Here is a 122,845-nt window from a genome sequence, read left to right as displayed (position 1 = left end):
AACTCATTCTGACTGACCCTGACCTGTGAAGAAAGTCCGGTGTCAGAGATAGGATTTTGCCTTACATTATTCTGATACTTGACTATGATATCTGACAATGTCCTAAAATGAACCCTGTACATTTGGATCTGCTAGTTTTTAATGGTCCAACTGTAAATCAACACTACAAACCAATATTTCTAAGAAAACTTTTTTATTGACAATAAAATACAGCATAAACAATGTTCCTTAATTGTAGTGGACATACCAAACATTTGTAAGCCATACAGAACCACTGCGTTTGTCATTACATTTTTTGTATAGTGTATACAGTTATATATATATATATATATATATATATATAGGACAGTATACTGTCCTCTGTAGTGTATATACAGTATACTGTCCTCTGTAGTGTATATACAGTATACTGTCCTCTGTAGTGTATATACAGTATACTGTCCTCTTCAGTGTTAATTACTTTACACAGTTTAGTGCCATCTGCGAAAATTTATATTTTACTATGCAAGCCTTCTACAAGATCATTAATAAATATATTGAAGAGAATAGGGCCCAATACTGACCCCTGAGGTACCCCACTAGTGACAGTGAACCCTCCAATACTGACCCCTGAGGTACCCCACTAGTGACAGTGACCCCTCCAGTACTGACCCCTGAGGTACTCCACTAGTGACAGTGACCCAATCTGAGTGTGTACCGTTAATACCCACCCTCTGTTTTCTATTACTCAGCCAGTTACTTACCCACATACAGACGTTTTCTCCCAGTCCGAGCATTGCCATTTTATATACTAACCTTTTATGTGGTACAGTGTCAAATGCTTTGGAGAAACCTTCGGTTTCTACCTCTCTTGCTACATTAATCCAGATGTTAACTACATCTTCACATGCATGATCCTTAATCCACCCACTGTGGGTGTGCTTGAACCTTTACCAAACCTCTAAATCGAGGTTTCCATGTTTCATACCTGCTTTTTCCAACACTGTCAACTTTAACGCATCTTTGCCACCTGTTTTTCCTACCAGTTGTTTACCTGTCTCATACTCTTCGGGAAGGTTGTTCTGATTACCCATTGTCTATTCCTGAATCTGTGCTTACTAGGGAGAACCTAGATGTCTATTTTCCCTGGGCTTCAGGCCCCTTCCCCGGGCTTCAGGCCCCTTCCCCGGGCTTCAGGCCCCTTCCCTGGGCTTCAGTCCCCTTCCCCTAGCTTCCTGCCAGATTCTACACACACAATAAACAATGACAGATACATAGACAGTTACTCCCAGAACAATCCCAAGCAATTCCCAGCTAAAATCCTGGCTGGTTATCTGCTAGCCCTTTATCAGGGTCACAGATTCTTAACCATAAAGGACGACTGTAACGTTACCTTATACTCTGCCGGACCCTCGAACAAGACAAATGCCAGACAGGGAGGTACAGACTACTTGTAAGAAAAGCTCTTACCTCAGTGCTGATTTTTGTCTCTTTGTCCCTGTGTGGCACGTCCAGACGTCGGGGGTCTCAGCAGGAAGGACTCAGTCGTGCCCCACGTGTTGGGCGCCAGTTAGGGCAAAAAACCCAATGTCGGAAGAGCGGTGGACACTGAATTAGAAGTTATGGAAGCTGTGTTTCAAGAGTTTCTAAACTTTATTAAAGAAAGCAGAGGTTAATAAAGTGATTTTCTGGATCATTTCCAACTGAAGACGTAATCAAACATTTACGTCATTAACTCATTAAAAACACAATCTGAAATAAGCATCTTTTTGGCTAAATGCCTAGAACGTCTCCTTAATCTCAACTGTGGGTGCTAGCCACATACTAGTGCTCCTGACGCTTGTTAAGATTCCTTTCTAACAAGCGTTGGTGGAGGCAAGGAGTGACCTTGAAGTTACAGTAACTTTCCACAAGAAGCTCACAGTTCATTAATGTAAAATGGCAGTATGAAATACAAACGTGGAGTCTTAACCCTCACCCTGGGCCTTATGTCAGGGAGATTTGTCACCTTGTAGTCATTTTAGTCTTTTATTAGAACTTTTACAGCTCATTACAGAGATGCAGGCTTAGGGCGCAGTGTAGAGCTGTGTGTGAACAGGGATATACCCCTAGTGCTGTCTCTGGCGGCAGCGGGTGATTTATGTGTTGCCGCAGCTGGCGTTACGCTGTGACACTGCAGGTGCAGCAGAGTGCATGTCCGTGGAGGCCCCGTCAGGTCAAGTTCACACATTGCGTATTTGTGGCTGAATCCATACTGAAGCTCCATGAATAAGCCGCATAAAAAATCAGTTTAGACTGCAGCAGCGACACCAGCGCGGCTGCCCCCGCAGGATAGGATTAGATAGGGGAGGGTCACCCCTGGGCCCCTGCTGATCACGAGAACGGGGCCCTTGTTCCCCCATTCACTCTATGACACCGCTGGTGAGCGCGCCTTCACATACTGCAGATTTTGATAAACAATTTTCCGTGACTTAAAATCCGTTCCGTTCGTCAGAATGCGGCTCGCAGAAGTCCATTTTTTTGCCGCCCCGTAATGGAGAGTATTTTCAGTTGCGAAAATTTCTGCAGCAAAATCTGCAGTGCGTGAAAGAGACCCTAAAAAGGCAAACATCGCTGTGATACAGTCCGTACGTCACCCCCTTAAATACCTTCATAGAAGGAAACCACGGAGTGAGGCGATACGCGTGCCCTCCCCCCGGTTATTGTGGGGATATTTCCTCCCTCATCGTACTCCATCACACGTTCTGGGGTGTCGGTCACCCTTCGCGGCGTATGCCCTGCTTTGATTACATCATGGCAGTTTGAATTTTATTGTGGTTTTTGGTTTTGTGTTCATTTTGTTTACGCCTAATACATTTGTTTATGGATTTGTCCTTTATCCCCTGCCAGCCTGGTCCTTTCACTTTTACTAGCAAAGATCTTTATATAAACTCCGAATCACTGTATCCCTCAGAGGTATAGGAAAGAAGTCGCCATATAGACCGTCAGGGACCGCGGTCGTCCGGAGGAAGTTACCAGGCCGGCTTTGGCTTCTGGGTAGTAATTGGAAGAAAAAAAATCTAATTCCAGCACTGGAAAAATCCAGCTTTATTTCGGGACATGTTAGAAACAACACGGCACGCATCCACATGTACATAACATATCCGCTTATGCGTTTTAAGCGCCTTTTGCTTCTCTGTGGGCCCTTACAGGAGGCAAAGGGTCTCAAAACACGTATGTGGATATTTTAGGTGCCTGTGGATGCGCACCATGATGTTTTTAAGGGCATGTTCACATCTGCGTTGGAGGTTCTATTCATTAAAAATAGCAGAGAGAAAAGTCCTGCATGCAGGATCATTACGATCATTCATCCACCATTCACTTTGCGGCCTATCGGTTTACACCGGGAGGCGGCACCGTTACATTGTACAATAATTTGTTACCGAAAATTGTTCCATCATCGCCTAATGTAAGAGGGCCCTTAGGCTATAGTCACAGACATCTGAAAAAATCTATTCCATAGATTGGAGGGCAGTTTCTGCCTTACATCAGTATCTAGAAGCCAAGATCTTCGGAGCGTCAGCCCCATTCGCGCACATACTGAAATCCCCAACTGTGATCCATTTCAGAATAGACTGTAAGTGTGCACGGTAGGTCTGCTTATTCCCAGAGACATTTGGCACCTTCTGAGGGGTCTGAGTTGAGTAGTTCCAGCACCTCCTTGTGGTCATGTCTTAAAGGAAATCTGTCACCAGTTTTATTGTGTCCTAAGGGCAACATGAACCAGTGACAGACCCCCTTAGCAAAATGCCGGGTCACGTTCTTTAACTGACTCAGCTACAATCTCGTGCTAAACAGCCCCAGTGCGTTCTAAGGAGTCCTGATATTCATGAGCCCCGGGCTGTCCCCGCCCACCTGCTGTCAATCAGAGGCAGGGGGCGGGGAGAGCTGTGAGCTCATGAATATGAGGACTCATTGGCGTGCGCTAGTGGTGACAGATTCCCTTTAAAGCTGAGGTACAATCCTTACTAGAGCCTGCTCTTCCTGCTCCCACGGTGGTATCTTTACACCTCCCCGCCTGACGCTGCCCATCGTACATGGAGATCTCAGGCTGCTATGCAGTTGTTCAACCGTAGAAACTGCAATCCTCTCAGGTAATCAGGTGGGACCAACTGCCGAGCATAGGGCTTGTGCCTCTGAAGTGCAGAAGTATCAGGGATATATTTATGTTGAATGGGTCTGGATCCGTTGCAGCTGCCACACGGATGGGGCCCGTGCATTGGGGACCATAAATTGGCTGTGTGCATGAAGCCTAAGGCCTCTTTCACACGACCGTATGGCTTTTTCAGTGTTTTGCGGTCCGTTTTTTACGGATCCATTGTTCCAATTTTTGTTTCCGTTTTTCCGTATGGCATATACAGTATTTACATAGAAAAAATTGGGCTGGGCATAAAATTTTCAATAGATGGTTCTGCAAAAACGGAACTGATACAGAGGACATACGGAGGCATTTCTGTATGTGTTCCGTTTTTTTGCAGACTCATTGACTTAAAACGGCCCATAAACGGAAAAAAAAACACGGTCGTGTTAAAGAGGCCTAACCCTGAGAATCCTGGAATCTACTGAATTACAAAATATTTATTACCCTGATGCTGCAGTTTACAGAAACCCCTCATATGTGTTTGTAAACTGCTATATGGGCACATGGCAGGGCCCAGAAGTGAAGGAGCGCCACATGGATTTTGGATGGCAGATTTCAATGGGATAATTTTAAATTGCCATGTTGCATTTTAACCCCCCCCCCCCCCCCCCCGATGCACCCCTAAAGCATTTTTGAAAACATAAATCATGTTTTTGTGTCTTCATTTTCGGAACGCTACATTTCTTTTACTTTTCTGACGATCGTCTTGGGCAGGGGCTCGGTTTTTGCAGGAAGAGCTGACGTTTTTATTGGTATTTTGGTACATATGATTTTTTGATCATTCAATATTACACTTTTTTGGGGCAAGGTGGCCATTTTGGCACAGTTTTATTTTTTTCTAACAGCGTTTATCTGAAGGGGTAAATCATGTGACATTTTTACAGATTTACAGATGCGGTGATACCCAATATGTGTTTTTTCTTTTTTGTCTAGTTTTACACAGTAAAAACCTTTTTGAAAAGAAAAAATCCTGTTTTCGAGTTGCCTTTTTCTGAAAGCCATTTATCTTAATAGCGATTGTCTTATGTGGGGGATGGGGTTCGTTTTTTGCAGGATGTGGTGATTTCATTGGTACCATTTTTGGCTGCATATGACTTTTTGATCGATTGCTATTACGCTTTTCATGAGGCAAGGTGCCAAAATAAAAAAAAAGACTATTTTGGCACAGTTTTTACGTCATTGACCTGCCAGGGCAGAGCATGTGACTTTTTAATAAGGCTGGTTGTTACGGACGCAGCAATACTTATTATGTGTGTTTTTTATTGTGCATAATTTTATGAGGTGAACAGGCTTTTTTTTTTACTTAAAACTTTATTTTTTTATTATTTCAAAACCCTTTTTTGACTTTTTATTTTTGTCCCACTGTGGGACTTCTTCTTTTCAGGGTTTGATCTCTGTTTCAATGCAGTACAGTACATGGTGTATTGTACTTCTGTAGCTGGCAGGCGCCAATGTCTGTGTAAGGGATCGGGGCTGCCATAGCAACCATCAGCCCCCTGTCACGGCAGAGCTGGGTGGGGCGATGGAGTCAGAGGGAGACCTGCTCCCTCTGTAAACCCTGCACGTAACATGGCTGACCATGGCATGTGAAGGGTTAATCCAGTTTCAACTATGACGGCTGTCAGTAACAGCTGGGCCCGGGCTGCTGATCGGGTGGGCGCAACTCCTGCACTCGCCCGATCCTGTACATGCACTTGGGGTTGCAGCAAGAGACCGCATTCCCCCGCGTATATGTATGTGAAAATGCGCAAATAGGTTAACGACCGATCCTGCGGATCATTCTCAGTATCAGGTCTCCTGCACAAAAACGTTTTTTTTTCCTATTTCCGTTCCGTTTTTTGCGTTCCGTATACGGAACCATTCATTTCAAAGGATCCGCAAAAAAAGGAAGGTACTCCGTCTGCCTTCCGTTTCCATATTTCCGTTCAAAGATAGAACATGTCCTATTATTGTCCACATAACAGACAAGGCTAGTACTGTTCTATTAAGGCCAGATGTTCCGTTCCCCAAAAAAAAAACGGAATGCACGCGGATGTCATCCATATTTTTTGCGGACTGCAAAATACTGAAAAAGCCACGCGGTCGTGTGAAGGAGGCCTCAGGAGCCTAGAAAACCCTTTTAAAAATAGATTGAAAAGAAACATGGACAAGCGCTGTGGCCTCTTAATAGTATTCCAAGCATAGCGCCATATATTGTGTAATGGCTGGACCTGGTATGGCAGCTCAGTCACATTTGCTGTGTGGTCTCTTCCTTACAATAGCCAGTCAGTAGATCTCTGTATATTATACATATTAACCCAGCGATGTCTGATCCTGTGTCAGTTTGTAACTGAAATACTGCCACCATGTGGTTGGATGATCACGACTGCTTATGATCAGGCAGAGCTCTGCTGGATCGGTGAGAGAGGTCTGCCTCCACACCATTCTGATCACTAGATGCTGAAGGATCTTGATGATGTCATGAGTGGGAGGGGCCAGAACCAGGAAGTGAATACTGTGATTTAAGTGAAGAGAAACATAATAGTGTGAGAGATGTATATGTAGCAGTGCTGTGTGTGCTGTATTAGTCATGGGGTGCATGCAGCAGTGCCGTGTATGTAAGTTCTGACCTTGACCCCTCCACTTCACTAAATATATATTTTTTTCTTTCTAATTTTCCGTTGTCTAAACCAAGGGTGCGTCTTATAGTCTGGAAAATGTAGATTACACTTACCAGTATTGTGTTTTCCATGAGATAATGGCAGCACCCATAGAGAGACCTCCTCTTTCTAGACAGGAAACAGAATTGCTTAAAACAGGGAACGCCCTCTCTATCGTCAGTCCTTTTCCAAGATTAAGGAACCCTCCTATTAATTTATCGATAATTATCCAGCTTTCCTCCTCTATTTTTTTTTTTTTTAAATTCAAACTTCAGGATGGGAATAACGCGGGTGCGGTCATAGACTCTAGGAAAACAGATTACCAGTAAGTGTCATCTAAATTTTCGCCTGATGACAGCACCCATGGAGAGCAGACAAGAAGAAGATAAAATGAGGGCAGGGGAACCGCCTGAAGAACTTTCCTTCCAAAGGCAAGACCTTCACGACAAGGCAGGTAGAGTCTGTAACCTATGAAGAGTATGCGGAGAACTCCATGCAGACACATAACAAATCTGTAGAAGCAAAACTCCTCTCTACCAACCTAGCTGAATGGGTCCCAAATCCTGAAGGGGGGAGACCCCACAATCCTAATGACCCTTCTAGGTCAACATAAGTAAAGCATCATCATAGAAATCTCCTGGATAGGCTAAAAGGGGTCCGAGGTAAGGGCGGACAAGGCTAAGGTCCCAGGGTGGTACAAGCCTAGTTACTACTCTAATAAACTTCTTTATCCATGGATGTTCTGCAAAATTCATTTAGAACTGTCAATGCTGAGGCCTGGACCTTAACCCTTTCTACCCCGGGCCAGTTTTCACCTTCCTGCCCAGGCCATTTTTTGCAAGTCCGACATGTGTCACTTTATGTGGTAATAACTGTAAAACGCTTTTGCTTATCCAGGCCGTTCTGAGATTGTTTTCTCGTCACATATTGTACTTCATTGCAGTGGTAAATTGAGTTAAAAAGAAACATTTTTAATTTATAAAAAAAATAAAATACCAAATTTACCCCAAAATTTGAAAAATTAGCCAATTTCAATTTCTCTACTTCTATAATACATAGTAATACCTCCAAAAATATTTATTACTTTACATTTCCCATATGTCTACTTCATGTTTGGATCATTTTGTGAATGACATTTTATTTTTTGGGGACGTTACAAGGCTTAGAAGTTTAGTAGCAAATCTTGAAATTTTTCAGAAAACTTCCAAAACCCACTTTTTAAGTAACAGTTCAGGTCTGAAGGCACTTTGTGAGGCTTACATAATATAAACCACCCAAAAATGACCCCATTTTAGAAACTACACCCCTAAAGGTATTCAAAACTGATTTTACAAACTTTCTTAACCCGTTAAGTGTTCCACAAGAATTCATGGAAAATGAAGATGAAATTTCAGAGCTTCACTTTTTTGGCAGATTTTCCATTTTATTCACATTTTTTTCTGCTAACAAAGCAAGGGTTAACCGCCAAACAAAACTCAATATTTATTGCCCTGATTCTGTAGTTTACAGAAACACCCCATATGTGGTCGTAAACTGCGGTACGGGCACACGGCAGGGCACAGAAGAAAAGGAACGCCATATGGTTTTTGGAAGGCAGATTTCACTGGGATAATTTTAAGCTGCCATGTCACATTTGAAGACCCCCTGATGCACCCCTAGAGTAGAAACTCCAAAAAAAGACCCCGTTTTGGAAACTAAGGGATAAGGTGGCAGTTTTGTTGGTACTAGTTTAGTGTACATATGATTTTTTTGGTTGCTCTATAATTACACTTTTTGGGAGGCGAGGTAACAAAAAATAGCTGTTTTGGCACAGTTTTTATTTTTTATTTACAATGTTCATCTGACAGGTTAGATCATGTGGTATTTTTATAGAGAAGGTTGTTACGGACGCGACAATACCAAATATGTATACTTCTTTTGGTTGTTTGTTTCAGTTTTACATACTGAAATAAAGCATTTTTGAAATAAATTATGTTTTAGTGTCTGCATATTCTGAGAGTCATAGTTTTTTTATTTTATGGGCGATTGTCTTAGGTAGGGTCTCAGTTTTTGCGGTATGAGATGACGGTTTGATTGGTACTATTTTAGGGTGCATATGAATTTTGGATCGCTTGGTATTACACTTTTTGTTCTTACGGACGCGGATACCTAATATGTATACTTTTTTTGATTTAAGTTTTACACAATAACAGCATTTTTTAAACTAGAAAAAATCATGTTTTAGTGTCTCCATATTCTGAGAGCCATAGTTTTAATTTATTTTTATTTTTTTACGGTGTTCACCTGAGGGGTTAGGTCATGTGATATTTTTATAGAGCCGGTCGATACGGACACGGCGATACCTAATATGTCAACTGTGACGAATACCGTACACCTCGTGCCCCGACTGACGCCAACTACGTCGAGCTCACGGGATACGGTATGGTCACTGGTTACCAAGGTGCGACTGTTACGCCCTCCTGGAGGAGCGGGTAAGGTCAGTCTTGGTACAGTGTTCACAGACTCCTCCTGTCCACACGGGCACAGAGATGCAACAAGCTGAGAGAGCCTTTTCACTGCCTCAGTGAAACAGCGCGTTCGCATCCCGGAAAGACTGCCACCAGTTTCTTGTTTGATATAAGCCTGGTCCGCTAACGAGATTATATAGGGTAAGAAACCAACCCGCGGTAACGTATTACTAGGCCGAAACACGGACGTGGGGATTCGTGATCGAGATACCAGTCAGCACAAGATTAAATTATATATTTAATCTCCTTAACGGCTCACTAGAAATTACACTATACACACAAGGAATATATACAGTGGTCTGAGATTACAAATACAGGTGGTATGGTACAAACAGGGTTAAGCAGAACAAAAGTCAGTTTACCAGATGGATGAGTCCTTTGGGTTGTGATGAGTTCTTAGCTGTATTCACATGGAGGGCAGTGATGTCAGCAGGTTGCAGGTCCCTCTAAACACATGGCACGATGTGACCCTCCTTCAGAGAAAAGAAACGCCCGCTTGCTGGCACAAGCCTTTTAAACTGTAGCCGACCCCTCCTCTTCCTGCCTCTGGGACGGCCCCCCCCCCCCCCCCCCGCTGATCCTGGCAGCTCAATGACCCACAAAAACCTTTAGGGTTCATAGCTCCAGACCAGAAGGTCACAGGGAGATGTCCAAGCATGGTACCGTTATTTAGTTTCTGTGGGGAGATATGTATATCTATCTTCCCTGGCACCCGATCTCCAACCTATGACAATGGGCATGTTCGTCTTTGCCCAGTATTGCATAAATATATTTGAATTATGTCTGGGATGGACGGGCTTTTTTTTTTTTTTTTTACTTGAAACTACAATTTTTTTTTTTTTGTAAAACAATTTTATTTTTTTTTACTTTATTTTTTGTCCCACTCTGGGACTTCAACTTTTGGGGGTCTGATCCCCTTTACAATACTTCTGTATTGTAAAGCATTGGCTGTAAGTGTATTACACAGTGTAAAGCAGGGGGCTGGATCTTACAGGCTGTGACGGAAGGCATCGAGCTGCCTTCGCGGCCATTGGGTCCCATTCACAGCAGCACGGGGACCCGATGGCTCCTCTGATCCCCGCAGGACATCGCACGTGCCGTGGGTCAGCGCTGCCAATTTCACATCAAGGGTTAATGCGCCGGCATCAGTGTTTTCACCGATGCCAGCACAAAGGCTATGTAGCCAAAACGTTGCTGTATCTGGACCGTGTACTGTTTCATGCACCGTGTGTGAATAAAGCCTTATTGGATTGGAGATGCTGCCATCACATTTTTTGTACTGTTCATCGCTGTAACCCCCAAGGGTCAGGGGATTTGGACTGGCTGATGCATTCCTGAGTTTCCAAGTTGAAAGGTACCTTTGTGCTGCTCTGTATACATTATATCTATTCTCAGGCTAGGTCATCAGTATCTGATCGGTGGGGGCCCGACAGCCTGGACCCAATGATCAGATGTTTGAGAAGGCACCAGAGCTCCTGTGAGTCTTGCAGCCTTCTGACAGTTAACCAAGCACAGTGCCGAACATATCGTCCTCAGCCCCACCCACTTCTATGGGGCCGAGCTGCTCATAGGTCATGTGACCTATAAACGTGTCATCACTGGCCTAGGGAAAGCTGAGAGAAGGCTGCGATGCTACTGCGAGCATTATTCCTTCCCATGTGCATAACCTTACATTTACCAGTGTTAAACCTCTGTAGTATATACACAGTATACTGTCCTCTGTAGTATATACACAGTATACTGTCCTCTGTAGTATATACACAGTATACTGTCCTCTGTAGTATATATACAGTATACTGTCCTCTGTAGTATATATACAGTATACTGTCCTCTGTAGTATATACAGTATACTGTCCTCTGTAGTATATACACAGTATACTGTCCTCTGTAGTGTATCTATTTAGTGTCATCTGCAACAATTAATATTTTACTGTGCATGCCTTCTACAAGATCATTAATAAATAAATTTAAAGAGGCCAAATACTGACCTCTGGTACCCCACTAGTGACCCCTTTAATACTGACCTCTGTGGTACCCCACTAGTGACCCCTCCAATACCGACCTCTGTGGTACCCCCACTAGTGACCCCTCCAATACCGACCCCTGAGGTACCCCACTAGTGACCCCTCCAATACTGACCCCTGAGGTACTCTACTAGTGACAGTGACCCAATCTGAGTGTGTACCGTTAATAACCACCCTCTGCTTTCTATCCCTCAGCCAGTTACTTACCCACATACAGACGTTTTCTCCCAGTCCGAGCATTCTCATTTTATATACTAACCTTTTATGTGGTACAGTGTCAAATGCTTTGGAGAAGTCCAGATACACGACATCCATTGATTCGCCGCAGTTAAGTCTAGAACTTACCTCCTCATAGAAACTGATTAAATTAGTTTTACATGACCGATCCCTCATGAAGCCATGCTGATATGGTGTTATTTGCTTATTTTCATTGAGGTACTCCAAGATAGCATCTCTTAGAAAACCTTCAAACAGTTTACCCACGACAGATATTAAACTTACCGGCCTATGGTTTCTGGGCTCTGTTTTTGGACCCATTTTGAATATTACCACCACATTTTCTAAGCAACAATCCTGTGGAACACTCCCTGTCAATATAGAGTTCTTAAATAACAGAAATAAGGGTCTGTCTATGACTTTATTCTCTAAGGATACAGGGGTGTAAGCCATCTGGTCCCGGCGATTTATCCATTTTAATCTTTTTAAGATGCTGCTGTACTTCTTCCTGGGTCAGACAGGGCACTTTTAATGGGAATTTACTTTTACATTCTGCATTTCATCTGAGTTTATTTTCCTCAGTGGGGGAAAAAAAATATATTTAATAGCTTTGCTTTCTCCCCATTGCTGTCTACAACTCCCCCCTCATCACTCTGTAAAGGGCTGACATCTTTAGGCTACTTTCACAGTAGCGTTCGATCGGATCCGTTCTGAACGGATCCGATCATAATAATGCAGACGGAGGCTCCGTTCAGAACGGATCCGTCTGCATTATATTAGCATATAAAAGCTAAGTGTGAAAATAGCCTCGTACGGATCCATCCAGACTTTCAATGTAAAGTCAATGGGGGACGGATCCGCTTGAAGATTGAGCCATATTGTGGCATCTTCAAACGGATCCGTCCCTATTGACTTACATTGTAAGTCTGAACGGATCCGCACGCCTCCGCACGGCCAGGCGGACACCCGAACGCTGCAAGCAGCGTTCAGCTGTCCGCCTGTCCGTGCGGAGGCGAGCGGAGCGGAGGCTGAACGCCGCCAGACTGAGGCTACTTTCACACTTGCGCTTGATCGGATCCGTTCTGAACGGATCCGATCATATTAATGCAGGCGGAGGCTCCGTTCAGTACGGATCCGTCTGCATTAATAACTTAGAAAAATTTCTAAGTGCGCAAGATGCCTGAGCGGATCCGTTCAGACTTTCAATGTAAAGTCAATGGGGAACGGATCCGCTTGAAGATTGAGCCATATGGTGTCATCTTCAAGCGGATCCGTTCCCATTGACTTACATTGTAAGTCTGGACGGATCCGCACGCCTCCGCACGGCCAGGTGGACACCCGAACGCTGCAAGCAGCGTTCAGCTGTCCGCCTGGCCGTGCGGAGGCTGAACGCCGCCAGACTGATGCAGTCTGAGCGGATCCGCATCCATTCAGACTGCATCAGGGCTGGACGGAAGCGTTCTGCTCCGCTCGTGAGCCCTTTCAAACGGAGCTCACGAGCGGACCGACGAACGCTAGTGTGAAAGTAGCCTTAGATTTATACTTTTCACCATTTATATAATTAATGAACATTTTAGGGTTAGTCTTACTCTCTTTGACAATGACTCACTCTGTTTCTAGTTTGGCTGCTTTTATTTATCTTTCACATATTCTATGTGTTTCCTTATAGTTTTTCAATGCTTTCCTTTCTTCCCTCATGTTGATTTAAATGCTTTCTTTTTGTCCTTTATTGCTTCCTTTAAATTTTTATTTATCCACAATTTTTTTTTCCCATGTTCCTCACCCTTTTATTCCCATAAAAGGTATATACCTCTCACAATTAGAGCTTAGGATGCTTTTAAAAATATCCCATTTTCTGTAATAGCGGTTGCTACCTGCCAATGTTTTCCTGGGCCCAGCATGCTTTCAGCTTGTTCCCTGTAGCACTTCCTTAGGGCCAGCGTGTATCACTTCCTGTGATTTAAGGGTTTCGCACATGTGACCATGCTGACCAATCCTAGCCCCCCCCTGTACATATATTAGTGGTCCAGACCCCTTTCCCAGATGCCTGAGTGTTAAGGTCCTTGTGTTCTGCAAAGGTTGCTGTTATCTCTGCTTGTGTTCCTGTTTACCTGACCCGTGCTTGTGTTTCTGGATTCCGCTACCTGTTTGATCCCTGTCTGCTTGCCTTCACTTTTTCTGTTGCCGAACCGGATTGCCTGACCTGTATCTGTGCCACCTGCCCTGACCTATTGCTTGTTTGTCTTCGCCTCTGCCTCATCCTTTGGTCCTGCCATGTTGCTCCTGGTTATGACTTGGCCTGCTGACTACATTTGCACCTCTGGTACCCCCCTGGACCAGCTGCCGCATGTGCTAATCCTCCTCAAGAGGTAGTGACCTGGTGTTCCCCTTGGTAAAGTCTATACCCACCATCAGGTGTACAGTGAAGAATGAGGGGTTCACTTACACAACTCCCTCAGGAGGTTGGTATCATGGCACAGTGGGTTCACACTCGCTGGTTCATGACAAATTCCTGATGGAAAAAGAGGACTGTGACACGAGATCTTTAGACTCTAGCATGATCCAAGGGGTAGCTATAGACATCCTGAAAAGCCTCAAAAAATAAAAAAAAAAAAAAAAAAAAAAAAAAAAAACTCTCCTGGGCCAATGACTAACACTGTGGCCTTCTCTTCTCGGATTTTCTTGAGTACTCGATAAAAGCTTAAGGGGGGGATAAAGACGACATTAGCTCCAAGTCTGGGCAAAAGCATCTATTCCTGCTGGTAGCTCTCCATGGGAAAGAAAGAAAGAGGTCTCTATTCTCCTGTTGGCTCCAGGATCAAAAAAGATCAAATCAATCTCTGGTATACCTTAAAGAGAAGCTCTCCGATAAAAGTCCACTTTCCCCGACACAGTCGGCGGCAACTTACAGTATAGTATATCTGGTCTCACCTGTTATCCCCTTTTTCTTTAGGGCAGTAGGCCTGTGTTTCCACACAGTATTTGAGGTAATTTCTAACATATTTCTGACATTATTCCTAAATCAGTGCTTTATATAAAAAAAAATGATTTGGTGTAATAAAATGTATATTTTTAGGTATTTTTGATAGGTGTTTTTCTTGTTCAGGAAACATATCTGTAGGTTATCCAATAGAAGTCCACTCTCCCTGACACAGTCTGAGGCAACTTAGAAAATCTGCCTGTACATTGTCCATTTCTCTGAGATGGACTGCTGAGAGCCATTAAAGATTTCTCCGCTATCCTGAATATCTAATGGAAGACAAAAGCCCTAGAGCTCCAGTACGTCTGTCTGTTGATGTGGGATACCATGTCGGAGTATACCTTCACATTCCTGCCCTTGAGAACTGCGAGACCCTAAACCAATGCTAACAGAACCACTCAGCTCCTTGTAAGTGTGAGACTGTGTCCCTGTCCCAGCAGAAGGCAGCATTCTGTATGGGCTCCCCATCCTGTTGGGCTGGCATCTATAGTAGTGGGAAAGTAATATTTTTTTTTTTTCTCCAAGGTATCCCCCTCTAAATTCTCTAAACCCATCCACCACCTCAGAGAATTTAGGGCTTGAGACGACAAAGTCTAAGGAATGTTGGCATCTGTCCCTAGAATCTGAAGCTGTAATTCTCAGGTGATACGGAGGCCATTCCACGGCCGGAATAAAGACTGTCATTAGATCCAACACTGAGCCTCTCGGAGTCACTGACCGCTGAATCAAAAGCTGTTGAATTCTTCACTGGATTAATAAAGCTTTCTGATGGGTAGATAACACTTCTGGGAGACCGAATCCCAAATTACTCCTAAAAACTGATCTCTCTGACTTGAGAACAGATTGGATTTTTCTAAATTTATTTCACATCCCTGTTTTTTCCAGCACTTCTCTTACCCAGAGAATCTGCATATAGAGAGGAAAGGGTCCAGGTAAGGGACAATGACCCGTCACCTCCGCCATCATCTACATGAGGACAGACCAAACGGAAGGGCCCAGAACTGAAGGTGGAGAATTGTTTCCTGCAGTTGAATTGGGACATAATAATATGCATCACCTAAGTCCACAGTCACCATAAAACAATTTGAAAACAGATATATTACCTCAGAGGATGGACTCCATCCGAAGTTTCTTCTACACCAGACTTTAAACATTTCAAGTTTATTATAATCCAGAATGTAACATTTGGTTTTCTGGCAAACTGGGTTGACTGGAGCCCCCTGGTAACCTCCTGCTCTGGGACTCTGACCAGCACCTTCTTTGCTAGCAGGGAAAAACTTCTGTTACTGTGGCATTTTATGGGACCTGAGCAGCAACATGTGATCACAAATCTGTCTCACTCCTATATCATCACTTTTATGCAGGGACTGTTGGAAATTTTCTACCACTGTACAAAACCATGCTAGCCGTCTTCCCACAGGGGGCTTGGCATTATTAATGGGTCAGATTTTGAGAGGCCTCAGTCCTAGATGATCCCCACCATTCCTAGCCTTCTCCTTTTCTCTATAAATGCTCCCTGGGTGTCCCTCCTTTGTATGGGCCTAACTGCCCTCGAGCTTATGTGACCTGACCATTGAAGTAGCTGCAATAGCCGGTAGTAAACATTGCTGCCGAGGCCTCAGTTATTTTTTTTCTTAGGTAGATCTTAGCCTTTGTCCATCGGATCCTTCAGGGACCACGAGTCCTCAAAAGGAAACACCACTTCCTTAGACAGGTTTGCATCAATTTTAGGTGCTCTCTCAAACAGCTGATACTTCAAACAGAAATTTTCCCTCAACTAAAGGTAGGAATAAAAAAAACTTCCTATCAGGCTTTTTCCAGAACATTCTTATGTACAGCAAAGACTTCTCTCTTGGCCCCAAGTTCTCAAAATATCACAATTAGGGATGAGCAAGTCAACTCCGGATGAAACATCCTAAGTAGATTCGCATAAAACTTTGTTCCAATACTGTACAGAGCAGGCGCTCCATACAGTATTAGAATGTATTGGCTCAGTGCTTTGTGAAGTCTCGCAAGACGTAATAATAATAATGTGAAAAAACACTTCCCGAACCAGAGTTCAGGAAAGATTAAAATTACTCTTACTAGTAATTGGATTTTCCTTTAGCCTCCACAACAGCACTATGTGGAGGGATATCCCACCTTCTTCAGGGACAGGAAATAGTTTGAGACAAGCCAATAAAAGGCCCCCTCCCTCTTACCTTGCCAGTTAGTAACCTAGTACTCAGAGATAGATGCAAAACGATCCAAATGTAATAAGGTATATAACATCAACAATATACACAGTATCGCTCAATATACAAGGTCAGAAATTTCTCGTGCCGTTGTGGAGGCTAAAGGAAAATCCAATTACCGGTAAGAGTAATTTTCATCTTTTCCCCACGCCTCCACAACGGCACTACATGGAAGAATAACATATGAGAGATGTGATCAGGGTGGGACAACTGCCGACAGGACTTTGCGTCCAAAGGATAAGTCTCTATTTGTAGAGACGTCCAATTTGTAATGTTTAAAAAAAAAGGTGCCAGGATTGGACCATGCCTGACATATTTCTTCTATCGAGGCCAAGGCCCCTTCAGCCCAGGATGTGGCCAATGCCCTGGTAGAGTGGGCTTTCAATAAAGGTGGAGGAGCAACCCCTTTTGTCTCGTAGGCTAGAACAATGCAGGCCTTGATCCATCTAGAGATGGAAGTCTTGCTAGCTGCCTGGCCCCGATGCAGACCCAGATATTGTACAAGTAGCTGGTTGGATTTTCTTAGATCCTTCGTGGCATATACTGTAGGACGCATCTCCTAACGTCCAGGTTATGAAACAGTTTTTCCTTCTCTGGAGGTCACCTGGGAACAAAAGGAGGGAAGAGTAACTTCCTGTTGACATTGGAATTTAGTTACAACCTTAGGAAGAAATTCAGGAGCATGTTTTAATATGATTCCTCCAGAATCATAAGATAAGGAGGTAGGATGGAAAAGGCCTGGATCTCCCTTACTCTTCTTGCTGTAGTGATGGCTAAAAAAAACACTGTCTTTAGAGTCAATGTTCTCAAGGAGATTTATATTATAGGTTCAAAGGGCGGATACATTAGTCTGGATAGTACTAGATTTAAATCCCAGGGCGGGACTAAAGACCTTAATTTTGGGCAGATTCTAATTGCCCCCTTAACCACTTCAGCCCCGCTAGGTGAAACCCCCTTCATGACCAGAGCACTTTTTACACTTCGGCACTACACTCCTTTCACCGTTTATCGCTCGGTCATGCAACTTACCACCCAAATGAATTTTACCTCCTTTTCTTCTCACTAATGGAGCTTTCATTTGGTGGTATTTTATTGCTGCTGACATTTTTACTTTTTTTGTTATTAATCAAAATTTAACGATTTTTTTGCAAAAAAAATATGACATTTTTCACTTTCAGCTGTAAAATTTTGCAAAAAAAAACGACATCCATATATAAATTTTTCGCCAAATTTATTGTTCTACATGTCTTTGATAAAAAAAAAATGTTTGGGCGAAAAAAAAATGGTTTGGGTAAAAGTTATAGCATTTACAAACTATGGTACAAAAATGTGAATTTCCGCTTTTTGAAGCAGCTCTGACTTTCTGAGCACCTGTCATGATTCCTGAGGTTCTACAATGCCCAAACAGTAGAAACACCCCACAAATGACCCCATTTCGGAAAGTAGACACCCTAAGGTATTCGCTGATGGGCATTGTGAGTTCATAGAACTTTTTATTTTTTGTCACAAGTTAGCGGAAAATGATGATGATTTTATTTATTTATTTTTGTCTTACAAAGTCTCATATTCCACTAACTTGCGACAAAAAATAAATTCTAGGAACTCGCCATGCCCCTCACAGAATACCTCGGGGTGTCTTCTTTCCAAAATGGGGTCACTTGTGGCGTAGTTATACTGCCCTGGCAATTTAGGGGCCCAAATGTGTGAGAAGAACTTTGCAATCAAAATGTGTAAAAAATGACCGGTGAAATCCGAAAAGGTGCACTTTGGAATATGTGCCCCTTTGCCCACCTTGGCAGCAAAAAAGTGTCACACATCTGGTATCGCCGTACTCAGGAGAAGTTGGGCAATGTGTTTTGGGGGGTCATTTTACATATACCCATGCTGGGTGAGATAAATATCTTGGCAAAAGACAACATTTCCCATTTTTTTATACAAAGTTGGCATTTGACCAAGATATTTTTCTCACCCAGCATGGGTATATGTAAAATGACACCCCAAAACACATTCCCCAACTTCTCCTGAGTACGGCGATACCACATGTGTGACACTTTTTTGCAGCCTAGATGCGCAAAGGGGCCCAAATTCCTTTTAGGAGGGCATTTTTAGACATTTGGATCCCAGACTTCTTCTCACACTTTCGGGCCCCTAAAAAGCCAGGGCAGTATAAATACCCCACATGTGACCCCACTTTGGAAACAAGACACCCCAATGTATTCAATGAGGGGCCTGGCGAGTTCCTAGAAATTTTTTATTTTTTGCATAAGTTAGCGGAAATTGATTTATTTTGGTTTTTATTCTCACAAAGTCTCACTTTCCGCTAACTTAGGACAAAAATTTCAATCTTTCATGGACTCAATATGCCCCTCAGCGAATACCTTGGGGTGTCTTCTTTCCGAAATGGGGTCACATGTGGGGTATTTATACTGCCCTGGCTTTTTAGGGGCCCTAAAGCGTGAGAAGAAGTCTGGAATATAAATGTCTAAAAATGTTTACGCATTTGGATTCCGTGAGGGGTACGGCGAGTGCATGTGAGATTTTATTTTTTGACACAAGTTAGTAGAATATGAGACTTAGTAAGAAAAAACAAAAACAAAAAATTTCCGCTAACTTGTGCCAAAAAAAATGTCTGAATGGAGCCTTACAGGGGGGTGATCAATGACAGGGGGGTGATCAGGGAGTGTATATGGGTGATCACCCGCCTGTCATTGATCACCCCCCTGTAAGGCTCCATTTAGACGTCTGTATGCGTTTTGCAGATCCGATCCATGTATCCGTAAAAATCATACGGACGTCTGAACGGAGCCTGACAGGGGGGTGATCAGGGAGTTTATATGGGGTGATCATGGGTGATTTATAAGTGACCGGGGGGTTATGAAAACAGCGTCTAATATACCTGTTAGGGGTTAAAAAATTCGGATCTCCAGCCTGCCAGCGAGTGATCGCCGCTGGCAGGCTGGAGATCCACTCGCTTACCTTCCGTTCCTGTGTGCGCGCGTTCACAGGAAATCTCGCGTCTCGCGAGATGACGCATATACGCGTGACTGTGCGCAGGGCCGCCACCTCCGGACCGCACATCTGCGGTCCGGAGGTGGTTAAGGAGCCTTTTGATAACATTTATGTCTGTTAGTTTGCCGTTTAAAAACGCACTTAGAGCTGCTACCTGGACTTTTAAGGTACTTACAGATAGTCCCTTTTCTTCAAAGGGTAGGGCAGATTTTTTTGAAATCCTTGCCGCGGGGGCATCCACTCTAGGAGTCTTATCCCAGGTGGCCGAGTCTTCTTCCACAAACTGATATTTTCTCTTAAATATCTTAGAGGAGGATTGTCTCTTTTCAGGCTCTTTCCACTCAGTTTGGATTAAAGACTTGATATTAGCATGGACAGGAAAAACACGTTTTCTTCTTGTCCCCCAGAGCTGCGAACATCTGATCCTGTACAGATAGCGGCTCTTTTGCTTCTAGATTAATGGTGGCTCTGATAGTTTTTAACAAGGATTCCGTCTCTTTCACAGAACACAGAGGTTGACCATAGGCGTCTTCCGAAATATCAGTCTGAACCGGATGAAATTTCTCCTTCATCTAGGTCAGAATGTTGTTCCATAATAGGGGTGCTAGAAGTGGAAGGTCTGGAAGATAGCTTTGCTTCTACAGCTGCCCCCACTTTTCTTCCTTAAACATGCTTATCAGACTTTCCACCAGGGAAGGGGGTTTCCTCTGAGACCACTTTGTCACATTTCTGACAAAGGTTTTTTTATATGAGATGGCACATCATCTTTTAATGGACTGTTCCCGTTTTAGGAGGTTTCTCTCCCCTAGGAGACATAAAACGTCAGGAATAGTTTCATTTAAGAAATATTTCCTTTTTTTTTTTTTTGGAACCGCCATCAAAAGGAAACGGGTGCAAGCTTAACATAACTTACTAGTGCGTAAAACCCCCCCCCCCCCCCTCATACATAGAACAGGGAGGAGGCTTACCGGGCTAGAAGGCCTGGAGGTGTCTGTGGGCTTTCTGGGGGAGTCACCTTCAGCTTGTATCATCTTGGTAGTCCTGGTTAGAGGAGCGATTGGTAGCTGCACAAGGACACCGGCAGCCCGCTACTTCCTCCTCCTTAGTGCTGCGGAGCTCCGTCCCCTTCCTATGCGCCGCACGGCCCCTTCTGATGATGCAATAACCCGCGTCACAGAGGCGCGTGCGCAGCAGCTATAGGATTATGGGAGCGTTCCCAGGTTCCACAGGAATGCGGGGATACAGCCCAGGGTGACCAGCCCAAGCTGGGATTATACCTAAGGGAAGGAGGGATCACACTGCCGTGTCACGCGATCCTTTCCCCTGTGACACCGCCAGGATAACAAACCTGAAGGCTGCGCGAATACTAGCTGGTGCACGAGTTCCCGACCTTCTGAGGGACAGGAAAACAACTGGCAAGGGAGGGGGCCCTTTATTGGCTGGTCTCAAAAACGATTTCCTGTCCCTGAAGGCGGTGGGATAACCCTCCATGTAGTGCCGTTGGAGAAAATGTTTTTTTTTTTACAGTACAAATTCATTTATGGAGTTATTACCCGAAGTCTCAAGTCTTCGGCTCATCGGAACCAATACTGTACAGAGCTTCTGCTCCGTACAGTATTGGAACGAAGTATTATGTGAATCGACTTCGCATTTTATCCGAAGTCGATTTGCTCATCCCTAATCACAATCTGTATGGACTGTGGCAATTTCTCATCATCCAGCCCCATATTTGTTCTCACAGCTTTAAACCAGAACATTAGTATTCTCCGCAGGGAAAAACGGCTTCCCCGGTGGCTCATATCCAGAAGGATCCACAGCCAAATACAATTCTCCCTCCTCCTCCAAAACCTGACAACACCTCACAGTAACTGGAGAGGGAACATGACCGAACTAAAGAGGTAACTAGGACGACTTCTAAGCAGCCAACCGAGACTCAAAAACTAGCAACTTAAAGGGGTTCTGCAGTTCTTTTTAACTGATGATCTATCCTCTAGACAGATCATCAGCATCTGATCGCAGGGGTCCGACAACCGGGACACCCGCAGAATCCCGGGAATCTTGGTTGTTGGACCCCCACCGATCAGATGCTGATGATCTATCCAGAGGAAGAACTACAGGACCCCTTTCATACTTCCTATCAGGGATAGGGTTTCCTCCTTCATTAACTTAATACAATTCTGATATAAAGATTAAGAGGACAGCTTTTTCTTGCACACTACACAGACCCTCTCCTTAGCTCTAGAGCAGGGATGGCCAACCTGCCACCCCTTCAGCTGTTGCAAAACTACAACTCCCAGCATGCTTAGAGACCTGAACATAAACCATAATCTCTATCAATCATCCATGCAGAAAAAATAAATAAAAAAATGCTGGGCACCTTACCCTTGTACTGGAGTGTACCGCTGAACTGATTGCATCATGGTAGTACAAGCTCATGGAACCAGCCACGTAACAAGCACACAGCGTTCAACGCAAGGAACTGGCTGGGCTTTTCTCCCGGCATGCACTTGTAGGCTTCTCCCACATATGGCCTTCATCAGTGACCGCTTCCTTTGCTCTGCTCATGGACCGGAAGTGACGTTATACTCTGGTGAGAATACACAGAGGTCCATGCCACGGATGGGCATTCAGGCACAGCCCACAGACATGCAAGGAACCCTTCCTTTAAACAATTCTGGTTTGCATTGTCTAGAGGAGGAAACGGGTCTCTTCAAGGGTGCTGTCATAAGGCAAAGGGGAAAATGTATACCTGGTACATATGTGGCCAATAGCAAGGGGCTTGACGCCTAATTGTTTATACTGTAGAGGACATTGTGGCCCAGGGGTTGAGGGAGAAGGAGGCCACACCACCCACAGTCAGCGCCACACTGAAGCGTTCTGTGATAGTAGGTCAGGCTACACACAGGGACCTCCACGCTGGTTTGTCCTGGGTATTCTGTGTATTCGTAGCTGATGCTTTTGGATTACAATTATTCCCAATTCCACGCAGCAATTTTCATTGATATTTCTATAGCTTTCTCACGCGGTTGGAGAAGAAGATTTAAATTTAAAAAAATTATAGGTTTTATTAACACAAAGTTCAGGCTTCACAAAAACATACACGTTTCATTGTCAGGACATATGGCTAGAGTAAAACAAGTAAAACATAGACTTCACTGGCCGCAGCTCATATGGACCCAGTATCTGGACACACAGGATCCATACAGATGAGCAAATAACTTACATTATACTTCAACCTGCATTACTCCCCAGGCTGCCGGGGCTACGTTTTCTACCCAGGGCAGGGCGGTCTGTTCAGTCTCCCTAAACTGATTCATCTTATATACAACAGTGGTTACATGGTGTAAGTATATGGAGATCCTATAGACACATCTGTATGATGCCTGTGTGGGGGTGGGGGGTAGGCGGCTCACTGCACAGATTCAACCAAATACATAAAAAAATGATAATAAAAATAATCCAAAAATAAGACAACGCTCCTGCCATCGCCGACCTCACACTGAGGAGGGTAAAGAGTCACAATGAGAGGTGGAACACAAGGAGGCCCCCCACTAGCCTCATGTACCAGGGGGTTGGTGGAGACTATAGGAATGTACACGAGGCAGTCGAATAAGAGGTTTCATAGAATCCATGAGGTGAAGGCTTCTCAGTGAGAAGTGAAGGGTCCTGAGGCGTCTTCATCTTTTTACTATTCTCAGGATGTTGGCCTGTGGAGAGGGAGAACTGTCAGTATTGGATCTTCACCCTCACACAACAGAAGTAAAACTCCTATCATTGCTTGTATCTCATTAGAGCTGTAACCATACACAAAACATGGAGTCTTACCTGTAAAAATATGTCGACTAATTTGGCAGATATCCCTTCTATAGAGGCCAGGTCCTCCAACTGAAAAATAAATAATTTCTTAAAAAAAAAAAAAAGAAAAAAAGGAGTTGTCCCTTCTTGCTGTTACGAAGACAAGATGAGACTAATAGGAAACCACCAGGTGGCGGATTAACAGCAGAGCAGGCCGTCTCTGCACCGTTTCGGTAGTTCCCACTGCAATGCATGAGAGCTATGTAAACAGCGAAGCAAGCCATAGTGCGAGTCAGGGTAAGCGTATAGCTTTACTGTGACACGCTGTTTGTGGCTCCCTTGTTATTGTCGGGTGGTAATAATTCAATTAAGAATTATTAATTATGGTCATAAAAATTATTAATTATAAAAAAAATTAATTTATAAAATTTGTCATAAATTCTTAAAATCATGACCTGGTGAATCGTAGACAACCTAATTGATACAATTCACATCTGAGGCCGACTATTTCCTCAGATAAATAAGTTCTTTTTGACGAGAGATGACGTTAATGATAAAACATGTAGTTCTGCATTATACAACAATACACAGGTTTATAAAAATATGCAGATTTATTGGTTACAAGATTATAAACATATATAAGTAGATAAACACAATGATACATGCAAATGAATATATATAGCGTTAATATAAAGCATTACAAGCTTAACAATACATGTGAGTGGAAATAACTTGTCACATTATAACAAAGCTATTATTAGGTTAGGATATCAAATAGGAACATAATTTATATACATTACTACTGTTCAGAGAAAGCCTCATGATATCAGGACGGGCCTGTCTAATCCTAGACATCAATATGGAATGCTAAATACATTCCACCCCCCTCTAACCAACTACACGTCACATGACTTCAGGCATGGGCAAATCCATTCAAGGATATAACTTAGAAGAGAACTGTATCCTTCCGCCCCATCCTGGACTATTTTCACACATATGACTTTGGTAAGACTATTAAGACAAATGACAGATATAGGATCTTTGCTAGACCATATCTTAAATGGAAAGGACTCGAAATAAGTCTTTCCTGTGGGAAACCATCACTTAGCTTGGCGAAGAATGTTCTATCAATATATATATATATATATATATATATATATATATATATCTAAGCAATTATTTACTACTTTGCTAGATTATGAGTCTTGATTCTTCTGCAGGTAGAATGAAGCCTCACAATATCCTAAAACTACATCTCAATATGGAGATGATTAATTAATTTAATTATGTATTTATTCGCCAATCTAGATGGTATAATTTCACCCACACTATCAAATTAGTCTTAATAAAATGAAATATCATTTTCTGTATCTCTTACCAAGTCCTAGTAGAAATCTCACTTCTGCTCCTAGGAAAGCTGGGTGGTCCATCATAGCACATCTCACCATGGCTTCCATCTTGATAGACCCCTCTAGACAGCTTTACTTCTCTTTCCTCTCTTGTGTGTGTGTTCCTATTCTCTGTCCTTTTCTCCCCCCCCGTGTATGGTTTATGAACACAAACTTATCAATTAGACACACCTTCCTAGTTGGAAGTTCCCAATCATAATCGGATGGGTGTGACTATTGATAAGAAATGACATCATAACCTTACCCAGAATGCACTTTTGCTACTGTTGTAATGTCACCTACTCATACCTAGGTGGCACTGCTGTGTAAGCTATTTGCATCATAGTATAAAGGGTTAACTTCTGTAAGTCTGAATAAAGGTATAATATACAATTGACCTTAAAAGCTTTAATTCAAGGCTATAGGGATTAGATTTGACACTTGTAGCAATTAGAGACAGACCTCTAGGCGTCTCTTCTGACTGTTTCTCACACTGTTTATTTGTTCATCGTAAATAACTTCACTGGCTTTGTTTACTCAGGGATATCAGTATCTACTCTCATACCAAAGAGGTGAATAATTGTTACAAAACACATCTGCACAGACACTCTTTTAGAGACAAAGATTCTCCTAATGAGAAATATATATAATATACTGGATACATGTTGTCTTCATCACATATAACAGTATAATATATATTATATGTTCTACTGATTATCTTATTCTAAGGACTAAGGCTCATTAAATACATACATACATATTATATATTTTGTTTCATTAATAAATGCCTAATTGTATAGGTAATCATCACCAGCTGCATAGAGCTTATCTTTACCTCCCGTCATAAATTTATCAGTAGATAAGGAGGCCTCTTCTCAGACTGGTACATTCATGAGAAGAATAACACTAAAAAGTAGAAACCTTCGTGTGACCTTACTTTGGCCTTCTCAAGACATACAAAATTGTAACTATAGTGGAGCATGGCTCTTAAAGGTAATGAACATCCATCTTGACTAAAAATGAATTGGATATCAATGTATTTACCTATGAAAAGGCACGACAAATCCCCCCATTTCAGCATATTCAATTTCGTTATCAGAAGGTTGAATAGGCTGAAATGCAATAAAGGGCTTTTCATATGTCTTCTTCTAAAGATTGGGGAACGCAAGTTTTACCTTGGAATAAATGTATCACAATTTTGTGTGTACTTTTACGACAGAAATCTAATGCATAAACTTTATGATTAGTTAAACTACAAGTAGGTTACATTTCTTGACAAGATTAAAGTAAAAAATTAAAGAGTAAAGGTCCAGCACCCTTCGTCGGCTGCCTCGCAAAAAGGCCACTTGAATGAACAGTCTATATTGATGTCAAAGTTAATGTCCCTGCCTCTGGGGTCTGTCCAATCGGAAGACACATACCTACCCCGTATTCCTCAGTCATAGGGGTACCATCCATCCATACATCCACTGTAGGGGTGTCCACCCCATTACACACTAAATCCCACCTCCAGGGATTAGTGTCTAACATCACCATCTGGGTATCCTGTTCCCAGTGGGCATAGGTGACGAAATAGTATCCCGTCACCTCAGGAACGCAGTTGTCTCTCATGATCGTAATCATGAAAGACCATATGGATGGAGACCCCTTTAACTGCGCATACCTTGGGTCCTTGGCATCGGTTCGTACCTTTAAAACTGTGGCTCGATACAAACCCTCCAGTTTTACCGGACCACTCTGATCATTCCAGATGGCCTGATCAGAGTCACTGCAATTTAACTTTAACATCATTATGCTGGTTCGCAAGTAATCTGTGGATACATGTCCCTGTACATAACTGGATTCCCTGGTGATAATCATCTGGGAATCCCTCAACATACAATAAGCCTTCAGGGTGCCTTTTACCGGAATGGGCCTATCGAAATATGTCCTAACCCTCAACCCGTTTCTGCTATCCTTCCCTAGGAAGGTAGCTTTCAGGATATACCAACCGCTGTACTCTGCCCCAGTGACATCTTCAGGACTCAGCAAACCCTCCTTTGTACACAACACTGAGGTAGTGTTGGCTCTCACTTGCTGGTAAGGGTGCAGGTGTGGATTCCTAGACACCCATCTTAAGGATTTGATAGGTACAGGGTCCAAGTCCTGAAAATGCCTGTATTCCTTGAGACAGAGAGCGTGCAAGTCATGTTGTATGGCAGACACATTCTCCACCGGGGTATAATGCTGAATTACACCGTTGGCAAAACCCTCTCTCTGGAAACCATACAGATACCATTGACCTGGTGTAAAGGTAACGTGCTCGTATGGTTCCAGGATTTTGCCACCCAAACATTCCACCATTAAAAGGCCGCGTCCATCAAGTGATATGCTGGCCATACCAATATTAGTCCCCAGGTCCTCCCCTGAAGAGGCTGAGCCTGCCACCAACATGCTTACCACCAGTGTCACAAGCTGGATACGTATCCCATTCAGAGGATGCCTAGCTCTTCCCTGGTAGTGAGGTCCCATGGAGTGTCTCCCTCTTGTGTTCTGCAATGAGATGGAATGTGTATAAGTGTATCGGATTCACCTTCGATCCACCAAGCCATTTTCTCCCCCCCCCCCCCCCCCCCCTCACCCAACTCGGAACGGTCTTCGTTATTGAGTTGGGGAGGCTCGGGTGGCTTTGGCCTGGTCGATGTGAATCCAAAAAACTTCCTGGCGTCTACGGGATTTCTTCTTGCTCGTGATAGGCCTTTGTACCTTCAGCATGGTGTCCCCCATCACTTCAAGGACCTTGTACGGTCCTTCCCAGTTTGCGTCCCATGGGCCGACCCGACGAAAGACTTTCACCATTACCATTTCTCCTACAGAGGGCATAGGTGTTTCCCCCTGTAGATACGGTTTGTGTAACCGTATAGCTGCATGAGGCAGTAACTCCTTCAGGTTCTGCTGAACCTGTTGAAGAAACAAGTCCCTGGCGATGGCGTTCTTCGTGGGCTCCGACACTTGGGGTTAGTTTGGTAGACATAGGGGCATCTTACGTCCGGTCATGAGTTCAAATGGGGAGATACCGGTAGTAGAGGCCTCTGTGGCTCGGATACCCATTAGCACAGCTGGAAGGGAGGTTACCCAAGAGGAACCTTTCTCCAGCAGTGCCTTGGAAAGCCGGGTTTTGATGGTCCGGTTCATCCGCTCTACGATGCCCGCTGACTGAGGGTGATAAGGGACATGAAACCTTTGCTTTATGTCTAGGAGACCACAAAGCGCTTTCATGACCTTACCCGTGAAATGGGTCCCTCTGTCGGATTCTATCAATCTGGGTAACCCCCATCGTGACAGAACTTGTTCCCAGAGAACACGGGCAGTGGTGGAGGCCGAATCATTGACCGTAGGGATGGCTTCTACCCACTTCGAGAAGACATCCACTACCACCAGGGCGTAACGACAGTTACGACTCCCAGTTGGCAAAGGTCCGATGAAATCAATTTGGATAGCGGACCATGGACCATCGGCAGGAGGAACCCGCTGTAACACTGGCTTCAAGGCAGATGCCCTTGGGTTAACCTGAGCACACACCAGGCACTGTTGCGTAACCTCCTCTACTGTGTTGGACATTCCGGGCCAGTACAATTTGTCTCTCAGGAGAGGCAAGAGCTTATTCCGGCCAAGATGTCCAAACATTTGGTGGTTCAACCGTGTCAGCTCTGCTTGCAGATGCTGAGGAACCACCGGGAGAGGAAGCGACTGTGTACCGGTGTCGTGACACAGGATCCCCTGTTGTAAGGACCAGGGATGCTGTGGTACTTGGATGTGTGTCATTAGAAGAGGATCCTTAGCTTGTTCCTCCTCGAATGACACCGGGCTGTCACTCAGATGGGTATGTGCTGCAATCCGGAATGCGGGCAGTGGCTCAGTGCCTGGTTCCCTAAAGGCCCCAGATACTGCTGCTAGTTTTGCCAGTTCGTCTGCCTGGTTGTTACCTATTGTCAAAGGTTCATCCCCTTTTTGATGCGCCGGGATTTTTATGATGGCTGCTTCCGCCACGTGTGCCATACCCCACTCCCACAGCTCCTTCAGGACTGACACATGAGCCAGAGGTTTGTTTTGGCTGTCCACAAATCCTCTTCTCTTCCAAACGTCCAGGTGCAATGTGAGGGAGCGAACTACATATGAGCTGTCGCTATATATAGTTAGTTTCCCTGGAGGGTGAAGAAGCAGAGCCTCTTTAACAGCCTCCAACTCTGCCCGCTGTGCTGACATGTGACCTGGTAACCGGACAAGACTCTGGGTACCAGTGGTCTCATCCAGCACAGCAAAACCTGTGACATATTCCCCATCCAGATAGAACCGAGAGCCATCAACAAAGATGACTCTGTCATCTGGATGCTTGTCAGTCCTGAACATCTGTGGAGAGTCGTCCATTACCGGTTGGCCACAGTCATGTTCAGTTCCAGTCAGGTTAAGCAACTGGGACAGAACATACTTGGCCTTGTGGTCCACCTGCAGATTCCGGCCGCTGAGATCCATGATCCATCTCCCGAATCTCTGTTGGGAGACTCCAGGGAGAGTATCACGGAGTAAAAGGGTCAACGGTGAATGTGGAGTCTGCAAAGTGAGGGGCCGGAAGCCAACAATATGCTCAGTGGTCTTAACAGCATAGTGTATGGCTGCCAATTGCTTGGCGCATTCATCGAACCCTCGTTCGACGGGCGAAAGCAGCCTGGAGAAGTATCCCAGCGGTCTGGTCTCGTAGCCTACTTTCTGTACCAGGACCGCTGCGATAGACTCGATCCCTGCATGCGCTTGTATGGCCAGTTCCCCATCTGAATGTGGAGTGGCCAACACAGGCGCCGAGGAGAGGTCCCTTTTCAGGGTTGAAAAGGCCTCTTCCTGCGCATCGGACCATCCTTTGATTGAGGGTTCCTCTCCCCGAAGGAGTTCGTAGAGAGGCTTCGCTTTGGCCGCGAAATCCTCTATGAACTCCCTCATGAAGTTGGCGACCCCCAGGAATTTTCTCAAATCCTGAAGGGTGCCAGGCCTGGGTAACTTTACCATGGCTTCCACACGGGTCGTCATGATACCTTTGGTTCCACAGGAAATTTGGACCCCAAGGAAAGTTACCTCTGCTTTAGCCAGATTTGCCTTATGGGGACTCAGTTTGAGTCCTGACTTTGCCAGGAGTCCTAGCAGCTCTTTCAACAGAACCAAGTGTTCCTCCATGGTCTCTGTATGCAAAAGCAAGTCGTCCACGTATTGTAAAAGGCATTCCGGTCGTGAGAATACACTCAGCACAGCCGCTAATGCCTGATGGAAATACGTGGGGCTGCTATGGAACCCCTGGGGCAGTACCGCAAACATGTACTGTTTGTCCCCCACCGTGAAGGCAAATTTGTACCGACACGACTCCGTGAGTTCGATGGAGAAGAACCCGTTGGCAACATCGATGGTCGAGAATACGCGGCTTTCGCCACTTATTCTGGCCATGATGTCGGGAGTTTGGGCCACCACCGGGGCTGACATTGGGGTGTATTTGTTAAGGACACGGAGGTCTATGGTCAGCCTCCATGCATTCGTGTCCTTTTTCTTAACTGGCCAGAGGGCATTGTTGCACTTTGAGTTGCCCTCAATGACCACACCCCTAGTCTTCAATTCAAGGATTGTGTCCATAATTGAATGGGTGGCCTCTGGTGGAAATAGATATTGGCGTTGAGGTGGAGGGTCAGGACCCTCTATGTCTACCAAAACGCCAATCAGTCTGCCACAGTCATTCTTACTTTGGGCCCACAGATCAGGGTGCTTGTACACAATAGGCTCAAGGTCTGGATTGTGTGAGACCTCAGGCCACTTGTGTTCCAGCACATCAGTAGAGTTATCTACTGCTGGCAAAGGTGGTCCCAGATACTGCCGTTGAATGACAAACACCTTGGCTCGTCTGGGACCTCTCCACACAATGCAATTTGCCAGATCCAGGATCCACCCATTTTGTGTCATTACATCGGTTCCGATAAGGTTATCAGAACCGGAGTAATACCACATGGGTATCCTGAGGGTAGTGCACCTGGTAATCTGAATGATTACCTCATCAATTCTGTGGGCCTTCACCCCCCCTTGTTGGTGATCAAATCCGATCACCACACACTGAGGGCTGTTGGGGAGTAGATCATGCTTGATATTGGTAATGGAGATTTCCGCCCCAGTATCAAGCATGATTTCCGTTTCTTTATCTTTTATCGTGGCTTTTATATGGGGTCTCCCTGAAGGCTCCAGTATGATTGGACATACTGGTGCCAACTCTTTAGGGACCCCTAATCTTCATTCGATATCCACCAGACTCCCAGTAGGTACTTGTGTGGTACATACTGCCACTCTTGCGCTCTGTTCCTGATCCTTAGGTGTGGAATCTCTTGATTCAACGCCCCCTGGGACATTCATGACCGCCAAGCATTTTGGTGCTTGCCCTGATGAATGTCCCAGATTCATATCACCCTGTCCCCCCACAGGCCTGGCAAAATTGGGTTTCATCCTGAAACCGTTATTATTGCCATTTTTATCCAAATTTGTCCGGTTAATGTGTAACCACTGTGGACAATTTCTTTTTATATGCCCCTCTTGTAAGCACAGGAAACAACGAAAGTTTCCTGCCCTTTCCAACGGTGGGGCCGTGGGGCGGTGGGGCGAACGGTGGATGTATACCTCGTGTGTTGTACCCGGTCGTCTTGTGACCTACCGTATACAGGCACACGCTCCCTCACTTTCACAGACCTCTTACTGAGCAGTATGTCTTGTCTACACTGCTCAATAATCATGGCTGCGTCCGTGAGGGATGGCTCCCTAGCTGCACTCAGCCGGATTGCAGTATCAAGATATGGGAATTTTTCCACAAACATGCGCACCATGCCTTGTGGAATCCCAATACCCTGATCTTTGGTAACCCTCCTGTACATTGCTTCAAACCGACTACACAATGACAAGGGTTCATCATGTATAGTAGGCTTGAATTTTGACAGGACCTCTGGAGTGACATCCCAGTGACCCGTGGCCAGTCTCGTGAGTATGGAGAGACGTTCTTCCTTATCATGAAACTGGCCATTCGTGGGTTGCATCCTCCCCGTTACCTCATACCTTTGATTAAGGTGTGTTGGTAACCATAATCTGAACAGCTCCATGCGATATTCCGGAGCCACTGAATATTTGTTACAGTGACCTTCGAAAATATCGCATGAAGCGAACGGATCTACATGGGGATCATATTTCGGGATCTCCTTGCAGATCCGTAACAGGAAGTTTATCCTTTCCATACTTGAATGGTTAGGATACATTTCTTCTTGTTTTTCCGGACGTGTTGGCGGATTGGAAGCGGAATATCCTCCACTCTCCTCTCCCCAACCGTTGTCCTGTTCCTGGTAACGGTTGCTACTCCTATTCTCCCCGGGTGTCGGGGTGAATCGTAGTGACCGCTCCACATGTCCCCTAGTGTCTACCACTGCGGATGTATTATCCGTCGAAGACCTTGGCGCTGTCGCCGCTGTCTCCTCCTGTGCCGTTCCCGAAACACAAACTTGTTTCGTGGGCACCATACCGTTGGTACTAGGCCTGGACAAATTGGAGATTGCCCGCTGCAAGTCTGCAATGGTTTGCGTCTTTGCAGCCAGGTCCTCCCTCATCTGAACAATCAGGGCATCCGTAGATACTGTATTGTTCCTATACTGATTAATCTCAGTGTACAGCCGGAGTAGCTCTCTGTCCATGTCAGAGTAGAGACTGTCCTTATCCGAGAGTCTCGACTCTAAACACACAGATTTCTCTTCCCCTCTCGACTGTACACTGGGCTTCCTCTTGTAATTGAACCTCTAGTGTGTGAATTCTTTTACAGTTATCAACACAACAATTGCAGTGGAAGTTTGCCTTGTCCGCAACCTCCCCTGCCTTTCTTGTGCTGGTAAGTGTCTGTGTTCCACCTTCCAAATGGTATCCTCATAGGAAAGAACCAATTTGGCTAGCATTTGGAGGCGTTTGGTGTTCTTATTGAAGACACTCCTACTAATACAAACCCGGTCATGAGCGTAAGCCTGGTCCAGTAAAGCGGACCACAGCAGCTCAGCGGATTTGTATGTAGTAGGAACAATGGGATTAAAAGTGCTATTTTTGGAGTGTGGAGAAGTTCATACTCACATTTTTCTGAGTCTCCATCTTCTTGTTGGTGCTGTACTTTCCCGTCCCTTGCAGCTGCTTGAAAGAAGTCCTTTTCTTCCGGAACGCTTCTTCCCGACCAGCCGGACTTCTATGTACCTCCAACGAAGATGGATCTCTTTCCGTGACGTATCCTTCACACCCCAGCGACGGTGACGTGTAAAGCAAATACAAAAATATTAGTACACAGATTATAGATTCTCTGCAAAAGATTGTTTTATTTCTGGTACTGTAAGGGAAGTATCGCTTCTCCTGTCCAATTATCGGGTCCTAGACGCTCAGACACTCTGCTGACCGCGTCTCTCCTGCCCGATAATTCACAGTACCAGCAACCCTCAGCCTTAAGACCAAAAAACAAACGCAAAATCCACGCAGTGGGCCTGGCTCGCCAATGTAAAGGGGGAATATTAATCACCAATATTATGCGAATATCGGTAATTAGTATTCCTAAATAGGAGGAGCCGTCTAGTGATGACTCCGCCTATTTATGCCTTTATATAATAACAATTACACAATATCTTCGCTATGCCTTACACTAATCACTATACTAGCTGCATGCGCCTTACTTACTACCGCTAACAAGTACACACTACACAAAGGGTACAAGTAACAGTATTTATTACAATACACTACGCACACAATACTGTCAACACAACACTAAATATACAGTACTCAACTACACTACACGTTCCCAAATTCCACCCATAAACTAACTAGACAGTTCACACATCCAAGTAACATTAACAACCCACCCACCTGACTAATATTCTATCCCTAGGGGGAACGACTAGGGTTAACGGTGGTTTTGCTGGGGATAAGCAGACCACAAACCCTAAGGGGGGGCTCAGGGGTATGATATAGGGTTCACAATAGGGATATCAGGGCAGGGAGTGGATAGGGTTAACCAGGAGGCACAAATAGGGTATCAGGGCAGGGACTATATCAGGGAGTAGATAGGGTTAATCAGGAGTGGCAGGGACTAGGGTAAATCAGGGGGTTAGCAATATGGGGTCAGGGAATTAAAGGGTTAGACGTTGGTGGGATAGTGGTAAGGGGAGTAATGCAGGGAATCAGGGGTTAATCGTTGGTGGTATAGTGGTAAGGGGAGTAATCAGGGGTTAATCGTTGGTGGCATAGGGAGGGAAAAATGGGTTAATGATACTTAATGTTCTGCTCGTTGTCCAGGGGGGCTCGTCAGTCCAGGGGTGATGTCCTGCCCGGTGGTGTCTTGGACTCCAGAGCGGAGCGCCGCCTGCCTATTTAAACTTGGCGGCGCCCCGCTCGCAGTCCACCTTTTGCCGCCGTGCGCATGCGCACGGCCGGCCTGAACACGTGGGCCGGCGCGGTGATGTGAAGTCACCGCGCCGGCCCGAGGATCTTGGAGCGCGCTTCCAGGGGGGGGATCCTTTGATCCTCCCGCCTGTGAAGCGGACGCTTACCTCCGGCGCTGTAATTACAGCGCCGGAGGTCAGCCACTCACAGGGGCATGGGAACGCTTTGTTCCCATGTCTGTTAGGCGTACCATCTCCGGCGCGATCAGAGATGGTGACAAAGGGCAGAGGATCTCATTGATCCTTTGTCCTTTGTAGAGGCCGACGCTGGACATGATTGTCCAACTGTCGGTCTCCTCCACCAGGCAGCATGATTCCGGCATATATGCCTATAGATGCTTGGGGCACATCTATAAGCATATATGAACGGACAGTACATATGGGGGCATATATTTATTCAAGGGGGCACCCTCTCTCAAGGGGGCACCCTCTCTCAAGGGGGCACCCTCTCTCAAGGGGGCACCCTCTCTCAAGGGGGCACCCTCTCTCAAGGGGGCACCCTCTCTCAAGGGGGCACCCTCTCTCAAGGGGGCACCCTCTCTCAAGGGGGCACCCTCTCTCAAGGGGGCACCCTCTCTCAAGGGGGCACCCTCTCTCAAGGGGGCACCATCTCTCAAGGGGGCACCATCTCTCAAGGGGGCACCATCTCTCAAGGGGGCACCTATCAAGGGGGCACACATATATCCCCACAGGGGCATGAATGAGCCCCTGGGGAATATCAGAGGCAGATGGGCGCAGGTGCTGGGCACATCTGCGCACATCGCCCTCTGAGGGGATTATGCACTGCAAATATATATATATATATATATATATATATATATATATATGCCCCAGTAGGCATGCATATCTACCACCCTTCCTCAACAACAGCGCTACCTACTGCTAACGCTGGGAAGCACGTTAACCTCTGCTATCATCTCGCCACATAATAAATCAAACACTAAAATTCTGCATTCTCATAATTTCCATTCATCCCCTCTGGGAATTATTACGGTAAATTTCCGGCAGTCTTCCAAGCTAATGCGCCATAATACCATTAACAGACAGAACAAAAAATTGCGCTCACCCTCAATGCAGCGCAGACAGGGGAGCTTTTATTACAGTGCAAGTCAGATCTCCTGCACAATCTGAATGAGGAAAAGCCTCGAAACAACAACCTGGGGACAGACGGGTGAAAAGAAGAGTAAAAAGGTGGTGGTGGTGGTGGTGTGGGTTTTTGTTTTTTTCCACCACAGAGTAATATAGGGACAGTGTGAAGTCAGACTGGGGCGGCCATATTGATTCTGAAATTCTATTCATCTAGATACTGGCTTAGACCTCAACCACCTTCCAGGGTTGAATTCTTGAACAGCATGGACGAGATCCTCTGCCTGGAAAAAGGAGTATATAGTTAAAGGCAATGCCTGGCCAAGGTCACATAAATCTGGGACAAGTGGGTATCTTATAGGATTAATGAGGTACAGGTTGACTTATAACTGCCTTGGCTGTGTTGGGAGGAGCGATTTTGGCAATAACTATGATGGGTGACCTGGGATGGAGGAGTGGAGAGACGGGCTTAGGCTCCATTCACACGGCCGCATGCCTACAGTCTTCCGGTCCGCGGCTCCGGAAAAAAAAAAATAGAACATGTCGTATTCTTGTCCGCAATTGCGGACAATAGACATTTCTATGGGGGTGCCGGCTGGGTCTATTGCGGATCTGCAATACACTACGGACGTTTGAATGGACCCTTATCATGGAAGGTGCAGAGGACAAGATCACATCTAGGGTGTCTGCTTTATCTTCTTCAGCGCCCTGACACTCGATATTTATACTAGCGTTACAGTACTCGTCTCATCGCTGGGTGGGGGAGTTGTATGTTGGGATACATCTGAAAGGGTATATTTTTGTTTAGTCAGTTTTTACTGTCGTACTGTGGATGTCAATTATGGTAAAAATCTTGACAATTTTCCGAGTACCAGATTTGACTGTACATGCATATGCCTTTTCTGTACTTTGAAAAACTTGTTTAATAAAAAAAAATAAAAAAAATAAAAGAAAATAAATTCTATTCATCTGCTTCTGTCACCCCACTAAACGCATTTTTTTTTTGGTCTACTTATAATCCCTATCCTGCCATATTACCATACATTATGTTGTTAATTTTCGTTCAGTAAATTTAGCCAAAAACGTACTTTTATGATATGCTAATTACCTTTCTACCAGCAAGTAGGGCGTCTACTTGCTGGTAGCAGCCGCAGAAAACCGCCCCCTCCTTGTGTTGATTGACAGGGCCAGCCGCGATCTCCTCCTCCGGCCGGCCCTGTCAGCATTTCAAAAATCACACGCCTGTGTTGATTCGGCGCAGGCGCCCTGAGATAAGGAGGCTCGCCTCCTCAGCACTCCCTCAGTGCGCCTGCGCCGATGACGTCACCGAAAGAGAAGACTTCATCGGCGCAGGCGCACTGAGGGAGTGCTGAGGAGGCGAGCCTCCTTATCTCAGGGCGCCTGCGCCGAATCAACACAGGCGTGTGATTTTTGAAATGCTGACAGGGCCGGCCGGCCGGAGGAGATCGCAGCTGGCCCTGTCAATCAACACAAGGAGGGGGCGGTTTTCTGCGGCTGCTACCAGCAAGTAGAAAGGTAATTAGCATATCATAAAAGTACGTTTTTGGCTAAATTTACTGAACGAAAATTATTAACAACATAATGTATGGTAATATGGCAGGATAGGGATTATAAGTAGACAAAAAAAAAAATATATATATGCGTTTAGTGGGGTGACAGAAGCCCTTTAAGGGCTCATGCAGCCCGTATTGCAGCCCACAAACAGCGGGTTCGCAATACACAGGCACCGGCCGTGTGTGCTGTATCACAGATTCAAGCAAATGGGTCCGTAAGATATGGAAGCCCACTGAAGCACTATGGAGCGCTTCTGTGGGATCTCAGTCTGTGCTTCTACACCACCAAAAAATAGAACATGACTTAATCTTGTGGATCGCGGACCCATTCAAGTGAATGTATCCGCAAGCGGTGGGCACACGGCCAGTGCATTGCAGACCGGCATGAACCCTAAGATGCAGAACTACTACAGAAGACGGAAGGTGGAGACACCAGTTATCTGACAATCCAGGGAACAGCAAACTCTATCCCTCCCCCCCCCTCTCACCTTGATGAGCAGCACAGCGTGGCTACGGCTGGAGCGGTTGTTCAGTTTGGTGCAGGCCACTGTGCGGTTCTGGGTTGCAGTAATGAAATGTTCATCGAAGTCTGAGAAGGTGTTGATGGTCTTCTGAGTTACCCCCGGGATGAGGATATTGTGGTCTTTGTCTTCTCGGATTGTAAGGGCCTTGTTCGTGGGCTCCAGAAGATCCATCACCTGAGAAGACAGATGTTAGACAGTTCTCGCAGATATGGATAATCTCTGGCAGGGCAGCACGCAGGGACCCACCTTCTCCTGATGGATCTCCACATAGGACATGGTCATTGAGTAGCTCCAGTTCTCCTCCTCAAGCTTATAATTTGCCTCCCGAGTCATCTGCAGCAGGCCTCTCACAGCTCGTGGTATGACACCCGGTTCGCTTGGGCTCCCCAGCATTGTGTGGGTCTTACCTGGAAAAGATGACTTGGTATACAGAGATACCAGTATTGGATGAGTCCTGTCTAGTGGATCCAAACAACTGAATGGATCCAACCAGACGTGACCCAAAAAGAAAAAAGAAAACACTATAGAAGGCGCCACTCCCAAGAGTATGGAGGAGATAAATAGGGTAAGTAATCAATCACCCCTTTAGTCAGGTGACGATACAGAATAATCTCCTTAGCAGGAAGTTAGTAATTCTGAGGATTAGAGTACTCACTTCACAGGGGGGGTAGTCACAGGATGAAGCTCAAGACACCCGTGACCAACTGCCCCCTTAGCCAGGATCGCATATCAGATGATAACGATTGATGGCCGCCAAACGATGAGGCTTCTGATCAATAGCAGTTTATTATATAGGAAAAATACAAAATATCCCAACGCGTTTCGGAGGTTTCATAACCCTCCTCCTTCAGGGGTATCCAAAAGAAAAATATATAGAATAAAGTAAAACATGTAGAATAACTTAGTACCCAGGATGGACAGATATACAAATACGCACATATTCCAATACATAAAAAATATATATAGATTATAAATTAAAATCTTTACACAAGAAAGGCTAGATGTATAAACAATTCTACTATACATATCCAGTACAGTGTAATTACACTTGCACATCAAACTATTAGGCATTGAAAATGTAAACAATATCGTATAAACCTTTTAAACATTTATAATTCAGACTCGATCATCAATCCAAATATAATTAGTCTATATCTACATTTATTAACTTGTCTCAATCTTTACCTTCAGGGGTCTTTTAGACAGGGGTCTCCAATACTTCAGAGGGAGATAGTTCCACTGTATGTACTTCCCCTTTAATGGACGCTTAAATAGAATAAGGAAAGCACATGGGGGTGGCGTCCCTGAGAGAGAGGGCCGGAAGTAGAAGTTCAGACAATATTGGTGGAATCTATGGTTGCAATAACCCCAAGGACCACCTCCCTACTCTGAAATAATCTATAGTCTAGGCCGGTTTTACCTCATTACCCCCTAAATCTGGCTCCAAGCCATGATAAGGGGCCTCATGATAACCGGATCGCCATGCGTTCCAGTGTGGAACGCAAGGCCACTTCCGGCAAGCGGCCTGTAATGTAACTTCCTGTGCGTTCCACCGTGGAACGCACCGCAACCTCCGGGGAGGATCCCGGCGCGTTCCACAGTGGAACGCACAGCGCCCATCCACAGAGATCTCGGCCCTCTCCTGCGCCACACCATGGACCGGATAATTGGTTCAGCCTGGGATAACAATATCGGTGCCCTAGATGTTTCAAAGGGATGTATAGACCAAATATTGTGTATATATAACCGCATCCATATTTTAACCATATACTCCTCCGGAAGGGGAACCATTTAGAAAAATGGGAGTGATCTCACATAAAGTGGCAGGCATTAAGGAATAATAAATGGGGTGAAAAAATGTTATATATTAAAAATTGATGTTATATATTAAAAATCAAAAATAATAATAATACTAAAAATAAAGAGAGTATATATAAAACTAGATGAACTCCCCCTTCAATAAAAAATGATATACAGACGTGGACAAAATTGTTGGTACCCTTTGGTCAATGAAAGAAAAAGTCACAATGGTCACAGAAATAACTTTAATCTGACAAAAGTAATAATAAATTAAAATTCTATAAATGTTAACCAATGAAAGTCAGACATTGTTTTTCAACCATGCTTCAACAGAATTATGTAAAAAAATAAACTCATGAAACAGGCATGGACAAAAATGATGGTACCCCTAACTTAATATTTTGTTGCGCAACCTTTTGAGGCAATCACTGCAATCAAACGCTTCCTGTAACTGGCAATGAGACATCTGCACCTCTCAGCAGGTATTTTGGCCCACTCCTCATGAGCAAACTGCTCCAGTTGTGTCCGGTTTGAAGGGTGCCTTTTCCAGACTGCATGTTTCAGCTCCTTCCAAAGATGCTCAATAGGATTGAGGTCAGGGCTCATAGAAGGCCACTTTAGAATAGTCCAATTTTTTCCTCTTAGCCATTCTTGGGTGTTTTTAGCGGTGTGTTTTGGGTCATTGTCCTGTTGCAAGACCCATGACCTGCGACTGAGACCAAGCTTTCTGACACTGGCTAGTACATTTCTCTCTAGAATTCCTTGATAGTCTTGAGATTTCATTGTACCCTGCACAGATTCAAGACACCCTGTGCCAGACGCAGCAAAGCAGCCCCAGAACATAACAGAGCCTCCTCCATGTTTCACAGTAGGGACAGTGTTCTTTTCTTGATATGCTTCATTTTTTCGTCTGTGAACATACAGCTGATGTGCCTTGGCAAAAACTTCGATTTTTGTCTCATCTGTCCACAGGACATTCTCCCAGAAGCTTTGTGGCTTGTCAACATGTAGTTTGGCATATTCCAGTCTTGCTTTTTTATGATTCGTTTTCAACAATGGTGTCCTCCTTGGTCGTCTCCCATGTAGTCCACTTTGGCTCAAACAACGACGGATGGTGCGATCTGACACTGATGTTCCTTGAGCATGAAGTTCACCTTGAATCTCTTTAGAAGTCTTTCTAGGCTCTTTTGTTACCATTCGGATTATCCGTCTCTTAGATTTGTCATCAATTTTCCTCCTGCGGCCACGTCCAGGGAGGTTGGCTACAGTCCCATGGATCTTAAACTTATGAATAATATGTGCAACTGTACTCACAGGAACATCTAGTTGCTTGGAGATGGTCTTATAGCCTTTACCTTTAACATGCTTGTCTATAATTTTCTTTCTGATCTCTTGAGACAGCTCTTTCCTTTGCTTCCTCTGGTCCATGTCGAGTGTGGTACACACCATATCACCAAACACAGTGATTACCTGGAGCCATATATATAGGCCCAATGGCTGATTACAAGGTTGTAGACACCTGTGATGCTAATTAGTGGACACACCTTGAATTAACATGTCCCTTTGGTCACATTATGTTCTGTGTTTTCTAGGGGTACCATCATTTTTGTCCATGCCTGTTTCATGAGTTTATTTTTTTACATAATTCTGTTGAAGCATGGTTGAAAAACAATGTCTGACTTTCATTGGTTAACATTTATAGAATTTTAATTTATTATTACTTTTGTCAGATTAAAGTTATTTCTGTGACCATTGTGACTTTTTCTTTCATTGACCAAAGGGTACCAACAATTTTGTCCACGTCTGTATATGAATATAGACCAATAAAATATTAATAAATGAATAAATATATATATATATATATAACACAAAATAAAAATAAAATAAAGTAAAAAAAGACATGGGACCAAAAAACGAATAAAATATTATATCATTCATCGGGTATATCCAGAGAACAGTAAATATAAATCAAAAATTAACATATTCCAGGGACTCATTAAGACCAAAGGGTGTTAGGGTGTTTAGGTGGAAAATCCAGAACATTTCTTTTTTACATAATGCCTGGAAGCAGTGTGTGACCTGTTCAATAGGTGTCACGCGTAGGCATGCAGGGTCGCCATCATGTATTTTAGCATAATGTCTGGAGACACTGTGCGTGAGTACTTTCCTCGTAATGTTTGAGTGGTGCTCGTTCATTCTCTCACGCAGGGATTGTGTAGTACGGCCTACGTAAAAGAGTGAACACAAGCACCGCAGGAGATAAACCACATTCATCGTGCTACAGTCCATATGCTGTTTGAACGCAATTATTTCGTCATTCGAGGGATTCTTTATGTTGCTAATGCCATAAGTAATCATAAGGCAACACTTACATCTACTGCTCTTACACTTAAATATACCCGGAGTGCCTTTTGTTTTTTTCCCCATATCCGAGACGTGCTCTAATTTTGGACAGGAGGGGGCCACTAGATTTTTTAGAGTTTTAGCTCTACGGAACGTCAGAATAGGTGTAGGTGTGATGCTTTTATTCAAAAGGGGATCCTTTAATAATATGGACCAGTTTTTTCTGAAAATTTCCCGAATGAGATTGTGTTGGGAGCTGTATCTGGTGACCAAACTCAAACGCCGCATCAGGCCAGGGTCTTTTGTTCCAGATGCTGAATTCACAACCTTCGGTTGTAGACTATCCAATTGGGATGTTTTCGAGATCCTTTTGATGGAGTCTTCCAATAATTTTTTTGGGTACCCTTTGTCCCTGAACCTCTTCTTGAGGAATCCTATTTGAGTTTTTACCGTACGGTCGTCAGAGCAGTTTCTCCTAATTCTTTTTAATTGACTAAAGGGGATGTTTCTAATCCACTTGGAGTGATGACAACTCGTGTACTCTAGATAACTGTTTGCATCGACCGTCTTAAAGTGAGTTTGTGTAATAATTTTGTTATTCTCTATGGTAAGTTTAAGATCCAAAAAGATGACCGATGTGGCGCTAAATTCCAAGGTGAAGGTTAGATTCCAATCATTGGAATTCAGTTCCTCAATAAATTTACATAGTTTAGCACTATCCCCCTTCCAAATAAAAATGATGTCATCTATAAATCTCCGATAAAATTTAATATTGGGATGGGATAGAAAGCCAATCTTATCTTCAAACATACCCATAAATAAATTAGCGTAGGATGGCGCAAATTTCGTACCCATTGCTGTGCCTTGGGTTTGTAGATAAAAGATATTATTAAAAGTGAAATAATTGTGTTTTAAAATAAATTCTATGGCCTTACAAATAAAAACTGTCTGGCATTTGTACATCCTGGGACAACATATGGACTATAGCAGCGATACCCAGTTCATGTCTAATATTGGTATAAAGGGCTGACACATCTAGTGTTACCCAAATCAAATCATCTTCCCAACGAAAGTTTTCTAGTGAGGTTATGAGGTGAGCAGTGTCCCTAATGTAAGAAGGGAGCTTTGTTACATATCTTTGCAGATAGTTATCCACATAGGCTGATAAATTCGCTGTTAAGCCCCCAACCCCTGATATGATCGACCTACCTGGAGGGTTGGTTAAGGACTTATGTATCTTTGGTAGGAAGTAAAAACGTGGAGTGGACGGATGTGCAGTTTGAAGAAAGATTTTCAATTTTTTTTATCTAGAATACCCCCTTCGTACCCTGATAAAATAAGCTCATACAATAATTTCTTAAAATCCCGAGTGGGGTCCTCTAGAAGGGGTCTATAGAAATTTTTATCTGAAAGGATCCTCATGGATTCTGCTATATAATATTCTGTATCCAAGATGACAATCCCCCCCCCCCCCCCCCCTTATCAGCACTTTTAATCACAATGTCCCTATTTCTCATGAGGGTTTTTATGGCAAGTTTCTCTCGATGCCTCAGATTTTCTTTGATTTTACAATCTAATCCCTTATCGGCGTTCTCTCTTCGTGGCTTGATCAGAGCAGTTTTTAGGTCCCGCATTGTCACGTCATAGAAGTATTCAATGAAGGGACCTTTACTATCCAGTGGGTAGAAGGTGGATTTCCCTTTAAGATCACAGGGGATAAGTGTCTGAATAGATATGTCGGTCAACATAGGAACCTGGTTGAGCATATTTTTAGGTTCTAAAGATTTCCCAGCAAAGTGTCTCTGGAGTGTCAATTTCCTAATGAATTGATTCAGGTCAACAAATACCTCAAAGAGATCGGATTGGTCAGTGGGGCAAAATGAGACCCTTGCTCAAAAGCAATACCTCACTGGGATGTAAATTGTGTTTCGAGAGATTAAATATACCCTTGGATCTTGTTATACAGAGTCCAGGACTTCAATAAAGTGGACCTCCAGGACACTACATACCCGCTCCTGTTGGTCCATAGGCAAACACACTGGCATTCTGCCCAACTAATAAGTGAGGAAGAAGTGGATACACAGAGCCGTTGTAGATCTCACACTGGGTGGCATTGTCCCCATAAAAGGCATCAACCCTGAGGAGCACAGAAAGGGTCAAAACCCCAAAACTTCATATAAGATCACGAATTTCATTTCCGTCACCCAGCAGGTTCTAAATTACCAACATAACATTTCCTCACTGCTGGTGACTGAACTTACTGGTACTGCATGGTTTCCAGCTGGTTTCTGCAGTTTACAATCTCCAGTGACTGCGAGTCCAGGCCCCGGACACAGACCTCATCTTCCCCCTTCTCCATGTACGGCTGGAGGCGCACCGCTACTCGCACCTGGAAAGGTGAGGGCTTCTTATTCACAGTCACATTCACCCCGTGGCTATCCATGATGCTTACTCTCTTCGCCATGTTCAAACCAGAAGCTGCAAAATGGATTAGTGACAAATACATCAGATAAAACCGCCAGGATGTCCCTTAACCTGTCACAACAGAAAACCGCACAAAGAGCTCTAGAGACTTGTAGGAATAAGAACCCTGAGACGTGGCCTGATCGTGTCACTTATAGCACTGGCGGCATTGGAGGAAGACCATCGGGCCCTTCAGATACCAGGGACCAGGTGTGAATGCTGACAGCCATGTCTGCTATATTTATAAGTGCTCACCTGTAGAAGTACGTAGTCGCTGATCACCGATCCTCTGTCACAGGGGGTCCCCGGGACCAATAAAGTCACCTGAAAAACAGCAACCAGAGTGAGGAGTGAGACAAGGTGATGGCTGTAGATCACGGCAATGACAGGATCACATAGGACCCCAGAACGGCACCCCCACAGATGAGCCTCACAGGCCATTGTACAAGTCACTGCTCATTTCATGGCATCCACAACACAATACAGCGAGCGCAGGAGGAGAGGACCGGCAGCCATGTCACCAGCACAATCCTCACCGAGCATCTTATACTGACTGGTGCCATCCAACGACTCCTGTCAATCACCACCGAGCTGTGGACCTCTTTCATAGTGGTTATATCCGTGACAAGAACTGTCATAGGTGCAAAAAGAACAGAACCCAAACATTCAGGAAAATGAAAATAAATAAAAAATAAAATTATACAACCTACCAGTAATTGCTTTTCACAAAACCTCCATGAAGTCACCACCAGACCATGAGCTGATCCTCCTGAAGGTAGCGCTGCGGCCTTCCCACAGGCCCAGTGACATCTCGACTACTACCACCGGCCCGGGCACAGCCCAGCCATGTTCACTTCAATGGGACTGAACCCTGCCCAGGCCAGTGCTGGTAGTCGTGAGGTCACTGGGCCTGCGGGAAACAGAGAATGCTGCGGCGCTAATGCCTTCTCAAACAGCTGATTGACGGGGGTCCCGGGTGTCGGAGCCCCACCGATCACATCAGTAATAAAAAAAAAAAAGATACTGAACCGTTTTAAAAAGGGCCCCCTCCATCTTCTCAGTGTCCTCTGGACCTGACAGTCTCAAACATATCCATTCGCTGTAGAGACTATTAGACCTCCTCCAGGACTGAGCAACTGCCAAGCCCGGAGGTCCGCAGCTCCTGAGCACCGCGTCTGTCACTACTTCAGCAGGAAAAGAACCGGCAGTTATGAAAATAATTCTATCATCCCTAATAGTCAAAAAAAAGTCTAACTAAAAAATGCTTGAATTTCATTAACCCCCATCTTGCTGAAGTGATCGCAACCCAAAAAAACTGTTTAAGGGTTAGAAATTGTACCCTGATTTGATCAATCCTGATGAAACTAAATTGAGATTCCACGTTGAACAGATGTTCTAACTCTGGGTCTCAGTCTCTGTTCCTTTCAAAAACTATGATAAAAAAAACAAACGCGCATACTTAAACCCTCTGTGCAGGTTTATAAGTGCAAGACCTTTAGCGAACCCATCTTGTAAAATGTCCAAAACGGTAAGGATATGTAATGCATCCTCTACCAGGGGAGAGATTCCTTCCAGATCTTACGATAAAGTCTACGACGCCACCTTCCTAGCGGCCACCACGGTGTCAATGGCTATCTGATAGCCCTTTATCTTAAAAGGGTTCTCTTGGCTAAACGTAAATTGGGGCATAATACTGACCTGTGGAGGGAAGAATGTTGGTCTGGTACCTTCCTTCCACAGCGCAGCCCGTTCCAAGATCCACCACCCGGTCATGTGACTGCTCCTGTCGGGCTTTCTGGTCTTCCGGCGAGTCTCAGTCTTCTTCTCTTGCTTTGAGCAGGAGATGGATTGTCATGAATGACGTCACCGCCCTTCTGCTCAAGAAAGCGCCGGCCGTCATCACAACGCACGCACACTATGCTGAATGCTAGTGCGCATACACAGGATTGCTGGCCGCTCTCTGCAGTGTACAGGCTTCTATGTGAAGCCTGTACTGACTCCTGCACAGCGCGATGTAAGTGCTGTGCAGGAGTGACACCATATCGATCATCCACATAGGCTGATGGCTATGTTGTGGATCTCACTGGGGGCACTGCCTGGCACATTGGGGGGGTACCGTGGATGGCAATGGGAGCACTGTTTATGGCACATGGGGCACACTGTGGATGTCACCGTTACGGCAGCTCAGTACGAGTGATGGGGATCATGCAAACTACTGTGATCAGCCCAGGAATCCATGTCTCAAGTCCATGCATCAGCCACAATTTCCAGGCCAACCTCAGCTTCCCCGACCAGATAAGAGACTGGCGGTATCATACATTACTGTCATATCGTCAGTTCATCAGGAGAGTGCGGTCGTCCTGGGAGATGTGGCGACACACGGACCGCGTTTCCCAGGCTGATCATGGTCAGGGGTGTGGAATTCCTATCGCCCGACGCCCGGGACATGCAGTTCCGGGCGCGGGCAGGTAGTTTGTGCAGGCAGCTTAGCCCCGCGGGCAAGTAGCAGGGCTGACTGATCCGATCCGTTTGAAACGGCTCAGCTTACACAGACTATGCAGAGCCGCTCACCTCACGCTGGCAGCAGGGAGGAGCCTGAGGGAGGGACGGGGAGGAGTAATATGATCTTAGAGTGGAAGCTGGCTTCTGCCAGCCCCACCCCTCCCTGCCCACCAACCAATCAGAGCTGAGGGGGCAGGGCAAGCACACTAGCAGCTCTGAGTCACACAAGTGCAGGGAGTCAGAATAGAAATGAATCCAATGAGTCACAAGTTAAAAGAATCTAAAGATCCGACTTAGTTTGTGACTCATTTGATTCTTTGAGTTAAGAGCCGTGAGTCAGAGGGTAGAGCAGGTTACACTGAGGCTGAGGCTGCTCTTGTTGCAGCAGTGATAAGAGTAACCACTTCAGCCCCGCTGGCTGAAACCCCCTTCATGACCAGAGCACTTTTTACACTTCGGCACTACACTCCTTTCACCGTTTATCGCTCGGTCATGCAACTTACCACCCAAATGAATTTTACCTCCTTTTCTTCTCACTAATAGAGCTTTCATCTGGTGGTATTTTATTGCTGCTGTCATTTTTACTTTTTTGTTATTAATCAAAATGTAACTTTTTTTTGCAAAAAAATGAAATTTTTCACTTTCAGCTGTAAAATTTTGCAAAAAAAAAACAAATACATCTATATATATACATTTTTCGCCAAATTTATTGTTCTACATGTCTTTGATAAAAAAAAAAATGTTTGGGTAAAAGTTATAGCGTTTACAAACTATGGTACAAAAATGTGAATTTCCGCTTTTTGAAACAGCTCTGACTTTCTGAGCACCTGTCATGTTTCCTGAGGTTCTACAATGCCCAGACAGTAGAAACACCCCACAAATTACCCCATTTCGGAAAGTAGACACCCTAAGGTATTCGCTGATGGGCATAGTGAGTTCATAGAACTTTATTTTTTGTCACAAGTTAGCGGAAAATGAATTTTTTTTTTTTTTCTTACAAAGTCTCATATTGCACTAACTTGCAACAAAAAATAAAAAATTCTAGGAACTCGCCATGCCCCTCACGGAATACCTTGGGGTGTCTTCTTTCCAAAATGGGGTCACTTGTGGCGTAGTTATACTGCCCTGGCAATTTAGGGGCCCAAATGTGTGAGAAGAACTTTGCAATCAAAATGTGTAAAAAATGACCGGTGAAATCCGAAAAGGTGCACTTTGGAATATGTGCCCCTTTGCCCACCTTGGCATCAAAAAAGTGTCACACATCTGGTATCGCCGTACTCAGGAGAAGTTGGGGAATGTGTTTTGGGGTGTCATTTTACATATACCCATGCTGGGTGAGAGAAATATCTTGGCAAAACACAACTTTTCCCATTTTTTTATACAAAGTTGGCATTTGACCAAGATATTTATCTCACCCAGCATGGGTATATGTAAAATGACACCCCGAAACACATTCCCCAACTTCTCCCGAGTACGGCGATACCACATGTGTGACACTTTTTTGCAGCCTAGATGCGCAAAGGGGCCCAAATTCCTATTAGGAGGGCATTTTTAGACATTTGGATCCCAGGCTTCTTCTCACGCTTTAGGGCCCCTAAAAAGCCAGGGCAGTATAAATACCCCACATGTGACCCCACTTTGGAAAGAAGACACCCCAAGGTATCCAATGAGGGGCCTGGCAAGTTCATAGAAAAAATTTTTTTTGCATAAAAGTTAGCAGAAATTGATTTATTTTATTTTTTTCGCTCACAAAGTCTCACTTTCCACTAACTTAGGACAAAAATGTAAATCTTTCATGGACTCAATATGCCCCTCAGCAAATACCTTGGGGTGTCTTCTTTCCAAAATGGGGTCAGTTGTGGGGTGTTTGTACTGCCCTGGCATTTGAGGGTCTCCGCAATCATTACATGTATGGCCAGCATTAGGAGTTTCTGCCATTCTCCTTATATTGAGCATACAGGTAATGAGATTTTTTTTTCCGTTCAGCCTCTGGGCTGAAAGAAAAAAAATGAAAGGCACAGATTTCTTCATTCGCATCGATCAATGTGGATGAAAAAATCTCTGCCAAAAAAAAAAAAAAAAAATGGAGGGGAAAGGCGTCTGCCAGGACATAGGAGCTCCGCCCAACATCCATACCCACTTAGCTCGTATGCCCTGGCAAACCAGATTTCTCCATTCACATCAATCGATGTGGATGAATAAATCATTGCCGGGATTTTTTTTTTTTTAATATATATACACACACACACACACACACACACAAAGTGTTTGCCAAAGCATAGGAACGCCGCCTCCTCAGCTCGTATGCCTCGGCAAACGTATCTGTCTCTGCAGAGGAGAAAATCCCGTCTTGCAGCGCCGCATACACCGACTTGTGTGTAATCTGACAGCAGCGCAATGCTTCTGTCAGAATGCACATCGGTGCTGCAGCTGGTCGATCGGTTGGTCCACCTGGAAGGTAAAAAAAGAAGAAAAAAAAAAACAAGCCGCAACGCAATAATTTTATTAACTTTGCAACAGAACATATAAACTTTAATTTTTTTAACTGAACATTAACCTTTTTGCTTACTGGTGTTTTTTTTACCTTTATAGAACAAACCTCTCCTTCCCCATGGGTCAATGTGCAAAGCGCAAATCGCCCAAAGATGTGGCGAAGTGCGTTATGCACTTTGTCCCATGTAAAAAGGAGAGGTTTGCAGCAGCAGTGAGTGAATGGGCCCTAATAGCCCTGTGTGCCTATCCTGGTGAGATGTGATCCCTATGCTAATAGTGTACCTGTAAGTGGTACTTCCGGAAACACTCTCCAAAGCATAGGGCAGGGTGGTCAGGACAGAAATAGCGGGTGTCACGCCTTATTCCACTCCTGCTACAGACACTACATCTTTTTCGGGGTGGCGCTTGGGTTGAGGTACCAGGAACGACATTGGGGAAATGTCGCTCGTGTAGACGGCTAACTACACCGGTGGATGGGGCCACGGAACCTCCTGGGTACAGGAGGTTCTCGATGATCTCTTCCTGAAATTTGAGGAAGGATCCAGTTCTCCCAGCCTTACTGTAGAAAACAAAACTATTGTACAGAGCCAATTGAATTAAATATACAGACACCTTATACCAGCGTCTGGTTCTGCGGGAAACTAAATACAGAGCCAACATCTGGTCATTGAAGTCCACCCCTCCCATGTGGAGGTTATAGTCGTGGACTGAGAGGGGCTTTTCAATGACACGGGTTGCTCGCTCAATTTGTATTGTCGTGTCTGCGTGAATTGAGGAGAGCATGTAAACGTCACGCTTGTCTCTCCATTTCACCAAGAGCAGTTCTTCGTTACACAGTGCGGCCCTCTGCCCCCTTGCAAGACGGGTGGTAATGAGCCGTTGGGGGAAGCCCGCGCGACTAGTTCGCGCGGTACCACAGGCGCCAATCCGTTCTAGAAACAAATGCCTAAAGAGGGCCACACTTGTGTAGAAATTGTCCACATAAAGATGGTACCCCTTGCCGAATAAGGGTGACACCAAGTCCCAAACTGTCTTCCCACTGCTCCCCAGGTAGTCAGGGCAACCGACCGGCTCCAGGGTCTGATCTTTTCCCTCATAGACACGAAATTTGTGGGTATAGCCTGTGGCCCTTTCACAGAGCTTATACAATTTGACCCCATACCGGGCGCGTTTGCTTGGGATGTATTGTTTGAAGCCAAGGCGCCCGGTAAAATGTATCAGGGACTCGTCTATGCAGATGTTTTGCTCTGGGGTATACAAATCTGCAAATTTCTGGTTGAAATGGTCTATGAGGGGCCGAATTTTGTGGAGCCGGTCAAAAGCAGGGTGGCCCCTGGGACGGGAGGCGGTGTTGTCACTAAAGTGCAGGAACCGCAGGATGGCCTCAAAACGTGCCCTGGACATGGCAGCAGAGAACATGGGCATGTGATGAATCGGGTTCGTGGACCAATATGACCGCAATTCATGCTTTTTTGTCAGGCCCAGAAAAGTTTTAATTTCGGAAACTTGGACTGGTTTCCACCGGAAAGGCTAGGCATAAAAGCTTCCCGGGTTAGCGGTGATAAATTGTGTGGCATATCTGTTTGTTTTGGCCACGACTATGTCTAAGAGCTCCGCAGTCAACAGCTCAAAAAATCCCAGGGCCGAACCGATCTGAGCTGTCTCAACCCGAACTCCAGACTGGGCAGTGAAAGGGAAAACTACAGGTGCGGCTGAAGTTGGGGACTGCCAATCAGGGTTTGTCAGCACCTCAGGGACTCTACGGGCACGTCTTTGCGGTGGCTGCGACGGGGTCACTACTGCACGTGCCACCGTACCAACTTCAACTGCCCTTCTGGTGCTCGCCACTTCACCATGTTGTACGGCAGTGCTGGTACTAGGTCCAGGAAGGGCTGGGCTGCTGGTGTATGCCTCACCACGTAATCCGATAGCGCCAGCCCCACTCTGCTGCTCTTGAAGGGGATCCTGCGCAACCTGCGGTCTAGCGACACGGGGCCGGGTACGCCTGCTGCTATCAGGGACCTCAGCCTCCTCGTCCGAACTTTGGGTCAGAGAGCCAGTGCTTTCTACAGGTTCGTATTCTGACCCGCTGGATTCATCAGATGAGGGTTCCCACTCCTCATCCGACTGGGTCAGAAGCCTGTAGGCCTCTTCAGAAGAATACCCCCGTTAGACATTTTGGGCAACTAAATTTCGGGGTATTCCCTGAGACTACCCAAGAAAAAAAGCAAGCCTGTCTTACAAATGGGAGGCTAGCGAAGTACCGGAGGCCGCTGCGGTTGATAAATATAAAAACTGATTTTTTTTATCGCCGCAGTGCGTGTAAAGTGATGGTGCCGTGATCAAAAAAAAAAATTTTTTGTCACTGCGGTGGGGCGGGCGTGGGCGAACGCACGTGTGGGCGAGCGATCAGGCCTGATCGGGCAAACACTGCGTTTTGGGTGGAGGGCGAACTAAAGTGACACTAATACAATTATAGATCTGACCGTGATGAGTTCTGATCACTTCCAGATACTATAAAAGTACAAATGCTGATTAGCGATACACTAATCAGCGAATCAGTGACTGCGGTGCGGTGGGCTGGGCGCTAACTGATCGCTAACTACCTAACCAAGGGACCTAAACTATACTGAAACCTAACGGTCAATACCAGTGAAAAAAAATGTGACAGTTTACACTGATCACTTTTTTCCTTTCACTACTGATTGACAGGGGCGATCAAAGGGTTAATTGGGGTTCAGGGGGGTGATCTGGGGCTAAGTGTGATGTTTGGTGTACTCACTGTGAAGCCTGCTCCTCTGCTGGATCCAACCGACGAAAAGAACCAGCAGAGGAGCAGGGAAGCCATATAACAGATCATATTTACTAATATGATCTGATATATGGCCTCTGATTGGTTTTTTTAAAAATCGCCAGCCTGCCAGCCGCGATCATTGGCTGGCAGGCTGGTGACCCGACCCCCCTCTACGAAATGCCGGCGCGAACTGCGCATGCGCATATACGCGTCATCTCGCGTCTCACGAGATGACGCGTATATGCGTGACTGTGCGCAGCGCTGCCGCCTCCGGACCGCACATCTGCGTTAGGCGGTCCGGAGGCGGTTAAGGGATAGGAGAAGTGACAGATGACACAAGAGTTTAGATTACAGGTTGAATTAAATTAACCATTTAGGATCAAATTGGCTTGTCAGGACACATATATATGTTAAAGGCATCTCATTCAGTTAAGTAGCTATATAGCTAAGGGTGGGTTCACATCACTTCACTTGGTTCATTGTACTGCTGTCAGTGTCAGACTGCTGTCACTGTGGGTAACCATGCACATTGCACACCACAGTGACCGCTCCCGGCTCCTGACCCGAGTCCTCCTGTCCGGCCTCAGCTTCCCTTCACCATCACTATAATCAATCACTCTTCCTGATCCTGACTCGCTCATTACTAATTAGAGAGCTGAAGAGCCGACTGCACCGAGTCAGCAGCAAGTGATTGTGAAGCGACTGCATAACATCTGCGCATGCGCACCGGCACCCAGAGTCTTCGGTTCACTTGGGAGTCAGCTCAGTCAGTGACTCAGCAAGTGAACTGAAGATCCGATTCATGAGTGAGCTGATTCAAATGAACCGATTCCCCTAAAAGATCCGAACTTCCCATCACTAGTTATCAGCGCTCCTGTGCAGGCCGGAAGTCGGGCGCCACGGGCCGGAAGTCAGCTCCCAGCGGAGGCACACGTTAGTCAGCGGCTGTAGCAGGAGCTCCTGACATGGTGGCAGCCCGTGCCGTGATAGATGGCCCAGCAGGTAGTGTGTGGGGTGACTGCTCTGGGTCAGCTATGCTCTGCTGCCGCTCTGCTTCTTCTCCCTGGCATTGAAGTGTCAATAGGAGTGCTGCCAGGTGCCAACTTCCAGCCACTCACCCTCCATGAATTGGGGGGGGGGGGGGGGGGGAGACTTCCCCAGTATGGCATGTACATTAAAGGGATTCACTGCCCCAGTATGGCATGTACATTAAAGGGATTCACTGCCCCATACTGGCATGTACATTAAAGGGATTCACTGCCCCAGTATGGCATGTACATTAAAGGGATTCACTGCCCCAGTATGGCATGTACATTAAAGGGATTCACTGCCCCAGTATGGCATGTACATTAAAGGGATTCATTGCCCCAGTATGGCATGTACATTAAAGGGATTCACTGCCCCAGTATGGCATGTACATTAAAGGGATTCACTGCCCCAGTATGGCATGTACATTAAAGGGATTCACTTAAATATGGTTTTGATTTACAATTACTTTTTGTATCAGGACAAGTAGATTGAGACCCCGCTTTAGTCCTTCGACAAGTAGTTTTTTTTTTTAATTTCCACACCTGATGATCTTATCTCACGTGTATCACAAGAAGTTTATAGAAGTAGAGGTCCCTCGTCCTTCTCTGGCCCGAGAGTGGACGGACGATATGTAGAGGAAGAAGCTGAAGAAGTAAAGGTCCCTCGTCCTTCTCTGGCCTGAGAGTGGACGGATGATATGCAAAGGTCCCTCGTCCTGCTCCGCAGCCTGGGAGTGGACGGACGACATGTTTTATCTCTTTGCAAACAAATGGATGCAGCAGGTCTTTTCTGCAAAATAGACATTTAAAAGGGTTGTCCAGGAATTGATCATGATGACCTATCCCGTTGGCGGGGGTCAGAGCCCCAGCACCGAGCAGCTGTTATAGAGAGCTCTGGTGAGCATAGCGCCATATGTTGTACAGTGGCAGTACTCAGTATTGCAGCTCAACATTACTTACTTCAATGGGGCTGAGCTGCAACTAGGCCATGTGAGCGATGTACGTTGTGGCGCTCACAGAGCACCAGCCTCTTCTAACAGCTGATTGGTGGGGGTTCGGAGTGTCAAACCCTCACCTATCTAATATTGATGACCTATCCAGAGAATAGGTCATCAATAAAACTTCCAGGATAACCCCTTTAAAATGAATGCATCTGCAAATAAAACGCTGACAGCACATGGACACCATCCGTATTTTGCAGATCTGCGACTGCAAAACAGACACGGCCGTGTACGAGAGGCCACAGCGCGCACCTATACAGGCGTGAACCTCCACACTGAGGCCAGGCTCCACAAAAAACAGGGATGTGAAATAAATTTAGAAAAATCCAATCTGTTCTCAAGTCAGAGATATCAGTTTTTAGGAGTAATTTGGGATTCGGTCTCCCAGAAGTGTTATCTACCCATCAGAAAGCTTTATTAATCCAGTGAAGAATTCAACAGCTTTTGATTCAGTGGTCAGTGACTCCGAGAGGCTCAGTGTTGGATCTAATGACAGTCTTTATTCCGGCCGTGGAATGGCCTCCGTATCACCTGAGAATTACAGCTTCAGATTCTAGGGACAGATGCCAACATTCCTTAGACTTTGTCGTCTCAAGCCCTAAATTCTCTGAGGTGGTGGATGGGTTTAGAGAATTTAGAGGGGGATACCTTGGAGAAAAAAAAAAATATTACTTTCCCACTACTATAGATGCCAGCCCAACAGGATGGGGAGCCCATACAGAATGCTGCCTTCTGCTGGGACAGGGACACAGTCTCACACTTACAAGGAGCTGAGTGGTTCTGTTAGCATTGGTTTAGGGTCTCGCAGTTCTCAAGGGCAGGAATGTGAAGGTATACTCCGACATGGTATCCCACATCAACAGACAGACGTACTGGAGCTCTAGGGCTTTTGTCTTCCATTAGATATTCAGGATAGCGGAGAAATCTTTAATGTCTCTCAGCAGTCCATCTCAGAGAAATGGACAATGTACAGGCAGATTTTCTAAGTTGCCTCAGACTGTCAGGGAGAGTGGACTTCTATTGGATAACCTACAGATATGTTTCCTGAACAAGAAAAACACCTATCAAAAATACCTAAAAATATACATTTTATTACACCAAATCATTTTTTTTTATATAAAGCACTGATTTAGGAATAATGTCAGAAATATGTTAGAAATTACCTCAAATACTGTGTGGAAACACAGGCCTACTGCCCTAAAGAAAAAGGGGATAACAGGTGAGACCAGATATACTATACTGTAAGTTGCCGCCGGCTGTGTCGGGGAAAGTGGACTTTTATCGGAGAGCTCCTCTTTAAGGTATACCAGAGATTGATTTGATCTTTTTTGATCCTGGAGCCAACAGGAGAATAGAGACCTCTTTCTTTCCCATGGAGAGCTACCAGCAGGAATAGATGCTTTTGCCCAGACTTGGAGCTAATGTCGTCTTTATCCCCCCCTTAAGCTTTTATCGAGTACTCAAGAAAATCCCAGAAGAGAAGGCCACAGTGTTAGTCATTGGCCCAGGAGAGTTTTTTTTTTTTTTTTTGAGGCTTTTCAGGATGTCTATAGCTACCCCTTGGATCATGCTAGAGTCTAAAGATCTCGTGTCACAGTCCTCTTTTTCCATCAGGAATTTGTCATGAACCAGCGAGTGTGAACCCACTGTGCCATGATACCAACCTCCTGAGGGAGTTGTGTAAGTGAACCCCTCATTCTTCACTGTACACCTGATGGTGGGTATAGACTTTACCAAGGGGAACACCAGGTCACTACCTCTTGAGGAGGATTAGTGCATGCGGCAGCTGGTCCGTAGTCAGCAGGCCAAGTCATAACCAGGAGCAACAGTGCAGGACTGAAGGCAGAGGCGAAGTCAAGCAAGCAATAGGTCAGGCAATCCAGATTGGTAACAGGAGAGGTGTGGAAAGCAGGCAGGGATCAAACAGGTAGCAGAATCCAGAAACAAGCCACGGGTCAGGTAAACAGGAACGCAAGCAAAAGATAACAGCAACCTTCGCAGGATACAAGGACCTTAACGCTCAGGCACCTGGGAAGGGGGCTGGACCACTAATATAGGTGCAGGAGGGCTAGTATTGGTCAGCAAGGTCACATGTGCAAAACCCTTAAATCACAGGAAGTGATACACGCTGGCCCTAAGGAAGTGCTACAGGGAACAAGCTGAAAGCATGCTGTGACCAGGAAAACATTGGCAGGTAGTAACCGCTATTACAGAAAATGGGATATTTTTAAAAGCATCCTAAGCTCTAATTGTGAGAGGTATATACCTTTTATGGGAATAAAAGGGTGAGGAACATGGAAAAAAAATTGTGGATAAATAAAAAACACATAGAATATGTGAAAGATAAATAAAAGCAGCCAAACTAGAAACAGAGTGAGTCATTGTCAAAGAGAGTAAGACTAACCATAAAATGTTCCTTAAAGGGAACCCGTCACCTGGATTTCGGGTATAGAGCTGAGGACATGGGTTGCTAGATGGCCGCTAGCACATCCGCAATATACAGTCCCCATAGCTCTGTGTGCTTTTATTGTGTATAAAAAAAAACGATTTGATACTTATGCAAATTAACCTGAGATGAGTCAGAGCTTGAAAATATGACTTCTCTGGTCACACAAGTAAGATATGACTCTTATGTTAATTTGCATAAAAGGCGGGAAATATAAAAATGCATAATACTTATTGAATTTGTCTGCAAATGAAATTAAAAGTTTAATTTATTTGTTTAGGGTAACACAATGAACATTTAGAAACGCTCAGTCAGGGTAGCATAGTAGAGGTGACAGGTTCCCTTTAATTATATAAATGGTGAAAAGTATAAATCTGAAGATGTCAGCCCTTTACAGAGTGATGAGGGGGGAGTTGTAGACAGCAATGGGGAGAAAGCAAAGCTATTAAATATTTTTTTTTTCCCCCACTGAGGAAAATAAACTCAGATGAAATGCAGAATGTAAAAGTAAATTCCCATTAAAAGTGCCCTGTCTGACCCAGGAAGAAGTACAGCAGCATCTTAAATAGATTAAAATGGATAAATCGCCGGGACCAGATGGCTTACACCCCTGTATCCTTAGAGAATAAAGTCATAGACAGACCCTTATTTCTGTTATTTAAGGACTCTATATTGACAGGGAGTGTTCCACAGGATTGTTGCTTAGAAAATGTGGTGGCAATATTCAAAATGGGTCCAAAAACAGAGCCCAGAAACCATAGGCCGGTAAGTTTAACATCTGTCGTGGGTAAACTGTTTGAAGGTTTTTTAAGAGATGCTATCTTGGAGTACCTCAATGAAAATAAGCAAACACCATATCAGCATGGCTTCATGAGGGATCGGTCATGTAAAACTAATTTAATCAGTTTCTATGAGGAGGTAAGTTCTAGACTTGACTGCGGCGAATCAATGGATGTCGTATATCTGGACTTCTCCAAAGCATTCGACACTGTACCGCATAAAAGGTTAGTATATAAAATGAGAATGCTCACTGGGAGAAAACGTCTGTATGTGGGTAAGTAACTGGCTCAGTGATAGAAAACAGAGGGTGGGTATTAACGGTACACACTGAGATTGGGTCACTGTCACTAGTGGAGTACCTCAGGGGTCAGTATTGGAGGGGTCACTAGTGGGGTACCACAGAGGTCGGTATTGGAGGGGGTCACTAGTGAGGTACCAGAGGTCAGTATTTGGCCTCTTTAAATTTATTTATTAATGATCTTGTAGAAGGCATGCACAGCAAAATATTAATTGTTGCAGATGACACTAGATATACTACAGAGGACAGTATACTGTGTATATACTACAGAGGACAGTATACTGTGTATATACTACAGAGGACAGTATACTGTGTATATACTACAGAGGACAGTATACTGTGTATATACTACAGAGGTTTAACACTGGCAAATGTAAGGTTATGCACATGGGAAGGAATAATGCTCGCAGTAGCATCGCAGCCTTCTCTCAGCTTTCCCTAGGCCAGTGACGACACGTTCATAGGTCACATGACCTATGAGCAGCTCGGCCCCATAGAAGTGGGTGGGGCTGAGGACGATATGTTCGGCACTGTGCTTGGTTAACTGTGAGAAGGCTGCAAGACTCACAGGAGCTCTGGTGCCTTCTCAAACATCTGATCATTGGGTCCAGGCTGTCGGGCCCCCACCGATCAGATACTGATGACCTAGCCTGAGAATAGATAATGTATACTGTTGAGGAAGGGTGGCGCGTAGTGTGTGTGTGTGTGTGTGTGTGTGTGTGTGTGTGTGTGTGTGTGTGTGTGTGTGTGTGTGTGTGTGTGTGTGTGTGTGTGTGTGTGTGTGTGTGTGTGTGTGTGTGTGTGTGTGTGTGTATTGGCGGTGCAGAGGACGATGTGCGCAAATGTGCCCAGCACCTGCGCCCATCCGCCTCCGATATTCCCCAGGGGCTCATCCATGCCCCTGTGGGAATTCATATAGTGTGGCCCGCGAATGCCTATACATATGCATGTGCCCATTTAATATATATGTGGGCCCCTTTAATATATATACACATGATATATATGTCTCCCTTCATGCCCCCCTGAAGTAAATGCCACACACACAGCCCCACATACATTAAACCCCCCCCCTACATGGACCCAGATGCATCAATGTGAATGTGGCCCAAGCATTCACATTGATGCATTCTGAGTAAAGGCGCCAGGATGACCGGATAAGGTCCGGTCATTCTGGTGACCTCAAAAGGATTCGGATTCTAATGAATCTGAATCCTTTTGTTCCAATTATCTCCAGCCCGGCTGGAGATAATTGGAGCATAATAGAGAAAGTGGAGACACCTCCGCTCCCTCTATTATGCGCATTCCGGCATCGCAATTACCATTGCGATGTCCGGAATGCTAAGAGCTGCAGACGGGAGATCAAAGGATCTCCCGCCTGTCAGCCAGTACACGCGGCCCTGCGGCGCGCGTGCAGGGATGCGCGGGCAGGCGCGGTAACGTCATCTCACCGCGCCGGCCCACGTGTTCCTCACAGTGGTGCGCGCTCGCGCGCCGCTGTGTGGGCGGTACGGAGTGCGGGCGGCTGGACATATAAGTCCGGCTGGCCCGACACTAAGCAGAAGAGAGCCGGCCGCCCACCCACCTCACCTGGAGAATCATCCCCTGGACAGACGAGCCCCCCTGGACAACGAGCAGGACCCTAAGTATCTTTATTAACCCCCACTATCCCACCAACGATTCTATTTACCCCCCCACTATCTATGACCGCACCCGCGTTATTCCCATCCTGGAGTTTGAATAAAAAAAAATAAAAAAAGGAATAATCTGGATAATTATAGATATATTAATAGGAGGGTTCCTTAATCTTGGAAAAGGACTGACGATAGAGGGCGTTCCCTGTTTTAAGCAATTCTGTTTCCTGTCTAGAAAGAGGAGGTCTCTCTATGGGTGCTGCCATTATCTCATGGAAAACACAATACTGGTAAGTGTAATCTACATTTTCCAGACTATAAGACGCACCCTTGGTTTAGACAACGGAAAATTAGAAAAAAATAATATATATTTAGTGAAGTGGAGGGGTCAAGGTCAGAACTTACATACACGGCACTGCTGCATGCACCCCATGACTAATACAGCACACACAGCACTGCTACATATACATCTCTCACACACTATTATGTTTCTCTTCACTTACATCACAGTATTCACTTCCTGGTTCTGGCCCCTCCCACTCATGACATCATCAAGATCCTTCAGCATCTAGTGATCAGAATGGTGTGGAGGCAGACCTCTCTCACGGATCCAGCAGAGCTCTGCCTGATCATAAGTAGTCGTGATCATCCAACCACATGGTGGCAGTATTTCAGTTACAAACTGACACAGGATCAGACATCGCTGGGTTAATATGTATAATATACAGAGATCTACTGACTGGCTATTGTAAGGAAGAGACCACACAGCAAATGTGACTGAGCTGCCATACCAGGTCCAGCCATTACACAATGTATGGCGCTATGCTTGGAATACTATTAAGAGGCCACAGCGCTTGTCCATGTTTCTTTTCAATCTATTTTTAAAAGGGTTTTCTAGGCTCCTGAGGCCTCCTTCACACGACCGCGTGGCTTTTTCAGTATTTTGCGGTCCGCAAAAAATATGAATGACATCTGCGTGCATTCCGTTTTTTTTTGGGGAACGGAACATCTGGCCTTAATAGAACAGTACTAGCCTTGTCTGTTATGCGGACAATAATAGGACACGTTCTATCTTTGAACGGAAATATGGAAACTGAAGGCAGACGGAGTACCTTCCTTTTTTTGCGGATCCATTGAAATGAATGGTTCTGTATACGGAACGCAAAAAACGGAACGGAAATAGGAAAAAAAAACGTTTGTGTGCAGGAGAACTGATACTGAGAATGATCCGCAGGATCGGTCGTTAACCTATTTGCGCATTTTCACATACATATACGCGGGGGAATGCGGTCTCTTGCCGCAACCCCAAGTGCATGTACAGGATCGGGCGAGTGCAGGAGTTGCGCCCACCCGGTCAGCAGCACGGGCCCAGCTGTTACTGACAGCCGTCATAGTTGAAACGGGATTAACCCTTCACATGCCATGGTCAGTGAGGACCGTGTCACGTGCAGGGTTTACAGAGGGAGCGGGTCTCCCTCTGACTCCATCGCCCCACCCCGCTCTGCCGTGACAGGGGGCTGATGGTTGCTATGGCAGCCCCGATCCCTTACACAGACATTGGCGCCTGCCAGCTACAGAAGTACAATACACCATGTACTGTACCGCATTGAAACAGAGATCAAACCCTGAAAAGAAGAAGTCCCACAGTGGGACAAAAATAAAAAGTCAAAAAAGGGTTTTAAAATAATAAAAAAAATAAAGTTTTAAGTGAAAAAAAAAAAAGCCTGTTCACCTTATAAAATTATGCACAATAAAAAACACACATAATAAGTATTGCTGCGTCCGTAACAACCAGCCTTATTAAAAAGTCAAAATCCAGCTACAGAGTCAACCCTTCAAGAGAACAATCGCTTCAGTTATTAAACATTCTTTATTATCTCAACACATATGGAGTGTCCATGGTTGGTCCACCACCTATCCTAACTAGATGGGTTTAGCTGTGGGCAAGGACAATGTCCCCATTATGGACCCTGTGCTAAACCCTTTGCCCAGGGACGGCCCCTGATGGTGGGGACTCCCTGTCCTCCAGCCTAAGGCTAACAGATCCTAGGTAGCCCTCCCTGTTGAGATGAGCCTATTCTGTGGGGGACCTCTATGGACAGCAAGACAAAAACAAACATAAATTTAGTGCGCCATGTATACATCCCTGGTGATATAAAAATATCAAAAGGTACGCGGCGCACCGGACTTACTCATTAAAAAACACTCCGTTATAGGGGTGTAAGCGGTCACCCAGATATATGGACCGAATCAAAGCAATACACTAATACCCCAACGCGTTTCCCCCACGGTGTGGGATCATCAGGGGGTGAATGAATCTTTCCGTTAAATTAAATAATGAGGTGTAGAAAATGCTGCAACAGGTGAGCAGCATATAGCCTATATATCACACTGATAGGAGGCCCAGGTAATGGGACCGCTCTACTGGTGAATCTCTCTCACCAGCCCTAGTGTGATCATGTCTGTTCCTGCACAAATGGCAGTTCGAACTGGACCTATTGGTTTTACATGATATTATTAGTATTAAAGAGAGTTTAAGGAAGCATCCGACATAATCAACCATCGATGCATGGCTATCAGTTACATAGATGCAGGACTTCAGATTAGGATTCTGTAAAGGGAACAGAAAGGAAAAAGAGACATATATGTATAATTACAGGTCGTCATCAGCACTAAATCATCACCTGATAAATGTGTGCCCACCACCATGCTAGTCACATAGGGTTAATTGGTAACTCACTCTGTCTAAGAGTTTTGATGTCACTCCTTGTATTAGTATGCCAACAGGGCACAGGGCGTCATATTATAGGACGAGCGTCCCTATGTGATATAGATATATGGCTGAAAAAGAGAGGAGTATATACATATACATACTTATTGTGTCTCCAGTCACTCAAGGAAACCACCACCAAAATAAATGATGCTACCTTGAAAAGGTCCTAGATGACGCAAGTCTGGCCCCACAGATATGTCAGGTGGATGAATGGAGCCCGGGCATTCAAGACATTAAGGAATGAGAGAAGATGTATTCATATATCTTGAGCCGATTTATAGCAGTCTTATGGAGTTACTCACATTTAAGTTGTCCTACGGTCCAGTCCTCCCTTGCACTCCCTATGGCGGTCCAGAGTCATTGTCTGCCTGTCACTGCCCACTTTATAGCCCTCTTGATTATTCAGATGTATTGGCCACAGGTGTAGCTAAGCTGCAGGCATGTGGTGTGAGCGTGCGTTCCACTGTGGAACGCACCCCCGCCACGGGCATTTCCTAGGCAGCTAAAGGACCTCTGATGATGTCATGCCCATGTGACCAGACTCGAGTAGGCGGAGCCAGTCTGGAGTCTGCAAGAAGCACAGTTGATTTCCCGGGCTTTTGAGTGGTTTGATCTGGTGAGGACAAGGGCAGAAGCAGGTGAGGTTTTTGCTTGGTGGGTGTATGGCTAAGTAATACTCTGCAGGGGGCCTATAGAGTTAGTCTGGAGTCTGCAAGAAGCACAGTTCATTTCCCCCAGAGGCTTAGGAGAGGGTTGCTGTAATGCTCTGCAAGAGGGGGGGTTGCTGTAATGCTCTGCAAGAGGGGGGGGATGCTGTAATGCTCTGCAAGGGGGGCGGGTTGCTGTAATGCTCTGCAAGAGAGGGGGGGTTGCTGCAATGCTCTGCAAGAGAGGGGGGGTTGCTGTAATGCTCTGCAAAGGGGGGGGGGGGTTGCTGTAATGCTCTGCAAAGGGGGGGGTTGCTGGAATGCTCTGCAAGAGGGGGGGGTTGCTGGAATGCTCTGCAAGAGGGGGGGGGGTTGCTGGAATGCTCTGCAAGAGGGGGGGGGTTGCTGGAATGCTCTGCAAGAGGGGGGGGGTTGCTGGAATGCTCTGCAAGAGGGGGGGGGTTGCTGGAATGCTCTGCAAGAGGGGGGGGGGTTGCTGGAATGCTCTGCAAGAGGGGGGGTTGCTGGAATGCTCTGCAAGAGGGGGGGTTGCTGGAATGCTCTGCAAGAGGGGGGGGTTGCTGGAATGCTCTGCAAGAGGGGGGGGTTGCTGGAATGCTCTGCAAGAGGGGGGGTTGCTGTAATGCTCTGCAAGAGGGGGGGGTTGCTGTAATGCTCTGCAAGAGGGGGGGGTTGCTGTAATGCTCTGCAAGAGGGGGGTTGCTGGAATGCTCTGCAAGAGGGGGGGTTGCTGGAATGCTCTGCAAGAGGGGGGGTTGCTGGAATGCTCTGCAAGAGGGGGGGTTGCTGGAATGCTCTGCAAGAGGGGGGGTTGCTGGAATGCTCTGCAAGAGGGGGGGTTGCTGGAATGCTCTGCAAGAGGGGGGGGTTGCTGGAATGCTCTGCAAGAGGGGGGGGGGTTGCTGGAATGCTCTGCAAGAGGGGGGGGGGTTGCTGGAATGCTCTGCAAGAGGGGGGGGGTTGCTGGAATGCTCTGCAAGAGGGGGGGGGGGGTTGCTGGAATGCTCTGCAAGAGGGGGGGGGGTTGCTGGAATGCTCTGCAAGAGGGGGGGGGTTGCTGGAATGCTCTGCAAGAGGGGGGGTGGGGGGTTGCTGAAATGCTTTGCAAGAGGGGGGGTGGGGGGTTGCTGGAATGCTTTGCAAGAGGGGAGGTGGGGGGTTGCTGGAATGCTTTGCAAGAGGGGGCGTGGGGGGTTGCTGGAATGCTCTGCAAGAGGAGGGGGGGGGGGGGGTTGCTGAAATGCTTTCCCGGGCTTTTGAGTAGTTTGATCTGGTGAGGACAAGGGCAGAAGCAGGTGAGGTTTCCGCTTGGTGGGTGTATGGCTAAGTAATACTCTGCAGGGGGCCTATAGAGTTAGTCTGGAGTCTGCAAGAAGCACAGTTGACCGGGCGCGCTTGCTGGGGATGTACTGTTTTATGCCAAGGCGCCCGGTAAAATGTACTAGGGACTCGTCTATGCAGATGTTTTGATTAGGGGTATACGCATCTGCAAATCTGGATGACAAATGGTCTATGAGGGGCCGAATTCTGTGGAGCCGGTCATAAGCAGGGTGGCCTCTTGGATGACAGGTGCTATTGTCAGTGAAATGCATAAAGCACATGATGGCCTCAAAACGCGCCCTGGACATTGCAGCAGAGAACATGGGCATGAAATGTATTGGGTCTTTAGACCAATATGACCGCAATAAGTTTTTTTTAGTTAGACCCATGCTGAGGAGAAGGCCCAACAAAATTTTAAACTCGGAAACGGTGACTGGTTTCCACCGGGAAGGCTGGGCATGGAAGCTTTCCGGATTGGCGGTAATAAACTGTGTGGCGTAGCAGTTGGTTTCTGCCACAACTAGGTCATAGAGATCCGCGGTGAAGAACAGCTCAAAAAACTGAAGGGCCGATCCTAAATGAGCCGTCTCCACGCGAACTCGGGACTAGGCGGAGAAAGGGGGCAATACGGGTGCGGCGGAAGCAGGGGATTGCCAATTAGGATTTGCCAGCACCTCTGGGAGACTAAGGGCTCTACGGGCCTGTGAACGCGGTGGCTGCGACAGGGGAGTTATTGCACGTGCCACCGTACCAGCTGGAACTGCCCGTCTGGTGCTCGCCACTTCACCAGGGAATACGGCAGTGCTGGTAGAAGGTCCAGGCTGTGCTGTGCTGCTGGTGTATGCCGCACCATAAACAAGATCAGCGCTAGCACCACTCTGCTGCAAATGAGGCTCATCACGCGGGGTAGGCAGAACTCTTACATGGGATCGGGTACGCCTGACCGTAGCAGGGACCTCTACCTCGTCGTCTTCACTAGCGGTTAGAGTGCCACTGCTGTCTACAGGTTCATATTCTGAACCACTGGATTCAGCGGATGAGGCGTCCCCATCGCTTTCATCCATAACGGTCAGAATCCTGTAGGCCTCTTCAGCGGAATACCCCCTTGTTTGACATTTTGGGTTCACTAAATTTAGGGGGTATTCCTCTGAGACTACCCAGGAAAAAGAGCAAACCTACCTAGTAAAAAGGAGTGCGTGCGAAGTAAAGCTGCGATCGCTAATAAAGATCCAAAAAGCTCAAAAGTGATCTTTATAGCGGCGCAGCGATTTTACGGTGTTTTTGCAGTGATCTGAAAAAAAATATTCTGTCACTGCGGCGGGGCGGACTGAACGCAAGTGTGCGCACAAGATCAGGCCTGATCGGGCGAACACAGCGTTTTTTGTAGTGCATAAGGTGACCCTAATGTACTGATATAGATCTGATTGCGATCAGTATTGATCACTTACAGATACTATATAGTACTAGTGCTGATTAGCGACAGCGATGACGCTAATTAGCGACTAATCAGTGACTGGAGTGGGCTGGGCGCTAAACTACCTGGCAGGGATGAGGAACCCTTACAGGGGGGTGATCAGTGACAGGGGGGTGGATAAGGGGGCGATCAGGGAGTCTAATATGGGTGATCAGGTGCTAAATATGGGGTTAATAAATGCCAGGGTAATATCTAATGTGTAGTGTGGTGATTGGTGCTACTTAGAGAGCCGCCTGTGTCCTCTGGTGGTCGATCCAAGCAAAAGGGACACCAGAGGAGCAGGCAGCAGGTATCAGATGCTATTTTCAAAATAGCGTCTGACATAACCATTTCATTGGTCGATTCAAAAATCCACAGCCTGCCAGCCAATGATCGCGGCCGGCAGGCTGCAGGTGAACTACGCGATCCTGTGTGCGCGCGTTCACAGGAAATCTCGGCTCACGCGAGATGACGCCAATCGGCGTTAGTGTAGCCTGAGAGAGCCGCAGCAATGACTCTTTTCGGCGTTAGGTGTGCGGCAAGCGGTTAAAAGCATGTATTTTGTGGAAGTGTGATTTTTATTTTTTATTTTTTTTTAAATATGGAAATGTTTAATAAACTGAAAGCCACTTGAACTATTTAAATGAACATTTTGATAGAAATGTGACCTGGATAAGAGCAAGACATTCATTTTTGAGGCTAATCTTTTTGCAGGTGCAGGGTCTGGTCATATCGGAGGCAGACAACAATAGGGGTGACGCGCGTTACCAGAAAGATACCTGGTGGTGATGTTTCCTGAGAACATCCAGCCTTAGGGAAAACGCTAAAGAATGGATATTGTATGAAAGGTACTTTTTTTATTTTTTATATTTGTCTAGTAAATTTTTCCGGCTTTCTTTCTGGTTTATAGATTCACTTTTTTCCCTTTATTTTTAAACAGGTTTCAGTTGGCTTCTTACATTTGCTTTCTTGAAGATTGAATGGATCCAGTCACCTCGCTCACAACATCATATGCTTATATTCTGTCATTATTTTTTTTACCCTTGTTATGCACTTGTCGTCATAATTTTTATTTCGTTATGCACATGGATTGAGCATCTCTTTAACCCCTTAACGACATGTGACATAAATTTGCGTCAACAAGAAGATATGGAGCTGTTGCAGATTATGTGTAAGTAACCATAGGAAGAAAACGAAATGATGTTCGGCTCCAAAAAACAAGCAAACTTTTATTTCATTTGGTTTAAAAATCAAGGCAAATGGTCCACGCTGTATCAGGCTACTTTCACACTAGCGTTCGTCGGTCCGCTCGTGAGCTCCGTTTGAAGGAGCTCACGAGCGGACCCGAACGCAGCCGTCCAGCCCTGATGCAGTCTGAATGGAGCGGATCCGCTCAGACTGCATCAGTCTGGCGGCGTTCAGCCTCCGCTCCGCTCGCCTCCGCACGGACAGGCGGACAGCTGAACGCTGCTTGCAGCGTTCGGGTGTCCGCCTGGCTGTGCGGATCCGCCCAGACTTACAATGTAAGTCAATGGGGACGGATCCGTTTGAAGATGCCACAATATGGCTCAATCTTCAGGCGGATCCGTCCCCCATTGACTTTACATTGAAAGTCTGGACGGATCCGCACGAGGCTATTTTCACACTTAGCTTTTATATGCCAAAAATAATGCAGACGGATCCGCCCGAATGCTAGTGTGAAAGTAGCCTTATTATTATTTATTATTAAAGCGCCATTCATTCCCTGGCGCTGTACATATGATAAGCGGTGTACATATGATAAGCGGTGCCCATACATAATACAGACAATTGCACTAATCATAAACAAGATGAGTTACAGACTGGTACAGAGGACAGAGGGCCCTACCCGCGAGGCTTACAATCTACATGGTATGGGAGAAGGACACAGTAGGTGCGGGTGAAGCTGGTCATGGCGGTATAGAGGCAGCAGGGTCACGGGTTGTAGGCTTGTCTGAAAAGGTGGATTTTCAGGTTTCTTTTGTAGGATTCCACTGTAGGTGAGAGTCTGATATGTTGGGGCAGCGAGTTCCAGAGTGTGGGGGATGCACGGGAGAAGTCCTGGAGGCGATTGTGGGAAGAGGCAATAAGAGGAGAGGAGAGAAGGAGGTCTTGTGAGGATCGGAGAGTGCGTGTGGGGGTGTATCGGGAAAGTAGCTCAGAGATGTAGGGAGGGGACAGGTTATGGACGGCTTTGTATGTATTTGTTAGTACTTTGAAGTGAATTCGCTGGGCAATGGGGAGCCGGTGAAGGGATTGGCAGAGGAGTAAAGGGGTGAGAGGTGGATTAGTTGGGCAGCAGAGTTGACGATAGATTGGAGGGGTGCGAGAGTGCTAGATGGAAGGCCACAGAGGAGGATGTTGCAGTAGTCTAGGCAGGAGATGATGAGGGCATGTACAAACATTTTTGCAGATTCAAAGTTAAGGAAAGTGCGGATGCGGGAGATGTTTTTGAGTTGGAGGCAGCAGGTGGTGGAAAGGGCTTGGATGTGCGGTCTGAAGGAGAGGGCAGAATCCAAGGTCACTCCAAGGCAGCGGACTTGGTTGACCAGGGAGAGTGTGCAGCCATTGAGAGTGTGCAGTCATCCTTCTTCCTGTCGGCGGACAGAAAACTTGCGCAGGCACAGTACCGCCTGCGCGATCATCAAGCTCCTGAGGGCAACAGCCTCAAAAGTCTCACTGAGCATGCGCTGAGCCCAGTGATGTAACCTGAGCGCTGTTGCCCTGAGGAGGTTAATGATCGCGCAGGCGGTACTGCATGTGCGCAAGTTTTCTAGCCGACAGGAAGAAGGACGGGGCATTTCTAGAAGGTAGACTATGACGTGGAGAGGGGGCGGAACCGTTTGCCGGGCTGTGGGAGGTTATTTGAGGATCAGGAGGCGTTTTTAGGCACTGCAGGGGGGCGTCACTGGGCACCGGATAGGGGAAAAAACGCCCCCCTGGGCACCTTGGAGCCTCATTAGCATATCATAAAAAGCGCTTTTATATCAAAAGGACAAAACGAAATAAAGTAAAAAGATGACTTCTGGAAATAATGTACTTTAGTGAACATAGCGATGGTGCCAGCTTAAAATGGTAAAAGCAGGTGACAGATTCCCTTTAACACATTCAGGACCTTGGACGAGTATACTCGTCCTGGAGCGAGGGTACTTAGCGCACCAGGATGAGTATACTCGTCCTGGCATTAAACTGTCACCATGTCTGCAGACATGGTGACAGCGCTGAGTGTCGGCTGTTACACACAGCCAGGCACTCAGGCTCAATGCCGAGGGGGGTTTGCAGCGCTTTATGTAGTTTCTGATCCCAGGGATCAGAAACCTAAAAATGTCCAAAATCTATTTTTTTTTTAACCCCCCCCCCCCGAATTCATTTATGTGGGGGGGTGCAGGGGGGCGGTTTGTGGGCGGTGCGGCAGTTGCGGGATCGCGATCCCCCGCCTGCCTCCCGCTAAATTTTCATTGGTGTCCAGTGGTTCACCAGAGTGTCAGCACATTGCTCAGTGCGATGTCAGCCGTTTAGCCATTTTCCGTATGGACCGCGGTATGGAAAGGGTTAAGTCAGGGAGCTCCCCCCTCTGCCATTGGGGGGCTGCTGTGCCTTTGCAGCCCCCAGATGGATGGGGGGAGAGAGGGAGGGAGCTCCCCTCCTTCCCCATCTGCTTAGTTGTGGCAGACGGGGAAGGTCCCCATGGCAACAGGACGCCTTCTCAGGCGTCCTGCTGTCCATGGTGCTGAACAGATCTATGCTAAAAGCATAGATCTGTTCAGTGTAAGTAAAATACAGTACAGTAGAATATGTACTGTATTATACAGACATCAGACCCACTGGGTCCCAAAAATGTAAAAAAAAAAAGTAAAGATAATAAAATCACATTTATCACTGAATAAAAATGTAAAAAATAAAATACACTACACATATTGGGTATCGCCGCGTACGTAACGACCTGATCTATAAAACGGTCATGTTACTTTCCCTGCACGGTGAACTCCATAAAATAAAAACTATCAGGAAATTGAAATTTTGCCCACCTTACTTCCCAAAAAAGGTGATAAAAGTGATCAAAAGAGTCACATGTACGCCGAAATAGTACCAATCAAACCGTCACCTCATCCCGCAAAAAATTAGCCCCTACATGAGACAATGGCCCAAAAAAAAAAAACTAGACACTATAACGTGATTTATTTTTTTGTTTAAAAAATGATATTATTGTGTAAAACTTACATAAATAAAAAAAAGTATATATATTAGGTATCGCCGCGTCCGTATCGACCAGCTCTATAATAATATCACATGAGCTAACCCCTCAGATGAACACCATAAAAATTAAAAACTGTGCTAAATAAACAATTTTTGGTCACCTTACATCACAAAAAGTGTAATAGCAAGCGATCAAAAAGTCATATGCACCCCAAAATAGCGCCAATCAAACCGTCATCTCATCCCGCAAAAATCATACCCTACCCAAGATAATCGCCCAAAAACTGAAAAAACTATGGCTCTTAGACTATGGAAACACTAAAACATGATTTTTTTTTTTTTGTTTCAAAAATGAAATCATTGTGTAAAACGTACATAAATAAAAAAAAAGTATACATATTAGGTATCGCCGCGTCCGTATCGATCGCTCTATAAAAATATCACATTACCTAACCCCTCAGTTGAACACTGTAAAATTTTTGAATAAAAACGGTGTAAAAAAATTAATTTTTTGTCATCTTATGTCACAAAAACTGTAATAGCAAGCGATCAAAAGGGCATATGCACCCCAAAATAGTGCCAATAAAACCGTCATCTCATCCCACAAAAAATGAGACCCTACTTTAGATATTCGCCCAAAAACTGAAAAAACTATGGCTCTCAGACTATGGAGACACTAAAACATATTTTTTTGTTTCAAAAATGAAATCATTGTGTAAAACTTACATAAATAAAAAAAATTGTATACATATTAGGTATCGCCGCGTCCGTGACAACCTGCTCTATAAAAATACCACATGATCTAACCTGTCAGATGAATGTTGTAAATAACCCAAAAAAAAAACGCTGCCAAAACAGCTATTTCATGTTACCTTGCCTCACAAAAAGTGTAATATAGAGAAACAAAAAAAATCATATGTACCCTAAACTAGTACCAACAAAACTCCCACCCTATCCCGTAGTTTCTAAAATGGGGTCATTTTTTGGAGTTTTTACTCTAGGGGGGCTTCAAATGGGACATATTGTCAAAAAAAAAACAGTCCAGCAAAATCTGCCTTCCAAAAACCGTATGGCGTTCCTTTCCTTCTGCGCCCTGCCGTGTGCCCGTACAGTGGTTTATGACCACATATGGGGTGTTTCTGTAAACTACAGAATCAGAGCCATAAATATTGAGTCTTGTTTGGCTGTTAACCCTTGCTTTGTAACTGGAAAAAAAAATATTAAAATGGAAGATATGCCAAAAAAGTGAAATTTTGAAATTGTATCTGTATTTTCCATTAATTCTTGTGGAACACCTAAAGGGTTAACAAAGTTTGTAAAATCAGTTTTGAATACCTTGAGGGGTGTAGTTTCTAGAATGGTGTCTTTTTGGGTGGTTTCTATTATATAAGCCTCACAAAGTGACTTCAGACCTGAACTGGTCCCTAAAAATTGGGTTTTTGAAAAGTTCAGAACAATTTCAAGATTTGCTTCCAAACTTCTAAGCCTTGTAACATCCCCAAAATATAAAATAGAATTCCCAAAATGCTACACACATGAAGTAGACATATGGGGAATGTAAAGTAATAAATATGTTTGGCGGTATTACTATGTATTATAGAAGTAGAGAAATTGAAACTTGGAAATTTGCAATTTTTTACAAATTTTGGGTAAATTTGGTATTTTTTTTTTAAATAAATATTATTTTTTTTTATTTTACTTCATTTTACCAGTGTCATGAAGTACAATATGTGCCGAAAAAACAATATTGTTGGCCTGGATAAGTTAAAGCGTTTTAAAGTTATCACCACATAAAGTGACACTGGTCAGATTTGCAAAAAATGGCCTGGTCCTTAAGGTGAAAATGAGCCGGGTCCTTAACCACCTCCCGATCGCCTAACGCGCCGATGCGTCCGGGAGGTGGTTGATTTACTCCTCCTGGACGCATCGGCGCGTCATCTCGCGATACCCGAGATTTCCTGTGAACGCACGCTCACAGGAACAGAAGGTAAGCGAGTGGATCTCCAGCCTGCCAGCGGTGATCGCTCGCTGGCAGGCTGGAGATCTGATTTTTTTTTTTAACCCCTAACAGGTATATTAGATGCTGTTTTGATAACAGCGTCTAATATACCTGCTACCTGGTCCTCTGGTGGTCCCTTTTGTTAGGATCGACCACCAGAGGACACAGGTAGGTCAGTAAAGTCGCACCAAACACCACACTACACTACACACCCCCCCCCCCCCCCGTCACTTATTAACCCCTTATAAACCCCTGATCACCCCCCCCCCCCCGGTCACTTATTAACCCCTTATAAACCCCTGATCACCCCCCCGTCAGGCTCTGTTCAGACGTCCGTATGATTTTTACGGATCCACAGATACATGGATCGGATCCGCAAAACACATACGGACGTCTGAATGGAGCCTTACAGGGGGGTGATCAGGGAGTCTATATGGGTGATCACCCCCCTGTCATTGATCAATCCCCCTGTAAGGCTCCATTCAGACATTTTTTTGGCCCAAGTTAGCGGAAATATATCTTTTTTTTTTTGTTTGTTTTTTCTTACAAAGTCTCATATTCCACTAACTTGTGTCAAAAAATAAAATCTCACATGCACTCGCCGTACCCCTCACGGAATCCAAATGCGTAAACATTTTTAGACATTTATATTCCAGACTTCTTCTCACGCTTTAGGGCCCCTAAAAAGCCAGGGCAGTATAAATACCCCACATGTGACCCCATTTCGGAAAGAAGACACCCCAAGGTATTCGCTGAGGGGCATATTGAGTCCATGAAAGATTGAAATTTTTGTCCTAAGTTAGCGGAAAGTGAGACTTTGTGAGAAAAAAACAAAAAAAACAAAAAAATCAATTTCCGCTAACTTATGCAAAAAAAGAAAAAAAATCTATGAACTCGCCAGGCCCCTCATTGAATACCTTGGGGTGTCTTCTTTCCAAAGTGGGGTCACATGTGGGGTATTTATACTGCCCTGGCTTTTTAGGGGCCCGAAAGTGTGAGAAGAAGTCTGGGATCCAAATGTCTAAAAATGCCCTCCTAAAAGGACTTTGGGCCCCTTTGCGCATCTAGGCTGCAAAAAAGTGTCACACATGTGGTATCGCCGTACTCAGGAGAAGTTGGGGAATGTGTTTTGGGGTGTCATTTTACATATACCCATGCTGGGTGAGAGAAATATCTTGGTCAAATGCCAACTTTGTATAATAAAATTGGAAAAGTTGTCTTTTGCCAAGATATTTCTCTCACCCAGCATGGGTATATGTAAAATGACACCCCAAAACACATTCCCCAACTTCTCCTGAGTACAGCGATACCAGATGTGTCACACTTTTTTGATGCCAAGGTGGGCAAGGGGGCACATATTCCAAAGTGCACCTTTCGGATTTCGCAGGCCATTTTTTACACATTTTGATTGCAAAGTTCTTCTCACACATTTGGGCCCCTAAATTGCCAGGGCAGTATAACTACGCCACAAGTGACCCCATTTTGGAAAGAAGACACCCCAAGGTATTCTGTGAGGGGCATGGCGAGTTCCTAGAATTTTTTATTTTTTGTCGCAAGTTAGTGGAATATGAGACTTTGTAAGAAAAAAATAAAATAAAAATCATCATTTTCCGCTAACTTGTGACAAAAAATAAAAAGTTCTATGAACTCACTATGCCCATCAGCGAATACCTTAGGGTGCCTACTTTCCGAAATGGGGTCATTTGTGGGGTGTTTCTACTGTCTGGGCATTGTAGAACCTCAGGAATCATGACAGGTGCTCAGAAAGTCAGAGCTGCTTCAAAAAGCGGAAATTCACATTTTTGTACCATAGTTTGTAAACGCTATAAGTTTTACCCAAACAATTTTTTTTTTTGCCCAAACATTTCTTTTTTTTTATCAGAGACATGTAGAACTATAAATTTAGCAAAAAATGTATATATGGATGTCATTTTTTTTTTTTGCTAAATTTTACAGCTGAAAGTGAAAAATGTCATTTTTTTGCAAAAAAATCGTTACATTTTGATTAATAACAAAAAATAGTAAAAATGTCAGCAGCAATGAAATTTCACCAAATGAAAGCTCTATTAGTGAGAAGAAAAGGAGGTAAAATTCATTTGGGTGGTAAGTTGCATGACCGAGCGATAAACGGTGAAAGGAGTGCAGTGCCGAAGTGTAAAAAGTGGCCTGGTCATTAAGGGGGTTTCAGCTAGCGGGGCTGAAGTGGTTAAGGGGTTAAATGTAGGTTATGAGGATATAAATATATATACATATGTAAATACAGTATTTATTATTTGCACTTAGTTTTTTCTTTTTATTTCTTTGAGACCCGACATATAGTAATTTGCACTTATGATTTGGTTATTGATATGGTTATATTTTATGTCTAAATATGAACTATTAATGTATTTGAATTAATAGAGTTTTTCACTACTGGTGCACACTTTTTATTCCAATGTGATTTGTTGCATCATACAATTTTTTTGTAATCATGTAATAATAAAAAAAATGTAATTTTATTAAATGCAAAACATTGTTGCGCAACATTTTTTTTGAGGTAGTAATATACTGTACACAAAAAATGTAATGACAAACGCAGTGGTTCTGTATGGCTTACAAATGTTTGGTATGTCCACTACAATTAAGGAACATTGTTTATGCTGTATTTTATTGTCAATAAAAAAGTTTTCTTAGAAATATTGGTTTGTAGTGTTGATTTACAGTTGGACCATTAAAAACTAGCAGATCCAAATGTACAGGGTTCATTTTAGGACATTGTCAGATATCATAGTCAAGTATCAAAATAATGTAAGGCAAAATCCTATCTCTGACACCGGACTTTCTTCACAGGTCCGGGTCAGTCAGAAGGAGTTATAGATGGACTTATTTGCGAGAGCTCATAGAACTATAAAAGAGCCTGTAGCTCAGAGTTAAGATTGCTGCATTGCAAACCAAAGGTTTTTGAGTTCAAGACCCAATAGAAACCTTAATAACAAAAATATATTTTTAAACCCAAGCTAGGAGACAAATTGAAATGATGTTTGACTTTGTCTGACTACTCACTGGTCAGGTTCAAAAAGAATTTGTGTATTTTTATGGAAAATCACATCGCTAGAGAAGATCCATGATCCTTTCAGGCTGAGCCTATAAGGCAATGATAAGGTTTCTGTGTATAAGTCTAATAGCGTTCAAGACCCGATACAAACCTAAAAAAATAACATACACATATATATTAGATCCATAAAAAGTCAGGCAGCAGTCCTTTGGAAGTTGAGAAGAAGGGTGCCCACGGTAATCCCTCGATTCAGGATGATGAATAAACAATAAAAGTCCGCAGCACTCCTTGCTGCGCATTAGGTATTGGGAGACGCGCTGAATGCAGCGTGAATCACTGCGACTCGGGAAGGGAGTTTTGTCCTCCTTGTTCGATACATAAAATACAGCTTTAATCTCCCAGCAAGAAGTGCTGCGGACTTTTGTTATATATATAATTTATTTTTATTTTTTTAAACCCTAGCTAGGAGACCAATTAAAATGATGTTTGACTTTGATGTCTGACTTTCCTCTTTGGTCAGCGTCAGATTCAAAATTATTTAAAGAGTTCCTGTGTATTTGTCTGCTGTATCACATAGTGAAAGAAAATCCATAACTACTCCGAGTTCAGCCTATACCTTAATGGTAAGGCTTCTGGCTTACAAACACCAGTCTTTAGGTTCAAGACCCAATAGAAACCTTGAAAAAATGTATTTTGTTAACCCTCGCTAGGAGACAAATGCAAATTATGTTTGACTTTGATGTGTGACTTTTCTCACCCATCAGTGTCAAAGGAGTTTCATATATAATGTATATGTGCTGCTAAATCACATAGCAATAAAAAAAAAACATGAAGTAAACCCACTTTGTACCTCTATTGTATCCTTAAAGGGGTTGTCTCACTTCAGTAAGTCACATTTATCATGTAGAGAAAGTTAATATAAGGTACTTACTAATGTATTGTGATTGTCCATATTGCTTCCTTTGCTGGCTGGATTCATTTTTCTATCACATACACGGCTCGTTTCCATGGTTAAAGACCACCCTGCAATCCATCTGTGGTGGTCGTGCTTGCACACTAGGAAAAAGCATCAGCCTCTCTGGTGGCCGGGTCCATGGGAGCGTACATACACTAGTGCTTTTTCCTATAATGTGCAAGCAAGACCATCACTGATGGATTTCAGGGTTGTCTGTAACCATGGAAACGAGCAGTGTATAACATAAGGGAAAAAAGAATCCAGCCAACAAAGGTAGCAATATGGATAACTGAACGCCTGCCCCCCCCCCCCCCTTCCCGACTGGGCACCTTCCGCTGACGGATGCTCCTAGTGCTTCCAGAGGGCTCCAAGCACTCCACCGGACACCATAACCACCACAGACCCCACAAACCGCCGCAGCTTGGTTAGGGTCTCGCCGTCCTCCACCCATGCTGGACCCAAGACCGGGCTTTAGCTTCCAGTGGGTGAACCTCTCCTAAATCCATAGAGCAGGAACAAGCTCGTACAAGAGCTTATACTCAGGGGAGTATTGTGCTATAGCAATCCGCAAGAGTGTAGTTATCCCATTCCCCAAACATGGGCCAAGACTTCATGAAGGTATAAAGCAGGACTCCTTTATTGATGGCCACAGCTCGGCCTTTTATGCACGTCCTCCAGAAAGGGCTACTCCCCTGGGGACCTGATGGAGGACAGGCACACTAAATACAGTGACCAATCAATATACAGTACGATATAACACACTCCCATATAAACAGTAAAATCCCTCCTCTCTATCCTGGAGATGATTGGATTAAGGGGCCGGACATAGTTCCATGCGGTCGATGACCAAGCCCCGCTGGGCGTTCGTCAATTTAAAAAGGCCCATTGTGTTTGTTAAATGTATCACAAGCAATGCCCATGGAGCTTGTTAATTGCGTCACAGGCAATGTCCCTTGTGCTTGTTAATTGCGTCACAGGGTTCAAAATGCTAAATCACACAGTTCAAAAAGTAAATCCATATCTCATCGTGAATTTGACCCTGACCTGTGAAGAAAGTCAGACATCAAAGTCAAACTCCGATATCGGGGTCCGATAGTATTTCGCCTCACACTGATATTACGATATCTGACCAGGTCCTAAAATAAACACTGTACGAGTGAGAAAAAAGACTATTGAATGTTATTTTCTCATCTAATTTGTGTGCTGGTAGGTGAGCTGAGGGATGTGATATCTGGCCTCTAGAATATAGGCCCTTGTAGATAGAAATAAGATTCTATGGTTCCAAGATACCGTGGGCTGATCTATAACAGACAGAGGGACCATGTCCTTTATTGCATTACGTCTAGCATATACATAGAGAAAACTTAGGCTACTTTCACACTTGCGTTCGGGGCTCCGCTTGTGAGTTCCGTTTAAAGGCTCTCACAAGCGGCCCCGAACGCATCCGTCCAGCCCTAATGCATTCTGAGTGGACGCGGATCCGCTCAGAACGCATCAGTCTGGCAGCGTTTGGCCTCCGCTCAGCAGGTGGACACAGTGTTCGGGTGTCCGCCTGGCCGTGCGGAGGCAAACGGATCCATCCAGACTTAAAACATAAGTCAATGGGGACGGATCCGTTTGAAGTTGACACTATATGGCTCAATTTTCAAACGGATCCGTCCCCCATTGACTTTCAATGTAAAGTCTGGACGGATCTGTCTGAAGCTACTTTCACACTTAGAATTTTTTCTACAATATAATGCAGACGGATCCATTCTGAACGGATCCCATCGTCTGCATTATATGAGCGGATCCGTCTGGGTAGCCTTAGAAGTCAGGGTGTATAAACCTGCACAAAGCCCAGCATCCATATCTAATGAAGGGGGAACTTTCACAGCTTTTTTACTTCTGGAACATACTCCTCATACTCCGACTCTGGAGATACTGTAGGTGGTACTCTACTTGGTTCTTCAGAATCATAGTAATTCAAGGTCTGTACTTGCAAGAGCCATCAACAACTGTTAGAGACTGATCTATACAGAGTGTGGCTTCTCTATACAAGCAATATATATGCTGTATATCAGTCAGCACTTGTTAAACGCTACTCTGAAAGTTAGATGGCACGCTACAAGACACACTTCTTCATAGTGTTTACATGTGAGAGACATTATTGTTTGGTAACAAGTGCTGTAAACTCATGCAGCTAATTAATTAGACTAATGATGATAGCGCTGCAATACTCTGCAGTGCTGTACACAGAGTATCACACATTTGTCCATGGCACTCTTGGGGTTTACAGGTGCTGTACTACAACACCATAGATGAAAAGTTGACATCTAGGGATGAGCGAATCGACTTCGGATGATTCATCGGAAGTGGATTCGTAGAAAACTTTGTTGTAATACTATGAGGAGCGGGAGCATAAGCTATTTCCTAGGCAGCAGAAGGACCAGGTCCTTTATCCTGTGGGATCCAATCTTTTTATGTAGCATAAGCTAATTTCATAGTCAACAGAGGGATCAGGTCCTTTTGCTGGCTAGGATTTAGCAATCTCACATAGAGCAGGCTATTTCCTAGTCAGCAGAAGGACCAGGTCCTTTATCCTATAGTATCCAGCCTTTTTATATAGCATAAGCTAATTTCATAGTCAACAGATGGACCAGGTCCTTTAGCTGCCTAGGATTTAGACTCTACCCTATGTGAGATTGCTAAATCCTAGCCAGCTAAAGGACCTGGTCCATCTGCTGCCTAGGAAATAGCCTGCTCTATGTGAGATTAATAAATCCTAGCCAGCAAAAGGACCTGGTCCATCTGTTGACTAGGAAATTAGCTTATTCTACATAAAAACAGCTGGATACTATAGGATAAATGACCTGGGTCCTTCTGATGCCTAGGAAATGGCTTATAATATATACAAAGACTGGATCCCACAGGATAAAGGACCTGATCCCTCTGTTGACTAGGAAATTAGTTTATGCTACATAAAAAGACTGGACCCCACAGGATAAAGGTCCTGGTCCTTCTGCTGACTAGGGAATAGCTTATGCTCCCGCTCCTCATAGTATTACAACAAAGTTTTCTACGAATCCACTTCCGATGAATCATCCGAAGTCGATTCGCTCATCCCTAGATGTTAACTTTTCATCTATGGTGTTGTAGTACAGCACCTGCAAACCCCAAGAGTGCCATGGACAAATGTGTGATACTCTGTGTACAGCACTGCAGAGTATTGCAGCGCTATCATCATTAGTCTAATTAATTAGCTGCATGAGTTTACAGCACTTGTTACCAAACAATAATGTCTCTCACATGTAAACACTATGAAGAAGTGTGTCTTGTAGCGTGCCGTCTAACTTTCAGAGTAGCGTTTACCAAGTGCTGACTGATATACAGCATATATATTGCTTGTATAGAGAAGCCACACTCTGTATAGATCCGTCTCTAACAGTTGTTGATGGCTCTTGCAAGTACAGAACTTGAATTACTATGATTCTGAAGAACCAAGTAGAGTACCACCTACAGTATCTCCAGAGTCGGAGTATGAGGAGTATGTTCCAGAAGTAAAAAAGCTGTGAAAGTTCCCCCTTCATTAGATATGGATGCTGGGCTTTGTGCAGGTTTATACACCCTGACTTCTAAGGCTACCCAGACGGATCCGCTCATATAATGCAGACGATGGGATCCGTTCAGAATGGATCCGTCTGCATTATATTGTAGAAAAAATTCTAAGTGTGAAAGTAGCTTCAGACAGATCCGTCCAGACTTTACATTGAAAGTCAATGGGGGACGGATCTGTTTGAAAATAGAGCCATATAGTGTCAACTTCAAACGGATCCGTCCCCATTGACTTATGTTTTAAGTCTGGATGGATCTGTTTGCCTCCGCACGGCCAGGCGGACACCCGAACACTGTGTCCACCTGCTGAGCGGAGGCCAAACGCTGCCAGACTGATGCGTTCTGAGCGGATCCGCATCCACTCAGAATGCATTAGGGCTGGACGGATGCGTTCGGGGCCGCTTGTGAGAGCCTTTAAACGGAACTCACAAGCGGAGCCCTGAACGCAAGTGTGAAAGTAGCCTAAGTTTTCTCTATGTAGATGCTAGACGTAATGCAATAAAGGACATGGTCCCTCTGTCTGTTATAGATCAGCTCACGTTATCTTGGAACCATAGAATCTTATTTCTATCTACAAGGGCCTATATTCTAGAGGCCAGATATCACATCCCTCAGCTCACCTACCAGCACACAAATTAGATGAGAAAATAACGTTATCCATATTGCTACCTTTGTTGGCTGGATTCTTTTTTCCATTATGTTATACACTGCTCGTTTCCATGGTTACAGACAACCCTGAAATCCATCAGTGATGGTCTTGCTTGCACATTATAGGAAAAAGCACTAGTGTATGTACGCTCCCATGGACCCGGCCACCAGAGAGGCTGATGCTTTTTCCTAGTGTGCAAGCACGACCACCACAGATGGATTGCAGGGTGGTCTTTAACCATGGAAACGAGCCGTGTATGTGATAGAAAAATGAATCCAGCCAGCAAAGGAAGCAATATGGACAATCACAATACATTAGTAAGTACCTTATATTAACTATCTCTACATGATAAATGTGACTTACTGAAGTGAGACAACCCCTTTAAGGATACAATAGAGGTACAAAGTGGGTTTACTTCATGTTTTTTTTTTATTGCTATGTGATTTAGCAGCACATATACATTATATATGAAACTCCTTTGACACTGATGGGTGAGAAAAGTCACACATCAAAGTCAAACATAATTTGCATTCGTCTCCTAGCTAGGGTTAACAAAATACATTTTTTCAAGGTTTCTATTGGGTCTTGAACCTAAATACTGGTGTTTTACCATTAAGGTATAGGCTGAACTCGGAGTAGTTCTGGATTTTCTTTCACTATGTGATACAGCAGACAAATACACAGGAACTCTTTAAATAATTTTGAATCTGACGCTGACCAAAGAGGAAAGTCAGACATCAAAGTCAGACATCATTTTAATTGGTCTCCTAGCTAGGGTTTAAAAAAATAAATTATATATATAACAAAAGTCCGCAGCACTTCTTGCTGGGAGATTAAAGCTGTATTTTATGTATCGAACAAGGAGGACAAAACTCCCTTCCCGAGTCGCAGTGATTCACGCTGCATTCAGCGCGTCTCCCAATACCTAATGCGCAGCAAGGAGTGCTGCGGACTTTTATTGTTTATTCATCATCCTGAATCGAGGGATTACCGTGGGCACCCTTCTTCTCAACTTCCAAAGGACTGCTGCCTGACTTTTTATGGATCTAATATATATGTGTGTATGTTATTTTTTTAGGTTTGTATCGGGTCTTGAACGCTATTAGACTTATACACAGAAACCTTATCATTGCCTTATAGGCTCAGCCTGAAAGCATCATGGATCTTCTCTAGCGATGTGATTTTCCATAAAAATACACAAATTCTTTTTGAACCTGACCAGTGAGTAGTCAGACAAAGTCAAACATCATTTCAATTTGTCTCCTAGCTTGGGTTTAAAAATATATTTTTGTTATTAAGGTTTCTATTGGGTCTTGAACTCAAAAACCTTTGGTTTGCAATGCAGCAATCTTAACTCTGAGCTATAGGCTCTTTTATAGTTCTATGAGCTCTCGCAAATAAGTCCATCTATAACTCATTCTGACTGACCCTGACCTGTGAAGAAAGTCCGGTGTCAGAGATAGGATTTTGCCTTACATTATTCTGATACTTGACTATGATATCTGACAATGTCCTAAAATGAACCCTGTACATTTGGATCTGCTAGTTTTTAATGGTCCAACTGTAAATCAACACTACAAACCAATATTTCTAAGAAAACTTTTTTATTGACAATAAAATACAGCATAAACAATGTTCCTTAATTGTAGTGGACATACCAAACATTTGTAAGCCATACAGAACCACTGCGTTTGTCATTACATTTTTTGTATAGTGTATACAGTTATATATATATATATATATATATACACAGTATACTGTCCTCTGTAGTGTATATACAGTATACTGTCCTCTGTAGTGTATATACACTGAATACTGTCCTCTGTAGTATATATACAGTATACTGTCCTCTGTAGTGTATATACAGTATACTGTCCTCTGTAGTATATATACAGTATACTGTCCTCTGTAGTGTATATACAGTATACTGTCCTCTGTAGTGTATATACAGTATACTGTCCTCTGTAGTATATACACAGTATACTGTCCTCTGTAGTATATACACAGTATACTGTCCTCTGTAGTGTATATACAGTATACTGTCCTCTGTAGTATATATACAGTATACTGTCCTCTGTAGTGTATATACAGTATACTGTCCTCTGTAGTGTATATACAGTATACTGTCCTCTGTAGTATATATACAGTATACTGTCCTCTGTAGTATATATACAGTATACTGTCCTCTTCAGTGTTAATTACTTTACACAGTTTAGTGCCATCTGCGAAAATTGATATTTTACTGTGCAAGCCTTCTACAAGATCATTAATAAATATATTGAAGAGAATAGGGCCCAATACTGACCCCTGAGGTACTCCACTAGTGACAGTGACCCAATCTGAGTGTGTACCATTAATACCCACCCTCTGTTTTCTATTACTCAGCCAGTTACTTACCCACATACAGACGTTTTCTCCCAGTCCGAGCATTGCCATTTTATATACTAACCTTTTATGTGGTACAGTGTCAAATGCTTTGGAGAAACCTTCGGTTTCGACCTCTCTTGCTACATTAATCCAGATGTTAACTACATCTTCACATGCATGATCCTTAATCCACCCACTGTGGGTGTGCTTGAACCTTTACCAAACCTCTAAATCGAGGTTTCCATGTTTCATACCTGCTTTTTCCAACACTGTCAACTTTAACGCATCTTTGCCACCTGTTTTTCCTACCAGTTGTTTACCTGTCTCATACTCTTCGGGAAGGTTGTTCTGATTACCCATTGTCTATTCCTGAATCTGTGCTTACTAGGGAGAACCTAGATGTCTATTTTCCCTGGGCTTCAGGCCCCTTCCCCGGGCTTCAGTCCCCTTCCCCTAGCTTCCTGCCAGATTCTACACACACAATAAACAATGACAGATACATAGACAGTTACTCCCAGAACAATCCCAAGCAATTCCCAGCTAAAATCCTGGCTGGTTATCTGCTAGCCCTTTATCAGGGTCACAGATTCTTAACCATAAAGGACGACTGTAACGTTACCTTATACTCTGCCGGACCCTCGAACAAGACAAATGCCAGACAGGGAGGTACAGACTACTTGTAAGAAAAGCTCTTACCTCAGTGCTGATTTTTGTCTCTTTGTCCCTGTGTGGCACGTCCAGACGTCGGGGGTCTCAGCAGGAAGGACTCAGTCGTGCCCCACGTGTTGGGCGCCAGTTAGGGCAAAAAACCCAATGTCGGAAGAGCGGTGGACACTGAATTAGAAGTTATGGAAGCTGTGTTTCAAGAGTTTCTAAACTTTATTAAAGAAAGCAGAGGTTAATAAAGTGATTTTCTGGATCATTTCCAACTGAAGACGTAATCAAACATTTACGTCATTAACTCATTAAAAACACAATCTGAAATGAGCATCTTCTTGGCTATATGCCTAGAATGTCTCCTTAATCTCAACTGTGGGTGCTAGCCGCATACTAGTGCTCCTGACGCTTGTTAAGATTCCTTTCTAACAAGCGTTGGTGGAGGCAAGGAGTGACCTTGAAGTTACAGTAACTTTCCACAAGAAGCTCACAGTTCATTAATGTAAAATGGCAGTATGAAATACAAACGTGGAGTCTTAACCCTCACCCTGGGCCTTATGTCAGGGAGATTTGTCACCTTGTAGTCATTTTAGTCTTTTATTAGAACTTTTACAGCTCATTACAGAGATGCAGGCTTAGGGCGCAGTGTAGAGCTGTGTGTGAACAGGGATATACCCCTAGTGCTGTCTCTGGCGGCAGCGGGTGATTTATGCGTTGCCGCAGCTGGCGTTACGCTGTGACACTGCAGGTGCAGCAGAGTGCATGTCCGTGGAGGCCCCGTCAGGTCAAGTTCACACATTGCGTATTTGTGGCTGAATCCATACTGAAGCTCCATGAATAAGCCGCATAAAAAAATCAGTTTAGACTGCAGCAGCGACACCAGCGCGGCTGCCCCCGCAGGATAGGATTAGATAGGGGAGGGTCACCCCTGGGCCCCTGCTGATCACGAGAACGGGGCCCTTGTTCCCCCATTCACTCTATGACACCGCTGGTGAGCGCGCCTTCACATACTGCAGATTTTGATAAACAATTTTCCGTGACTTAAAATCCGTTCCGTTCGTCAGAATGCGGCTCGCAGAAGTCCATTTTTTTGCCGCCCCGTAATGGAGAGTATTTTCAGTTGCGAAAATTTCTGCAGCAAAATCTGCAGTGCGTGAAAGAGACCCTAAAAAGGCAAACATCGCTGTGATACAGTCCGTACGTCACCCCCTTAAATACCTTCATAGAAGGAAACCACGGAGTGAGGCGATACGCGTGCCCTCCCCCCGGTTATTGTGGGGATATTTCCTCCCTCATCGTACTCCATCACACGTTCTGGGGTGTCGGTCACCCTTCGCGGCGTATGCCCTGCTTTGATTACATCATGGCAGTTTGAATTTTATTGTGGTTTTTGGTTTTGTGTTCATTTTGTTTACGCCTAATACATTTGTTTATGGATTTGTCCTTTATCCCCTGCCAGCCTGGTCCTTTCACTTTTACTAGCGAAGATCTTTATATAAACTCCGAATCACTGTATCCCTCAGAGGTATAGGAAAGAAGTCGCCATATAGACCGTCAGGGACCGCGGTCGTCCGGAGGAAGTTACCAGGCCGGCTTTGGCTTCTGGGTAGTAATTGGAAGAAAAAAAATCTAATTCCAGCACTGGAAAAATCCAGCTTTATTTCGGGACATGTTAGAAACAACACGGCACGCATCCACATGTACATAACATATCCGCTTATGCGTTTTAAGCGCCTTTTGCTTCTCTGTGGGCCCTTACAGGAGGCAAAGGGTCTCAAAACACGTATGTGGATATTTTAGGTGCCTGTGGATGCGCACCATGATGTTTTTAAGGGCATGTTCACATCTGCGTTGGAGGTTCTATTCATTAAAAATAGCAGAGAGAAAAGTCCTGCATGCAGGATCATTACGATCATTCATCCACCATTCACTTTGCGGCCTATCGGTTTACACCGGGAGGCGGCACCGTTACATTGTACAATAATTTGTTACCGAAAATTGTTCCATCATCGCCTAATGTAAGAGGGCCCTTAGGCTATAGTCACAGACATCTGAAAAAATCTATTCCATAGATTGGAGGGCAGTTTCTGCCTTACATCAGTATCTAGAAGCCAAGATCTTCGGAGCGTCAGCCCCATTCGCGCACATACTGAAATCCCCAACTGTGATCCATTTCAGAATAGACTGTAAGTGTGCACGGTAGGTCTGCTTATTCCCAGAGACATTTGGCACCTTCTGAGGGATCTGAGTTGAGTAGTTCCAGCACCTCCTTGTGGTCATGTCTTAAAGGAAATCTGTCACCAGTTTTATTGTGTCCTAAGGGCAACATGAACCAGTGACAGACCCCCTTAGCAAAATGCCGGGTCACGTTCTTTAACTGACTCCGCTACAATCTCGTGCTAAACAGCCCCAGTGCGTTCTAAGGAGTCCTGATATTCATGAGCCCCGGGCTGTCCCCGCCCACCTGCTGTCAATCAGAGGCAGGGGGCGGGGAGAGCTGTGAGCTCATGAATATGAGGACTCATTGGCGTGCGCTAGTGGTGACAGATTCCCTTTAAAGCTGAGGTACAATCCTTACTAGAGCATGCTCTTCCTGCTCCCACGGTGGTATCTTTACACCTCCCCGCCTGACGCTGCCCATCGTACATGGAGATCTCAGGCTGCTATGCAGTTGTTCAACCGTAGAAACTGCAATCCTCTCAGGTAATCAGGTGGGACCAACTGCCGAGCATAGGGCTTGTGCCTCTGAAGTGCAGACGTATCAGGGATATATTTATGTTGAATGGGTCTGGATCCGTTGCAGCTGCCACACGGATGGGGCCCGTGCATTGGGGACCATAAATTGCAGTCCCCAGCGCACGGAACAGCCGCACAATGGCTGTGTGAATGAGGCCTAAGGCCTCTTTCACACGACCGTATGGCTTTTTCAGTGTTTTGCGGTCCGTTTTTTACGGATCCATTGTTCCAATTTTTGTTTCCGTTTTTCCGTATGGCATATACAGTATTTACATAGAAAAAATTGGGCTGGGCATAAAATTTTCAATAGATGGTTCTGCAAAAACGGAACTGATACAGAGGACATACGGAGGCATTTCTGTATGTGTTCCGTTTTTTTGCAGACTCATTGACTTAAAACGGCCCATAAACGGAAAAAAAAACACGGTCGTGTTAAAGAGGCCTAACCCTGAGAATTCTGGAATCTACTGAATTACAAAATATTTATTACCCTGATGCTGCAGTTTACAGAAACCCCTCATATGTGTTTGTAAACTGCTATATGGGCACATGGCAGGGCACACGGGTGAAGGAGCGCCACATGGATTTTGGATGGCAGATTTCAATGGGATAATTTTAAATTGCCATGTTGCATTTTAACCCCCCCCCCTGATGCACCCCTATAGCAGAAACTCCCAAAAAGTTACCCCATTTTTATCTCTCAAAACTATGCTTTTTGTTAGGCAAGGTAACCACAGAAAGACGGTTTGTGGCGTTTTCATTTTTTTTTACGGAGTTCTCCTGACAGGATAGATCATGTGTTGTTTTATAGAGCAGGTTGATACGGATGTGACAATACCAAATATGTGTATTTTTCGGTTTTACATAATAAAGCATTTTTGAAAACATAAATCATGTTTTTGTGTCTTCATTTTCGGAACGCTACATTTCTTTTACTTTTCTGACGATCGTCTTGGGCAGGGGCTCGGTTTTTGCAGGAAGAGCTGACGTTTTTATTGGTATTTTGGTACATATGATTTTTTGATCATTCAATATTACACTTTTTTGGGGCAAGGTGGCCATTTTGGCACAGTTTTATTTTTTTCTAACAGCGTTTATCTGAAGGGGTAAATCATGTGACATTTTTACAGATTTACAGATGCGGTGATACCCAATATGTGTTTTTTCTTTTTTGTCTAGTTTTACACAGTAAAAACATTTTTGAAAAGAAAAAATCCTGTTTTCGAGTTGCCTTTTTCTGAAAGCCATTTATCTTAATAGCGATTGTCTTATGTGGGGGATGGGGTTCGTTTTTTGCAGGATGTGGTGATTTCATTGGTACCATTTTTGGCTGCATATGACTTTTTGATCGATTGCTATTACGCTTTTCATGAGGCAAGGTGCCAAAATAAAAAAAAAGACTATTTTGGCACAGTTTTTACGTCATTGACCTGCCAGGGCAGAGCATGTGACTTTTTAATAAGGCTGGTTGTTACGGACGCAGCAATACTTATTATGTGTGTTTTTTATTGTGCATAATTTTATGAGGTGAACAGGCTTTTTTTTTTACTTAAAACTTTATTTTTTTATTTTAAAACCCTTTTTTGACTTTTTATTTTTGTCCCACTGTGGGACTTCTTCTTTTCAGGGTTTGATCTCTGTTTCAATGCAGTACAGTACATGGTGTATTGTACTTCTGTAGCTGGCAGGCGCCAATGTCTGTGTAAGGGATCGGGGCTGCCATAGCAACCATCAGCCCCCTGTCACGGCAGAGCTGGGTGGGGCGATGGAGTCAGAGGGAGACCTGCTCCCTCTGTAAACCCTGCACGTAACATGGCTGACCATGGCATGTGAAGGGTTAATACAGTTTCAACTATGACGGCTGTCAGTAACAGCTGGGCCCGGGCTGCTGATCGGGTGGGCGCAACTCCTGCACTCGCCCGATCCTGTACATGCACTTGGGGTTGCAGCAAGAGACCGCATTCCCCCGCGTATATGTATGTGAAAATGCGCAAATAGGTTAACGACCGATCCTGCGGATCATTCTCAGTATCAGGTCTCCTGCACAAAAACGTTTTTTTTTCCTATTTCCGTTCCGTTTTTTGCGTTCCGTATACGGAACCATTCATTTCAAAGGATCCGCAAAAAAAGGAAGGTACTCCGTCTGCCTTCAGTTTCCATATTTCCGTTCAAAGATAGAACATGTCCTATTATTGTCCGCATAACAGACAAGGCTAGTATTGTTCTATTAAGGCCAGATGTTCCGTTCCCCAAAAAAAAAACGGAATGCACGCGGATGTCATCCATATTTTTTGCGGACTGCAAAATACTGAAAAAGCCACGCGGTCGTGTGAAGGAGGCCTCAGGAGCCTAGAAAACCCTTTTAAAAATAGATTGAAAAGAAACATGGACAAGCGCTGTGGCCTCTTAATAGTATTCCAAGCATAGCGCCATACATTGTGTAATGGCTGGACCTGGTATTGCAGCTCAGTCACATTTGCTGTGTGGTCTCTTCCTTACAATAGCCAGTCAGTAGATCTCTGTATATTATACATATTAACCCAGCGATGTCTGATCCTGTGTCAGTTTGTAACTGAAATACTGCCACCATGTGGTTGGATGATCACGACTGCTTTCTTTATGATCAGGCAGAGCTCTGCTGGATCGGTGAGAGAGGTCTGCCTCCACACCATTCTGATCACTAGATGCTGAAGGATCTTGATGATGTCATGAGTGGGAGGGGCCAGAACCAGGAAGTGAATACTGTGATGTAAGTGAAGAGAAACATAATAGTGTGTGAGAGATGTATATGTAGCAGTGCTGTGTGTGCTGTATTAGTCATGGGGTGCATGCAGCTGTGCCGTGTATGTAAGTTCTGACCTTGACCCCTCCACTTCACTAAATATATATATTTTTCTTTCTAATTTTCCGTTGTCTAAACCAAGGGTGCGTCTTATAGTCTGGAAAATGTAGATTACACTTACCAGTATTGTGTTTTCCATGAGATAATGGCAGCACCCATAGAGACCTCCTCTTTCTAGACAGGAAACAGAATTGCTTAAAACAGGGAACGCCCTCTCTATCGTCAGTCCTTTTCCAAGATTAAGGAACCCTCCTATTAATTTATCGATAATTATCCAGATTATTCCTCCTCTATTTTTTTTTTTTTAAATTCAAACTTCAGGATGGGAATAACGCGGGTGCGGTCATAGACTCAAGGAAAACAGATTACCAGTAAGTGTCATCTAAATTTTCGCCTGATGACAGCACCCATGGAGAGCAGACAAGAAGAAGATAAAATGAGGGCAGGGGAACCGCCTGAAGAACTTTCCTTCCAAAGGCAAGACCTTCACGACAAGGCAGGTAGAGTCTGTAACCTATGAAGAGTATGCGGAGAACTCCATGCAGACACATAACAAATCTGTAGAAGCAAAACTCCTCTCTACCAACCTAGCTGAATGGGTCCCAAATCCTGAAGGGGGGAGACCCCACAATCCTAATGACCCTTCTAGGTCAACATAAGTAAAGCATCATCATAGAAATCTCCTGGATAGGCTAAAAGGGGTCCGAGGTAAGGGCGGACAAGGCTAAGGTCCCAGGGTGGTACAAGCCTAGTTACTACTCTAATAAACTTCTTTATCCATGGATGTTCTGCAAAATTCATTTAGAACTGTCAATGCTGAGGCCTGGACCTTAACCCTTTCTACCCCGGGCCAGTTTTCACCTTCCTGCCCAGGCCATTTTTTGCAAGTCCGACATGTGTCACTTTATGTGGTAATAACTGTAAAACGCTTTTGCTTATCCAGGCCACTTCTAGTCACATATTGTACTTCATTGCAGTGGTAAATTGAGTTAAAAAGAAACATTTTTAATTTATAAAAAAAATAAAATACCAAATTTACCCCAAAATTTGAAAAATTAGCCAATTTCAATTTCTCTACTTCTATAATACATAGTAATACCTCCAAAAATATTTATTACTTTACATTTCCCATATGTCTACTTCATGTTTGGATCATTTTGTGAATGACATTTTATTTTTTGGGGACGTTACAAGGCTTAGAAGTTTAGTAGCAAATCTTGAAATTTTTCAGAAAACTTCCAAAACCCACTTTTTAAGTAACAGTTCAGGTCTGAAGGCACTTTGTGAGGCTTGCATAATATAAACCACCCAAAAATGACCCCATTTTAGAAACTACACCCCTAAAGGTATTCAAAACTGATTTTACAAACTTTCTTAACCCGTTAAGTGTTCCACAAGAATTCATGGAAAATGAAGATGAAATTTCAGAGCTTCACTTTTTTGGCAGATTTTCCATTTTATTCACATTTTTTTCTGCTAACAAAGCAAGGGTTAACCGCCAAACAAAACTCAATATTTATTGCCCTGATTCTGTAGTTTACAGAAACACCCCATATGTGGTCGTAAACTGCGGTACGGGCACACAGCAGGGAACAGAAGAAAAGGAACGCCATATGGTTTTTGGAAGGCAGATTTCACTGGGATAATTTTAAGCTGCCATGTCACATTTGAAGACCCCCTGATGCACCCCTAGAGTAGAAACTCCAAAAAAAGACCCCGTTTTGGAAACTAAGGGATAAGGTGGCAGTTTTGTTGGTACTAGTTTAGTGTACATATGATTTTTTTGGTTGCTCTATAATTACACTTTTTGGGAGGCGAGGTAACAAAAAATAGCTGTTTTGGCACAGTTTTTATTTTTTATTTACAATGTTCATCTGACAGGTTAGATCATGTGGTATTTTTATAGAGAAGGTTGTTACGGACGCGACAATACCAAATATGTATACTTCTTTTGGTTGTTTGTTTCAGTTTTACATACTGAAATAAAGCATTTTTGAAAAAAATTATGTTTTAGTGTCTGCATATTCTGAGAGTCATAGTTTTTTTATTTTATGGGCGATTGTCTTAGGTAGGGTCTCAGTTTTTGCGGTATGAGATGACGGTTTGATTGGTACTATTTTAGGGTGCATATGAATTTTGGATCGCTTGGTATTACACTTTTTGTTCTTACGGACGCGGATACCTAATATGTATACTTTTTTTTATTTAAGTTTTACACAATAACAGCATTTTTTAAACTAGAAAAAATCATGTTTTAGTGTCTCCATATTCTGAGAGCCATAGTTTTAATTTATTTTTATTTTTTTACGGTGTTCACCTGAGGGGTTAGGTCATGTGATATTTTTATAGAGCCGGTCGATACGGACACGGCGATACCTAATATGTCAACTGTGACGAATACCGTACACCTCGTGCCCCGACTGACGCCAACTACGTCGAGCTCACGGGATACGGTATGGTCACTGGTTACCAAGGTGCGACGTTACGCCCTCCTGGAGGAGCGGGTAAGGTCAGTCTTGGTACAGTGTTCACAGACTCCTCCTGTCCACACGGGCACAGAGATGCAACAAGCTGAGAGAGCCTTTTCACTGCCTCAGTGAAACAGCGCGTTCGCATCCCGGAAAGACTGCCACCAGTTTCTTGTTTGATATAAGCCTGGTCCGCTAACGAGATTATATAGGGTAAGAAACCAACCCGCGGTAACGTATTACTAGGCCGAAACACGGACGTGGGGATTCGTGATCGAGATACCAGTCAGCACAAGATTAAATTATATATTTAATCTCCTTAACGGCTCACTAGAAATTACACTATACACACAAGAATATATACAGTGGTCTGAGATTACAAATACAGGTGGTATGGTACAAACAGGGTTAAGCAGAACAAAAGTCAGTTTACCAGATGGATGAGTCCTTTGGGTTGTGATGAGTTCTTAGCTGTATTCACATGGAGGGCAGTGATGTCAGCAGGTTGCAGGTCCCTCTAAACACATGGCACGATGTGACCCTCCTTCAGAGAAAAGAAACGCCCGCTTGCTGGCACAAGCCTTTTAAACTGTAGCCGACCCCTCCTCTTCCTGCCTCTGGGAAGGCCCCCCCCCCTGCTGATCCTGGCAGCTCAATGACCCACAAAAACCTTTAGGGTTCATAGCTCCAGACCAGAAGGTCACAGGGAGATGTCCAAGCATGGTACCGTTATTTAGTTTCTGTGGGGAGATATGTATATCTATCTTCCCTGGCACCCGATCTCCAACCTATGACAATGGGCATGTTCGTCTTTGCCCAGTATTGCATAAATATATTTGAATTATGTCTGGGATGGACGGGCTTTTTTTTTTTTTTTTTTACTTGAAACTCAATGTTTTTTTTTTTTGTAAAACAATTTTATTTTTTTTTACTTTATTTTTTGTCCCACTCTGGGACTTCAACTTTTGGGGGTCTGATCCCCTTTACAATACTTCTGTATTGTAAAGCATTGGCTGTAAGTGTATTACACAGTGTAAAGCAGGGGGCTGGATCTTACAGGCTGTGACGGAAGGCATCGAGCTGCCTTCGCGGCCATTGGGTCCCATTCACAGCAGCACGGGGACCCGATGGCTCCTCTGATCCCCGCAGGACATCGCACGTGCCGTGGGTCAGCGCTGCCAATTTCACATCAAGGGTTAATGCGCCGGCATCAGTGTTTTCACCGATGCCAGCACAAAGGCTATGTAGCCAAAACGTTGCTGTATCTGGACCGTGTGTACTGTTTCATGCACCGTGTGTGAATAAAGCCTTATTGGATTGGAGATGCTGCCATCACATTTTTTGTACTGTTCATCGCTGTAACCCCCAAGGGTCAGGGGATTTGGACTGGCTGATGCATTCCTGAGTTTCCAAGTTGAAAGGTACCTTTGTGCTGCTCTGTATACATTATATCTATTCTCAGGCTAGGTCATCAGTATCTGATCGGTGGGGGCCCGACAGCCTGGACCCAATGATCAGATGTTTGAGAAGGCACCAGAGCTCCTGTGAGTCTTGCAGCCTTCTGACAGTTAACCAAGCACAGTGCCGAACATATCGTCCTCAGCCCCACCCACTTCTATGGGGCCGAGCTGCTCATAGGTCATGTGACCTATAAACGTGTCATCACTGGCCTAGGGAAAGCTGAGAGAAGGCTGCGATGCTACTGCGAGCATTATTCCTTCCCATGTGCATAACCTTACATTTACCAGTGTTAAACCTCTGTAGTATATACACAGTATACTGTCCTCTGTAGTATATACACAGTATACTGTCCTCTGTAGTATATACACAGTATACTGTCCTCTGTAGTATATATACAGTATACTGTCCTCTGTAGTATATATACAGTATACTGTCCTCTGTAGTATATACACAGTATACTGTCCTCTGTAGTATATACACAGTATACTGTCCTCTGTAGTGTATCTATTTAGTGTCATCTGCAACAATTAATATTTTACTGTGCATGCCTTCTACAAGATCATTAATAAATAAATTTAAAGAGGCCAAATACTGACCTCTGGTACCCCACTAGTGACCCCTTTAATACTGACCTCTGTGGTACCCCACTAGTGACCCCTCCAATACCGACCTCTGTGGTACCCCCACTAGTGACCCCTCCAATACCGACCCCTGAGGTACCCCACTAGTGACCCCTCCAATACTGACCCCTGAGGTACTCCACTAGTGACAGTGACCCAATCTGAGTGTGTACCGTTAATAACCACCCTCTGCTTTCTATCCCTCAGCCAGTTACTTACCCACATACAGACGTTTTCTCCCAGTCCGAGCATTCTCATTTTATATACTAACCTTTTATGCGGTACAGTGTCAAATGCTTTGGAGAAGTCCAGATACACGACATCCATTGATTCGCCGCAGTTAAGTCTAGAACTTACCTCCTCATAGAAACTGATTAAATTAGTTTTACATGACCGATCCCTCATGAAGCCATGCTGATATGGTGTTATTTGCTTATTTTCATTGAGGTACTCCAAGATAGCATCTCTTAGAAAACCTTCAAACAGTTTACCCACGACAGATATTAAACTTACCGGCCTATGGTTTCTGGGCTCTGTTTTTGGACCCATTTTGAATATTACCACCACATTTTCTAAGCAACAATCCTGTGGAACACTCCCTGTCAATATAGAGTTCTTAAATAACAGAAATAAGGGTCTGTCTATGACTTTATTCTCTAAGGATACAGGGGTGTAAGCCATCTGGTCCCGGCGATTTATCCATTTTAATCTTTTTAAGATGCTGCTGTACTTCTTCCTGGGTCAGACAGGGCACTTTTAATGGGAATTTACTTTTACATTCTGCATTTCATCTGAGTTTATTTTCCTCAGTGGGGGAAAAAAATATATATTTAATAGCTTTGCTTTCTCCCCATTGCTGTCTACAACTCCCCCCTCATCACTCTGTAAAGGGCTGACATCTTTAGGCTACTTTCACAGTAGCGTTCGATCGGATCCGTTCTGAACGGATCCGATCATAATAATGCAGACGGAGGCTCCGTTCAGAACGGATCCGTCTGCATTATATTAGCATATAAAAGCTAAGTGTGAAAATAGCCTCGTACGGATCCATCCAGACTTTCAATGTAAAGTCAATGGGGGACGGATCCGCTTGAAGATTGAGCCATATTGTGGCATCTTCAAACGGATCCGTCCCTATTGACTTACATTGTAAGTCTGAACGGATCCGCACGCCTCCGCACGGCCAGGCGGACACCCGAACGCTGCAAGCAGCGTTCAGCTGTCCGCCTGTCCGTGCGGAGGCGAGCGGAGCGGAGGCTGAACGCCGCCAGACTGAGGCTACTTTCACACTTGCGCTTGATCGGATCCGTTCTGAACGGATCCGATCATATTAATGCAGGCGGAGGCTCCGTTCAGTACGGATCCGTCTGCATTAATAACTTAGAAAAATTTCTAAGTGCGCAAGATGCCTGAGCGGATCCGTTCAGACTTTCAATGTAAAGTCAATGGGGAACGGATCCGCTTGAAGATTGAGCCATATGGTGTCATCTTCAAGCGGATCCGTTCCCATTGACTTACATTGTAAGTCTGGACGGATCCGCACGCCTCCGCACGGCCAGGTGGACACCCGAACGCTGCAAGCAGCGTTCAGCTGTCCGCCTGGCCGTGCGGAGGCTGAACGCCGCCAGACTGATGCAGTCTGAGCGGATCCGCATCCATTCAGACTGCATCAGTGCTGGACGGAAGCGTTCTGCTCCGCTCGTGAGCCCTTTCAAACGGAGCTCACGAGCGGACCGACGAACGCTAGTGTGAAAGTAGCCTTAGATTTATACTTTTCACCATTTATATAATTAATGAACATTTTAGGGTTAGTCTTACTCTCTTTGACAATGACTCACTCTGTTTCTAGTTTGGCTGCTTTTATTTATCTTTCACATATTCTATGTGTTTCCTTATAGTTTTTCAATGCTTTCCTTTCTTCCCTCATGTTGATTTAAATGCTTTCTTTTTGTCCTTTATTGCTTCCTTTAAATTTTTATTTATCCACAATTTTTTTTTTCCATGTTCCTCACCCTTTTATTCCCATAAAAGGTATATACCTCTCACAATTAGAGCTTAGGATGCTTTTAAAAATATCCCATTTTCTGTAATAGCGGTTGCTACCTGCCAATGTTTTCCTGGGCCCAGCATGCTTTCAGCTTGTTCCCTGTAGCACTTCCTTAGGGCCAGCGTGTATCACTTCCTGTGATTTAAGGGTTTCGCACATGTGACCATGCTGACCAATCCTAGCCCCCCCTGTACATATATTAGTGGTCCAGACCCCTTTCCCAGATGCCTGAGTGTTAAGGTCCTTGTGTTCTGCAAAGGTTGCTGTTATCTCTGCTTGTGTTCCTGTTTACCTGACCCGTGCTTGTGTTTCTGGATTCCGCTACCTGTTTGATCCCTGTCTGCTTGCCTTCACTTTTTCTGTTGCCGAACCGGATTGCCTGACCTGTATTTGTGCCACCTGCCCTGACCTATTGCTTGTTTGTCTTCGCCTCTGCCTCATCCTTTGGTCCTGCCATGTTGCTCCTGGTTATGACTTGGCTTGCCACGTCTGTACCTTTGATACCTTGCTCTGGTACCTCCTGGAGCAGCTGCCTCGTGTGCCAATCCTCCTCAAGAGGTAGCGAGCTGGTGTTCCCCTCAGGAAATTCTATCCCCATCAGAGGTACTGCGAAGAACAAGGGTTTCACTTAGACAATGCCCTTAGAGATGGCTGGTCATGTGGCACGGTGGGTTCATACCTGCTGGTTCATTGCCGTACACTGAGGCCATGGACCCCCCTGGTCACCCCAAAGCCTGTTCAAGAACAGTTATATGAGTTGAGACGTCAGAGCGAACCACAGGCCAATTCTTTATTGAAGTGGATGCCTCCTCTATAGGAGCAGATGCTGTTTTACTACAGAAAGGTCCCAAGGGCAAAATATTTATCTGCGGATATTTCTCTAAGCTCTTCTCCCCTGCTGAGAGGAATTACTGTATTGGAGATAGAGAGCTTCTGGCCATAAAACTAGCCTTGCTCATTTCATCCCTTTGGCCAGATTGCCCTAGGCTACTGAACTCGATAAATTATTCATGGCACACGTATTCCAGTTGCATGGACTATCTTTGCACACAGTTTTTGAGGATATTATCAGGATATTATCCCCAGACCAACAGGCAAGTAGAGCAGGTCACTCAAATATTAGAGAACTATTTGTGGCATTTTGTCTTGGCCCAACACAACTGGGTAAAATTGCTACTTTAGGAAGACTCTATTGAGTCTAAAAGGATCCTCTCCATTCTATGGACAACATCCTCGCACTCCTCTCCCAACGTCTTCTGGGTTACTAGCTGCGGATTCTTCTTTTAAGGATTTCTGGAAGATTTAGAGTCAGACCAAAGACTGCATCAACAAAGCGGTAACATGTATAAAAGTGAATGCAGACAAGAGAAGATGACCACCTCAGTTCTGTTCAAGAGATGAGGTATGGCTCTCCTCCACTTAAGGTTTCCCAGTTTCAAATTTGCCCCTAGGTTCCTAAAACCCTTTGAAGTATTGAAGAGGATTAATGGGGTCACGTCTGCCCCTCTCTCTGCAGATACCCAATGCCTTCCACATGTTATTACTGATACCAGTAGTTCTAAAGCACTTCGCTATTGTTCCATCTACTCTCTTGTATCTGGAGATTGACGAGGTATTTGAAGTCAAAGATATCCTGGTCATCAAGAAGCATGGCAAGAAGACCTACTATCTTGTGGACTGGAAAGGCTTTGGTCCTGAGGAGAGGTCTTGGGAACCAGAAGAGAACATCCATGCTCCGAATTTAGTAAAGAGGTTTTTGTCTCGTCTTGGACACAAGAAGAGGGGGCATGGGGGGTACTGTAACAACGGTTACTGACTGCCAATGTCCCCCTGCTTACAGCTGCGGTCCAGGGCTCTGTTTTCAGCAGTCAATCCGCTCCACGGTTTCCTTCCAGCCCTGTGCACAGCATGCTTTCATCTTGTTCCCTGTAGCACTTCCTTAGGGCCGGCGTGGGTCACTTCATGTGACCTTGCTGACCAATACTAGCCCTCCTGCACCTATATTAGTGGTCCAGCCCCCTTCCCAGGTGCCTGAGCGTCAAGGTCCTTGTATCCTGCGAAGGTTGACGTTATCTCTGTTTGCGTTCCTGTTTACCTGACCCGCGGGTTGTGTTTCTGGATTCTGCTACATGTTTGATCCCTGCCTGCTTTCTACACCTCTCCTGTTACTAATCTGGATTGCCTGACCTATTGCTTGCTTGACTTCGCCTCTGCCTTCGGTCCTGCACTGTTGCTCCTGGTTATGACTTGGCCTGCTGACTACATCTGCACCTCTGGTACCCCCCTGGACCAGCTGCCGCATGCACTAATCCCTCCTCAAGAGGTAGTGACCTGGTGTTCCCCTTGGTAAAGTCTATACCCACCATCAGGTGTACAGTGAAGAATGAGGGGTTCACTTACACAACTCACTCAGGAGGTTGGTATCATGGCACAGTGGGTTCACACTCGCTGGTTCATGACAAATTCCTGATGGAAAAAGAGGACTGTGACACGAGATCTTTAGACTCTAGCACAATCCAAGGGGTAGCTATAGACATCCTGAAAAGCCTCAAAAAAAAAAAAAAAACTCTCCTAGGCCAATGACTAACACTGTGGCCTTCTCTTCTCGGATTTTCTTGAGTACTCAATAAAAGCTTAAGGGGGGGATAAAGACGACATTAGCTCCAAGTCTGGGCAAAAGCATCTATTCCTGCTGGTAGCTCTCCATGGGAAAGAAAGAAAGAGGTCTCTATTCTCCTGTTGGCTCCAGGATCAAAAAAGATCAAATCAATCTCTGGTATACCTTAAAGAGAAGCTCTCCGATAAAAGTCCACTTTCCCCGACACAGTCGGCGGCAACTTACAGTATAGTATATCTGGTCTCACCTGTTATCCCCTTTTTCTTTAGGGCAGTAGGCCTGTGTTTCCACACAGTATTTGAGGTAATTTCTAACATATTTCTGACATTATTCCTAAATCAGTGCTTTATATAAAAAAAAATGATTTGGTGTAATAAATTTATATTTTTAGGTATTTTTTGATAGGTGTTTTTCTTGTTCAGGAAACATATCTGTAGGTTATCCAATAGAAGTCCACTCTCCCTGACAGTCTGAGGCAACTTAGAAAATCTGCCTGTACATTGTCCATTTCTCTGAGATGGACTGCTGAGAGCCATTAAAGATTTCTCCGCTATCCTGAATATCTAATGGAAGACAAAAGCCCTAGAGCTCCAGTACGTCTGTCTGTTGATGTGGGATACCATGTCGGAGTATACCTTCACATTCCTGCCCTTGAGAACTGCGAGACCCTAAACCAATGCTAACAGAACCACTCAGCTCCTTGTAAGTGTGAGACTGTGTCCCTGTCCCAGCAGAAGGCAGCATTCTGTATGGGCTCCCCATCCTGTTGGGCTGGCATCTATAGTAGTGGGAAAGTAATATTTTTTTTTTTCTCCAAGGTATCCCCCTCTAAATTCTCTAAACCCATCCACCACCTCAGAGAATTTAGGGCTTGAGACGACAAAGTCTAAGGAATGTTGGCATCTGTCCCTAGAATCTGAAGCTGTAATTCTCAGGTGATACGGAGGCCATTCCACGGCCGGAATAAAGACGGTCATTAGATCCAACACTGAGCCTCTCGGAGTCACTGACCGCTGATTCAAAAGCTGTTGAATTCTTCACTGGATTAATAAAGCTTTCTGATGGGTAGATAACACTTCTGGGAGACCGAATCCCAAATTACTCCTAAAAACTGATCTCTCTGACTTGAGAACAGATTGGATTTTTCTAAATTTATTTCACATCCCTGTTTTTTCCAGCACTTCTCTTACCCAGAGAATCTGCATACAGAGAGGAAATGGTCCAGGTAAGGGACAATGACCCGTCACCTCCGCCATCATCTACATGAGGACAGACCAAACGGAAGGGCCCAGAACTGAAGGTGGAGAATTGTGTCCTGCAGTTGAATTGGGACATAATAATATGCATCACCTAAGTCCACAGTCACCATAAAACAATTTGAAAACAGATATATTACCTCAGAGGATGGACTCCATCCGAAATTTCTTCTACACCAGACTTTAAACATTTCAAGTTTATTATAATCCAGAATGTAACATTTGGTTTTCTGGCAAACTGGGTTGACTGGAGCCCCCTGGTAACCTCCTGCTCTGGGACTCTGACCAGCACCTTCTTTGCTAGCAGGGAAAAACTTCTGTTACTGTGGCATTTTATGGGACCTGAGCAGCAACATGTGATCACAAATCTGTCTCACTCCTATATCATCACTTTTATGCAGGGACTGTTGGAAATTTTCTACCACTGTACAAAACCATGCTAGCCGTCTTCCCACAGGGGGCTTGGCATTATTAATGGGTCAGATTTTGAGAGGCCTCAGTCCTAGATGATCCCCACCATTCCTAGCCTTCTCCTTTTCTCTATAAATGCTCCCTGGGTGTCCCTCCTTTGTATGGGCCTAACTGCCCTCGAGCTTATGTGACCTGACCATTGAAGTAGCTGCAATAGCCGGTAGTAAACATTGCTGCCGAGGCCTCAGTTATTTTTTTTCTTAGGTAGATCTTAGCCTTTGTCCATCGGATCCTTCAGGGACCACGAGTCCTCAAAAGGAAACACCACTTCCTTAGACAGGTTTGCATCAATTTTAGGTGCTCTCTCAAACAGCTGATACTTCAAACAGAAATTTTCCCTCAACTAAAGGTAGGAATAAAAAAAACTTCCTATCAGGCTTTTTCCAGAACATTCTTATGTACAGCAAAGACTTCTCTCTTGGCCCCAAGTTCTCAAAATATCACAATTAGGGATGAGCAAGTCAACTCCGGATGAAACATCCTAAGTAGATTCGCATAAAACTTTGTTCCAATACTGTACGGAGCAGGCGCTCCATACAGTATTAGAATGTATTGGCTCAGTGCTTTGTGAAGTCTCGCAAGACGTAATAATAATAATGTGAAAAAACACTTCCCGAACCAGAGTTCAGGAAAGATTAAAATTACTCTTACTAGTAATTGGATTTTCCTTTAGCCTCCACAACAGCACTATGTGGAGGGATATCCCACCTTCTTCAGGGACAGGAAATAGTTTGAGACAAGCCAATAAAAGGCCCCCTCCCTCTTACCTTGCCAGTTAGTAACCTAGTACTCTGAGATAGATGCAAAACGATCCAAATTTAATAAGGTATATAACATCAACAATATACACAGTATCGCTCAATATACAAGGTCAGAAATTTCTCGTGCCGTTGTGGAGGCTAAAGGAAAAGCCAATTACCGGTAAGAGTAATTTTCATCTTTTCCCCACGCCTCCACAACGGCACTACATGGAAGAATAACATATGAGAGATGTGATCAGGGTGGGACAACTGCCGACAGGACTTTGCGTCCAAAGGATAAGTCTATTTGTAGAGACGTCCAATTTGTAATGTTTAAAAAAAAAGGTGCCAGGATTGGACCATGCCTGACATATTTCTTCTATCGAGGCCAAGGCCCCTTCAGCCCAGGATGTGGCCAATGCCCTGGTAGAGTGGGCTTTCAATAAAGGTGGAGGAGCAACCCCTTTTGTCTCGTAGGCTAGAACAATGCAGGCCTTGATCCATCTAGAGATGGAAGTCTTGCTAGCTGCCTGGCCCCGATGCAGACCCAGATATTGTACAAGTAGCTGGTTGGATTTTCTTAGATCCTTCGTGGCATATACTGTAGGACGCATCTCCTAACGTCCAGGTTATGAAACAGTTTTTCCTTCTCTGGAGGTCACCTGGGAACAAAAGGAGGGAAGAGTAACTTCCTGTTGACATTGGAATTTAGTTACAACCTTAGGAAGAAATTCAGGAGCATGTTTTAATATGATTCCTCCAGAATCATAAGATAAGGAGGTAGGATGGAAAAGGCCTGGATCTCCCTTACTCTTCTTGCTGTAGTGATGGCTAAAAAAACACTAACTGTCTTGAGAGTCAATGTTCTCAAGGAGATTTATATTATAGGTTCAAAGGGCGGATACATTAGTCTGGATAGTACTAGATTTAAATCCCAGGGCGGGACTAAAGACCTTAATTTTAAGCGGATTCTAATTGCCCCCTTAACCACTTCAGCCCCGCTAGGTGAAACCCCCTTCATGACCAGAGCACTTTTTACACTTCGGCACTACACTCCTTTCACCGTTTATCGCTCGGTCATGCAACTTACCACCCAAATTAATTTTACCTCCTTTTCTTCTCACTAATGGAGCTTTCATTTGGTGGTATTTTATTGCTGCTGACATTTTTACTTTTTTTGTTATTAATCAAAATTTAACGATTTTTTTGCAAAAAAAATGACATTTTTCACTTTCAGCTGTAAAATTTTGCAAAAAAAACGACATCCATATATAAATTTTTCGCCAAATTTATTGTTCTACATGTCTTTGATAAAAAAAAAATGTTTGGGCAAAAAAAAAAATGGTTTGGGTAAAAGTTATAGCATTTACAAACTATGGTACAAAAATGTGAATTTCCGCTTTTTGAAACAGCTCTGACTTTCTGAGCACCTGTCATGATTCCTGAGGTTCTACAATGCCCAAACAGTAGAAAACCCCCACAAATGACCCCATTTCGGAAAGTAGACACCCTAAGGTATTCGCTGATGGGCATTGTGAGTTCATAGAACTTTTTATTTTTTGTCACAAGTTAGCAGAAAATGATGATGATTTTATTTATTTATTTTTGTCTTACAAAGTCTCATATTCCACTAACTTGCGACAAAAAATAAATTCTAGGAACTCGCCATGCCCCTCACAGAATACCTTGGGGTGTCTTCTTTCCAAAATGGGGTCACTTGTGGTGTAGTTATACTGCCCTGGCAATTTAGGGGCCCAAATGTGTGAGAAGAACTTTGCAATCAAAATGTGTAAAAAATGACCGGTGAAATCCAAAAGGTGCACTTTGGAATATGTGCCCCTTTGCCCACCTTGGCAGCAAAAAAGTGTCACACATCTGGTATCGCCGTACTCAGGAGAAGTTGGGCAATGTGTTTTGGGGGGTCATTTTACATATACCCATGCTGGGTGAGATAAATATCTTGGCAAAAGACAACATTTCCCATTTTTTTATACAAAGTTGGCATTTGACCAAGATATTTCTCTCACCCAGCATGGGTATATGTAAAATGACACCCCAAAACACATTCCCCAACTTCTCCTGAGTACGGCGATACCACATGTGTGACACTTTTTTGCAGCCTAGATGCGCAAAGGGGCCCAAATTCCTTTTAGGAGGGCATTTTTAGACATTTGGATCCCAGACTTCTTCTCACACTTTCGGGCCCCTAAAAAGCCAGGGCAGTATAAATACCCCACATGTGACCCCACTTTGGAAAGAAGACACCCCAAGGTATTCAATGAGGGGCCTGGCGAGTTCCTAGAAATTTTTTATTTTTTGCATAAGTTAGCGGAAATTGATTTTTTTTGGTTTTTTTCTCACAAAGTCTCACTTTCCGCTAACTTAGGACAAAAATTTCAATCTTTCATGGACTCAATATGCCCCTCAGCGAATACCTTGGGGTGTCTTCTTTCCGAAATGGGGTCACATGTGGGGTATTTATACTGCCCTGGCTTTTTAGGGGCCCTAAAGCGTGAGAAGAAGTCTGGAATATAAATGTCTAAAAATGTTTACGCATTTGGATTCCGTGAGGGGTATGGCGAGTTCATGGGAGATTTTATTTTTTGACACAAGTTAGTAGAATATGAGACTTAGTAAGAAAAAACAAAAACAAAACAAAAAATTTCCGCTAACTTGTGCCAAAAAAAAATGTCTGAATGGAGCCTTACAGGGGGGTGATCAATGACAGGGGGGTGATCAATCAATGACAGGGGGGTGATCAATCAATGACAGGGGGGTGATCAATCAATGACAGGGGGGTAATCACCCATATAGACTCCCGGATCACCCCCCTGGTAAGGCTCCATTCAGACGTCTGTATAATTTTTACGGATCCATGGATCGGATCCGCAAAACACATGCGGACGTCTGAATGGAGCCTTACAGGGGGGTTATCAATGACAGGGGGTGATCAGGGTGATCACCCCCCCTGTAAGGCTCCATTCAGACATCCGCATGATTTTTTACGGATCCATGGATAGGATCCACAAAACACATGCGGATGTCTGAATGGAGCCTTACAGGGGGGTGATCAATGACAGGGGGGTGATCAGGGAGTGTATATGGGTGATCACCCGCCTGTCATTGATCACCCCCCTGTAAGGCTCCATTTAGACGTCCGTATGCGTTTTGCAGATCCGATCCATGTATCCGTGGATCCGTAAAAATCATACGGACGTCTGAACGGAGCCTGACAGGGGGGTGATCAGGGAGTTTATATGGGGTGATCATGGGTGATTTATAAGTGACCGGGGGGTTATGAAAACAGCGTCTAATATACCTGTTAGGGGTTAAAAAATTCGGATCTCCAGCCTGCCAGCGAGTGATCGCCGCTGGCAGGCTGGAGATCCACTCGCTTACCTTCCGTTCCTGTGTGCGCGCGTTCACAGGAAATCTCGCGTCTCGCGAGATGACGCATATACGCGTGACTGTGCGCAGGGCCGCCACCTCCGGACCGCACATCTGCGTTAGGCGGTCCGGAGGTGGTTAAGGAGCCTTTTGATAACATTTATGTCTGTTAGTTTGCCGTTTAAAAACGCACTTAGAGCTGCTACCTGGACTTTTAAGGTACTTACAGATAGTCCCTTTTCTTCAAAGGGTAGGGCAGATTTTTTTGAAATCCTTGCCGCGGGGGCATCCACTCTAGGAGTCTTATCCCAGGTGGCCGAGTCTTCTTCCACAAACTGATATTTTCTCTTAAATATCTTAGAGGAGGATTGTCTCTTTTCAGGCTCTTTCCACTCAGTTTGGATTAAAGACTTGATATTAGCATGGACAGGAAAAACACGTTTTTTTCTTGTCCCCCAGAGCTGCGAACATCTGATCCTGTACAGATAGCGGCTCTTTTGCTTCTAGATTAATGGTGGCTCTGATAGTTTTTAACAAGGATTCCGTCTCTTTCACAGAACACAGAGGTTGACCATAGGCGTCTTCCGAAATATCAGTCTGAACCGGATGAAATTTCTCCTTCATCTAGGTCAGAATGTTGTTCCATAATAGGGGTGCTAGAAGTGGAAGGTCTGGAAGATAGCTTTGCTTCTACAGCTGCCCCCACTTTTCTTCCTTAATCATGCTTATCAGACTTTCCACCAGGGAAGGGGGTTTCCTCTGAGACCACTTTGTCACATTTCTGACAAAGGTTTTTTTATATGAGATGGCACATCATCTTTTAATGGACTGTTCCCGTTTTAGGAGGTTTCTCTCCCCTAGGAGACATAAAACGTCAGGAATAGTTTCATTTAAGAAATATTTTCATTTTTTTTTTTTTGGAACCGCCATCAAAAGGAAACGGGTGCAAGCTTAACATAACTTACTAGTGCGTAAAAACCCCCCCCTCATACATAGAACAGGGAGGAGGCTTACCGGGCTAGAAGGCCTGGAGGTGTCTGTGGGCTTTCTGGGGGAGTCACCTTCAGCTTGTATCATCCTGGTAGTCCTGGTTAGAGGAGCGATTGGTAGCTGCACAAGGACACCGGCAGCCCCTACTTCCTCCTCCTTAGTGCTGCGGAGCTCCGTCCCCTTCCTATGCGCCGCACGGCCCCTTCTGATGACGCAATAACCCGCGTCACAGAGGCGCGTGCGCAGCAGCTATAGGATTATGGGAGCGTTCCCAGGTTCCACAGGAACGCGGGGATACAGCCCGGGGTGACCAGCCCAAGCTGGGATTATACCTAAGGGAAGGAGGGATCACACTGCCGTGTCACGCGATCCTTTCCCCTGTGACACCGCCAGGCTAACAAACCTGAAGGCCGCGCGAATACTAGCTGGTGCACGAGTTCCCGACCTTCTGAGGGACAGGAAAACAACTGGCAAGGGAGGGGGCCCTTTATTGGCTGGTCTCAAAAACGATTTCCTGTCCCTGAAGGCGGTGGGATAACCCTCCATGTAGTGCCGTTGGAGAAAATGTTTTTTTTTACAGTACAAATTCATTTATGGAGTTATTACCCGAAGTCTCAAGTCTTCGGCTCATCGGAACCAATACTGTACAGAGCTTCTGCTCCGTACAGTATTGGAACGAAGTATTATGTGAATCGACTTCGCATTTTATCCGAAGTCGATTCGCTCATCCCTAATCACAATCTGTATGGACTGTGGCAATTTCTCATCATCCAGCCCCATTTTTGTTCTCACAGCTTTAAACCAGAACATTAGTATTCTCCGCAGGGAAAAACGGCTTCCCCGGTGGCTCATATCCAGAAGGATCCACAGCCAAATACAATTCTCCCTCCTCCTCCAAAACCTGACAACACCTCACAGTAACTGGAGAGGGAACATGACCGAACTAAAGAGGTAACTAGGACGACTTCTAAGCAGCCCACCGAGACTCAAAAACTAGCAACTTAAAGGGGTTCTGCAGTTCTTTTTAACTGATGATCTATCCTCTAGACAGATCAGCATCTGATCGCAGGGGTCCGACAACCGGGACACCCGCCGAATCCCGGGAATCTTGGTTGTTGGACCCCCACCGATCAGATGCTGATGATCTATCCAGAGGAAGAACTACAGGACCCCTTTCATACTTCCTATCAGGGATAGGGTTTCCTCCTTCATTAACTTAATACAATTCTGATATAAAGATTAAGAGGACAGCTTTTTCTTGCACACTACACAGACCCTCTCCTTAGCTCTAGAGCAGGGATGGCCAACCTGCCACCCCTTCAGCTGTTGCAAAACTACAACTCCCAGCATGCTTAGAGACCTGAACATAAACCATAATCTCTATCAATCATCCATGCAGAAAAAATAAATAAAAAAATGCTGGGCACCTTACCCTTGTACTGGAGTGTACCGCTGAACTGCTTGCATCATGGTAGTACAAGCTCATGGAACCAGCCACATAACAAGCACACAGCGTTCAACCTCAGTTGCATGGTTTGATGCAAGGAACTGGCTGGGCTTTTCTCCCGGCATGCACTTGTAGGCTTCTCCCACATATGGCCTTCATCAGTGATCGCTTCCTTTGCTCTGCTCATGGACCGGAAGTGACGTTATACTCTGGTGAGAATACACAGAGGTCCATGCCACGGATGGGCATTCAGGCACAGCCCACAGACATGCAAGGAACCCTTCCTTTAAACAATTCTGGTTTGCATTGTCTAGAGGAGGAAACGGGTCTCTTCAAGGGTGCTGTCATAAGGCAAAGGGGAAAATGTATACCTGGTACATATGTGGCCAATAGCAAGGGGCTTGACGCCTAATTGTTTATACTGTAGAGGACATTGTGGCCCAGGGGTTGAGGGAGAAGGAGGCCACACCACCCACAGTCAGCGCCACACTGAAGCGTTCTGTGATAGTAGGTCAGGCTACACACAGGGACCTCCACGCTGGTTTGTCCTGGGTATTCTGTGTATTCGTAGCTGATGCTTTTGGATTACAGTTATTATTCCCAATTACACGCAGCAATTTTCATTGATATTTCTATAGCTTTCTCACGCGGTTGGAGAAGATTTAAATTTAAAAAAATTATAGGTTTTATTAACACAAAGTTCAGGCTTCACAAAAACATACACGTTTCATTGTCAGGACATATGGCTAGAGTAAAACAAGTAAAACATAGACTTCACTGGCCGCAGCTCATATGGACCCAGTATCTGGACACACAGGATCCATACAGATGAGCAAATAACTTACATTATACTTCAACCTGCATTACTCCCCAGGCTGCCGGGGCTACGTTTTCTACCCAGGGCAGGGCGGTCTGTTCAGTCTCCCTAAACTGATTCATCTTATATACACAACAGTGGTTACATGGTGTAAGTATATGGAGATCCTATAGACACATCTGTATGATGCCTGTGTGGGGTGGGGGGCGGCTCACTGCACAGATTCAACCAAATACATAAAAAAATGATAATAAAAATAATCCAAAAATAAGACAACGCTCCTGCCATCGCCGACCTCACACTGAGGAGGGTAAAGAGTCACAATGAGAGGTGGAACACAAGGAGGCCCCCCACTAGCCTCATGTACCAGGGGGTTGGTGGAGACTATAGGAATGTACACGAGGCAGTCGAATAAGAGGTTTCATAGAATCCATGAGGTGAAGGCTTCTCAGTGAGAAGTGAAGGGTCCTGGGGCGTCTTCATCTTGCTACTATTCTCAGGATGTTGGCCTGTGGAGAGGGAGAACTGTCAGTATTGGATCTTCACCCTCACACAACAGAAGTAAAACTCCGATCATTGCTTGTATCTCAGAGCTGTAACCATACACAAAACATGGAGTCTTACCTCTAAAAATATGTCGACTAATTTGGCAGATATCCCTTCTATAGAGGCCAGGTCCTCCAACTGAAAAAGAAATAATTTCTTTAAAAAAAAAAAAAAAAAGTTGTCCCTTCTTGCTGTTACGAAGACAAGACGAGACTAATAGGAAACCACCAGGTGGCGGATTAACAGCGGAGGCCGTCTCTGCACCGTTTCGGTAGTTCCCACTGCAATGCATGAGAGCTATGTAAACAGCGAAGCAAGCCATAGTGCGAGTCAGGGTAAGCGTATAGCTTTACTGTGACACGCTGTTTGTGGCTCCCTTGTTATTGTCGGGTGGTAATAATTCAATTAAGAATTATTAATTATGGTCATAAAAATTATTAATTAGAAAAAAAATTAATTTATAAAATTTGTCATAAATTCTTAAAATCATGACCTGGTGAATCGTAGACAACCTAATTGATACAATTCACATCTGAGGCCGACTATTTCCTCAGATAAATAAGTTCTTTTTGACGAGAGATGACGTTAATGATAAAACATGTAGTTCTGCATTATACAACAATACACAGGTTTATAAAAATATGCAGATTTATTGTTACAAGATTATAAACATATATAAGTAGATAAACACAATGATACATGCAAATGAATATATATAGCGTTAATATAAAGCATTACAAGCTTAACAATACATGTGAGTGGAAATAACTTGTCACATTATAACCAAGCTATTATTAGGTTAGGATATCAAATAGGAACATAATTTATATACATTACTACTGTTCAGAGAAAGCCTCATGATATCAGGACGGGCCTGTCTAATCCTAGACATCAATATGGAATGCTAAATACATTCCACCCCCCTCTAACCAACTACACGTCACATGACTTCAGGCATGGGCAAATCCATTCAAGGATATAACTTAGAAGAGATAACTATCCTTCCGCCCCATCCTGGACTATTTTCACACATATGACTTTGGTAAGACTATTAAGACAAATGACAGATATAGGATCTTTGCTAGACCATATCTTAAATGGAAAGGACTCGAAATAAGTCTTTCCTGTGGGAAACCATCACTTAGCTTGGCGAAGAATGTTCTATCAATATATATATATATATATATATATCTAAGCAATTATTTACTACTTTGCTAGATTATGAGTCTTGATTCTTCTGCAGGTAGAATGAAGCCTCACAATATCCTAAAACTACATCTCAATATGGAGATGATTAATTAATTTAATTATGTATTTATTCGCCAATCTAGATGGTATAATTTCACCCACACTATCAAATTAGTCTTAATAAAATGAAATATCATTTTCTGTATCTCTTACCAAGTCCTAGTAGAAATCTCACTTCTGCTCCTAGGAAAGCTGGGTGGTCCATCATAGCACATCTCACCATGGCTTCCATCTTGATAGACCCCTCTAGACAGCTTTACTTCTCTTTCCTCTCTTGTGTGTGTGTTCCTGTTCTCTGTCCTTTTCTCCCCCCCTGTGTATGGTTTATGAACACAAACTTATCAGTTAGACACACCTTCCTAGTTGGAAGTTCCCAATCATAATCGGATGGGTGTGACTATTGATAAGAAATGACATCATAACCTTACCCAGAATGCACTTTTGCTACTGTTGTAATGTCACCTACTCATACCTAGGTGGCACTGCTGTGTAAGCTATTTGCATCATAGTATAAAGGGTTAACTTCTGTAAGTCTGAATAAAGGTATAATATACAATTGACCTTAAAAGCTTTAATTCAAGGCTATAGGGATTAGATTTGACACTTGTAGCAATTAGAGACAGACCTCTAGGCGTCTCTTCTGACTGTTTCTCACACTGTTTATTTGTTCATCGTAAATAACTTCACTGGCTTTGTTTACTCAGGGATATCAGTATCTCCTCTCATACCAAAGAGGTGAATAATTGTTACAAAACACATCTGCACAGACACTCTTTTAGAGACAAAGATTCTCCTAATGAGAAATATATATAATATACTGGATACATGTTGTCTTCATCACATATAACAGTATAATATATATTATATGTTCTACTGATTATCTTATTCTAAGGACTAAGGCTCATTAAATAAATACATACATATTATATATTTTGTTTCATTAATAAATGCCTAATTGTATAGGTAATCATCACCAGCTGCATAGAGCTCATCTTTACCTCCAGTCATAAATTTATCAGTAGATAAGGAGGCCTCTTCTCAGACTGGTACATTCATGAGAAGAATAACACTAAAAAGTAGAAACCTTCGTGTGACCTTACTTTGGCCTTCTCAAGACATACAAAATTGTAACTATAGTGGAGCATGGCTCTTAAAGGTAATGAAGATCCATCTTTACTAAAAATGAATTGGATATCAATGTATTTACCTATGAAAAGGCACGACAAATCCCCCCATTTCAGCATATTCAATTTCGTTATCAGAAGGTTGAATAGGCTGAAATGCAATAAAGGGCTTTTCATATGTCTTCTTCTAAAGATTGGGGAACGCAAGTTTTACCTTGGAATAAATGTATCACAATTTTGTGTGTACTTTTACGACAGAAATCTAATGCATAAACTTTATGATTAGTTAAACTACAAGTAGGTTACATTTCTTGACAAGATTAAAGTAAAAAATTAAAGAGTAAAGGTCCAGCACCCTTCGTCGGCTGCCTCGCAAAAAGGCCACTTGAATGAACAGTCTATATTGATGTCAAAGTTAATGTCCCTGCCTCTGGGGTCTGTCCAATCGGAAGACACATACCTACCCCGTATTCCTCAGTCATAGGGGTACCATCCATCCATACATCCACTGTAGGGGTGTCCACCCCATTACACACTAAATCCCACCTCCAGGGATTAGTGTCTAACATCACCATCTGGGTATCCTGTTCCCAGTGGGCATAGGTGACGAAATAGTATCCCGTCACCTCAGGAACGCAGTTGTCTCTCATGATCGTAATCATGAAAGACCATATGGATGGAGACCCCTTTAACTGCGCATACCTTGGGTCCTTGGCATCGGTTCGTACCTTTAAAACTGTGGCTCGATACAAACCCTCCAGTTTTACCGGACCACTCTGATCATTCCAGATGGCCTGATCAGAGTCACTGCAATTTAACTTTAACATCATTATGCTGGTTCGCAAGTAATCTGTGGATACATGTCCCTGTACATAACTGGATTCCCTGGTGATAATCATCTGGGAATCCCTCAACATACAATAAGCCTTCAGGGTGCCTTTTACCGGAATGGGCCTATCGAAATATGTCCTAACCCTCAACCCGTTTCTGCTATCCTTCCCTAGGAAGGTAGCTTTCAGGATATACCAACCGCTGTACTCTGCCCCAGTGACATCTTCAGGACTCAGCAAACCCTCCTTTGTACACAACACTGAGGTAGTGTTGGCTCTCACTTGCTGGTAAGGGTGCAGGTGTGGATTCCTAGACACCCATCTTAAGGATTTGATAGGTACAGGGTCCAAGTCCTGAAAATGCCTGTATTCCTTGAGACAGAGAGCGTGCAAGTCATGTTGTATGGCAGACACATTCTCCACCGGGGTATAATGCTGAATTACACCGTTGGCAAAACCCTCTCTCTGGAAACCATACAGATACCATTGACCTGGTGTAAAGGTAACGTGCTCGTATGGTTCCAGGATTTTGCCACCCAAACATTCCACCATTAAAAGGCCGCGTCCATCAAGTGATATGCTGGCCATACCAATATTAGTCCCCAGGTCCTCCCCTGAAGAGGCTGAGCCTGCCACCAACATGCTTACCACCAGTGTCACAAGCTGGATACGTATCCCATTCAGAGGATGCCTAGCTCTTCCCTGGTAGTGAGGTCCCATGGAGTGTCTCCCTCTTGTGTTCTGCAATGAGATGGAATGTGTATAAGTGTATCGGATTCACCTTCGATCCACCAAGCCATTTTCTCCCCCCCCCCCCCCCTCACCCAACTCGGAACGGTCTTCGTTATTGAGTTGGGGAGGCTCGGGTGGCTTTGGCCTGGTCGATGTGAATCCAAAAAACTTCCTGGCGTCTACGGGATTTCTTCTTGCTCGTGATAGGCCTTTGTACCTTCAGCATGGTGTCCCCCATCACTTCAAGGACCTTGTACGGTCCTTCCCAGTTTGCGTCCCATGGGCCGACCCGACGAAAGACTTTCACCATTACCATTTCTCCTACAGAGGGCATAGGTGTTTCCCCCTGTAGATACGGTTTGTGTAACCGTATAGCTGCATGAGGCAGTAACTCCTTCAGGTTCTGCTGAACCTGTTGAAGAAACAAGTCCCTGGCGATGGCGTTCTTCGTGGGCTCCGACACTTGGGGTTCGTTTGGTAGACATAGGGGCATCTTACGTCCGGTCATGAGTTCAAATGGGGAGATACCGGTACTAGAGGCCTCTGTGGCTCGGATACCCATTAGCACAGCTGGAAGGGAGGTTACCCAAGAGGAACCTTTCTCCAGCAGTGCCTTGGAAAGCCGGGTTTTGATGGTCCGGTTCATCCGCTCTACGATGCCCGCTGACTGAGGGTGATAAGGGACATGAAACCTTTGCTTTATGTCTAGGAGACCACAAAGCGCTTTCATGACCTTACCCGTGAAATGGGTCCCTCTGTCGGATTCTATCAATCTGGGTAACCCCCATCGTGACAGAACTTGTTCCCAGAGAACACGGGCAGTGGTGGAGGCCGAATCATTGACCGTAGGGATGGCTTCTACCCACTTCGAGAAGACATCCACTACCACCAGGGCGTAACGACAGTTACGACTCCCAGTTGGCAAAGGTCCGATGAAATCAATTTGGATAGCGGACCATGGACCATCGGCAGGAGGAACCCGCTGTAACACTGGCTTCAAGGCAGATGCCCTTGCGTTAACCTGAGCACACACCAGGCACTGTTGCGTAACCTCCTCTACTGTGTTGGACATTCCGGGCCAGTACAATTTGTCTCTCAGGAGAGGCAAGAGCTTATTCCGGCCAAGATGTCCAAACATTTGGTGGTTCAACCGTGTCAGCTCTGCTTGCAGATGCTGAGGAACCACCGGGAGAGGAAGCGACTGTGTACCGGTGTCGTGACACAGGATCCCCTGTTGTAAGGACCAGGGATGCTGTGGTACTTGGATGTGTGTCATTAGAAGAGGATCCTTAGCTTGTTCCTCCTCGAATGACACCGGGCTGTCACTCAGATGGGTATGTGCTGAAATCCGGAATGCGGGCAGTGGCTCAGTGCCTGGTTCCCTAAAGGTCCCAGATACTGCTGCTAGTTTTGCCAGTTCGTCTGCCTGGTTGTTACCTATTGTCAAAGGTTCATCCCCTTTTTGATGCGCCGGGATTTTTATGATGGCTGCTTCCGCCACGTGTGCCATACCCCACTCCCACAGCTCCTTCAGGACTGACACATGAGCCAGAGGTTTGTTTTGGCTGTCCACAAATCCTCTTCTCTTCCAAACGTCCAGGTGCAATGTGAGGGAGCGAACTACATATGAGCTGTCACTATATATAGTTAGTTTCCCTGGAGGGTGAAGAAGCAGAGCCTCTTTAACAGCCTCCAACTCTGCCCGCTGTGCTGACATGTGACCTGGTAACCGGACAAGACTCTGGGTACCAGTGGTCTCATCCAGCACAGCAAAACCTGTGACATATTCCCCATCCAGATAGAACCGAGAGCCATCAACAAAGATGACTCTGTCATCTGGATGCTTGTCAGTCCTGAACATCTGTGGAGAGTCGTCCATTACCGGTTGGCCACAGTCATGTTCAGTTCCAGTCAGGTTAAGCAACTGGGACAGAACATACTTGGCCTTGTGGTCCACCTGCAGATTCCGGCCGCTGAGATCCATGATCCATCTCCCGAATCTCTGTTGGGAGACTCCAGGGAGAGTATCACGGAGTAAAAGGGTCAACGGTGAATGTGGAGTCTGCAAAGTGAGGGGCCGGAAGCCAACAATATGCTCAGTGGTCTTAACAGCATAGTGTATGGCTGCCAATTGCTTGGCGCATTCATCGAACCCTCGTTCGACGGGCGAAAGCAGCCTGGAGAAGTATCCCAGCGGTCTGGTCTCGTAGCCTACTTTCTGTACCAGGACCGCTGCGATAGACTCGATCCCTGCATGCGCCTGTATGGCCAGTTCCCCATCTGAATGTGGAGTGGCCAACACAGGCGCCGAGGAGAGGTCCCTTTTCAGGGTTGAAAAGGCCTCTTCCTGCGCATCGGACCATCCTTTGATTGAGGGTTCCTCTCCCCGAAGGAGTTCGTAGAGAGGCTTCGCTTTGGCCGCGAAATCCTCTATGAACTCCCTCATGAAGTTGGCGACCCCCAGGAATTTTCTCAAATCCTGAAGGGTGCCAGGCCTGGGTAACTTTACCATGGCTTCCACACGGGTCATCATGATACCTTTGGTTCCATAGGAAATTTGGACCCCAAGGAAAGTTACCTCTGCTTTAGCCAGATTTGCCTTATGGGGACTCAGTTTGAGTCCTGACTTTGCCAGGAGTCCTAGCAGCTCTTTCAACAGAACCAAGTGTTCCTCCATGGTCTCTGTATGCAAAAGCAAGTCGTCCACGTATTGTAAAAGGCATTCCGGTCGTGAGAATACACTCAGCACAGCCGCTAATGCCTGATGGAAATACGTGGGGCTGCTATGGAACCCCTGGGGCAGTACCGCAAACATGTACTGTTTGTCCCCCACCGTGAAGGCAAATTTGTACCGACACGACTCCGTGAGTTCGATGGAGAAGAACCCGTTGGCAACATCGATGGTCGAGAATACGCGGCTTTCGCCACTTATTCTGGCCATGATGTCGGGAGTTTGGGCCACCACCGGGGCTGACATTGGGGTGTATTTGTTAAGGACACGGAGGTCTATGGTCAGCCTCCATGCATTCGTGTCCTTTTTCTTAACTGGCCAGAGGGCATTGTTGCACTTTGAGTTGCCCTCAATGACCACACCCCTAGTCTTCAATTCAAGGATTGTGTCCATAATTGAATGGGTGGCCTCTGGTGGAAATCGATATTGGCGTTGAGGTGGAGGGTCAGGACCCTCTATGTCTACCAAAACGCCAATCAGTCTGCCACAGTCATTCTTACTTTGGGCCTACAGATCAGGGTGCTTGTACACAATAGGCTCAAGGTCTGGATTGTGTGAGACCTCAGGCCACTTGTGTTCCAGCACATCAGTAGAGTTATCTACTGCTGGCAAAGGTGGTCCCAGATACTGGCGTTGAATGACAAACACCTTGGCTCGTCTGGGACCTCTCCACACAATGCAATTTGCCAGATCCAGGATCCACCCATTTTGTGTCATTACATCGGTTCCGATAATGTTATCAGAACCGGGGTAATACCACATGGGTATCCTGAGGGTAGTGCACCTGGTAATCTGAATGATTACCTCATCAATTCTGTGGGCCTTCACCCCCCCTTGTTGGTGATCAAATCCGATCACCACACACTGAGGGCTGTTGGGGAGTAGATCATGCTTGATATTGGTAATGGAGATTTCCGCCCCAGTATCAAGCATGACTTCCGTTTCTTTATCTTTTATCGTGGCTTTTATATGGGGTCTCCCTGAAGGCTCCAGTATGATTGGACATACTGGTGCCAACTCTTTAGGGACCCCTAATCTTCATTCGATATCCACCAGACTCCCAGTAGGTACTTGTGTGGTACATACTGCCACTCTTGCGCTCTGTTCCTGATCCTTAGGTGTGGAATCTCTTTATTCAACGCCCCCTGGGACATTCATGACCGCCAAGCATTTTGGTGCTTGCCCTGATGAATGTCCCAGATTCATATCACCCTGTCCCCCCACAGGCCTGGCAAAATTGGGTTTCATCCTGAAACCGTTATTATTGCCATTTTTATCCGAATTTGTCCGGTTAATGTGTAACCACTGTGGACAATTTCTTTTTATATGCCCCTCTTGTAAGCACAGGAAACAACGAAAGTTTCCTGCCCTTTCCAACGGTGGGGCCGTGGGGCGAACGGTGGATGTATACCTCGTGTGTTGTACCCGGTCGTCTTGTGACCTACCGTATACAGGCACACGCTCCCTCACTTTCACAGACCTCTTACTGAGCAGTATGTCTTGTCTACACTGCTCAATAATCATGGCTGCGTCCGTGAGGGACGGCTCCCTAGCTGCACTCAGCCGGATTGCAGTATCAAGATATGGGAATTTTTCCACAAACATGCGCACCATGCCTTGTGGAATCCCAATACCCTGATCTTTGGTAACCCTCCTGTACATTGCTTCAAACCGACTACACAATGACAAGGGTTCATCATGTATAGTAGGCTTGAATTTTGACAGGACCTCTGGAGTGACATCCCAGTGACCCGTGGCCAGTCTCGTGAGTATGGAGAGACGTTCTTCCTTATCATGAAACTGGCCATTCGTGGGTTGCATCCTCCCCGTTACCTCATACCTTTGATTAAGGTGTGTTGGTAACCATAATCTGAACAGCTCCATGCGATATTCCGGAGCCACTGAATATTTGTTACAGTGACCTTCGAAAATATCGCATGAAGCGAACGGATCTACATGGGGATCATATTTTGGGATCTCCTTGCAGATCCGTAACAGGAAGTTTATCCTTTCCATACTTGAATGGTTAGGATACATATCTTCCTGTTTTTCCGGACGTGTTGGCGGATTGGAAGCGGAATATCCTCCACTCTCCTCTCCCCAACCGTTGTCCTGTTCCTGGTAACGGTTGCTACTCCTATTCTCCCCGGGTGTCGGGGTGAATCGTAGTGACCGCTCCACATGTCCCCTAGTGTCTACCACTGCGGATGTATTATCCGTCGAAGACCTTGGCGCTGTCGCCGCTGTCTCCTCCTGTGCCGTTCCCGAAACACAAACTTGTTTCGTGGGCACCATACCATTGGTACTAGGCCTGGACAAATTGGAGATTGCCCGCTGCAAGTCTGCAATGGTTTGCGTCTTTGCAGCCAGGTCCTCCCTCATCTGAACAATCATCCGTAGATACCGTATTGTTCCTGTACTGATTAATCTCAGTGTACAGCCGGAGTAGCTCTCTGTCCATGTCAGAGTAGAGACTGTCCTTATCCGAGAGTCTCGACTCTAACACACAGATTTCTCTTCCCCTCTCGACCGTACACTGGGCTTCCTCTTGTAATTGAACCTCTAGTGTGTGAATTCTTTTACAGTTATCAACACAACAATTGCAGTGGAAGTTTGCCTTGTCCGCAACCTCCCCTGCCTTTCTTGTGCTGGTAAGTGTCTCTGTGTTCCACCTTCCAAATGGTATCCTCATAGGAAAGAACCAATTTGGCTAGCATTTGGAGGCGTTTGGTGTTCTTATTGAAGACACTCCTACTAATACAAACCCGGTCATGAGCGTAAGCCTGGTCCAGTAAAGCGGACCACAGCAGCTCAGCGGATTTGTATGTAGTAGGAACAATGGGATTAAAAGTGCTATTTTTGGAGTGTGGAGAAGTTCATACTCACATTTTTCTGAGCCTCCATCTTCTTGTTGGTGCTGTACTTTCCCGTCCCTTGCAGCTGCTTGAAAGAAGTCCTTTTCTTCCGGAACGCTTCTTCCCGACCAGCCGGACTTCTATGTACCTCCAACGAAGATGGATCTCTTTCCGTGACGTATCCTTCACACCCCAGCGACGGTGAAGTGTAAAGCAAATACAAAAATATTAGTACACAGATTATAGATTCTCTGCAAAAGATTGTTTTATTTCTGGTACTGTAAGGGAAGTATCGCTTCTCCTGTCCAATTATCGGGTCCTAGACGCTCAGACACTCTGCTGACCGCGTCTCTCCTGCCCGATAATTCACAGTACCAGCGACCCTCAGCCTTAAGACCAAAAACAAACGCAAAATCCACGCAGTGGGCCTGGCTCGCCAATGTAAAGGGGGAATATTAATCACCAATATTATGCGAATATCGGTAATTAGTATTCCTAAATAGGAGGAGCCGTCTAGTGATGACTCCGCCTATTTATGCCTTTATATAATAACAATTACACAATATCTTCGCTATGCCTTACACTAATCACTATACTAGCTGCATGCGCCTTACTTACTACCGCTAACAAGTACACACTACACAAAGGGTACAAGTAACACAGTATTTATTACAATACACTACGCACACAATACTGTCAACACAACACTAAATATACAGTACTCAACTACACTACACGTTCCCAAATTCCACCCATAAACTAACTAGACAGTTCACACATCCAAGTAACATTAACAACCCACCCACCTGACTAATATTCTATCCCTAGGGGAACGACGAGGGTTAACGGTGGTTTTGCTGGGGATAAGCAGACCACAAACCCTAAGGGGGGGCTCAGGGGTATGATATAGGGTTCACAATAGGGATATCAGGGCAGGTAGTGGATAGGGTTAACCAGGAGGCACAAATAGGGTATCAGGGCAGGGACTATATCAGGGAGTAGATAGGGTTAATCAGGAGTGGCAGGGACTAGGGTAAATCAGGGGGTTAGCAATATGGGGTCAGGGAATTAAAGGGTTAGACGTTGGTGGGATAGTGGTAAGGGGAGTAATGCAGGGAATCAGGGGTTAATCGTTGGTGGTATAGTGGTAAGGGGAGTAATCAGGGGTTAATCGTTGGTGGTATAGGGAGGGAAAAAGGGGTTAATGATACTTAATGTTCTGCTCGTTGTCCAGGGGGGCTCGTCAGTCCAGGGGTGATGTCCTGCCCGGTGGTGTCTTGGACAACTTGGCGGCGCCCGCTCGCAGTCCTCCTTTTGCCGCCGTGCGCATGCGCACGGCCGGCCTGAACACGTGGGCCGGCGCGGTGATGTGAAGTCACCGCGCCGGCCCGAGGATCTTGGAGCGCGCTTCCAGGGGGAGGATCCTTTGATCCTCCCGCCTGTGAAGCGGACGCTTACCTCCGGCGCTGTAATTATAGCGCCGGAGGTCAGCCACTCACAGGGGCATGGGAACGCTTTGTTCCCATGTCTGTTAGGCGTACCATCTCCGGCGCGATCGGAGATGGTGACAAAGGGCAGAGGATCTCATTGATCCTTTGTCCTTTGTAGAGGCCGACGCTGGACATGATTGTCCAACTGTCGGTCTCCTCCACCAGGCAGCATGATTCCGGCATATATGCCTATAGATGCTTGGGGCACATCTATAAGCATATATGAACGGACAGTACATATGGGGGCATATATTTATCAAAGGGGGCAATATCTCAAGGGGGCAATATCTCAAGGGGGCAATATCTCAAGGGGGCAATATCTCAAGGGGGCAATATCTCAAGGGGGCACAATCAAGGGGGCATACATATATCTATCCCCACAGGGGCATGAATGAGCCCCTGGGGAATATCAGAGGCAGATGGGCGCGGGTGCTGGGCACATCTGCGCACATCGCCCTCTGAGGGGATTATGCACTGCAAATATATATATATGTATGCCCCAGTAGGCATGCATATCTACCACCCTTCCTCAACAACAGCGCTACCTACTGCTAACGCTGGGAAGCACGTTAACCTCTGCTATCATCTTGCCACATAATAAATCAAACACTAAAATTCTGCATTCTCATAATTTCCATTCATCCCCTCTGGGAATTATTACGGTAAATTTCCGGCAGTCTTCCAAGCTAATGCGCCATAATACCATTAACAGACAGAACAAAAAATTGCGCTCACCCTCAATGCAGCGCAGACAGGGGAGCTTTTATTACAGTGCAAGTCAGATCTCCTGCACAATCTGAATGAGGAAAAGCCTCGAAACAACAACCTGGGGACAGACGGGTGAAAAGAAGAGTAAAAAGGTGGTGGTGGTGGTGTGGGTTTTTGTTTTTTTCCACCACAGAGTAATATAGGGACAGTGTGAAGTCAGACTGGGGCGGCCATATTGATTCTGAAATTCTATTCATCTAGATACTGGCTTAGACCTCAACCACCTTCCAGGGTTGAATTCTTGAACAGCATGGACGAGATCCTCTGCCTGGAAAAAGGAGTATATAGTTAAAGGCAATGCCTGGCCAAGGTCACATAAATCTGGGACAAGTGGGTATCTTCTAGGATTAATGAGGTACAGGTTGACTTATAACTGCCTTGGCTGTGTTGGGAGGAGCGATTTTGGCAATAACTATGATGGGTGACCTGGGATGGAGGAGTGGAGAGACAGGCTTAGGCTCCATTCACACGGCCGCATGCCTACAGTCTTCCGGTCCGCGGCTCCGGAAAAAAAAAAAAAAAATAGAACATGTCGTATTCTTGTCCGCAATTGCGGACAATAGACATTTCTATGGGGGTGCCGGCTGGGTCTATTGCGGATCTGCAATACACTACGGACGTTTGAATGGACCCTTATCATGGAAGGTGCAGAGGACAAGATCACATCTAGGGTGTCTGCTTTATCTTCTTCAGCGCCCTGACACTCAATATTTATACTAGCGTTACAGTACTCGTCTCATCGCTGGGTGGGGGAGTTGTATGTTGGGATACATCTGAAAGGGTATATTTTTGTTTAGTCAGTTTTTACTGTCGTACTGTGGATGTCAATTATGGTAAAAATCTTGACAATTTTCCGAGTACCAGATTTGACTGTACATGCATATGCCTTTTCTGTACTTTGAAAAACTTGTTTAATAAAAAAAATAAAAATAAAAAATAAAAGAAAATAAATTCTATTCATCTGCTTCTGTCACCCCACTAAACGCATTTTTTTTTTGGTCTACTTATAATCCCTATCCTGCCATATTACCATACATTATGTTGTTAATAATTTTCGTTCAGTAAATTTAGCCAAAAACGTACTTTTATGATATGCTAATTACCTTTCTACCAGCAAGTAGGGCGTCTACTTGCTGGTAGCAGCCGCAGAAAACCGCCCCCTCCTTGTGTTGATTGACAGGGCCAGCCGCGATCTCCTCCTCCGGCCGGCCCTGTCAGCATTTCAAAAATCACACGCCTGTGTTGATTCGGCGCAGGCGCCCTGAGATAAGGAGGCTCGCCTCCTCAGCACTCCCTCAGTGCGCCTGCGCCGATGACGTCACCGAAAGAGAAGATGTCATCGGCGCAGGCGCACTGAGGGAGTGCTGAGGAGGCGAGCCTCCTTATCTCAGGGCGCCTGCGCCGAATCAACACAGGCGTGCGATTTTTGAAATGCTGACAGGGCCGGCCGGAGGAGGAGATCGCGGCTGGCCCTGTCAATCAACACAAGGAGGGGGCGGTTTTCTGCGGCTGCTACCAGCAAGTAGACGCCCTACTTGCTGGTAGAAAGGTAATTAGCATATCATAAAAGTACGTTTTTGGCTAAATTTACTGAACGAAAATTAACAACATAATGTATGGTAATATGGCAGGATAGGGATTATAAGTAGACAAAAAAAATATATATATGCGTTTAGTGGGGTGACAGAAGCCCTTTAAGGGCTCATGCAGCCCGTATTGCAGCCCACAAACAGCGGGTTCGCAATACACAGGCACCGGCCGTGTGTGCTGTATCACAGATTCAAGCAAATGGGTCCGTAAGATATGGAAGCCCACTGAAGCACTATGGAGCGCTTCTGTGGGATCTCAGTCTGTGCTTCTACACCACCAAAAAATAGAACATGACTTAATCTTGTGGATCGCGGACCCATTCAAGTGAATGTATCCGCAAGCGGTGGGCACACGGCCAGTGCCTGTGCATTGCAGACCGGCATGAGCCCCAAGATGCAGAACTACTACAGAAGACGGAAGGTGGAGACACCAGTTATCTGACAATCCAGGGAACAGCAAACTCTATCCCTCCCCCCCCCTCTCACCTTGATGAGCAGCACAGCGTGGCTACGGCTGGAGCGGTTGTTCAGTTTGGTGCAGGCCACTGTGCGGTTCTGGGTTGCAGTAATGAAATGTTCATCGAAGTCTGAGAAGGTGTTGATGGTCTTCTGAGTTACCCCCGGGATGAGGATATTGTGGTCTTTGTCTTCTCGGATTGTAAGGGCCTTGTTCGTGGGCTCCAGAAGATCCATCACCTGAGAAGACAGATGTTAGACAGTTCTCGCAGATATGGATAATCTCTGGCAGGGCAGCACGCAGGGACCCACCTTCTCCTGATAGATCTCCACATAGGACATGGTCATTGAGTAGCTCCAGTTCTCCTCCTCAAGCTTATAATTTGCCTCCCGAGTCATCTGCAGCAGGCCTCTCACAGCTCGTGGTATGACACCCGGTTCGCTTGGGCTCCCCAGCATTGTGTGGGTCTTACCTGGAAAAGATGACTTGGTATACAGAGATACCAGTATTGGATGAGTCCTGTCTAGTGGATCCAAACAACTGAATGGATCCAACCAGACGTGACCCAAAAAGAAAACACTATAGAAGGCGCCACTCCCAAGAGTATGGAGGAGATAAATAGGGTAAGTAATCAATCACCCCTTTAGTCAGGTGACGATACAGAATAATCTCCTTAGCAGGAAGTTAGTAATTCTGAGGATTAGAGTACTCACTTCACAGGGGGGGTAGTCACAGGATGAAGCTCAAGACACCCGTGACCAACTGCCCCCCTAGCCAGGATCGCATATCAGATGATAACGATTGATGGCCGCCAAACGATGAGGCTTCTGATCAATAGCAGTTTATTATATAGGAAAAATACAAAATATCCCAACGCGTTTCGGAGGTTTCATAACCCTTCTTCAGGGGTATCCAAAAGAAAAATATATAGAATAAAGTAAAACATGTAGAATAACTTAGTACCCAGGATGGACAGATATACAAATACGCACATATTCCAATACATAAAAAAAAAATATATATATATATAGATTATAAATTAAAATCTTTACACAAGAAAGGCTAGATGTAAAAACAATTCTACTATACATATCCAGTACAGTGTAATTACACTTGCACATCAAACTATTAGGCATTGAAAATGTAAACAATATCGTATAAACCTTTTAAACATTTATAATTCAGACTCGATCATCAATCCAAATATAATTAGTCTATATCTACATTTATTAACTTGTCTCAATCTTTACCTTCAGGGGTCTTTTAGACAGGGGTCTCCAATACTTCAGAGGGAGATAGTTCCACTGTATGTCCTTCCCCTTTAATGGACGCTTAAATAGAATAAGGAAAGCACATGGGGTGGCGTCCCTGAGAGAGAGGGCCGAAACCGGAAGTAGAAGTTCAGACAATATTGGTGGAATCTATGGTTGTAATAACCCCAAGGACCACCTCCCTACTCTGAAATAATCTATAGTCTAGGCCGGTTTTACCTCATTACCCCCTAAATCTGGCTCCAAGCCATGATAAGGGGCCTCATAATAACCGGATCGCCATGCGTTCCAGTGTGGAACGCAAGGCCACTTCCGGCAAGCGGCCTGTAATGTAACTTCCTGTGCGTTCCACCGTGGAACGCACCGCAACCTCCGGGGAGGATCCCGGCGCGTTCCACAGT

General features: G+C 44.8%; 3 protein-coding genes and 1 long non-coding RNA gene across 8 annotated transcripts in view; 1 reads left to right on the top strand and 3 right to left on the bottom strand.

The window, feature by feature from the left end:
- Positions 1–22,807: 22,807 nt before the first annotated feature.
- On the bottom strand, positions 22,808–62,468 carry LOC122923136 (kinesin-like protein KIF22). Of its 5 annotated transcripts, XR_006387234.1 has the most exons (12): positions 62,296–62,468; positions 44,503–44,571; positions 44,046–44,262; positions 43,794–43,921; positions 37,888–38,048; positions 37,606–37,815; positions 35,784–35,827; positions 35,524–35,614; positions 33,109–33,260; positions 27,391–27,483; positions 23,594–23,653; positions 22,808–23,475 (listed from the first exon to the last, which is right to left on the bottom strand). XR_006387234.1 is itself a non-coding variant. In XM_044273858.1 (11 exons), the coding sequence occupies exons 3-10, from the start codon at positions 44,246–44,248 to the stop codon at positions 23,632–23,634; spliced, it is 1,011 nt and encodes a 336-aa protein (XP_044129793.1). In that variant the 5' UTR covers positions 44,249–44,262; positions 44,503–44,571; positions 62,296–62,468; the 3' UTR covers positions 22,808–23,475; positions 23,594–23,631. The 5 variants fall into 5 exon arrangements, 3 of the variants coding, with proteins under 3 accessions (XP_044129793.1, XP_044129794.1, XP_044129792.1); XM_044273858.1 differs by lacking the exon at positions 27,391–27,483; XR_006387235.1 differs by lacking the exons at positions 35,524–35,614; positions 35,784–35,827.
- A 74-nt stretch (positions 62,469–62,542) lies between these two features.
- Positions 62,543–66,787, top strand: LOC122923139. The gene is made up of 3 exons (XR_006387236.1): positions 62,543–62,631; positions 66,149–66,282; positions 66,375–66,787. It is a non-coding gene; the product is annotated as an uncharacterized LOC122923139 (long non-coding RNA).
- Positions 66,788–106,647: 39,860 nt separating this feature from the next.
- LOC122923142 (kinesin-like protein KIF22) overlaps positions 106,648–122,845 on the bottom strand; it is a 21,287-nt gene continuing 5,089 nt past the window's right edge. Inside the window, exons 6-11 of the mRNA XM_044273866.1 lie at positions 121,485–121,645; positions 121,203–121,412; positions 116,901–117,068; positions 111,200–111,292; positions 107,428–107,487; positions 106,648–107,312 (exon numbers count right to left, since the gene is read on the bottom strand). Of these exons, the coding sequence (XP_044129801.1) occupies positions 107,283–107,312; positions 107,428–107,487; positions 111,200–111,292; positions 116,901–117,068; positions 121,203–121,412; positions 121,485–121,645 (722 nt within the window). The 3' untranslated portion in view covers positions 106,648–107,282. The remainder of the gene's footprint in view (positions 107,313–107,427; positions 107,488–111,199; positions 111,293–116,900; positions 117,069–121,202; positions 121,413–121,484; positions 121,646–122,845) is intronic.
- Positions 121,647–122,845, bottom strand: part of LOC122923137 — a 3,522-nt gene continuing 2,323 nt past the window's right edge. The window contains exons 1-2 of the mRNA XM_044273860.1: positions 122,424–122,845; positions 121,647–122,073 (exon numbers count right to left, since the gene is read on the bottom strand). The exon at positions 122,424–122,845 is cut by the window's right edge and continues 2,323 nt beyond it. The gene's annotated coding sequence lies outside the window, so the exon portion shown is untranslated. The remainder of the gene's footprint in view (positions 122,074–122,423) is intronic.

This window comes from Bufo gargarizans, unplaced genomic scaffold (genome assembly GCF_014858855.1).
Source record: "Bufo gargarizans isolate SCDJY-AF-19 unplaced genomic scaffold, ASM1485885v1 original_scaffold_1247_pilon, whole genome shotgun sequence".
Lineage (NCBI taxonomy): Eukaryota > Metazoa > Chordata > Amphibia > Anura > Bufonidae > Bufo > Bufo gargarizans.
This window is presented reverse-complemented; position numbering and strand designations above follow the sequence as displayed.

Excerpts from the sequence above, each read along its gene's own strand:
- LOC122923136 (XM_044273857.1), bottom strand. The coding sequence starts at position 44,248 with ATGGCGAAGAGAGTAAGCATCATGGATAGCCACGGGGTGAATGTGACT. Across the intron at positions 43,922-44,045 it reads CTGGAAACCATGCAGTACCA|GGTTGATGCCTTTTATGGGG; the intron begins GTAAGTTCAGTC and ends TGTGCTCCTCAG. Across the intron at positions 38,049-43,793 it reads CTATGGACCAACAGGAGCGG|GTAAGACCCACACAATGCTG; the intron begins GTATGTAGTGTC and ends CATCTTTTCCAG.